Source organism: Nerophis ophidion, linkage group LG06 (genome assembly GCF_033978795.1).
Source record: "Nerophis ophidion isolate RoL-2023_Sa linkage group LG06, RoL_Noph_v1.0, whole genome shotgun sequence".
Taxonomy (NCBI): domain Eukaryota; kingdom Metazoa; phylum Chordata; class Actinopteri; order Syngnathiformes; family Syngnathidae; genus Nerophis; species Nerophis ophidion.
In genome coordinates, this window is record NC_084616.1 from 33,686,541 (window position 1) to 33,824,668 (window position 138,128).

General features: G+C 39.5%; 2 protein-coding genes and 1 long non-coding RNA gene across 10 annotated transcripts in view; 1 reads left to right on the plus strand and 2 right to left on the minus strand.

Annotated features, from left to right (window-relative positions):
* Window positions 1-20,814: 20,814 nt before the first annotated feature.
* Window positions 20,815-119,898, minus strand: scn8aa (sodium channel, voltage gated, type VIII, alpha subunit a). Of its 7 annotated transcripts, XM_061903478.1 has the most exons (28): window positions 119,597-119,898; window positions 119,356-119,443; window positions 111,024-111,357; window positions 92,973-93,091; window positions 91,716-91,805; window positions 89,654-89,782; window positions 84,561-84,652; window positions 70,040-70,261; window positions 69,641-69,704; window positions 69,383-69,524; window positions 65,961-66,167; window positions 63,757-64,038; window positions 58,796-59,110; window positions 57,348-57,483; window positions 56,882-57,120; window positions 50,735-50,908; window positions 50,283-50,639; window positions 49,741-50,214; window positions 46,407-46,524; window positions 45,514-45,668; window positions 41,135-41,308; window positions 34,917-35,039; window positions 29,154-29,438; window positions 28,867-28,920; window positions 28,658-28,795; window positions 28,472-28,576; window positions 26,883-27,153; window positions 20,815-25,454 (listed from the first exon to the last, which is right to left on the minus strand). In XM_061903478.1, exons 3-28 carry the CDS (start codon window positions 111,300-111,302, stop codon window positions 24,295-24,297), a joined length of 5,904 nt encoding a protein of 1,967 aa, XP_061759462.1. In that variant the 5' UTR covers window positions 111,303-111,357; window positions 119,356-119,443; window positions 119,597-119,898; the 3' UTR covers window positions 20,815-24,294. The 7 variants fall into 7 exon arrangements, with proteins under 7 accessions (XP_061759462.1, XP_061759459.1, XP_061759463.1 ...); XM_061903475.1 differs by lacking the exon at window positions 119,356-119,443; XM_061903479.1 differs by lacking the exon at window positions 119,356-119,443 and having other exon boundaries at window positions 58,829-59,110; window positions 119,597-119,897.
* On the plus strand, window positions 36,834-46,955 carry LOC133554561 (uncharacterized). Of its 2 annotated transcripts, XR_009807143.1 has the most exons (4): window positions 36,834-36,959; window positions 40,536-40,578; window positions 41,094-41,230; window positions 46,345-46,955. It is a non-coding gene; the product is annotated as an uncharacterized LOC133554561 (long non-coding RNA). The 2 variants fall into 2 exon arrangements; XR_009807142.1 differs by having other exon boundaries at window positions 40,536-41,230.
* Window positions 119,899-130,631: 10,733 nt separating the features above from the next.
* dip2ba (disco-interacting protein 2 homolog Ba) overlaps window positions 130,632-138,128 on the minus strand; it is a 99,259-nt gene continuing 91,762 nt past the window's right edge. The window contains exons 28-38 of the mRNA XM_061903483.1: window positions 136,992-137,103; window positions 136,641-136,750; window positions 136,305-136,435; window positions 136,064-136,232; window positions 135,273-135,443; window positions 135,085-135,146; window positions 134,962-135,019; window positions 134,786-134,860; window positions 134,499-134,673; window positions 134,297-134,420; window positions 130,632-132,804 (exon numbers count right to left, since the gene is read on the minus strand). Of these exons, the coding sequence (XP_061759467.1) occupies window positions 132,552-132,804; window positions 134,297-134,420; window positions 134,499-134,673; window positions 134,786-134,860; window positions 134,962-135,019; window positions 135,085-135,146; window positions 135,273-135,443; window positions 136,064-136,232; window positions 136,305-136,435; window positions 136,641-136,750; window positions 136,992-137,103 (1,440 nt within the window). The 3' untranslated portion in view covers window positions 130,632-132,551. The remainder of the gene's footprint in view (window positions 132,805-134,296; window positions 134,421-134,498; window positions 134,674-134,785; window positions 134,861-134,961; window positions 135,020-135,084; window positions 135,147-135,272; window positions 135,444-136,063; window positions 136,233-136,304; window positions 136,436-136,640; window positions 136,751-136,991; window positions 137,104-138,128) is intronic.

Sequence of the window (138,128 nt, forward strand, 5' to 3'; positions counted from 1 at the left end):
GGACAATGTATACAATGAAGATGATGTAGATGATGCATATGGGAATTTTTTCAACACCTTTCTGACACTTTATGATAAACATTGTCCTTGGAAAGAAACTTAGTAAGAAGCAAATGGAAAAACAACCAACCATGGAAGACAAAAGGACTGAGAAATCCTTGTCACAAAAAAAAACACATTATATCGAATATTTATAACACAGAGATCTATACAGGCAGAAAATAAATATAAGAAATATAAAAACAACTTAACTGGTATAGTACGAACATCTAAGAGGGAATACTACAGTCAATTATTAAACAAGAACAGAAACAACCTGAGAGCAACATGGGGCATCCTAAATAGCATCATTAAAAATGGTGCTAAGAAACATTACCCCCAGTACTTTCTAGATGGAAATACAAAAAATTACAATATGAACCAAATAGTTGAACGTTTTAATGAATACTTTGTTAATAGCGGAAAACATCTGGAACAAAGAATTCCAAATGCAGATGATGGGTCAGTTGAGGATTTGAGTGAGCCCAATTCCATGTTTCTTAAGAAGGTGACAAAAGAAGAAGTAATCAAAATTGTAAAAAAAAAAAAAAGGTAAATCGTAGAACTCAACCGACTGTCATGGAATAGATATGGTAACAATAAAAAAGGTTATAGAAGACATTTCAGAACCTCTGACATATATCAGTAACGTATCATTTCTAACCGGCAAATTCCCTGACAAAATGTTGTACCAATTCATAAGAATGGAAACATACACCAGTTCACTAACTACAGACCAGTTTCATTACTTCCACAGTTCTCCAAAATCATGGAAAAACTATTCAATAGCCAATTAGATAAATTTATCAACAAAAGTTGGACGCTCGTGGAGAACCAATTTGGATTTAGAGCAAATATCTCAACATCAATAGCATTAATCAAAATAACAGAGGCAATTACCAATGCAATAGACGGTAAAGAATGTGCAGCCGCAGTATTCATGGATTTAACAAAAGCATTTGACACAATTAACTATGATATCTTAATACAAAAACTACAACGATATGGCATCAGAGGTTTGGTTTTGAACTGGATAAGAAGCTATTTAACCAACAAGAAGCAATATGTGAAGATGGGTGAAAACATGTCAACACGGTTGGATATATCTTGTGGTGTACCCCAGGGATCAATACTGGGACCAAGATTGTTTAATCTTTATATAAACGACATTTGTAAAGATACAAAGGACTTGAAGTTAGTTTTATTTGCAGACGACACAACTGCTTTCTGTTCAGGAGAGAACACACAGAAGATAATACAAATAATAACGGAAGAAATGAACCAATTAAAAAAATGGTTTGATAAAAACAGACTATCTTTGAATCTTAATAAAACTAAAATAATGCTATTTGGTAACAGTAGAAAAGAGCATCAGACACGAATACAAATAGACGGAGTAGATATTGAAAGGGTAATAGAAACCAGGTTTTTGGGAGTAATAATTGATGCTAAAATGAACTGGAAATCTCAAATACAAAACATACAACATAAGGTGGCAAAAAACATTTCAATAATGAATAAAGCAAAATACGTCCTGTGCCAAAAATCACTTTATATTCTCTACTGCTCGCTAGTGTTACCATATCTGAGTTATTGTGCAGAAATATGGGGAAATAACGACAAATGTGCGCTACATTTGTTAACTGTGTTACAAAAAAGATCAATTAGAATTATACATTATGTTGGATATAGAGAACATACAAACCCTTTATTTATTGAGTCAAAAATATTAAAGCTCGATGATTTGGTAAAATTGCAAACAGCTAAAATGATGTACAAAGCAAATTGTAACCTGCTACCAAAGAATGTACAACAATTCTTCTCAACTAAAGAGGAGAAATATAACCTTAGAGGAAAATCTAATTTGAACCATTTGTATGCACGTACAACACTTAAAACCTTTAGTATATCAGTGTGTGGAATTAAATGATGGAATGGATTAAGTAAAGATGTTAAACATTGTACTGATATGATCCAGTTTAAGAGGTTGTTCAAATTAATAGTGCTTACAAAGTACAAAGAAAAAGAATTATGAGAAACACTTTCAACCTTATTGAAAATAAGATATTCTTCATCTCAGTATGTTGGTAATGACTGAATTAATTAATTACATGTTACAGAACTGTTGTATTACTCATTCACGGATGTCATTTTACTATTTTACTATAAAAAAAAAAAAAGGTCAGTAAATGAATGTATATATTTGTGGGCACTCTGACGTGGGAAAGGGGTAGGATTAAATAAGCTTTGCTTCTTCCTACTCCTTTTCGGACATGATGTGATTGGAGGTGATATTAAATTGTCCGTATTGTATTGTAAATGTGTTCATGTTCGAAATAAACTAAGAAAGAAAAAAGAAGAAGAAGAAGGTTTCCCTAAGTTAGCTATATGTAGCACAGTTGTGTCATTATATGTTGACATTACGTCATAATAATACTCCAACGTACCTCGAAATGAGCACTTTATTCTCTCTAACAGCTTAATCAACACCCATTGCTAACTTCTCCTTTAATATAAGAAGAGGGGAAACGTGTCCAAGAAATGGTAAGCTCATACATAGGTAGTTAAAAGGATGCGTTCACGTGCTTATCGTGAGCTGGTTTATTACAGTACTTGTTCGAAGCTTCGACAAGGAGTCAGGATGTCTGCAAGAATTGTGCACACTTCTGTTGATGAGCCGCAGTTGCACTTAAAATGATTCAATCCATTTTACTGAGATTTTTGTGGGTAAAAGTGAACTTTTTTTTTTTTTTTAAAGGAAACTAACAATTTGTTACTACCGTATTTCCTTGAATTGCCGCCGGGGCTAATTAATTTAAAACCTCTTCTCACTCCTGCACTTACCAAAGGCATGCAGTAAAAGTAAGCATGCGCTTATTATTTTAAAACCTCTTCTCACTCCGGCACTTACCAAAGGTGTGCAGTAAAAATTTGAGTGTGATGTAAGCTTGGACCTTAAATCCTACTGAATAGCTCTTAATCTTCTGCCCTTTATGCGATTTCAAATCTGTCTGGAGCCCAAAAATAAGAAGCCTTATATAAGTGTTATAATGAAGGCAACACATGATGTAAGTGTCTACATTAGCTATTGATTAATTGATTGAAACTTGTATTAGTAGATTGCACAGTACACTACATATTTCGTACAATTGACCACTAAATGGTAACACCCGAATAAGTTTTTCAACTTGTTTAAGTCGGAGGTCCACGTTAATCAATTCATGGTTTATATTAGCCTTCTATCAAAGGATGATGCTAATCTTTGTTGACAGAAATGTATTTAAATTTTATTCTACACATTTTTGCAACATTGGAAATCATTATTAAAATGGAGGCTTCTCACAGGGTAACTTCTGGGAATTACTGGCTGAGAATGGGCAAAGGTATAGAGGGCGGTATAGCTCAGGTTAGTAGAGTGGCCATGCCAGAAACTTGAGGGTTCCAGGTTCTGCTATCCTAGTCACTGCCGTTGTGTCCTTGAGCAAGACCCTTTGCCCACCTGCTCCCAGTGCCAGCCACACTGGTTTTAATGTAACTTAGATATTGTTTTTCCACTATGTAAAAGCGCTTTGAGTCCCTAGAGAAAAGCGCTATATAAAAATAATTCACTTCACTTCGGATATGTGTGTGTCCAAGAGGAAACGGGAGGTTGTCTTCTTCTAATGGATTAATTACAATTTTTGCATGCTGGGTAATGTTTGCTGTGGTCAGGAACAACATGGCACACAAACAACTAAGAGAAATGCAGCTAATATTACATACAGATAATCAATCAATCAATCAATGTTTACTTATATAGCCCTAAATCACTAGTGTCTCAAAGGGCTGCACAAACCACCACGACATCCTCGGTAGGCCCACATAAGGGCAAGGAAAACTCACACCCAGTGGGACATCGGTGACAATAATGACCCAGTGGGACGTCGGTGACAATGATGACTATGAGAACCTTAGAGAGGAGGAAAGCAATGGATGTCGAGCGGGTCTAACATGATACTGTGAAAGTTCAATCCACAATGGATCCAACACAGTCGCGAGAGTCCAGTCCAAAGCGGATCCAACACAGCAGCGAGAGTCCCGTTCACAGCGGAGCCAGCAGGAAACCATCCCAAGCGGAGGCGGATCAGCAGCGCAGAGATGTCCCCAGCCGATACATAGGCAAGCAGTACATGGCCACCGGATCGGACCGGACCCCCTCCACAGGGGAGAGTGGGACATAGAAGAAAAAGAAAAGAAACAGCAGATCAACTGGTCTAAAAAGGGAGTCTATTTAAAGGCTAGAGTATACAAATGAGTTTTAAGGTGAGACTTAAATGCTTCTACTGAGGTGGCATCTCGAACTGTTACCGGGAGGGCATTCCAGAGTACTGGAGCCCGAACGGAAAACGCTCTATAGCCCGCAGACTTTTTGTCATAAGACATGCGAATATAAATTAAATACACAGAGGACATAAGTAAAATAAATTAAATGAGCTCAAATATACCTACAAACGAGGTATAATAATGAAATATGTACATACAGCTAGCCTATTTAACATGTTAGCATCGAGTAGCTTGCAGTCATGGATTGGCCAAATATGCCTGATAAACACTCAAGCAAATCAATAAAACCAACAAAGCTCACCTTTGTGCATTCCTTTGTGCATTCACGCGCAGCATAAAACGTTTGGTGGACAAAATTAGACAAAGAAGGAGAGGCATAAAAGACGTCTTTCTGTGGCAGCATCGGAGAAAGTTCTACAAGTAGACAAACTATGATGAGTTCAAGGATCGCTGAAATTAGTAGGACAAAACTGCGCTTGCCAAATACTCTCATTAGTGAAGCATGTTTCATATGGACAATGGGATTTCTAACAATTGGGAAGATGTGTGTCATGTTTATCCTCCTACAGAAAATATATTAAAACAATTCTTCATCTTTTTCCATTTTCACACATCTCTGAAAGAGGTCCAGGGAGCCACTAGGGTGGCACTAAATCTAGAGCCGCGGGTTGCTGACCCCCGTATTAAGTAGTTAAGAGTGATGATATCCAATTGTTATTATTCTAAGTATATCAAGATCCTCCATGTAAATTCTACATATTATTGTTGTCATTTTAATACTTGAGGGGGGCCACGACATTTATAATTAATATAAGGCCCCCCATGACAAAGTGTTGTGTTAATATTAGTTATTTACAAACATTTGTATTGTTATATAAGTTATTTGTACATAACATTGAATTTCACCTGTGGCTGATCAGAGGACCTGCCTTCATAAGCCTGCACAACCTGCTGCCCCGCGCCAGAACATAGTCATTTGTTCCTGTACTGTAAGCGATCGTCTAGCTATATGCATTCCCTCTCTGTGTCGTGTAGATTGTCTCGTGTCCTCCTTATCGTCCTCCTTGCAGCCTGCCCTTGTTCCCACATCACAAACTGTGTCTTGTCTTCCCGTGTTCCCTTTGCTTCCCTGGCTGCTTCTTGGATCTTGACCTCCCGCTTGGACACGGACCTTTGAAACCTCTCTATCGTCCTGACTTCTTGCCTGTTTCACGGATCTACGAGCGTGCTCTGTCCCTATTGGAACTTCGTCTTTCTCGCTCAACACTCACGGTAACACCATCCATCCATCCATTTCTACCGCTTATTCCCTTTTGGGGTCGCGGGGGGCGCTGGCGCCTATCTCAGCTACAATCGGGCGGAAGGCGGGGTACACCCTGGACAAGTCGCCACCTCATCGCAGGGCCAACACAGATAGACAGACAACATTCACACTCACATTCACACACTAGGGCCAATTTAGTGTTGCCAATCAACCTATCCCCAGGTGCATGTCTTTGGAAGTGGGAGGAAGCCGGAGTACCCGGAGGGAACCCACGCATTCACGGGGAGAACATGCAAACTCCACACAGGAAGATCCCGAGCCTGGATTTGAACCCAGGACTGCAGGAACTTCGTATTGCCTCACGGTAACACACAGCAGTTAATTCCCACACATAGTGACAAACCACACACTGTTGGATGAATTACACACTTCATGTTATTATTTATATATAAGTAAATCTAGTGCTAAACGACATCCCCCCTGTCTGTGCCGTCTCCTCCTGTACACGTAACACAACATTTCTAATTTCAGGATTTTTTTTTTTTTTTTTTTTACAAAGTAGATAAATGGCATAAAATATGCATACAATTGTTGTATCTATTTCACAATAATTTTGTTAAAGCTCTTGAAAAAACCCACAAAAGGGTATAAAAGCCCAGCATGAGTTAAGGATGCTTCATCTATGACAGTGTCTTCACAGCTGCTGTCAAAATGAGCAGGGCTGACATGTGACCTCTGACTTGTGGGGACATCTCACCTGCATTCCGGTCGGGATCTACCACAATTCATACCTTAATGAGGGAGTAGGTCACCAGTGTGGATGTTGACGTGTGTGCAGCCTTTATAAGGTAGCCTCCCATCGTCAGCATGTCCACTCAAGGTTGCATCCTCATTGTCACTTCATATGAGTGTTGGACTTTGCTGAAGGTGTGTTCATGAATCGTCACTTCAAGATTATTTGTGCGCTAAATGTATGTTTGTGTTGACCATACAGTAGTTGGCCTGAGGATGATCCTTCTCATGTGGTGCATGCTGGTCTTCTTCTTTTCCACCAGTGAGGAGATGGTTGTGGATAAAACTGGCAGCATGACAAGGTACTGTATGTATTCTTCTTGTTAAATGTGTGACGGTAATATTTCAAATGAGTACATCTTCCTCCTAGGTGGCATTCCTATCAGATGGAAAGGGGACAAAATATCATCCAAAACTTTAAGAGGCACTCAGAAGGGACCTTCACCAGCGACCTGACCGGCCATCTTGACAAATTGAAGGCGAAAGATTTTGTGGAGTGGTTGCAGCACCAGGAGAGAAGAGTGAGTGCAAAAAGTATCAAGGCACAATAAAGTTCACATTGATACAAAGCATCGTCTACTGAAAAAAAATGCAATGTTGACAGGAAACAACGGAAAATTTTGTGACGGAGGTACAAAGAAGACAAATTGGAAGAACTTTAATCTCCTGAATTTCCAGATAGATAGTACTTTATTGGTTCCTTCGGGAGAGTTCCCTCAGGAAAATTAAAATTCCAGCAGCATTGTACAGAATTGAGATCAAATTTAAAAAGTAAATAATGGGGGAATAAATGGAAATAAAATAGAAAATATAACAATAAAAATAAAAAGCAACAATGACAATACAAATATATAACAGTAAAAATAAGAATATAACAAGAGACACTAGGCACTAGTGACCATGTTATGAAAATGTATTGCAATTTTTTTTTAAATACAAAAATAACAAGCATACGTGTCTGTACATGGATAACAGAAGAAAAAAAATCCATAGCCTCTGTATAAAATATATATCTTAAATTGCAGTTAAATAATACATAATGTAATGTGGATTACGTTACCAAAAAAAGCAAGAATGCAATCATTATTTAAAATGTAGTTTTAAATTTTACTTTTCCTTAAACACAAAGTAACAGTGAAGAAAAAAATGTGTCAGTTTTCATAACAATAAATTTGTGTTGCGGGTCCCAGGTAGCCAGGACAGGCAGTCAGATAATAATTGTCCTGTTAAACAGGAGGAAAAATCACACAGAACGTTTCAGTTGTTTACAGACTGGTCGCTCTCATCAGAGTTTATTAACAGAAATTACAAATCCACACTTCACTTAATTTCCCATATCTTTTGTCACTTTGTCAAAATTAAAGTACCAATGATTGTCACACACACTATGTGTGGTGAAATTTGTCCTCTGCATTTGACCCATCTCCTTGTTCACCCCCTGGGAAGTGAGGGGAGCAGTGGGCAGCAGCGGTGCCGCGCCCGGGATTCATTTTTGGTGATTTAACCTTCAATTCCAACCCTTGATGGTGAGTGCCAAGCAGGGAGGTAATGGGTCCCATTTTTCTAGTCTTTGGTATGACTCGGCCGAGGTTTAAAATCAGCACCTACCGCTCTCAGGGCGGACACTCTAACCACTAGGCCACTGAGTAGGTGTTTGAGTTATCATGTCAATCAATGTCTCTCTATTTTCATCAAAACACTCAATAAACCATCATTGGAGATATAATTACCATAACAATACTGTATGCCTTTGCCATGTATTTTCACATATCCACATCGTCACTCCAAAACATACAATATAGTGCCCAATTAGAACTTATGTCACTGTCTTGTCTTTCTCAGGAATATTCACCTTTAACTTAATGCACTTTTTAGCAACTTTCATTGAAGCACTTTACTTTTGTTTGTATTCTTCTTATAATAGCAGCTTTAAGTTTCTGTACTTGAAATATTCATTGTCCATTCCTGGGAGCTTTACTTATAACATAATAAAATAGCATGTGAAACCTCTTTCAGAACACACACTTTATACAAAAATATAGGGCTGGGCAATATTGCCTTTTTTTAATATTATGATATTTTTAGGCCATATCGCGATATATGATATATATTACGATATTTTGCCTTGGCCTTGAATGAACACTTGATGCATATAATCACAGCAGTATGATGATTCTATGTGTCTACATTAAAACATTCTTCTTCATACTCCATTCATATATGCTACTTTTAAACTTTCATGCAGAGAGGGAAATCACAACTAAGTCAATTGACCAAAATTGTATTTATTAAAGTTATTAAGCAATGGCACAAACATTCAAGTCATTTCCAAAACATAAGGTGCAAGATTGTCAGAGATATTTTAAATGTCAAATAAAAATGAGATGCATTATAGGAAATCAAATAGTATTCGTCCTTCACTGTTTGGTATGTTACTAAGGTTATTAAATTCTCTTCATTTTCTAGCGAGTGACTTTTCAAATGATGCTACATATTAGCAGTAATGCTACTTTTTATAGCAACGCTTTCGTCCCACACTTGACAAATTACGGTTGTCTGTTCGACATATTCCCACCGCCAGACGATGGACCCCCTGCTGTTTTTATTGGGAATTAAGTCTTCCTTCATTTGTTACCAGATCCGCACCTTCTTTCTCGTACGGCTACGTTAGCAGCTAACATTAGCCACGCCACTACCTCTCTGCTGGGCGAGGGCGTCTATGTGACGTATGACGTGACAGTTTGTGACGTATGTAAGAATGTGAGCCTGCTTGTCTGTGAGAAGGAAAGACAGGAAAAAGCGAGGAGAGCCTGAAGTGTACGCCCGCAGCTAAAAGTCCTGCGTGAGAACGTATACTCGAATAATACGAAATAGTAATTTTGTACATCACACAGAAACAAACCCGCGATATATTGTATATATCGATGTATCGCCCAGCCCTACCAAAATACATTATTAAAATCAATAGGAAAACGGGAGCTTTTGTGATGGAAAGTCCGAAACTTAACTGCAAACATAGTGGTTTTAGTACAAAAGTTGTATTTACCCAATATCAATAAGTACAGGTTGGATTAAATTGCCCATGCAAACAGACATCGTCCTCCAGAGGATCAAGAATCAAACAAAAACATGCAAATCACATCAAATGTTGGTCCACTGGCTTTTTAAATAATTCCCTCATGTGTCAAGGTATTTTTGTTTTGCAACTGCTTGTGTCAAAACAACCGCGAACTCCTTTGTCATCACATTTTGAAGACTGGTTGGCGCGACCCCAAATTCAACATTAACCCACGTGTGCTCAGCAGTGGTTCAGAAGCTTTTAGATAGACTTTCTTTTTGGACTAAAACAGACACAGAATATGGTATAACTGTCAGAAATTCCACTACACTGTAATTTGGGAGTGTGAATTAGGATAAGAAGTTCCTATATAAACATTGTGCACTCACGTCGCCATTTTCTATTAATTACTGCAGCCAGACTACTACCTGTGCTCGGCACTGGATTCATTCACGAAGACTAACTACACCTTGCAAACACCTTAGAGTTAGGCTCCACCATCAAAACGTGTACTTAAAGTGATAATGATCACATGGATATCATTCAGTGAATTAATTTACCAAAAGTAACCTGTTAAACAGGAGGAAAAATCACAGAACGTTTCAGTTGTTTACAGACTGGCGGCTCTCATCAGAATGACAAGAAGCTTCCAGTCTGCAGGTAATAGCATTCAATTAGGAAGAAACGCTCTACTGCCCCCTACTGACCAAGGTAAATACTGATAAATGTGGAATGACAGCTCCAAAAACGAATTCAAACCACAAAATAAAATAAATAAATCAACGCAAAAATGTGACACATTATGGGTGGGTCACATTTGCATACTTTATATGAAACCAGATATCACTATTACTGTTAAATGAAGCTGAATATTTTGATTATGAGTTTAATTAAACTCCTTCAAATAAGCTAAACAATTAGCTTAAGAAATATATCATCCATCCATCCATTTCCCTACCGCTTGTAACTATATCATATCATCATTGTCACCGACGTCCCACTGGGTGTGAGTTTTCCTTGCCCTTATGTGGGCCTACCGAGGATGTCGTAGTGGTTTGTGTTGTGGTTTGTGCAGCCCTTTGAGACACAAGTGATTTAGGGCTATATAAGTAAACATTGATTGATTGATGATTGATAATATGCACTAACGGTAGCAATATACACTAATGGTAATTTTACACACTAATGGTCGTAATACACACTAATGATAGTAGTATGTTATATGGTAGTAATATGTGATATGGGATTAATATGGCATACCATTAGTGTGTATTACTATAGTATTATACACTGATGATAGTAATATACACTAATGATAGTGGGGGGCAAGGGGGGTTGCCCACATATGTGGTCCTCTCCAAGGTTTCTCATAGTCTTCATTGTCACCGATGTCCCACTGGGTGTGAGTTTTCCCTGCCCTTATGTGGGCTCTGCCGAGGATGTCGGTGTGGTTTGTGTTGTGGTTTGTGCAGCCCTTTGAGACACTAGTGATTTAGGGCTATATAAATAATCATTGATTGATTTGATTGATAATTTAAAAACAATTGAATACTCGGTAGAAAATGGATGGATGGATGGATGGTCTAGGTGGGTGGTTTGGGTTTTAAGGGAAAGGGTGTGAAGGATTTACTGACTTTAAAATTGTAATGTTTTGACTTGCACTTTTTTCTGTCTATTTGAAAAAGTCAATAAAAAGAGTTGGATTTAAACAATTGGTCTAACTTAGTAAGAGAAAATGATTTGTTTGACAACAATAAGTCTTTTGGAGCTTGGATTTGAATTTTTGCAGTGTATTGTGAAGTGAGATGCTCTTCCAATAGAAAGTTGTATAAATGGTGGTTCTGGTTCTGGTTTTAGTTTATGTGGAACATACAAACAGTTACAGCATGGTACATCACAGATTTACAGTTTGTCATTTCAACATGTCCGAAAAGGAGTATAAGAAACAAAGCTAATTTAAAACATTAACGCCTTAACCATTTAATTGCAATAAGTAAAATATTTGTTGTACTCAATCTGTAACACAAACAAACAAATCAACAATGGATCTCCAAAGCTCACTTGAATAAATCGCCACATAATTTGTTAAATATCTGATAAATGATTTATGACTAAGGTTCAATAAGTTTAGCGGGATTTTTCTTCCTTGTACTTTGAGTTTGAATTGTTTGTTCTTTGCTAAATCCATTCCATAATTTAGTTCCACATACTGATACGCTAAAAGTCTTAAGAGTTGTACGTGCATACAAGTTAATTTTTCCCAAAGTTGATAGCTCTCCTTTTTTGTTGAGGAATAATTTTGAAGTGCATAATTTTAGGTATTTGCAAATGCACCAAATAATTGAATTGCAATACTTTTCATCCCATAAATAAAGGCTTTGAATGTTCTGTAGAGCAGTAGAGGATATGGAGTGATTTTGGGTCCAAATCATGTTTTGCTTTATTCATTATTGACATATTTCTTGCCATGTTGTATATTTCTAAATGAGATATCCAACCATTATTTGATACTGGAGTTTTGTTGTTGAACTGATACATTTTTGGGGTTTTTTTTTTTGCAGTCATGGAAAACTTCTTCAAATTGAGGCACAAGCTTGACTATTTTATTATAATTAATTCATTCATTTGGCAGCTATCACACATATTTTCAAATGTTATATTTTTAAAATATTTTGACATTTACTGATATTTGTTTTCATCTTTTTTTTTTTTTTTTTTTGATGGAATCGTTTTGAAATAGTGTTTCTCATACTCTCTATACCAAATGAAATAATCTGAGTTGCAATACTTTTTTGATAGCACAAATTGCAGGAAACGGCTCCAAATTGAGGCGGATAATAATTTAGGACCAGTGCCCACTGTTTTATGTTGTTGCATCACCCAGAAATTGTTTGATTTTTAAATTATTATTTACCACATGTATTAACATAATTGTTAGTCGGCCATCCGATTTGTTTTCAAATGTTGCATTATTTAAAAATATATACATTTATTCTTAAATTTTAACTTGTAAAATATATTAGAAATATTTTTGTTTCATTCTTTTTGATGTAAATGAAATAACCTAAGCTGCAATAATAATGATTAAAAAAATAACAATTTAACATAAATGTTATTTTTTGGACGCATTGTGAAAAGCTATGACATGGTTTTGTTTTTTTAGTTTTTTAATTATTTGATATGTTATTTTAAATGCTAATACATCGCAATAAAATATTTTCAAGTGGCTGTGCTTGTATTCAATTTATTATTGGGCATTTATCACCCTTTAGCATTGCTAAACCCTCAACTCCACGCACAAAAATATCATTAACTCTAAGGCATGGGTGTCAAAACTATGGCCCATGAACAGGTTTTATCCGGTTCGCGGGATGAGTTTGCTAAGTATAAAAATTTGCCGAAATGTTTTAATTAAAGATGAACTGCTCTTCTAAATGCGTCCACTAGATGTTGCAATAGCAATTTTTTGTATCTTTGTATATTATGTTACATTTGTAAAAAAAAAAATGAAATAAACCATGTTAGTGCACCAGTCGAGGAAAATGGGCAAACTACATAAATAATATACTGTAATTTGATTTTGATATTATTTTTGTTATCTTAATAGATTGAAAACTCACACCAATGAGTTGACTGATGAACATTATCACATCATTTATTCAGAAAGTATAAAAAATGACAAATAAAGATATAATACCATTAACTGCAACAAGTAAGTGTAAAAAAAAACCCCAACAACATTATGATTTGTACATTTTCAGAATGTGTTTGTTGTATTTTTAAACAAAGAAAACAATCTGAAGTTGTCTTTATTTTTAAGTTATCCTGGCGTGATTTTACCAGTCCGGCCCACTTGTGAGTGGATTTTTCTCTAAACTATTTTTTCTCTAAAATGAGTTTGACACCCCTGCTCGAAGCCAGTGGTTCTCAAATGGGGGTACGCGTACCCCTGGGGGTACTTGAAGGTATGCCAAGGGGTACGTGAGATTTTTTAAAAATATTCTAAAAATAGCAACAATTCAAAAATCCTTTATAAATATATTTATTGAATAATACTTCAACAAAATATGAATGAAGTTCATAAACTGTGAAAAGAAATGCAACAATGCAATATTCAGTGTTGACAGCTAGATTTTTTGTGGACATGTTCCATAAATATTGATGTTAAAGATGTCTTTTTTTCAGAAGAAATGTTTAGAATTAAGTTCATGAATCCAAATGGATCTCTATTACAATCCCCAAAGAGGGCACTTTAAGTTGATGATTACTTCTATGTGTAGAACATTTTATTTATAATTGAATCACTTGTTTATTTTTCAACAAGTTTGTAGTTATTTGTATATGTTTTTTTCCAAATAGTTCAAGAAAGACCACTACAAATGAGCAATATGTTGCACTGTTATACAATGTTATAAATCAAAAACTGGTAACATAGCGCTGTATTTTACTTCTTTATCTCTTTTTTTCAACCAAAAATGCTTTGCTCTGATTAGGGGGTACTTGAATTTAAAAAAAGTTCACAGGGGGTACATCACTGAAAAAAGGTTGAGAACCCCTTCGATTGTTGTTGTGCACACGTTTGACCACACGAGGGCGCTGTCTTTCAAGCAAAAAAAGAAAAGACAGTCGTTGTGAAAGCGTCTGCTTTGTTATCTTGTGCATTTGTGGACACACTTAACACTGTTGCACAATAAGGTTATTCAATAATATTATTATAGGCATTTTGTGGGGTTGTTTGCGTGGGAAGAAAGAGCCTCATAAGAGCAACGATGATAAATATGTTATATTTAGGTTCCATTCATGTGCACCCACAGAGGAACCACATGCTTCGTGGCAGCATGCATGCTCAGGGGGGGAAACAAGCATGACTACGTGGGAGGTTGAGGGCAAAGAGTGGGGTGAAGGTGTGGCTCGCCATGAATTAGGTCGAGCACTTGTTTTTCTGTCTCTCTCTCTCCGTGGAGGACTCGAAGCTTCACACCGCGGAGCTCAGACCCTCGATCCCGGTTAGACGTCCACCTCGTCGGCAGCATCAGCACCAAGGACAGCATCATTGTGTGGAAGGTTCCAGAATGTGATCCGAGTGTCATCTCCCGGAGCAAACTGGGAGTGTTGCTGCTGACTCAGCCTCGACTGCTGCATTCATCTATCTGCATTGCAGTCCTCCAGCACCTGCCTTTTCCTTCCTTCCTTCCATAATCAATCTATCCTTGCTTAATCCATCCATCCTTCCTTCCTTCCTTCCATCCATCCATCCATCCTTCCTTCCTTCCTTCCTGAATCAATCCATCCTTTCTTCCTTCCTTCCTGAATCAATCCATCCTTTCTTCCTTTCCTAATCCATCCACCCTTCCTTTCTTAACCCATCCCTCCTTCCTTCCTTCCATAATCAATCATCCCTTCCTTCCTTCCTTCCATAATGCATTCTTCCATCCATCCTTCCATAATCAATCCTTTAGTCCTTCCTTCCTTCCATAATCCATCCTTCTTTCTTTCCTTCCTTCCATAATCCATAATCCATCCATCCATCATCCTTCCTTACTTCCTTCCTTACTCCCTTCCTTCCTTCCTCCCGTCCTTCCTTATAGCTTCCGGTATAGCTCGGTTGGTAGAGTGGCCGTGCCAGCAATTTAAGGGTTGCAGGTTCGATCCCCGCTTCTGCCATCCGAGTCACTGCCGTTGTGTACTTGGGCAAGACACTTTACCGACCTGCTCCCAGTGCCACCCACACTGGTTTAAATGTAACTTAAATATTGGGTTTCACTATGTAAAGCACTTTGAGTCACTAGAGCAGGGGTCACCAACCTTTTTGTAACCAAGAGCTACTTCTTGGGTACTGATTAATGCGAAGGGCTACCAGTTTGATACACACTTTAATAAATTGCCAGAAAATAGCCAATTTGCTCAATTTAACTTTAATAAATAAATCTATATGTTAAAAAAATGGGTATTTCTGTCTGTCATTCCGTCATACATTTTTTTTTTCCTTTTACGGAAGGTTTTTTTGTAGAGAATAAATGATGAAAAAAAACACTTAATTGAATGGTTTAAAAGAGGAGAAAACACGAAAAAAATGAAAATACAATTTTGAAACATAGTTTATCTTCAATTTCGACTCTTTAAAATTCAACATTCAACCGAAAAAGATGAACAGAAAAAATAGCTAATTCGAATCTTTTTGAAAAAATTAAAAAAATAATTTATGGAACATAATTAGTATTTTTTCCTGATTAAGATTAATTTTAGAATTTTGATGACATGTTTTAAATAGGTTAAAATCCAATCTGCACTTTTTTAGAATATATAACAAATTGGACCAAGCTATATTTCTAACAAAGACAAATCATTATTTCTTCTAGATTTTCCAGAACCAAATTTTTTAAAATAAATTCATAATAAGTTTGAAGAAATATTTCACTAATATTCTTTGTTGAAAAAACAAAAGCTAAAATGAAGAATTAAATTAAAATGTATTTATTATTCTTTACAATAAAAAAAAAGAAATACTTGAACATTGATTTATATTGTCAGGAAAGAAGAGGAAGGAATTTAAAAGTTAAAAAGGTTTTTGTGTTTAAAAATCCCAAAATAATTTTTAAGGTTGTATTTTTTCTCAAAAATTGTCTTTCTGAAAGTTATAAGAAGCAAAGTAAAAAAAATAAATGAATTTATTTAAACAAGTGAAGACCAAGTCTTTGAAATATTTTCTTGGATTTTCAAATTCTATTTGAGTTTTGTTTCTCTTAGAATTCAAAATGTCGAGCAAAGCGAGACCAGCTTGCTAGTAAATAAATACAATTTTAAAAATAGAGGCAGCTCACTGGTAAGTGCTGCTATTTGAGCTATTTGTAGAACAGGCCAGCGGGCTACTCATCTGGTCCTTACGGGCTACCCACAGGCACCGCGTTGGTGACCCCTGCACTAGAGAAAAGCGCTGTATAAATATAATTCACTTCACTTCCTTTCATAATCCATCCTTCCTTCCTTCCCTCTCCGCCTCACCTCACTTTACTGCTCTCTCTCACAGCCAGCCAAAGTGGTAGGGGGTCAATGGTTAGGGGGTTTAGTATACTGAATGAATATTAGCAAGAAGAGTATTTCCAAGTTAGTAGTTCTACATGCACTACCAGGACTGGAGGGTACAGTGTTTACTTTAGGAACACAAAGAAAGAGTGCAGATGGACTGCATAGAAATAATAATGGAGCCATCGTGTGCATGTTAACACACGGACCTTTTAACAAGTTCAATTAAGACATTACAAGGGAGAAAGTGATGCCTTTTTTGCAAGCATGTTAACCACAATAGCACTCAGCTTGCGTCCCCCCGGGATATTTTTGCTGAGCCGCTTCGCAAGTGTTCTGATTGTACAGGGGAAGAAGACGGCACAGACAGGCAGACAGGAGGGACGTCGTTTAACTCTATTAATTAATATATATATAAAAATAAAAAATAAAAAAAAAAATATATATATATATATATATATATATATATATATATATATATAAAACATTTACAAGGGAAATGTGACGTGTAAAGAATCCACACTATGCGTGTGGTGTGCGACTATGTGTGGGAATCAACTGTAGTGTGTTACTCGTAGTGTTGAGTGTCCAAAAGGGGCAGGGCTGGCTCGGATGTCCGTGAGCAGTGAATACAAGTATCTAGGTACAATTTTAGACAATAAACTGACCTTTGACGCCACAACTGTCCGTATTTGCAAGAAGGCCAATCAGTTTTTCTTGAGGAAACTGAGGGGCTTTCAGGTTGATAGGACACTGATAAGGATGTTCTAATTATCTTTTATCGGGTTTATTTTAACTTATTCTTTCACTTCCTGGTTTGGTAACCTCAGTGTGGCCAATAAAAACAGACCAGGTGGTATAATCAAGGTGTGCCACAAGATCATAGACGTTACCTTGAACCCCCTGAACCAGATCTATCAAGCCAGAGTCATCCAGAAGGCAAAGAACCCTCAGCACCCTCTCTTCTCAGAGTTTATACTCTTGCCCTCAGGATGGAGGTACGCCCCAAGTAACAGGAAGGCCAACAATATCCTTTGTTCCCTCAGATGTTGACTTTATAAATAGCTGCTATGCACAGTCCCTTTCGTGACAAGCGATGTGTAATGGTTAGTTTTTATTCTATTACAACTGTTTTTTAGTTTTTAGCTCAATGCCATCATGATGGTTTGTATGTTGTACGTTTTTTTTATGTATTTGTACCTTGTTTTTACTGTTGTACCTTGGTTTTTAATGACTACTGCTGCAAACCAAATTGCCCCTCAGGGACAATAAAGATTTTCTAGGTCTAAGTCTAAGACGTGAGGTCGAGGGGTGGAGTTAGGCGTCAAAGTCCGTGTCCAGGCGGGTGGTCGAAATCCAAGATGCAGCCAGGGAACCAAACGAAATGCGGGGAGACAAGATACACAGCTCGTGACGTGGGAACGAAGGCAGGCTGCAGGGAGGCGACAAGGAGGACATGAGACAATTGAACACGACAGGGAAGAAACAGAGAGCAAAAGAGTGCGCATAGAGCTTGACGTATCAGCTTACTGTACAGAACAGGAAACTACGTCCTGGCACGGGATAGCAGGTTGCGCTGGTTTAAGAAGGCAGGTCTCATTATCAGCTACAGGTGTGTTGATTTTCTGCGATTTATTGCAGCTGCTTGCTGCAGCCGGACTGGCACACAGTGCGCCCAGTGCAGCAAACACATGTGCGCCCGGTCCAAGACAACAAGTAAAATGTTTGACCACTGGGGAAGATTGGATAGAAAACTCATAGGAGCCATGCATCCATGCAGTAAAAAACATACTGTATGTGTAAGGACACCACATATTACATGTGTCAGTCAATCAAAGTTTATTTATATAGGCGTAAATCACAACTGTCTCAAAGGGCTGCACAAGCCACAACGACATCCTCGGCTCAGAGCCCACATCAGGGCGAGAAAAAACTCAACCCAATGGGGTGCAATGAGAAACCTTGGACACCACAGATGTCAATAGGGCAACCGGTGCAATGGACGTTTAGTGGATCTAGTCTGATAGTCCATTCCATGGTGGGGCCAGCAGGTGATCATCTTGAGTGGAGACAGGTCAGCAGCGCAGAGACGTCACTAACTGATGCACAAAGGAGTGGTCCCAACTCTGAACAGCTAGCGCTGTTTTAGCAAAACACTCTTTATGTGTGACTCAAATGAGAGAGTTGGGTCAAAGATAATACCCACATTGTTTACCGAGTCGACTAGTGTAATTGTTTGGTTGTAAAATGTTAAGGTGGTTTTATTAAATAGGTGCCGGTGTCTAGCAAGACCAATAATCAACACTTCCATTGTCTTAGCAAAAAGATAGTTTATTTCCATTGTTTAAATTAAATGACTTATTTCAATGAGATCACAGTAGTACCTCAATTTAGGAGAGTTTTGAGAGAAGAGCTGTCTCTTGGCAATTTGTTGGGCTTTAAACTGCAAGCAAAATTTGAGTTACATTGTTCGGTGTACAGTAAATGTCACAGTGAACCCCTTAAAATCTGCCCCAAACATCTGGTCTTACATACTGCACTGCAAAAAGCTGACAAAAAAGAAGATAAAAAATACTAGATTTTAGGGGGAAAACATACTAAAAACTAGTGAAATTATCTGTGAAATTAGTTGTACTTGATGATAAATTAAGATTTGCATATCTAGAAAATCGTAGGACTTAGAAATGTGTATTTTATTCTGAAAACAAGCGTTATTCAACTTTCGATTCTTAAAGCATCCTCGGGATGTTGCAGGATATTCAAACATGACTTTCTCTGGGGAAAACCAAAATAGCTAGTCTGAATGGTTATCATCAATTTAACCATTTTCAATCTATCCATCAATCCATTTTCTTCCGCTTATCCAAGGTCAGGTTGTGGCGGCAGCAGCCTAAGTAGAGAAGCCCTAACTTCCCTCTGCCCAGCCACATCACCCAGCTTCTCCTGAGGCGAGGCGTTCCCTGGGATTTTCCCGTAGCCCCCTACCGATCGGACCCTAGGGAGATGTTCGGGTGGCATCCTGACCAGATGCCTAAACCACCTAATCTGGCTCCTCTTGATGTGGAGAAGCAGCGGCTTGACCTTGAGCTCCTCCCGCATGACAGAGCTTCTCACCCTCTCTAAGGAAGAGCCTCACCACCCTGCAGAGGAAACTCCTTCTGACCGCTTCTACTTATGATCTTATCCTTATAACCCAAAAGCTCATGACCATAATTGAAGATGGGAACGTATCTCGACTGGTAAATTGAGAGCTTTGCCTTCCGGCTCAGCTCCTTCTTCACCACAGTGGATTAGTACAGCGTCCGCATTACTGAAGACGCCCCACGATCCACTCTTCCCTCACTCATGAACAAGACTCCGAGGTACTTGAACTCCTCCACTTTTAATCTATAATAGATCAAATACAATTATTCAATAAGATTATGATGTAAAGTCAATGACTAAAATAAGTAAATAGATTTGAAAACTATGGACATTCCTAGAAATACAACTTTAAGTCTTAGCAAGTGGCAAAACATTTGCAGTGTAACATTAGTTCATAGCTAAAGATGGACATCACTTTGTTTTAATTGACAGTGCTGAGAAGAGGAAGCAGATTAATTTAAATGAATTAAAGAAAGAAATCATCAAAATATGATGGAATAGGTGTGACATCATTATTCCTGCTAATCGGACGATTAAATGCAGGGGAAAGGAGGAGGGCAAACGGGGGTAACATGGGCTGCAAGAAGCTCGCTGCCACCTTTCTACAGAGAGGAAAAGCAGAGCTAAAATAAATTTTGTGCAACAAAGTGTTTTCGTATACATTGATTATAGCGCAAGGATTTAAAAATAGACTCTCGATTTTGATTGTCTTTAAAGCCAAGGAAAGCCTGAAACTCCTTGATATTTTAATAAACTTCAGTCCCAAACAAAAAATATCAGAAAAAAAAGGGAATGATTAGGTCCCTTTAGGATCAGATAATGTCACAGGTTTAAAAGAGAAAAAAATCCTTCATTGTATGTACATTTATACTGATTTGTAACTGTGACTCATTTGATCTAAAGGCATTCAAAAGGTCAAACTAATAACAAAAAAAAAAATTACATCCATCCAGCCATTTTCTTGTCCCACTCAGGGTCGCGGGGGTGCTGGAGCTTATCCCAGGTGCACTCAGGCAAAAGGCGGGGTACACCCTGGACAAGTCGCCACCTCATCGCAGGGCCTGAGGGTGAAACAAGTCAGTGCCTCACCAGCCACAAAGCTTACTGCGTGTCCCTGCATGGTCCACAGCAAGACGTCCGTAAAGAATCCATAAGAAACAAGCAGACCGCGGTAACTGGAAGGCTGCTTTATTGGTAATAAAAAGGTTCGTGCTCAAATGAAGACAATCTTTCATATATTCTTGCCAGGAGTCCAAGTGGTTGTGCAACACACCAGCATATGGTACTGTATATCTTTTCTTCTTTTTTTTTTTTTTACTTCAAATCACTGTGTCAAATGATAACAGTTTAAAAAGCACTTTTAATTTTTCAACGAAATAAAAAAAAAATTAAACCATGCTTTAAAAAAAACAAACAAATTGAGTCTTATCTTCACATATCGATACAAAAATAATTTTCAGATGGATAACGTAAATATATTGGAACCGAAAAAGAATTTATAGAAGGCAAGCTGCTTTTTCACAAGTCAAGTGGGTGACACATTCACACACACTCACACACACACATTGCATTATAAAAGAAGTACAGGACAGTTTTTAGGTTTCAGTTCACTTTACACACAGTTGAATATGGACACAAAATGAGGTGTTGCCAACATCCACCAACAGTATTTCTGATGACTCCGCATCCCTGATTAACGTTGTGCTCACCCCGAACCCTAACTCCCAAACATAACTATCATTTTTTTGTTTTGTTTTTTTGTGGTGTCCAAATCTGGAGAAAAAAAGGCACAAGCCATTGAGTGGAACACTAGAAGAAGAAGAAGAAGAAGAAGAAGGAGAAGAAGAAGAAGAAGAAAAAGGAAAAAGATGAGTATGAGAAGACGGGGGAATGTGAGCTGTAATGGCACTGATGTGGTGGTGGGCAGGATAGGTGGTAGGGCAGGGAGTCAGCTGATGTCCTTCAGGAAGAGCTGGTAGAGAAGGGCAGTGTGGGTGTGCGTGCATGTGGTTATGTATGTGTGTGTGTGTGTGTGTGTGTGTGTGTGGATGTGTCCTGTAAATTGACGGTAAAGGTGAGACGTGCTGGAAACATTATCCTTGTCGTCATCATCAGGCTACAATCCATGGCAAGCAGCTCCACTGACATCACATTTAAGCTGGTACCCCACCCCATACACACACACGCATGCACACACACATCCACACGCACGCGCACGCACACACCAACATTGACGGGTGCTCTTTAGACATCCACTGAACGTGTTGCACATAAATCAAATGTGGCAGTGTTCTTCTGTTTTATGTAAATACATATAGACGTACATGTATAGATCTTTTGTATTATATAATATCTATCTATATCTATCGATATTTATATACATATATATATATATATATATATATATATATATATATATATATATATATATATTATTCAATATTCGTTAACAAAGTGAATAGTGTGTCAAAAAATCCAAAAGGTAACAAATGTGACAAAGGGCATAGCTGGAAGCCATTCTATTATTGTTATTCTTTTTGTTTTGTTCTTTCTTTGATTAGCAGTACTAACATTTTTAAAAGTCCTTATTTACAAAAAAAAACACAAGAAAGCATGCCGGTAAAATAAAATCATATGGTACACTATTTATAGTTTCTCTCAAAAAGGTCGTTCTCTGTCAGCCTTTGTGCAATTTGCATGGTAGCCTGCACTATACTGTACTGTACTCTACATCAGTGTATTTTTATTTTTTTTTGTCTTTGTTGTTCCTTCTAGCGGGAATGGATGAGTCCTCAGGAAGGCTTACATCCGGAACGAGCAGGCTTGAGTTTCGGACGACGCTGCTCGCTCCTGCGACGGTTCTGGTGGGGAATGCATTTGGTTTCAGTGTGCAGCAGCCAAATCTGCTCTTATTGTAAACAGACCAGGGTTCATGGTACACACAAAAAGGGGAGGGGGTCGGGGTCCAGGCAGTGTTAAACACACCAAATGGCATCAGTGGTGCGACGGCGGGATGACCGGAGAAACGTCCGCCTCATCCGCTTAGAAATATAGGACCATCGACTCCAAGTGTAGAAAAGGAATGGCAGGAACACCTAAAGGAGGCAGCTGGATTGACAAAGCCTCACATTACTTCATCTTGTTTGTTGTTTTTTACACCATAGCTGCATCAATGTGAGGCCTGCTGATGTTTAATCGTGTTTGTGTCAGCCTAACAAATTGGAAGCGTGTGATATACTTGTGTGAAAAGAGGGTCCCACAAAAGCACAATGATACACTGACTTTCCCCGAAGTCTCCTCCTTCCTCTCATGTCAGTCGGACATTGATTCTGTGACCGAGCGGCGCCCGCAGACAAAACTCTCTTTTTGGATCTAGAAACCACAAGCCCTTTGGTGCGCTTTCCCCCCTTCTGCATTGACGCAATAGGCACGACAAGGCGAGTCTTCGGGATAACTGGCCACTAACCCCAGACGCGCCATGTCACTCTCGCTAAAAAAAAAGCATTTTCTGAGGATGATTGCATCACAAGGGACATCAGAGAGACTCCAAACTGTCCCAAAAAGCACTCGTTCGCTGGAAAGCTCTGATGCATATCTTGTCAAAGTATACAAAATAAATTAATCCCTAACCTACTGCATGGAACACGTTTTTTCCCCTCCGCCAGCCCAAAACAAAACCGGCGCCAACAATTATTGGGCTCATATCCTCGAGACAGTAAGACAGATGAAAGAAAACAAAGACATGAACCTACCCCCAGATTTGGATTGAGGAAGACCTGCCCTCCGAATCCGTGCATCCTCAACATGAGTATATTCTCATCTCTTCCACTTTGACATGCAGAGCAGCAAAAATAAATTCTTGAATGATCATGGTTTGACGTCTCATTGCCCTGATGGCGATGTGAGGATTAAGTGTACTCTGATTACTCATGCGTGATTCCTGATCAAAACATGCCTTCATGCAAGTCATTTCTATGCATTGAACAAGCGCAATAGTATTTATCTGTGACTCGGTCCTTCAGCCCAAGTCAAAACTGAGTCGGTCGGTCAGTGCGAGCGCCAAAAATGTCTTCAGTTGTAATAATAGAGATGGAAAGGTTTGTGACATGGGCTGTTTTTTTTTTGCTGCTCAAATGATTTAAAGATGCAAGTCTACTCAGCACGAACAAAACAAAACACATCTTTGTCTACGTTACTGGGTTTCCTTGACCCCCCCTCCCCCCAAAACTTATTCTATTTTCCTCTCCATTAACTCTGTGTTCTGAAACCATCCTTAAGACTGATGTGACAGTTCTGGCGGTACGGTCCGCTCCGGCAGCGTGGAAGCTTTGCAGAAGGGGCTTCTTCACACTCGGCCGTGGCAGGGATTGCTGTTGTGTGTTTGAGTGTGTGTGTGTGTGTGCCTTGGCAAGTTGGTCCCCACAAGGAATGTGCGACTGGCAACACACTGCTTGTCCAACTTGGTCCCTATACAGCAGACTGATTGTGTTTGGTTCAGCTGTCTTTGATGACATAAGAGACCAGGTTGCCTCAGCAGTACGAGTTTGTAAACGTTTCTTTCTTGGGTTTTGTGACTTGCAAATGGTGTCTACATTTGGGCTCCAGAGTCTCATCTCGCTGTGTTTTATTGAACAGGAAGAGTCGCCAAACCCTAACACTTGGATTCCCACTCGTCTTTTTGGTTTTTGTCCTTCTCTTTCCTGGCCCACTCGTCCTTGTTGTCGTCCTGCTTCTCCTTGTCGGGTTTGGTCACGCTGTCGTAGGAGGGGAGCGAGGCCGTGGACGGAGTACTCTCCTTCTTCTCTTGGTTGGTCCCGCCGTTCTCCAGCTTATTGTTTGTGAAAATATGGCGCTTGAAGATGATGCCGCGCCTGATGAGGTGGGCGCGATAGGCGTTCTGAATGATTCTGGCGGAGACGTACTCCTGTTTGCGGCGGAGCGTGGTGGTGATGGGCTCGTATGACACCTTGGAGGGATTGGCTGCCACAAAGCGCTCCTCCATCTGCTGCCTCAGCATGTCCAACTCACCACTGTCGCCCAGCACACGCTTTGTGAAGGCAAACAAGATGTCTAGGCAGTGAATGCGATCACCGCTCACCATGGGCATGTCCATGGCGATCAGCTCTATTGTGTTCGGTTTGGGCACACGAAGCGGGTGTTCCAGGGCATCTGCAAAGTCGGGCAGCTTGGCGAAAGTGATGAACTGGGAGGCAGTCGGGTCAAATTTCTCCCAGATCTCGTAGAACGTCTCAAAGTCGTCTTCACTAAGTGGATCGGCGCTTTCCTCGGTGGCCACACTGAAGTTCTCCAGAATGATGGCGATGTACATGTTCACCACGATCAGAAATGAAATGATGATGTACATGACAAAGAAAAAAATTCCCACCGAAGGGTTGCCGCAGTTGCCCTTCACGTTTGTTCCAGGATTTTCGTAGGCGGGGTTGCAGTCCGGCGGGTAGTTGAGGATGGGCAGGAGCAAGCCGTCCCAGCCGGCCGACGTGGTGATCATGAACAGGATGATCATGCTGTTGCCGAAAGTCTCAAAGTTGTATAAGTCGTCGATGCCGGCTCCGTGTTTCACATAACCAAAGTTCGACATGCCAAAGATGGAGAAAATGAACATGACCAGGAAGAGCAGGAGGCCGATGTTGAACAAGGCCGGCAGTGACATCATCAGAGCAAACAGTAAAGTCCGGATGCCCTTAGCTCCTTTGATGAGACGCAGGATACGGCCGATACGAGCCAACCGGATCACCCTGAACAGAGTCGGCGATACAAAGTACTTCTCAATGATGTCGGCCAAGAACATACCTGTGAGGGTGGGTATAAGAAACAAGTGTTGGCTGTCAGCAACCAGTGCATTTTATTCAGGATCAACCCTTTTTGACCAATCAAAAGTGAGTTCACCTTCACGCTTAAGCAAACATTGTTATTACATCATATGTTCTCAAGGGACAACACTATTGAAATTAAATGTGGAAATACTTTAGAGTAGTCAGTGTCGGGGGCCTCAATACACAAGACTCCTAAAGGGCCGTCGCTGCCCCATACACACAAGCTCCTAATTATTGCATGGATTTGTTTGAAACCAACTTTTTAAAACACATTTAAAAACTTTCATTAGGTTTCTGACATCAAGAGATGGGATTAACAAATGTAGGCTAAAACAAACCGGACAAACAAAAATGTGGTTTTGTTTTTAAAAAAAGGTGCAAACAAATTAGATATAAAGTGGCCAGAATATGAATTTGAATTATTATAAAATCATTATTCACCTAAATATGATTATAAAGTATTGATTATCTGATACACAAAGTATTCTCATCAGTGGAAAATACACATCATAAAAAAACATCCTTAATATGATTATATTATTATTAGTGCCTTGTGATACCCTTGTTTGTAACTTTAATCGAGGGTTATTGAACGCACAACAGTTATTGGCAATGAAATGCAAAAGTGAAAGTTTTTCCTATGCTGCCACTAATAGATTTGTTATATTTTTACCTTTCTTCTGTCCCCTCCTCCTTGTTCCAAAAATCTTGGTGCTGTGCGTGAATGCTTAAAGGTTAACTTTGATGACGTTATGACGTCTGTGTCATGCTGGGTTTGCCTATCCAGGCGGAAGAACCATTTTACATTTTGATAGGGGGTGTTGTTAGTTTAATTTGATTCAAGCAACTTTATCACTGAACTTTCACGGCCGTATTTTTTTTATCTTAACATTTATGACATCGTTTTTTTATAACTTACATATTTAAATGACATTAAAAAAAACTCTTCAAACATTACAAAAGCCCAGGAGGGCCTCCCCCCGTGCTTGGGGCCCCAGTTCGACATCCTTCCTAACCCCCCTCACTTTAGTTTAGATTTACTATCCACTTAAAATGAATCAATACATAGTCATTATTGTCTAAATAATTGGCAATACAAGTGAGTACCAAGATACAGTAATTATGTATTGCCTACAGTCATGCAGAGTAGCACCATGGTCTGAGGCCTGTGCTGCCAGCACTGTGGGGTCGATGGATCATTGAGGTTCCTCATGACCACCTTATAAATATGGATCATTTTGAAGAAGAACATTATCCCCTCCTTAAAGAAACTGGGCTCCGTGGCACTTTTCCACCGTGTACACACTCCAAAATGACAATATTGGCTGTTGTGTGTTGGCTTATCTAGATTTCATTTATCTAGTGTTGCCCCTTGAGAAGATGTATTTCCCTTCCCCCAACTCACCAACAATGGACAGGATGACCACCACCACGTCAAATATATTCCAGCCGTTGGTGAAGTAGTAGTGGCGAAGAGCAAAGAGCTTGAGCAAGAACTCTGTGGTGAAGACCACGATGAAGATGAAGTTGACCCAGTAGAGGACATTCTCTGTTTCGTCTGACTGGTCGTCCGTTTCGACCATCATGGTGACCATGTTAAGGCAAATGAGGATCATAATGGAGATGTCAAAAACCTGCTGCGTGACAAAGTCAAACACCATGCCTTGGATCTGGTTCTGTGTGGAGAGTGAGAGAGGTGACAAAAAAGAGTTTTAGCTTTTTTACATGTTTTTTATTTAGTTTATGCTCAGTGCACACAATACATTGGTCAGAAATAATCGATGGATGCACCAAATTTAGCTAATAACTAATTTCCATCTTTTGTCCTTACAACATACATGGGGGAAAACAAACTTAACACAAACAAAAGAACAAAAAAGTCTGTCTCATAATACTACGTTTACTCGTATACAAAAGAATACTAAATAAAGGTGAAGTGAAGTATGTTCAAATAGGACTGTTTTTCTAAAAACTCAAAGTGCTTTACATCAGTGGTCCCCAACCACCGGGCCGCGGCCCGAATGGTACCGGGCTGCAGAAGAATTTTTTATTAATTTTTATTTTTAAAAATAAATAAATAAATAAATATATATATATTTTTTTTTTATAAAATCAACATAAAAAACACAATATACACTTACAATTAGTGCACCAACCACAAAAACCTCCCTTTTTCATGACAAAAAAGTCCCTTTTTCATGACAAAGAAAAAAAAAAAAAAAAAGGATTCCCCCCCCGCGCCGCGGGACAAATTATTAAGCGTTGACCGGTCCGCGGATACAAAAAGGTTGGGGACCACTGCTGTACATAGTGAAACCCATAATCTAGATTTATGATACATTTAAACCAGTTTGGGAGCAGGTGGGTAATGTGTCTTGCCCAAGGACAACGGCAGTGACCACGATGGTGGAAGCTGGAATCAAACCTGGATCCCTCAAGTTGCTGGCACGGCCGCTATACCAACTGAACCACGTCGCTCCAATAAAACAGCAACATATTGAAAAGGCACAACACACATGAGTCCTAACATATGTAACCACTTCCTCTCACAAAACCCCCGTGTTAAAAAGTACACTTATTCAACTATTCATTTATAAAATGCATATTCTGTAAAATATAATTCATAAAGTGCCTGTTGAAAGGGGCCTACAAATCATACAATACCCCAGACTACGATGCACAGATTACAAAAACCCCACATACTTAAGAATTCGCAACAATATACAATTTATAGGACACATGCTCAAAACTTGTAATTTATGTATTCATGTGAGTAAATGAATTCATACCTTTAAAAAATATACTAAAACCACTATACTACTGTACAGGTAAAATATGACAGTATTCCATTGCCAGGCTACATACTGCATGTCATATTAAAATACTAATCGGTCAATGTTGGCGACATTGGTTGCTCAATAACCAATCTTTTGCAAGGAAACCACAGTTTTTGTAATTTAAAATCCCTCTCAAAGCGTTGAGCAGAAAACAAACCTGTGGTCGAGGGATGGGTTTTTGAGGCTTTTTGGAGCCCAGTTTTTTCATGGCGTTGTAGTACTTCTTCTGTTCCTCTGTCATGAAGATATCCTGACCTCCAAAGTAAAGGGCAGAGACATCATCATTTGGTTATAATCGTATTCCGACGCTCAAATCGAGAAGTTAGACTTGAAGGAGCCTTATCTTTTTCTTCTGCTGGTTGAAGTTGTCAATGATCACACCAATAAAGAGGTTGAGGGTGAAGAAGGAGCCAAATATGATGAAGACGACAAAGTAGATGTACATATAGATGTTGCCTTCGTATTTGGGCTGGTCTTCCACCTTGGAACGGAGCTTGTGTTATAAATGATGTAAATAATATATAACATAACACCGTTTTATTTTAAACGCACCCCTCTGGAGTCCACAGCGGCATACATAATGTCCATCCAACCTTTGAATGTGGCCTTTGAAAAACAGACATCATTAGACACAATCACTCCCAAAAAACTATGGAACGCAAATAATATCCAAACTCAAACCAAGAGTGATGCATGTCCGGCAGTACAGCTAGAGCATGGAAAGAAATATAAGGACTGAGTAGACACAATGAAAGCAAATGATGTGTGGCAGCGGATGAGAAAAGACACCAAATCAGAGCAGAGAAAAAACAAAGACTCTGGGTAAGAGTGACACCCACCACTTGAAGCAAGGCCAGGTAGCCAGCGCCCACGTTGTCAAAGTTAATTTTGACATTCTTCCATCTGACCTCAGTAAAGTTTTGCTCAATGAGGGCTTCACATTGGGTCTTGTTGTCAACCACATCGACAGGAAAGTATTCCTCAGAGGTCTCGTTGAAACAGAAGTAGTACTTGCCCGCAAACAGGTTGACCCCCATGATACTGAAAATCAGCCAAAAGATGAGGCAAACCAGCAACACATTCATAATGGAAGGGATGGCACCCACCAAGGCGTTGACTACCACCTAGACCAGAACCAGGGGAGACAGGACAGGACGGTGTGAGGACCAAGAAACAAACGCATGTAATTTCAAGCTTTCTGCAGTAATTCATAATGTTATGGCCTTACAATCTGTATTTTAAAACAAACAGATTTAACTTGATTATTATTATTATTGAACCTGGCTGGAATAAGCTTATGTGAATGTAGGAATTAGATGGACGAGTTGCCAATATGTACTATATAGTACTGTACTGTTCTTGTTCTCATTCCATTGTGTAGTTTGTTTTAATGGTATCAGACCTCTTGACACATGGTGAGAATACTCACGCAGGCAGCAAGTCAAAAATTACGATATTCAAATATAATAGTTGATGTCTGGGCATTTTTTGTTATTTTTGTGCATTTTATGTATTTTTACACGTATTCATATTATGATCTGATGTACATTTTGTACATGTAGTCTGTGTTTAAAGAATATTATATATATATATACTGTATATGTGTATATATATATATATATATATATATATATATATATATATATATATATATATATATATATATATATATATATACACACACACATATGTATATGTATATATATATATATATATATATATATATATATATATATATATATATATATATATATATATATGTGTGTGTTTTAAAGGCAAATTTTAGGTAAAACAATCTAACAATCTGATTGGTTTGACAAATAACTACATTGACAAATAAATAGTGACCCACATTGCATTAAAAAAAAGTTTACGTATAATATTATACATACAATATTTTACTAGTTTAATAGTTTATTGTTTAATTTGCAGACACAGTGGGGAAACTGTATGATTAAAGTTATGAACTTAGCATTTGAATTAGTTATATGTATACATATTTCTATAGATATACTAATATCAAAAACATTGTAAATTTTTCCTGAAAAAATCAACAATTCAAACAAAATGTCAAATATTAAAAATAATAATTACATATATTGATTGTATAAATTGAATTACAATTGCAATAATTAGGCTAAGCTCTTGCACAAAAAGGATATTTGTACGACATTTAAGATATGCCATACCAATATGAAGTACCCAACCTTAGTCAATGTAATATTTGTAATACTTTACTTATTATGGACAATAAGAATCTTTGTAATGGCTAGTTATATTAATTATAGCAAATAAAATGGCTACCACTATGCTATCAATATTTTTTTAAGCAATCCCATCTCAGGAGTAAGCAAACGGGCTGCACTGTTCACAATCAGTGGTATTGGGCAGGTCGACCAGCAGCTCCCAGGCAGACATCTGAGCATGCATGTCTCAGCGGAGCCATATTCCCTCTCTTAAATATACACCAACTTCAAGTGTGCATCTTTTGTAGCAAACATACTAACAGATTATTGGTTGGGAATGCACACTAAATTCCCATTGCACTTGCTGGGGAAATGGCTTTAAACTACAAAGAAAGTGATTTCCGATATTAAAAAAAAACAGTACACCATGCTGCACTGAAAGCATCGGGCAAGAGGGAAAATGGCTTTCCAAAATGCAAAATGTGCATCGGCAGTTAAATAACATGCGTGTTACATGGCTTTGGGCAATCTCAAGAACCGCTCAAATCAATAAATAAATGGAGAAACATATGGATAGAGAGGTAGGGAGTGAAGAGGTGATACCAAAATCACTGCTTATGTGTTTGGCGAGTTACCACACCCTGCTGATGATAAACTGATCAACAAAAGATGGTGGGGGATGCTTTTATTCCAGTTGGATGCAATGCTCAAAAAGGGAAGGATTTCTGGCTCCAAAGCAGCATCAAGAGAAAGAGATCATAAAAGCCAGAGCAGCCCATAATAACCATTGCACGTTAAGCTGTGCAATGTGTTCTGTTGAAAGTGCGCAACCTGAGTCTCAAGATGCAACGTTCAAACGTCTCATCATTCTAACTCTCCAGAATCTCTTTCATCTCTCTATTCATCTACTTCCCCATTTATATATTCATTTGGTTTTTTTTTACAGTTCAAACAAAATGGTAAATTTATAAATGGCCATAAACATTGTGATACAGCAGGATATTTTTTCTCTATTTCCCTTTGGACTACTGGGCCATCCTCGCCTCTCTTATAGACACTCAATGTCATACACCAAATCTTATGTATTGTTAAGGTAACATCCACAAAGCCTATCCAGGGCCTTAAATGTCTGCTCATATACAACGGCACCACATTTTAGTCACTGGATATGTAGCATGAATAAGATTTGATGATAGCATGCAGCTTCTACTGCTGCTTTGTCATTTTTTCAAGAGGAACAACACAATGGTTGCTGGCCTATTCAGACCCAGCACTAAACTGGGCCTATTGTTGCCTCCCGGGTTCACTTCCTGCAGAAATGGAAGGCAACAGGAAACCTGCTGTATGCTGTGCTAAATGGTGCTATGACATGACAGCAGCAATGCTTTGTGCGAAATGGCAGCCGAGCATATTTGCTTAACTTCTGCCCGGATCCCGAAAGTGAATTGAGAGAGATCGTAAAAGACGATAATAGACGAAACAGATGGGTGCGAGAGGCTGGCAGAAGTTTATCAAATACTCACACAGCTAACACAACGCTGTGAGAGAGTGCTTGTCTGTCCCAGTCCCTGATGCACAAAGATCCTGGACAAGCAGGAGAGCGTGTGCTGACCCGAGCCGGTCCGGGTGAAGTTAGCGGTGGTGGAGGGCAGGGTGGGTGATATGTACAGGACTAGGAAGAGGGTGTAGAACTGGTGGGGTGGGTGCCACACTGTGCTGCACATGTGCGCCTGAAAGGGGGCTGATGTGAAGAGATGCTCAAATTGGAAGACAAGGGAAGGCAACCAGTCCAAGAGCAGTAAAAACCAAGATAGAGAAGTAGATAGGGGAGGGTGAGAACAACCAACCTGTCAACGACTATACCACTAATAGTCTCACACACACAACCAATCAAATGTGGGACGTGTAGTTACAAGTTTATAGGCTCCAGTTGAGCGTGTTCTCACTAGAATTTACCTGTTAATTCTCAAAATATGTACATATAACAGCTAATTTAGAGCCGCCCTCTATGTATTGTGATTCGAAAGACATGCTATAATACGTGTATGCAGTATTCTTGGATATTTTATAATCGTTAGGAAAATAGTCATTGATTTATGGGAACTGCAAAAATGTTTTACTTTAGGACGACCATGTTTTTAACCAACCTTGCTCAAATTTTAATCGTGTGCTTGTCTGTATTTGTCCAAAGAAGAATAGCTTGTGAGAGCAGGTTGTGACTGATGTTTCGCCTTTTAATTACACTGGTTCTTTTACATACAGTGGTATTTTTACGTACAGCGCATTTCTTTTTTACATACTTAACAGTCGTTTCTTTAATTAAAGTGGTACAGTGGTATTTTTACATACAGTGATTTTTTTAAACGTACTGTACAGTTGTTGTTTTACTTGCAGTGTTTTTTTTTTTAACGTATTATAACTAATATTATTTCAAGGTTCTTTTTCTTAAGTACAGCGATTATTTTACCTACGGTGGTTCTTTTATGAACGGTAGTTATTTTACATACACTGATTCTTTTACGTACATCCACCCATCCATTTTCTCCTGCTTGTCCCTCTCGGGGTCACGGGGGGTGCTGGAGCCTATCCCAGCTGCACACGGGCGGAAGGGGATCGTACACCCTGGACAAGTCGCCGCCTTATCGCAGGGCCAACACAGATAGACAGACAACATTCACACAGTAGTTATTTTAGGTACTGTGATTCTTTAACATATAGTGATTAATTTATGTACGGTGATTCTTTTATGTAGAGTTATTATTTTGCATGGAGTGATTCTTGTACATAGAGTGACTATTTTAGGTATGGTGATTCTTTTACGTAGAGTGATTCTTTTAGGTAGAGGGATTATTTTAGGTACGGTGGTTATTTTACGTTCAATGGTTCTTTCATGTACAGTGGTTCTTTTATATATAGTAGTTATTTTACATACAGAGGTTCTATTACACACCATGTTTTTTTTAGGTACTTTGGTTCTTTCACATATAGTGGTTCTGTTAGGTCAGTTCTTCCCAAATAGTGAGGCGAACCCCCCTGGGGTAGCACAATGCAAAACATGTTTTACCAGTATCATGCTGTATCTTGCTTCAACCCTCACTGCGAAAAGCTGAAAAAAAATGTCTTCTTTCTAAGTGGGCTTAACAGAAAACAATTGAGAGGCCCTGTGTTAGGTAGGTGGTTATTTTATGTACAATGCTTATTTTATATAGAGAGGTTCTCTGATGCAGAATGGTTATTTTACATACAGTGGTTATTCTATGTACAGTGGTTCTTTTAAGTACAGTGGTTCTTTTACGTATGATGGTTTTTCTATGTACAGTGGTTATTCTATGTACGGTGGTTTTTTTAAGTACAGTGGTTCTTTTACGTATGTTAGTTTTTCTATGTATCTTTAAGGTACAGTTAAGGTACAGTAGTTCTGTTATGTATGGTGGTTATTTTACGTTCAGAGGTTCTGTTATGCGCAGTGGTTATTCTACATACAGTGGTTCTTTTAAGTACAGTGGTTCCTTCATGTACAGTAATTCTATAAAGTAGAGTAGTTCTGTTTTATTCAGTGGTTCTTTTATGTTGTTGATGTTCTGTTCGGTACAGTGGTTCTTTTAGTTTCTGTGGATCTTTTACATACTGTACAGTGATTATTTATTGTACACTGGAAATGTGGGTTTATACATCTCTAAAGCTGTACTTTCAAATGTCTGTTGTGTATTACTTTTTTACATGAGGTGCTATGAAATTCTGAGGAGAACACACTTCTGTCAGCCATCTTTTGTGCATTATTTTAATGTGACTGATTGGCAAGAGGTTTTTGTGTCCTGTGGCTTCGTGGTTCCTGCTGGTTGTTGTTCTCAATGCATTAAAAGGTGGATGAGGGGAAGTTATACAGTAGGAGTCGAGGGAAATGTGTAAGGGAGGGAGGAAGGACGAAGAGGGGTTGTTGTCTTCAGTGAAAGCAGTGGTTGACAATCAGACCAAATAAGGAGTTAAATATTGATTTGAATGCTCTGTGAGATAGCATGGTGTTTTTTTTTTTCACGTTTCCTTAGGCCAATCAAGTAAGAAAGGTCTTAAGAAAGGTTTTAGTAATTTTCTGTGATGAGGCAGCTTTATTAAAAAGTAATTTTTACTTGTGCGCTGACGGGGTTGTTTTGGGTTTTGTTTTGGATGGTTTGACACATTCAATTGCAATGCATGTTGTGTAATGTTACTGCAGCTGCATCATGACTTGTTGGCTAACTAACAAAGACATGGGTCAGGATTGGAAAGGTTTTGCTTTCATGTGTGGGTTTTAGGGATAAATCCCCCAATATTTTGTGGACTTTTGTTGCCTTTCAGATAGTTTTAGATCAGTTCTAGCATGCTTGAAACTGTTGAAAGGGCATGCGGAAGGATCAGCTGCTTAGCTTTGGATCTTACCCTCATCCCTTCAAAACGTGACAAGGCTCTGAGGGGTCTCAAGGCCCTTAGTGTCCTGAGTGATTTAATGGGCCCTAGATCGGAGTAGCCCAGCGCATTAGCTACAAGGCTGACTATAGACACCTACACAAAAACAGAGAAGCAAAAGAGGTTCCAAATTGTTAGAAGTGAGATTATTCACTACGGAAGAGAGACGGCCCTGGCATAGGCGAGGAGAGTTGCTTGACATACACACATAAATCTATGCATGTATATACATGTATAATATTGCATTAATACATGTATATACACTGAGAGACAAGGTCAGTGTTTAGTATAGGTTTTATGTGTATAGGAATTTTAGTAGCAGAAGGCCATAGGGGTTGTTTGTCGGTTAATTTGGGGCAGTTGCCGAGAAGCGAAAAGTCCTGTGTACCTGCAAAGAAACTTGAAGTTGAGAGAAAGAAAGAGAGAGGAGATCGAGACATAAGACTCAAATCGAGGGCAAATTAGGCAGAGAAGTACGTGACATGATTAAGTAAACGGTACAAGCGGAAGGGGGCTGGGAGAGCGGAGGAAGAGTTGGGGAGGGTTGGGCAAGAGGAAGACAGGTCACCCTGCAGGAGCTGATAAAAACCCAACAGACTTGAGAGCCTTACCCTTGCCCCTCTAACAATGTCTCTCCGTGTCGCTCTCGGGCTGAGGCATAAAATCCCATACAATTTAAGACAGACAAACTAAGGGAACCTAAGAGAAAGAATACAAGTAAACATGTACAGTGTGTCAATATTATCTCTTTGTCATCACATGTAGTTCAGTTGCAACATAGCAGTGGGATAACAAGAACATGAACAAGAGCAACAAGAAAACGGGTGGATATATACAGTAACCTTAATATAATTACTAGCACTGTTGGGACATAGAAACCACACTGAATACAAGTCCAGTTACACACATTTAACATGAATAGCACACAGCAAGAAAGTGATGCAGCTCCTCTCATGTAAAGTGGCAAACACCAAGAACACTTCTGATGAATTAAAAATCCCCCACAAAATGTATAATTGTAATGAGCAGAGGGCCGCACATGAGGAACAACAACTGTGGAGTTTGCATGTTTCCTTTGTGTGAGCCTATTTTTTGTCCACAGTCCAAAAACATGCATGTTAAACTAATTGGAGACCCTAAAATTGTCCATAAGGGAGAGTCTTGGCGTTTGTAAACTTTGAATATTTTTTTTTTGGTCATCTAATGATGTAACTTATAAAAAAATTACATCATAAATGTTAATATTAAAGTTCAATATTACGTTTTTTTTAATCAATTTAAAAATGTTGAAGACTAACTACACAGCAGCAACATTTTTGATACAAGGATGAGGTGATAAAAGAAAGTTAAAAATATAATAAATCTATTTGTGGCAGTATTAGAAGAATGTTATGTACACGTTTTACTTTTATGTGTCATTGCACAGAACGGTGGTGCATTCGAAGACCCTAGATTAAAGTTAGAAACAAAGGCACACTAGTTTTAAAGACGGGGAGACTTCCTTCCTTGAAGATGCAGTTATGATAATATAATTATAATGATAATGATTTACAGTAATATTATGATTATATTATCCACTGATAATATTCCTGTATGTGTATCAACTAAACTCTACACTCTGAAGTTAAGGAAACCTTGACAGATTGATAACCATATTTAACTGAATAATGATTATATATATGTATATAGAATTAATATTGAATTTGTTGGCTTTTTGTAAACAAACCTTTTTTCTGTAGATAAAAAACTAAATAGGTTTGGAGGTTTATTTAGAGATTCTAGATATGTTAATCCCCTCTTTAAAAAGTCCAAAAACCTATCTAAAGGTATCAGATGTAGAAATGTGGCCAGAAATGGTAGTGCAATCACGATCAAAATTCTGTAGTCCCTTCCCACTCTCCCTGACTGAGGATGCAAGATATGCAGCCGAATCCGAATCCTACTCCAAGGAACTTCAAATGGCAATCTACAAGTCCTACGCTGTGGGTTTCTCTTGTTTATGCTTCTTGCAACATGGTAATTATGCCACATTTTACAGATGTCGATTAGCTAAATGTATTTGTAAAGTTACGCAGCAATATTTTAGTCAGGAGTCGGGACAGATTGTTGGCATTACCCTGGTAAAATGTTTAGTTTGACCGCACGGACCACCATCGAAATAAATGTAAATGTATATCTCGTAGGCCTACTTTGATGGCAAGCCAAGGCCAAAAGTAAAATTACCGCCACATTTCGTTCAGCATAACTCCATGTTGCATCCAACCTGACGCACTGCATTCTCTTCCGCGTACGCACATCACCATCATTCAGTGCAGGGTGCAATTCTATGAGCCAACCCACGTTACACAAAAACATGCTACACATAAATCATATAACCTACTATCTTGTCAATACAAAAAGTACAAAGTACATTACATGTAATGCATTTTATTGTGCCAAGCAAATACCACGGCATATGCACCAGAAACCGTAATTAGCCATGCTAATGTTGGAACACATTTCATCAGCATATCAGCATATTGAGAACAAAATAGGCACTGAGACTACCCATATCAACAAGAGTTATATTCGTCAAAAATATATTTTGCCCTATTAGTTAGATGACACATCGACATAAAGGCTAACGGGCATATATTTCCCCGTCAGCAAATATGTCGATGTGTCATTACACACACTAGTGTGATGTTGCTTCGCTCCTAAGAATTCGTTGCACAAACATACTAGCTTCGTTAGACAAGATCATAGACTATAATGGAAACTATAGTTTACAAACAAAATGTCCATTTCCATTCATTACGAGTAATAAGAAAACGCAAATGCCTGACACACATATGAAGGAGGAAATTAGCAAGTTTGGCGTCAGATAAAAAAATCTTCTTCGCTTTCAATCGTCTCCATCTTTCAAAGGCACCCCGATACAAATCCTCGTTTGTTCCTGGATTTGTCATGAATAAGATGAGAATCGTAACGATGCCTTTTAGATTTACTAAGGTCTGATATGTTTGGTAACCTTACCAATGGCAGTAGCTCGACGAAGAGGGCAGTGCGTAACTGGCAACTTAAATGTGACACACTCACAGACTTTGTTATTGGTCTAACGGTGGAGGCGGGGCATCGAAACGAAAACAATAACAATTTTCAGGGCTGTAAAACTAATTTTGAAATGAGCATATCCCGGCTCAACTACCCTTATCAGTTATAAAGGTATTCGAAACTAACATGATTTTGTAATGCCTTTTGACATATCAGGGCCATTCAATGATGATTTGACATGAAATTATTACATATGGCACCTTTAAGGATTTTACAATAAAATAATTTATAAATCATTTAAAGAACCTTAGTCAGCGCTTAATATCCAATGCAATCTGTTCCATAAGTAACGATGATGTCGTTCATTAGGGTGCGACCATTAAGGGATCCCCTGTTCTTCAAACCTAGTGATGCCCCTCCCCTGGTCATGGGGTGGTGAAATTAGGGTTTAGGGTGGGATGGAGGACCTTTGGTATTCTTGTGCATGAGGGCACAGAATTTGGTGCTACGCCCCTGAAGGGATGTAGTGAGCAAAATACAAATATATTAAGAGCTAAAATGTAGTTTTTACGTAGTAAAAACAATTCAAAAGTGGGCATGAGTGATGGTTTGCTAACCACAGAGCCCCTATAGCTGCAGGGCTGTGTAGCAGATCTAAATTCGATACATTTACAGCACTGCATCGTTAACAAAAGGAGGAAATGGATGATGGAAAGTGGTCAATAAGCAGCGCTAATGTTACTTGAGGCCGTTTGGTGAGTGATGCAGGAAAGACTTAAAAAAAATTACATCTAGTGTGTTGACAGCCGTTAAGAAGTTAAAATGTGGCTGGGAAGTTCTTCCAGTCGTGCGTTTGTCTGCTCATCAATTAGGAATATGGAAATTAATTTATCTTTATTGCTATTGAGTGCAGCGTTCTGGCGGATGCCTGTGTGAGAGGGGAGCAGCAGTTCTGTCAGACGAGGAAAACGTCAACACATGTGAACGTACCTCAAACCAGCCACTGACACCAACTGTTCAAACTCCCCGCAAGGAGAACACAACATCCAAAGCTTACCAAAGTCGCATTGGGGGGTTGTAACAAGCAAAATCTTTATTTTGACTGACACCATTAGAAAATCATTAAATATGATTTTTTTAAATGGTTGGGGGGGGGGGGGGGGGGGGTAAACAGCAGTTGCAAGGCAATAGACAAAAAGGCCATACTGTCAATGAATGAATTTGGGAAGTATAGAAGTGTCTCTGGCGGGTAAACAGAGAAAAATAAAGATTTTGCCTTGATTTATTCTACAGTGTTTGGGTGGGGTAATTGTCACCTTCACCTGACCCCTTGGAGCGCACCCATTTGGGGTGGGCAGCCTGCGGCCCACGCTGGGCCAGCTGTGTGGGCGGGGCCTCAGTACCTCAGCATCCTTCTGCAAGGCAAGGCCAATGACATCTGGGGGCTGTGATCCCAGGATGACGACAGCGCAAACAGAAATAAAGCAAACGGGGAACAGAACAAAATAATGACGACAGTCTGAGTGGGAAAAAGAAAGAATGAGTGAAGTATGACACTAGCAAGCAACGTACTCAGATACTTTATAGTTATTGTAATCAACAATCCTCATTAACTTGTTTTTTGAAAGATATATCGAGTATCAATTTATAATTCAACATGTGATAGATTCTATGCTTCTAACGTTGACATCTGCATCTTTCACGCCCTGATGTTAAAATAATAACAGAACTGTGTTCTAATAATAAAAGAAGAATACAAAAATTAAATGGATAACATAAAAGAAGGGTAAATGCGGAAAAGAGTCAAGCACATTCACACAGACAATAACATAGGCTGCTTTAATGATGGTGCCCCGCCCCCTTTTCCGAGTCCACGGCAAAGGTTGCACCCCACAACACGGAACAGCAAGAGGCACAATCAGGTCACAACACAAAGCACAGGTCTTTTTTTTTGCTGTTTAAAAAGGGGGAGCGCTAGTGAAGACTAAACTTACCGTTGGGCGCCTGTCACCCACCATCATTACATCTCAGCACAATATCATCACAGTCCTGAGGTTACACTTTCCAAAGGATTGGACAGGGGATGAGGAAAGAGAGGAACAAGGTTCTTGCTCTTGGTTAGTTTTAGTACTTTTGGTTCTTAAGGTGATGGACTGGAAAGCTGCACCGTCCCAAACTATTTGGGAGCACACCTACAGGGAGGGAGTCTCCAATGGCAACAAGCAGAATCAATATATAAAAGGACTAAAGTGTGCACTTTGGCTTTTTCAACAGAGGGTATGTGTTGTGTTAAATACGCTTGTAACAAATAATCAAATTAGAAACGTCTAGCCATTGATGGGGATCCATTCATAGGTTTAGGCTGCGGAGAAGTATTCGGTTCAAGAAGAAGGACTGAAGTCGGAGAAAAATGTATTCTAATACATTTAAACATTTTGTGTTTTACCATCAATATGAAATATTGTGTTTTGCTATAGATCACCATTACAAAGTGATCATATGATGTTTGTGCTGTTTTTGTGCTCAATAATATAACATTCTCTTTCCCGGTCCTTCAAGCTTGACACCAGATAAGGGGAGTAAAGAAGTTCACAGAGAAAAGGTACAAAGGCTCATATCAAGATGTTATAAATGACAAGTGCAGAGACAGCTTTACAAAGACACTTCTTTGAAACATCCCGACGCTCTGCGCAAGACTTGAATATGGCTGCAATCAATAAGCACAGTTATTGATTGGCTGACTGAGTATTTTCCTTTAGTTTTATTTCAATATGTTGCATAAGGGAGTTAATGTCACCTTGCAACCAACATACTAAGCAATGATATATTGAAAACAAGAGGGTTGTTGCACATATTGAAGCCTCTCAGAGGTGCAGACCATAACAACAGGGATTGGGAAGTAAAAGACACATCTTATAGACATGTCTTTTTAAATATAATCGGTAACTAATATGTCAAAATCTAACTTCATTTACACTACGTGTAGCTATTGGAATAGCATATATACAGTATTAGAATTGTTAAAAAATAGCTCGCTTTTTTGGTTCATACTAAATAAATTGCAGTAGAATTCTAATGTATGCATCATTACGCCAGTGTGTGTTTTTTGTGTTTGAGGGACAACTACAACTTCTAATTCAGACAAGAAAGGGACTTACATCCACAATGAAGAAGTCCAGCCAACACCAAGCGTTGGTGAAGTACTTGACAAAACCATAGGCCACCCATTTCAGCAACATCTCCAGGATAAAGATGTAGGTAAAAACTCGGTCTGCATATTCCAGAATGAACCGGATGGTTTTCCTTTGCTCAATGTACACATCCTCAAAGGCCTTTTGGAGAAACACGACACAAACATCACACGCAGGAAGACACTTTGATAATTTACAATCTTGCTAATGAACTGAATGCAGTGATTCACAAGGGAAAATAAATCAAATAACTAAAACAAATTCACAAATACTAGAGATGTTCGATAATGGCTTTTTTGCATATATCCAATATTGTCCAACTCTTAATTACCGATACCGATATCAACCGATACCGATATATACAGTAGTAGAATTAACACATCATTATGCCTAATTTTGTTGTGATGCCCCGCTTGATGCATTAAACAATGTAACAAAGTTTTCCAAAATAAATCAACTTGAGTTATTTATTATTGAAGTGACAAAGTACATTATTTTTTTTAACATGCCTCATAACAGCAGCTTGGAATTTGGAACATGCTCACCCTGAGAGAGCATGAGGAGGTTGAGGTGGGCGGAGTGTGGGTGGGTGGGGGTGGGGGGGGAGCGGATTTGAGGTGGGGGAAAGCGGGGGGTGTATATTCTAGCGTCCCAGAAGAGTTAGTGCTGCAAGGGGTACTGGTTATTTGTTCTGTTGTGTTTATGTTGTGTTACGGTGCGGATGTTCTCCCAAAATGTGTTTGTCATTCTTGTTCGGTGTGGGCTCACAGTGCGGCGCATATTTGTAACAGTGTTAAAGTTGTTCATACGGCCACCCTCAGTGTGACCTGTATGGATGTTGACCAAGACCCTAGATATTATGTGAATGGGCCGGCATGCAAAGGCAGAGCCTTTAAGGTTTATTGGTGCTCTGTACTGCTCCCTACGTCCGTGTCCATAGCGGCGTTTTAAAAAGTCATAACTTTTACTTTTTGAAACCGATACCTATAATTTTAAAACCCTTAACGATATTTTCCGATATTACATTTTAAAGCATTTATCGGCCGATAATATCTGCAGTCCGGTATTATCGGACATCTCTTACAAATACAGAAATATTTGCTGTTCTTTAAGTAGAATTTGACATGCTTAAGGATAAGCGGTATAAAATGGATGGATGGAGGAACATTCTCCACATCCCAATTGACCTTCAGCCATAAAAGAACAACAGTTAAATAAATGGTAAAGTTCCTTAAGGGTGTCGTTTGCAAAATCCATTTCGCATGTGGTGCCCAAAATGTTAAATACAGTGACATAGTTTCCGCACAGCCGTTGTAACAAAGCGCACATGAGAGTGGTTGCGTTTTGGTGTTGTGATCTGTGTTAAGGCATGGAGAGTTTAATGTTTTAATGCACACGTTAAAAGTGTAATTTCAATGCTGAGGATGTGCATTTATTCGGGGAAAAAAAGAATTAAGGTTATGGCAAGCAGAAATGTTGTTTGTATTAACTGTTTTCCCTAAACTATGCATTGAGGCTGTAGCTGCAGCTCTAATGCTAATACTATAGTGCTAATATTTATCGCTTCAACAAGAACATTACTTCCATTTTTAAATCATTTTGTTCTTGAAGATCTTTCCACCGTTCAAAAGCAACTCTAATATTTTCTTTAGTTTTACTTCTCTCTTTGTCTAGTCATTTTTGGTTGATGTTTTCTCTTGTACGCGTTTTCTTGTCCTCCATTGTATACAGGGACGTAATGATTATAGTCGTAATAATAAACTGCGATAAAATTGTTGGTTACCATTTAAAATTGTAATTGTCATAAAACCGTGATTGATTACCACTCTGAAAAGCTCACAGTGATACTGCTAATTTCCTGGAGAAGTAGCTAGCGTGCATACAAAACACATTAACATAAACATCCCCTGTTTTGCCTTTCATTTTAAGAAACATTCTAACAATTTACAAATTAAAACAGAAGAAGACAAAGATATTTAAAAACCTCAAATAATAAGAATACAGTTAATCCAGAAATTATTCACAGCATTTCACTTTTTCCACACTTTGTGATGCTACTGCATTATTCCGAAATTGAATTAATTCATTTTTATCCTCAAAACTCTACAGATAATAACCCATAATGAAAATGTGAAAAGGTTTTTAAAAACATTTTACAAATGTATTACAAATAAAAAAACATTTTAAAGCTGATGTACATAAGTATTCACAGCCTTCACTCAATACTGTTAATGCGCTTTTGGCAGCAATTACAGACTCAAGTCTTTTTGAATACAATGCCACAAGCATGGCACACATATCTTTGGGCAGTTTTGTCCATTCCTATATGCAGCACCATTCAAGCTCCATCAGGTTGGATAGGAAATGTTGGTTTTCATCCAGGATGTCTATGTACATTGCTGTATTCATCTTTCCCTCTACCTTGACTAGTCTCCAGTTCCTGCAGCTGAAAAACATGCCCACAGCACGATGCTGCTGCCACCACCATGCTTCACTGAAGTGATGGTATTGGGTTGTTGGTTACCTCCCTGACTAGATTAAGATGAACGCAACAATGTACAGAGACATCCTGGATGAAAACTAGCGCTTTCCTATTCAACCTGATGAAGCTTGAAAGGTGCTGCAAAGAGGAATGAGCAAAGAAGAATGCATGAAACTCCCAGAAAATAGGTGTGCCAAGCTTGTGGCATCATATTAACAAAGGGTTGAGGCTGTAATTGCTGCCAAAAAAGTATCAACAAAATATTGAGCAAAGGCTGTGATTACCTATGGTATGTATATATGATTTTATTTTTTATTTTTTTAATACATTTGCAAAAAAATACTTTTGAAATTATTATTCTGTAAAATTTTGGAGAACAAAAAGTATTTCATTCCATTTTGGAATATGACTGTAGTATAACAATGTGGAAAAGGTGAATACTTTTTGGATTCATAGTATGACTCTTAAAGAAACTGCACTTTTTTAAGAATTTTGCCTATGGTTCACAATAATTATGAGAGACAAGAACACGTGTCTTTTAAAAAAATGTATTATTATAAAGATGATAAAAACATTTGGAAGATGCGGCTAATGGGAGTCAAGCCCTCTAAAACAGTGGTTCTCAAATGGGGGTACGCGTACCCCTGGGGCTACTTGAAGGTATGCCAAGGGGTACGTGAGATTTTACAAAAATATTCTAAAAATAGCAACAATTCAAAAATCCTTTATAAATATATTTATTGAATACTATTTCAACAAAATATGAATGTAAGTTCATAAAATGTGAAAAAAAAATGCAACAGTGCAATATTCAGTGTTGACAGCTAGATTTTTTGGTGGACATGTTCCATAAATATTGATGTTAAAGATTTCTTTTTTTGTGAAGAAATGTTTAGAATTAAGTTCATGAATCCAGATGGATCTCTATTACAATCCGCAAAGAAGGCACTTTAAGTTGATGATTACTACTATGTGTGGAAATCTTTATTTATAATTGAATCACTTGTTTATTCTTCAACAAGTTTTTAGTTATCAGAAACTGATGACAAAGTGCTGTATTTTACTTCTTTATCTCCTTTTTTCAACCAAAAATGCTTTGCTCCTACAGTAAAAAAAATGTGCTACAGCCTGGTCATTATGCAGGTTACAGAACGTAAATTAATTATTGGTGAAAGGTGTTAAATGCATTTTTAAAGTGATTTAGTGGTAGAATTGATTGCTTCAATTAGCTGCATTGCTAGCCACCAAGAACTAGCCAATTTTTATATTTTAGAAAGCGAAAAAAATAACCTTTTTTTTTCTTATTGTGAACAATAGGCAAAATAAAAAAATTAAAATTCAGTTCACCTTTAAGAAGTCAGATGAATAATTGTTTCTTCTGTCAAGAAAACTATAATGTGTCTATTTAGTTATTTATGGATATAAAAAAAAATACAACTTGTTAAAAAGACACAAGTTTAAGTACTTTTTGAGCCCATTCAACAATATCTTGATATATCTAGTCACAAAAATCATGATCATTTTCTTATCGTTCCATCCTAAAACAGACAGCCTGAACTGAAAATTGTTGTTTGCGTCTCTGGTATGTTTAGAACGTTTTACAAAGTTTTTTTCAAACTGTGACAAATACAGACCATTACTAGTTAATTCCGGTCTCCTTGACTATTAGTACTTATGCAATCCGTTAGTGGTGTTCTTATATTTTTTAGTTTGAAGAATGTATTTTGGAGCCAACTGCAAACTAAATGAAAAAAATGCAAATGAAATTAAAGGCTCCTCCTCCAACAGGAAGTCGGCAACAGCAGTGCTTTTAGACGCCCCACCACAACACGTTGTACATTTATCTTCACACGCCATGACTCACCAGAGCTCCACTGCTTAGGAGGATCATGAAGATGATGAGGGTCTCAAACCAGTTATGCTCTACAATCAGGTAGCAAGTTTTCCTCAAGAACCACCACGGTTTCCCCCAGCCCATGGTAATGTCAACATCACAGCACTTGTACTTGGCCACACACCCTATATGAACACATGGGGGAGATGGGAATTTCATTCAATTTTTTTTAAATCAGTGACACGTGACAAGCATGGAGTCACGTTAAAGAAGGATTCATCTATGTACTAAGTCGCAGATTACATGAGCTTCAGCGAGACTGTGCCCTTTCTTCCTTGATTGGATGCCTCATACCTCAGCATGCAGTTTCAAATATGGCATGGATAAATAGGTCAAAAATAATTAGACAGCTCCACTCCTGGATGCTTCTGGGAATGGGTAAAGTACATAAGAAAACCTCTACATTAAAGCACAAGGAAGGCAACTGAACACTTATGAAATGAAAGAAAGGCATAGTCATGTCTGACAGCCCTGATGTATCCCATACCTCAATTCAAACATGACCTGTCTTTTGAACCAGCCCATCTTGAGGTCAAGAACCGTGACTATATTACCAAAGAAAACACAAATCCTTAAATTAAGGAATTTGTGAAAGTAAGTAGAATATGACTATGTTTCCCTAAAAAAAACCCTCTCCCATTCAGGCCTAACAGTATTCAAGAAGTAATGAAGAAATATCTTGAGGGCAGGCAGGGATCAGTTGCGAGAGAGTCAGACAGAGATGATAAATAGCCACCATGCTTGAGTGACCCTTTATAATGAAACCGTCATTCACCCAGCTGCCCTATCATTTTCACTCAGCCCAAGGGAGTCTCGGCGCTGTGGACTGGAGGTAATGGGTGCCATGGGAGCAGTGGTCTCACCATCTGTCCAGCATGCTTCTGGTTCCATGTATTCCTCCACCGGCTCCACCACCACCACCTCCTCCACATCTGGCTTGATGTCAATCGTGCTTCCCTCTGATGAGCTGGTGTCGTCCAGCTGCGAAGACAAAGATGTTATTTCAATGTGAATACACAGAAATATTTCCTTAACACATAACTCCTAGTAAGGGGCCAATTAGTAAATGTAAATATTATATAATCTCTTAGAGGAAAACAGCCTTAACAACATTTAACACCAAAACCACTAACTTTAAGTCTAAATTTCATTCACATTGTCAGCTCGGCTCAAATGACAATACTTGAGTTATCGTATTTGTATTCAAGTTAAGATTCTATGTCCAATCTATAGACAGCAGTGTGTACACTTCCTTTCGTACAGACATGTGAAAAATGGGACTCTCCATGAGGTTTGTATTTGTTTGTATAAGCTAGAGCCTCTATAAGGATGAAAATTTGGCAAAACATGCACCTGTACTGTGTTGCCTGTGATATTATTTTTCTGACAAATACACAACATGTCAACACTCATGTTTTCCTGGAGAATATCACATATTTTGCCTTTCTCTCCCTGCGCCCATCTGTTTTAATAGTTTTCTGTATTTTTCCCACATTTTAACTTTCATGAAAAAAATCCCAAAACAAAAAAAGTCTGGTGCTACCGGAGCAGCACAGCTTGTAGTTCACTCTGCAACACTTAGGCCATACACGAGTGACATAGGGATGGGAGAAACGGCCTAAATCGTATATCACGATATTTATGCAGTTTTTTGCAATATACGATGTATTATTATGACATTTATTTGGTCACTAAATGATTATAAAAGCATTTTAAAATGGGTTGCATAGCTAGGCGCTAGAGATACGCGGTTTGCGGTCTCGACCGCGGAGTCCGCGGGTAAACCGCGGGTCGGGCGGGTCGGGCGGTTGACATGACGAATAAATAGATTTTAATTAGATTCGGGCAGGTGGCGGTTGAACCATACAGAATATTTGATATACACGGTTCTGGGATCGGTATCCTTTGCCATTCAAAGGGACATTTAAGACCCGTGTCATAAAGCGAAGAAGTCAATAGGCGACGCTATTATTCTCTTGGATGATTGTCGGCAGTCACCCAGATATTAAGTATTAGTGCGTGATATGACTTCATTGGCTTTGTCACATTCTACATCATGCACGATCTGCTTATCAATCCAGCATCATGTTGTGTGTGGCTTTGGCGGCAACACACACACGACTGCAAGGCATACTGGGTGACACAGAGTACACTAATGGTTGTGATATAAACAATTTTAACACTCTTAGTAATATGCGACACGCTTTGAAGCCACACCAATTAAGAACGACAAACACATTTCGAAGAACATCCTCACAGTAACACAACATAAATGGAACACAACAAATACCCATAATCCTTTGTATTCATGAAACTTCCTGACTATACTATTTTATACACTCCAACCCCCCCTTGCGTCGGTAAGGTGGGCGGGGTTGAGGGCGCAGGGGTGTAAAATATATTCAGGAAGTGTCATGAATACAAAGGATTATGGGTATTAGTTGTGTTGCATTTATGTTGTTTTACTGTGAGGATGTTCTCCCGAAATGTGTTTGTCAATCTTGTATTGTGTGGCTTCACAGCGTGGCGCGTGTTAGTAAGTGTTAAAGTTGTTTATATCACAACCATCAATGTACTCTGTATCACCCAGTATGCCTTTCAATCTCATACGTGTGATTGCGGAAGTTGCACACAACATGTTGCTGAAGCCACTATCGGTTCGTACATGTTGTCGAAGGTGTCAAAGGCAATAACCACAGCATAACCATATTCTTGTCATCAGGATGAAGCTATTGAATAGTCGCGAGAACGTTAGCGGTTCCAATTGAATTGATTACTCTCTGAAACAGGTTTAAATAGCTCTGTGAGTGGTAAAGGTGGTCAACCTCTGATGTAATTCAGCGGGCGGTTGGCGGGCGGCTACGGTCCTGATAAATTGTTGGTTCGGGTGGACGGTGGGTGGATGACGATTATGGTGATGCGGATAATATAATTGCCTATCCGCGCATCTCTACTAGGCGCCTAAATTTAACTGCTGACGTATGTGGTAACATATTGCATTGTTTCCAGTTGTGTTACTGTACATTCTGAAAACTATTATTAATCTAATTGCTCATTTACTTTAAATGCTATTGTCATGATCCGTGGTCCGGATCATGTTTTTGTGTTTACTGTTAGTTTTGGACTCTTTCAGTTATTGTTTGTGGACCTGTGAGTTTGTTTTGGTTGCCATGGTTACTCATTGGGTTCACCCTTCTCTGATTAGTGCTCACTTGCTTCCCGAGCACTATTTAAGTTTGCCTTTGCCAGTCAGTTGGTCTGGCGTTATTGTTAGCTTCATGCCTGGTCCACATAAGTCTTGTTTGTTCATGCCACAGATAGTAAGTTTCCTAGTTTATGGCTCCAATGCTAAGTTGTGTTTCTTTAGCTTCTTGTGCGAACGGAACGCTTTCGTTTTGCTTGTTTTCTGTTTTTGGTTTAAGCTATGATTTATGACAATAAATCATACTCCTACCTTCACGCTTTGTCCAAAGTTGTCCGTTCTGCATCCCGAGAGAACGACCCCGCAGTCAGCTGCGACCCCCCACGTGATGACAGCTACTAAGTATTTAATCTTCTGTTGTTTGGATATGTCACATTATGTTTGGGCTATACTACAAATTTGAGAATCCATTCAATACTGAGTAGTTACAGGGGTAAAATTAGCCATACCGAGGTTCATACTAAAATTTTATAATCTAGCCAATTATTTGCTAACTCTACTGATACTATACTTGCTATCGTGACTGTTGATATTTGTTTCGATCCGCCCACCTCTGTTTACACTCAAAAGCTTGAGTGTAGCAGTTATGCTTTTTGTATCCTCCTACGGTGTGTAGTATGGCATGTTTACTTATTCATTGTCCTCCAGTGATAAATATATTGTAAGAAACCTGGTTTATTTGCATGACACAGCTAGAGTGTGTCATTAACACGCATTATCACGACATGACTACAGTATTAAAAGCTTTATCGTCGGCCAAATTTATATAATGCACATCGTATATTGTCTATATCGCGCAAGCCTAGCCTAACACATCATGTATGATTATTATAGCTATACTACATGTCTTCTAAAGCACAACTCAGCACCACAAATGATGTATTTTTTCCACATGATTGTACACCAACATAGGGTGTCAAAAAGTAATTGGGTACAATCTGTCAATTTGCTGTCTTGACAATAATGTATAACCCACTCCCAACTGAAGCACTAACCTCTTTGCTGTTTTCGTTGTCCGACTCGCTACTGAAGTCTTCCGTATTAAGGTTTTCAAAATCAGACTCTCCGACAGCAATGGGCACACAGACGGTCAGGTTCGGGTTGTGGATGAATGACATGTGGTCCTCGTCGATCATGTACTTGCCCACACTGCTCCCAATGCCGCTGGTGGTCCCATTACCATTCTTTGCATAGTCCAGATCTCTGTTGATGTCGACCCCAGTGTGGTTGGCAATGCAGTTGAGCTTCTTGTCGTACATGTCGTCCAAAGGCTTCTGCTCATCCTCCATTGGCGGTTTTCTCAACAAACTGGCCATCAGCAGACGCATTTTGATTTTTGACCACGCAATACCTTTCTTGATGCGTATGACGGAAATCTGCAGGTTGTTGAGCTCCCCGTCGTCGTCCGTTGCAGCCAAGTTGTCAGCGCTGAATGAGCTCAGCAGCAAGGCAAGGAACAGGTTCAACACCTTTGCAGCAAGACGGAAACTTAAGCTCTGTCAACATTAGACAGCATTTCTCTTGTGAGGATACTCACCACCAAATTACCGATGACCATGACCATCATGAACACGATGAGGCACATGCCCTGGCCTGCCACCTCCATGCAGTCCCACATAGTCTCAATCCACTCACCACACAGCACCCGGAAGACAATCAGGAAAGAATGGAAAAAGTCGTTCATGTGCCATCGTGGCAGCTCACAGTCGGCGTCGATCTTGCATACGCAGTCTTTGTAACTCTTGCCAAACAGCTGCATGCCCACCACGGCAAAGATAAAGACGATGATGGCCAACACTAGAGTCAAGTTTCCTAAAGCGCCCACTGAGTTACCAATGATTTTGATCAGCATGTTGAGAGTCGGCCATGACTTGGCCAGCTTAAAGACTCTCAGCTGGAGGAAGGCGGAAGGAAAGAAAATTAGTCTTTGTAAATAAACAAAGCATTTTTTGTTTTTTGATGTTTTAATGTTAGGGTTGTAGTGTTTACCAATCGGAACGACCGCAGCACAGAAAGACCCTCGACATCAGCTAGAGCCAGCTCGACTAAACTCAGTGTCACAATGAAGCCATCAAAACAATTCCAGGCCTCTTGAAAGTAGTAATAAGGATCCATGGCCACCAGTTTAAACATCATCTCCCCTGCAAAGATCCCAGTGAACACCTGGCAAGAGAGAAGGTGGAAAACACACAAATGCATTTAGTTCAACATTACTCTTTTCTGGAAGTGCAACAATGTAAAGAATAATGGAGCCGTTCTTTGTGATAGCTAGTTCATTTACTGAGGTTCATAATGTGGCAGCATATCTTAGTCAGTGAAGACTTGACTTTGGGATTGCAGGGTTTAAGATCCACTGAAGATGACAATATGGAACGTAGGCCTGGCTATTGGCGGAATGCCAGTTTGCTGTGGAACACTGCCAAAGTCACATTCCCCTTATTCTGACATCTCTCCTCAGTGTGCCAACTCGAGTTTTCCCCCAGGGATCAATAAAATATAACATGAAATATCTAGTCTGAATAGAATGCAGACACAGGGTCAGGAACCTAACAGTAATACCACTTTGTAACTGTACTGGTCAGTACTAGCTTGGCTCAACTCAAATAATCAGGTTGGCTCTACTTGCCTTAATTTTCCATTTCAACATTATACCATAGAAAACTGCAAATACCATCGACACTCTTGGAAGCCAACCTGACCAAGTACCAGTTGTTACAATGTCAGTTACTCATGTTAAACAATACCAAGGCCTCAAATCATAAGGTCCATGCATTTAGGCGGGACTTTGCGCGCAGTCTTGAATGCTTTTACCCATGGTGTTTTGAAAATTGGCTACAGCTGACTTTTTGGACAATAAAGAGGATCTATTAGGGTTGTCCAGATACCAATAATTTGGTACTGGTACCAAAATGTATGGCGATACTTTTCCAAATAAAGGGAACTATAAAAAATGTCAATATTGGCTTTATTTTATCATAAAATCTTACAATACATTAAACATAGATTTTCTATTGCACTCAAAGAACAATTTTAGAAGGTTAAAATGCATTAAACACATTGGGATTTTCTTGTTGGACTCAAAGCACAATTTACAATTTTCCATATCACATCTAGTCCGCCATAATCAAGGATTGGGTTAGAATAGAACAGACAGCTTCACTGACATTGTATTAAATCAGTGGTCCCCAAACTACGGCTCACAGGCCGGATCCGGCCCGCCAGCGTTCGAGATCTGGTCCCAAGTTTTAAAAAATGTTTTATTTTTATTAATTAATTTATTTTTTTAACCTGTCCCTTCTAATCCATTTTCTACCGCTTGCTGCTTGTTACTCTCAGAGTCTCCTAGCCGCTCAGGCAAATCACATTGTCTAAAAATGCATTTTCCAATCGATGACGTGATACCATATATATGTATATGTATATATATTAGGGGTGTAACGGTACGTGTATTTGTATTGAACCGTTTCGGTAAGGGGGTTTCAGTTCGGTACGAGGGTGTATTGAACGAGTTTGTAAAGTAAAGTCTTAACAAGCTGCTCTGCAGCTGCCTCTGAGCAGTGAGCACCCAGCATTGTCCCGCCCACACAACCATCTGATTGGTTACATACAAAGCCAATCAGCAGTGCGTATTCAGAGCGATGTAACAGCCAATCAGCAAACGTATTCAGAGCGCATGTTGTCAATGCTCCGGCGTCGAGATGAGCAGATATGTGTTTAGCAGGTGAGCAGCTGACATCGTACACTCCCCAAATTATAAAAAACACTTCCCAGTCACAACTATTACAAACATCACTATGTTGACCTTCTAGAAACTTAAACTGCAGCTCAGCTCTCTCATAGTTCTGGGTTGAGGTGAACGCTAATTAGCTTTTAGCGTTACGTTAGCTCATTTTGCTGTGTGTGTGCGTGCGTGTGCGTGCGTGCGTGTGTGTGTGTGCGTGTGTGTGTGTGTATAATAAAAGTCAACTACAGGCTTCCCAAATGCTGTAATAAATTAAGCATGATGAGTTGACTTGAAACTGTTTAATGTTGCACTTTTTATATGTAGAAGAAAGTTTTTGTCATTTTATTTAATCAAAGCAACAACTTGAGGCAGTTTAATGTTGATTAACGTGGGTAGAATTATTATACTGTTCCCAATGTTAAAAGGATAAAGACATTGTTTACAAATTTGGTAAATAAATAGCCCAAAATTTTATATTTTGTTGTTTTCTTACTGTACCGAAAATGAACCGAACCGTGATCTCTAAACCAAGGTACGTACCGAACCGAAATTTTTGTGTACCGTTACACCCTTAATATATGTATATATATATATAAGCAGCCCGGCCCGCGGCCAAATTATTTTAACCCAATGCGGCCCCCGGGTCAAAAAATTTGGGGACCCCTGTATTAAATGCTTCATGATTTATGGTTGCCACTCCTGGTATGTGCTTTAACAAAAATACAATTATTAGTAAGTACTAAAGACAAAACTATAGATAAATGTATACAGATAAGCCATGTGGCAGGTAAAACACACATGTTATAGATAAAACACAAATTGTAGTAATTTGTTGCAAAATTGAGTAATTTTACTTGCATTAGTTGACGCTAATTGGGCATTTTATCTCTATGTCCACGCTAATATTTGGCATCCAGCCAAGCAGCTGTGTGCGTGTCTATGTATCTACATGTGCACAACAGAGGAGCTGATAAACTTATGAGAGTAGCGTATGTGTGTTTGCGAGAATGGCAACGTGTTGGCTGAATGATGTCAGTGAGTGCGTGGGCGAGTAAAGAGAGAGAGAGGGGGGGGGGGGGGGGGGGGAGCACGTGCATTGCGCAGTAGAAGGATGAACTGGTTCGGTTGTGTCCTGAAAAACTAATAAAAAAGCAACCAGATTGTCACGAATCAGCGGCCATGAATTCTGACCGGAAAGCGGAGTTTAACAGACCCATTGCCAGGTAAAGTAATCGGTGTTATCCCAGATGAAAACAACCGCCTTGGAACGAAAGTCTGCCCTGTGCTCCTCCATTACGGTCTGCACTGGAGCCAAACAGTCGGACAGGTGTAACAACTACATTATAACCTATCACTCTTAATAAATCCTTGTGCAGATCTGAATGCTTATTATTTAAATGTTAACCTATGTTTGAAACAAGGGTGGTAACACTAATCGTCACATTTGCTTGTAGCCCGGTGAATCCCTGTTTAAAGCGTCACTTTTATCAATAGTTTTGAAGCCCAAATACCTCCATATTGTGCTTCACGCACCCTCTTTTGCAGGTTTTTGCCATTCTTTTTCTCCTCGATGTTATTGCTTGTATGCAATTTGTGTGTGCGTTTTGACTCACTCAACATCATGCGCCTCGGCTTTGCAGTCACCGTTGCACAGCGGCATTCAGATGGAAGAACTGTACCGGTACTTTTCAAAGGTAGTATAATACCGATTCAATTAATTAATATCACAATACTTCATCAGTACCGGTATATCATACAATAATAGGAGCTATTATTTTTTTAGTTATTGGTAATTGTTTTTGGGATCTGCATAACTGGAAAATTTGAAATTAAACCATAGTGGAGTAGGTGCTCCACAGAGGACTGTCCTGTCTCCTTTCCTGTTCACCCAGTACACCTCAGACTTCCAGTACAGTTCCAGGTTCTGCCACCTGCAGAAATATTCTGACGACTCTGCTGTGGTCGGGTGTGTCAGAGAGGGACAGGAATTGGAATATAGGACACTGATTGCTGACTTTGTGGAGTGGTCTCAGGCGAACCATCTGGTCCTTAAAGTGGACAAGACCAAGGAGCTGGTCATCGACTTCAGGAAGAGTATGACCCCGGTGGAGCCCATCAAGATCCAGGGCCGGGAGGTGGCAGTGTTGGGGCAATATAAGTACCTAGGAGTTCATTTGAACAGCAGACTGGACTGGAAGGACAACTGCAATGCTGTTTACAAGAAGGGAATGAGCAGACTCTTTTTACTGAGGAAGCTTAGGTCCTTTAATGTGTGCAGCAAGCTGTTGGAGATCTTTCACCAGTCTGCTGTGGCCATTGCCCTGCACTTTGCTGTGGTTTGTTGGGGGAGCAGCACCAGCAAAAGGGACTCAAACCGGATTGATAAACTGATCCGGAAAGCCGGCCAAACTATTGGCTCACAGTTGGAGGCGTTTGTATCAGTGCGGGACAGGAGGACACTGGACAAACTGCTGGCCATCATGAACAATCCTGCCCACCCACTCCACCAGACAATTGAGGGACAGCGGAGTTCATACTCCAACAGGCTCCTTCAGCTTCCTTCCCGCACTGTGCGATTCAAGAACTCCTTCATTCCACACTCCATCCAGCTGTATAATCACTCCCCATACAGCAAAAGATAAGATCCATCTGTTACCTGACACCTTCTATGTCAGCTACTTCTCTTTGTTTTTAATGTCTATATTCTATTTTCTGCTGGACTTACTCTCTTTTTTATGCTGGGGCTGCCAAGTATACTGTGATAGTGTACATAGCAATTGGTATATATTGTATATATGTTATAGACATATTATATCTGTATATATAATATACTGTACACATATTAAGTATATATTGTATATATTCGCAGATATGTTATATTTTACATTGAAATACCTAGTCTATTTATACCTGCATTGTCCTTTCCATCCTTACACTTTCCATCATTGTAACTAAGCTACTGTGTTGAACAATTTCCCTTGTGGATCATTAACGTTTGTATAAGTCTAAGTCTATAGAGGCATGGCAGAGATTTTTATAAAACAAATCTTTCTTTCCTTCATACATCTTTTAAACAAGCTGTTCTGAATTTGCCCAATTTGTGACGTTTTTCCCAAGTGTGACGTCAGCAGATATCTCCACATATCGTAGAGGTTTACCAAAAGGTTTTGCGCAAGTCCGCTATTTTAGTTCAAAGTTGAAGTCACTAAGTTCCTTCTTTTTCTCTATCCTCTTATTGTGGGGCGGACTGGCGAGTAAATGCACATGCATACTCCGCTGTGGCCATTTCTAATACAAAGTAGCATATAGTTTGAACTTTTATCAGTAGCCTCGCTGTGGGAGTGCTAAAAACTGGCTGACGGGGAGAAGATGCACTCAAGTAGAAGCACATAAATAAGACCACCCACAAAACAGCACATCCTGAAGAGACGGTCAGAAAGCGGCTTGAAGGTGGTCTGTAAAACATAATCTATGCAAATTTTTGACCAAAGCACCACCATTACATGTTATGTAGACTACAAGGAAGTGTTAAAAATCAGTCGGCATGCAGTGACATAAATGCTGGTGAAAACTTCATTTTTATGCACCACTGTACTCTGTAGTCTATATTGATCAGAGAGTGTACCTAATGTGACGGGATGAATTTATATAATGTTTATGAAGTTTAAAAAACTAGGGGTTATCTTTGTTTTCCAAATGTACATTTAACAGTGTACACTTTCAGAAAATAAATTATGAAACTTTTGCAGAAAGTGGGACGTGGTTTCATTTGCAATCTGAGAATGCCTCCACAAACGAACATCTTAAAGAAAGACTCAACAAACGGGTTATAAACAGGACTGTGGGGCAAAATGTTTGCATAATTTACACAAAAGCATATCCAATAGTTACTATCACGGCCAGTGATTCTCAAACTGGGGTGCATGTACTGTATTTAAATGTTGGTCATTATGGTGGTACTCGGAGAAAGTCTTTTCTGAGGTGGTACTTGGTAAAAAAACAAACTGTGAGAACCACTCAGCTAGACACCAAATAAGTGCTTTAAATGTAGATTTAAATCATCGGAGTGAATACTTCAAACTATTGTGTGTAATATAGCTCAAACTGCACTTAAAAATGCTTCTGCGTTTTCTTCTGGACACAGTACACAAGTTCGACTATTGTCAACAGTGGGAAGGTTAAAGTTGATTTAGCCGAGCTACAATTCAGGCAACATCTCGAAGCAGCTCATTGATCAGGTTTCATGAAATATTAATACAGGCCTCTCACTAGTCAGCCAACCAGCGGCGAGACAAGCTTGCTCCACTATGGCAACACACAAGCACCTAACCAGGGGGTGGGGGGTGAATGTAGAAAACGTGTGAGCTTATAAAGAAATAGAATGTATTTTCTTCCATTAAAGTAACACTTACCAAATTTCCCACAGACAGCATATGCTCAAAGTCAGGGGTCATGGGGTAATGCTCCATGGCCATGAAGAGCGTGTTGAGGACGATACAGATGGTGATGGCCAGGTCCACAAAGGGATCCATGACGATCAGGTTTACTATCTCCTTGATCCTCAACCAAGTGGGGGAGCATTCCCATATAAGGAATGTGTTAGAAAACTTATACCAGCATGGCGGACACTTGCGCTGGGACTCCTCCAGTTCTGAAAAAATAGCGCGGATAAAAGGTCACAACCAAACATACTTGTGTGCTTGAAGCAAACTGCATGCAGAGGTCTTAAATGATATATGATTTGTATGTATCTGATATTGCTGGGTTGTGCAAAGCAGATAAGCAGGAAATTCATCTCAAACTAACCAACCAATGAGAGCAGCCCTAGTTAAAGAATAATGAGAAAGCAGGTAAAAAGCTGGGTTAAAGTGGCAGTACCCTCCACTAGCGTGTTGGTAATGACGCTCATGACACTGTTGGCCCGCTCTTTCCGCCCAAAGGAGGTATTGAGCTGGTCCACAGACACCATCAGGGAGCCCGACAGCTTCTTCTTCACCTCAACCTCAGTAGTTGGCTGTCAGGAGGAGAGGAAGAATCAAGCACCCATGGAGAGGACATGAACACCATCCCACATTGCCGCCGGTGGTCGGCGGAGGGAAGTGCACAACAGCAAAGGCAATTAAAATTAGTCGAGTTTGAAGATTACACAGGCATGTGTCATTCTTTTTTCTCAACGATGGTTAGAGGACGTGTTTTGGATGTTGTAAATGGATGCACTTGAGTTCTGGACTACTTAAGCCAATTATAAAAGAGTGTCCGAATTAGATTACCGGTAAATGTGTTCTGTGTCTACAAGAATATATTCAAGGCCTTGTAGGCAATGGTAGAGGCACTATTGCACTGTAGTATAATTTTTGCATTGTAAGCACTTTTGCTTGCAAACTAATTTCTGCTTACTATAGTTTACAATACTATAATTTCAATTGCACAAACTGAAAAGAGAGAAAATGAAAGCGAGTCGTTCAAGTCAGTCCAGTTGTCATGCATTAAGCATGCTCCAAGTCAAAGAGAAGGAGATGATTCTACAGACAACATATCCATTGTCCTATTTACAATATTTAACATGCTTGTTTTGCTCTACATCTACCATGCTAACTATCATCATCATCACACTACTACAGTAATTCAGTTTGCTAACGTTCATCAAGGAGAGTTTGGAAAACAGAGAAGGGTTGAGACAAACAAGGACAGCAGCCCTCCTTTGCTTTCTTAAATCCTATTAATATCCATCAGATAGGATGTGTGTGCGTTACTTTCCAACTGCTATGGGATGTGGTCTATGCATTAGGGAAGCAGTTAAAAATGTCTCCTTCACCACCTACTGTAGAGCTACCCACACAGGCTCGCAGAGGCCCTGAATGCCTGAAGGAGGAACACATCGACACACTGGAGCAAGATAACTCATCTTTGTGTGCTGTTTGTCAAAATGAATAGTGTTTGTCACTTCTGTGGACATGTCACCTGAGAAGTAGTAAGTATTATCTCTGTTTTGCTTTGTAAAAGTACATTGACATTTATAAATTAATTAGTCCAAGACAAAAAGTGCCTGAAAGTCAGCGATAAACCTAGTTTTACTAACCCATGAAATGTAGGGCTGCCTTCAGTATGTTTATAATGAGATGTATCTATAGTATTTCTTCATTCTTAGCTTTACTGTGGAGGGCAGCATACACTGCAGGAGTATGGGGTTGGGAGGGGACGGGCAGGGCGAGCGCTGAGCCAAGAGATACATACGGGCTTGCAAAGATGACATATCAGAAAGAAAGGAACGGACGAGAGGGACGGAGGGGCCATGCCTAGATAGGTCTACTCATTGTCTTCCTTACACTGTCGTCGGTAGCTGCCTTATCTATTTTCACCTCAGGCAGAAGGCGTCCACCGGGCCCAGGGCCAATGAGGGACACCACGCCGTTGCAATCCACTGTGCTGTTCCTTTTGCCATGGTAGCCGCTGTAGCTGCTTCGCCGGTAGGGGCTGAACAGGGATCCCCGGCGCTCCTCACACTCCTCCACCGTGCTGTGTTCATCATCAGCAAACTCATTTTCTGAACCCACGTCCTTACCGCGGCCCTTGAAACTGAAGATGCTGCTCTTGCTGTTGTGGCGTGACAGGAAGGGCGAGCCGGGTATGCTGAGAAGGGACTAGAAGGGAACAGAGAGGAGATATATGAGTGAAAAGAAAATGTGGGAACTTTTGAAATACAATTACTTGCAATTCGAGCAACAGGATTAAGACCAACACAGAGTTGTTAGCACAACAATGATCAGGCCGGAATGGGCCTTCTTCAAATATGTATTGCATAGATTCTGCCCAAGGTCCAAAAACCAACATTTTTGGTTAATATAAGTCTATGTCTTGTGTGAATGTGAGTCTTTGTGTTTGGCAGGTGATTAATTAAATGTCAAGTTACAGTGTGTCATGCTGCTGCTGATGTTATTATATTTAAAAAAAAAAAAAAAAAAAACACTGCTTGATGTCGGCTGGGAAATGCTCCTGCAGGCCCCAATGACCATGAATAGGTTAAGCCAAGGATATTCAAATAAATTGTTTTGGGGGGCACATTTGCCTGAAAGTAAGGACCGCGGGCCCGGACTCGTTGCCACTAATTGAATAAGCAAAATAATGGAAAAGTTAGGACCTAAAATTTAATCTTGAGGTACACTACTAGTATGACTAAAGAAGTTGAACAAATGACTACTGACTGCGTTTGAAGTAAACAAGCGACAGCGACACCTTAATACATGAATTACATTATGGGAAAAATGTGGAGCTCCTGAAGAGGGTAGGACTTACAAGGGTCCCTTAAGGAACGCCTCAGTTAAGTAAGTGAAACGTTTTGATTTGAGTGTTTTATGTTTGGCAGTATGGTTAAAATGTCAAGTCATCTCGGAGTTCCTCTATAGCAGTGGTTCTCAACCTTTTTTCAGTGATGTACCCCCTGTGAACATTTTTTTTAATTCAAGTACCCCCTAATTAGAGCAAAGCATTTTTGGTTGGAAAAAGAAATAAAGAAGTAAAATAAAGCACTGTGTCATCAGTTTCTGATTTATTACATTGTATAACAGTGGAAAATATTGCTCATTTGTATCTTTCTTGAACTATTTGGAAAAAAAGATATAAAAATAAGTAAAAACTTGTTGAAAAATAAACAACTGATTCAATTATAAATAAAGATTTCTACACATAGAAGTTATCATCAACTTAAAGTGCCCTCTTTGGGGATTGTAAAAGAGATTCATCTGGATTCATAAACTTAATTCCAAACATTTCTTCACAAAAAAATAAATTTATGGAACATGTCCACAAAAAATCTAGCTGTCAACACTGAATATTGCATTGTTGTATTTTTTTCACATTTTATGAACTTACATTCATATTTTGTTGAAGTATTATTCAATAAATATATTTAGAAAGGATTTTTGAATTATTGCTATTTTTAGAATATTTAAAAAAAAAATCTCGTACCCCTTGGAATACCTTCAAGTACCCCCAGGGATACGCGTACCCCCATACGAGAACTACTGCTCTATACAACAGGAGTACTCTAGTGGTTTTAGGAGAAATGTTTGTCAACCAAGTTTTGAACTGAACTGGTGTCATTCCCCAGCCAGAATTGGCCCCTGGGCCGTCAGTTGAATAGCCTTGGGTCAAGTAATACACAAAAAGGATGAATGGACGGGTCTTTGCGGTGTAGGAAATTAAATGCAACCCATCATGCAGTTCTCCCTAGGACGCACGGTCTGCTGAAGCATCACCTGACTTAATAAACAAGAGCGGGGAAATTGGGTCAGTGATATCTGACATTTGCCACGGTCACATACAACAGCCAAAATAGCATTAGGGAGGAACGTGAGTCATGATGACAACAATCTGTGCTGCTGCCAACTATCGATCCAGCTTTTAATAAAACCTCACAGCAGATAAACAACAGCTCAGCTGAAATCACGTGTTTGGCAAGAGTCGTTGCTGAATGTAAAGTTAACAGAGATTTGCAAGCAAACAAACCACTTTACATACAGCCTGCATTTCTTGTTTTGCAGATTGGTGAAACCCACACTACACACAACATGAGCGATGGCGTTGCCAATGTCAGTCCTTTGCAAAGCTGCAGCATTGCACCTTCTAAAACATTCATGTAATCACTGTGAATTACTCAGAGCCTGAATGTGTGCTACAACACATGTGGTCCATATGTGTTCTTTTGTTAGCCACACCATACTGTAACAACACTGTCAATATGAACCACTGATCAATTAAAGGGGCTGTTTGCAACCTTAACACAGATGCCTACAGGGCGCTAACTTTCCGAATGTTTTAAGCAGTGTTTTACGGTTTCGAGCAGTAATGACGTAAAGTACGTAGAGTAAGCTTTGTGTGTTGTTAGTTAGTGAAAGCGATTTCGATAGCTAATTTTAGCCACAATACGACTACAAATTGTGGAAAATATAGACATTTTTAAACTATATATGTTATTTTGTACCACAAATGGTAACATGAGTTAGCTGGTGATGTTCTTGTTATATTTTCATGAGATTATATTGTATTATTGTTGCCATAACATCTGTAATCATGAGCTACTTCACATGCAATATTACTATCCGAAACAACACATTTAAGACTATTTTGACAAAACTTAAATTGTTAATGGGGTTTTAGTGAGGGTTTTTCATACTGTACATTTAAGAAAAAACATTTTACAACACCCAAAACATAACATTTATCCATTACTCCTTAGGGTACTTCATAATTTCTATTTCATGCAATTATTGAATAATGTGGGAAATTATATAATATTACACAGAATCATCCTGCAAAATTGGGGCATACAAAGCAGTAAACACAGGGTCGCCATTCCCTATACGCAGATCCCGCACTGTGCATCGGGCCCCTAGATCCTTGGGGGGGCCCGTTTTGCGTGAAGAAGCAAATGTAAAATGTCAATTAATGAATGACATAAATGTCAATTAATAAATGACACAAATGTCAATTAATGAGTAAGAGAGCATTTCATTTGAAATGTTGCCGCAAAAAAAATTGCAGCCCCTTTCTTCTCAGTCACTGATAGGAGTAGAATAGGTAGATAGAATAGTATTTCCTGATCATTGTCACTGTCTCCTGTGGCGTGCAATGGTCTAACAAGAGACAGACATACTGGGTTCGATCCCCAGTTGACGTTGTGCCAAGGATTGCACATTTATGTTTTAAATATGTGAAATTTGTTATTTTGCCTGCGATAAGGTGGTCACTTGTCCAGGGTGTACACCGCCTTCCGCCCGATTGTAGCTGAGATAGGCTCCACTGCCACCCGCGACCCCGAAAGGAATAACTGTTAGAGAATGGATGGATGGATGGATGGATGTTATTTTGCACCTTAAGTTCGATTTTTATAAAATACAGTGGCACCAAAATTTATTGAGCACAAATAGTTCCCCGACTGACCTCGTAACTCTAAACACTTTTGTCTGAAATCAGCCCCACCCATGAAAATGAATTTAAAACAATTTAATTCATGCTTGGCTATCCCCAAACACCACCGTTTTACATGGAACATGCATTTTGAAAAGAAAAACTAACTCTTAGATGAGAAATATTGTTTGAAAAATAATGCATTACCATGTACTATAAACAACTACTGTAGATTTAGTAAATGTATAGTTAAACATAAAAATATTTACCTACTAATATTTACCTGCTTAATCTTCAATTTGTAAAGTCAAGAGACAGAATTAAATGAAACCCATCAAACACAGCATCGGCAGCTTCTCCATATTTTCATGGATACATTTCCGTCTTTTGGACCTTTGTGGCTAAAGGATGCACAAGCTCGCTCGATTCTTGTGATACAAACTGATGGTGCTGCTGTTGGGCTGACTCGCTAGGTCAGCTACATGGTAGGACATGAATTTAATGGTTTGTTTTTCTGATTCGGTTGTCTTTGCACTAACTTTCACAGTTCCGGTGGTTGGTACTTGTAAGAGGAGGTTAAAGATATCCAGATCTACATTTTTGGCCTCAGATGCTGTTAGATTTTGAGTCTAGATCTAATACTTGGACAACAGATAATAGAACTGAAAATGTTTTATTGGACGAAACTAAAGTAAACACAACACATTATTATAAAAAAGATCTTGTTAAATTCAGAATTTGCTAGTATTGTCGTGAATCCAATGATACCGAATGCTACATAAACAAAATTAAATAGCTAGTGCACAATAAAACCCAAGACAAAAACTAATTCCAGCTTTAATTTAAATAATTTGGGTTTTTCCCTTAAAGCCCTCCTGCCTCCAGAGACTTATTAATCCCTACGTAACAAAAAAAAGCAAAAAAAATATTTAAATAATAAGTAGAAGAAAAAGAAAGTGTTACTACACCAGGTATTGATAGTAACATTATCTTGTACTTTACATTGACGCTTTAGCGGTTAGCATCTTGTGTCGTCCTACCCGGTGAGTGTGTATCTTTTCCTCTGGTCCTGGTGGTGAGGACTAGTATCTTGGAAGCGGCTTCGCACTTTGGCTAGATGAAGCGTTCATTGCAACAGGCTCTCAAATGTCAGCTGATGCTCCAAATAAAATAAAAACAAAATTCTACTTCAGCATCTAATCCACAGATCCAGCAGTTATTGACCTATATGTATTTGTCTCACAAGCCTCTGGAGTGAGGTATAAACTACTGTACCTTTGTTACAGCTTTGATACTATTCAATGGTGGTAAACTTTCCTCAAACCGGACATGGAAAAAAAACAAGCAGTGTAAAAGAGGTTTTAGAAATAGTTTTTTTTACCTGGTTCATAATGGAAGACTTTCGTCCCAGACGGTTATCAGGAAAACGGAAACGGCTCCTCTTGCTGCCGTCGTCCGACTCTGACTTGACAAACTTCTCACTGTCACCTTTCTCCTTTTCTTGCTCCTTCTGGCGCCATTTCTTCTTGCGGTTGCGCCGTTCTTTGGCACTCTTAGAGCTGAGCTTTGACATCTCTGAAGAGCTGCACGAGAGGCGCCCACCTCCATCGTCCTCTACCACATCCTCGGAGGCTGTTCCTGCCGAGGTTGCCATGGCAGCAGTCTAACAGTAAACATCAACAATGACTTAATTAACACATGGGCATCCAAAATGTTTACATCTTTTTGGATACAAAAACATGTAAAAAGGAAATCTACACAAACATTTAAGTTCAAAACTAAAAACTTATGGGTATTATTTTAATAAAGTTAGTTTTTTACTCAAGAATATTTTTCTGTTCAGAAATTCAAATAAGTAACTGTAAGTGGACTTAATAAAATAATAATGTGTGTGTGTATTAAGGTCTGTGTGTATTAAAACACATGCAAACTTGATAACACACACAGAGCTGATCTACTGAACGTGCTTGTGTCTCTTTAGTGAAGCAAAAACAAAACAAATATCTTCCCTGTCAATAACAGCTGGAGAGATTAACTCTAAAAACATTAAAAAGCGGATGCGGACCCTGCATCGGTTCGTCATGGCAAAAAAGGAGCTGAGCCTGAAGGCAAAGCTCTCAATTTACCAGTCGATCTACGTTCCTATCCTCACTTTTGATCATGAGCTTTGGGTTATGACAGAAAGGACAAGATCAAGGGTTCAAAATGAGTTTCCTCCGTCGGGTGGCGAGTCTCTCCCATAGAGATCGGGTAAGAAGCTCTGTCATTCAGGAGGAGTTCATAATAAAGACACTGCTCCTCCGCATCGAGCAGATAAGGTGGTTCAGGCATCTGGTCAGAATGCCCCACTCTGGAGGTGTTTAGGGCACGTCCAATCGGTAGGAGGCCCCGGGGAAGACCCAGGACATGTTGGAGAGGCTATTTCTCCCAGCAGACCTGGGAACACCTCGGGATCACCAGGGAAATGCTGGACAAATAGCTGGGGAGAGGGAAGCCTTGGCTTCTCTACTTAGGCTGCTGCCCCCGCGTCCTGACTTCAGATAAAGGAAGAAGATGATGGATGGATGGATGAATATATGATAGTGCAGTATTTGTCTTATTTTCGATTAGTATTATGTTGTTGCTATCAATAAATATTCACCAAGCTGGACTTCATTTTCTGGGTTAACGATGAACCCTCCTAAACAAAAAAATGGAGGCTAATCTTGGCCCTATCTTTACCGCGACAATCTCAAGTTGACCAACTTTTGACAGAACAACTTTTTAAGTCTTTATCTTCAACTTCTGCCTCATCAATAACACATCTCCACATTGCTGAAACTTTGGCGTGAGTGATGTCAAACGACAACTGTGGGACGTTGCATGAGTTGGCATAGGACTTCAGGCTAACACGACTACCATAAACGATTAACTCTCAGTCCAGCCAAAGTGGAGATTAACTTCTTTGATGCACCTCATTTTCGACATCAGTAACACAGTTTTTGATTAAGCAATGTGGAATGACGACGCGGACACGCAATGCTAACATCAAAGCTAATGGTCGTAGCTGCGATTGTCAAGTTGACAGGGAAATTTTTGCAGAACACACGCCCGTGTGCCCAACACTGGTATAGCCCAGTTCTAACTCAGATGAATTAACCAGGATCTGACACAGTATTTCCACATAGTGGCCATGTTTAAGTGGTCTGGTGACGGCCATAGCAATGGCAAGTGCTGGCTACCGGTAAGTGCTGTAATCTCCAAAACACAATCAAGAATTCTATATTGGGTGAAACGAATGTAAAAGTGATTATATGGGTATTATATCATGTTTAGAGGGCTCTAAAATGCTGTTACAAACATATTTAGAATGTTTTAAAGAGTTTTTTATACTCTAACTATGAAAATATTTGATTTATTAAAAATAGTCCAACTTCACGGACCTTTGTTTATTGCACTTATATTTTTTATTGCCACTACAATATAGGACAAAGTACGACCCTTCTAAGCTCTATACAGGATTTATACTTTTGTTTCCAAATACAGGATGATTCCATTTTTTAGGGACTGTTAGCAACCCTGGCAATAGTTTTGCAGAAAACTGACTTGAGCGTCTTCCTGTTGTTTCTTGAGCTGCTCCAGCATGGCCTTGAATTCCTCTTCCTTCTGCAGGGCCTCCTCCATGGTGGCTTGGTTCTGTTCTTCATAGGCCATGGCTACCACAGCCAGGATTAGATTCACCAAGTAAAAGGAGCCCACAAAGATCACCAGGACAAAGAAGATCATGTAGGTCTTCCCAGCCGCCCTCAGGGTCTGTTTGGAGGCAAGGTGAGGGAGGAGTGAATGGGTAGAAAGAGAGACTGCTTGGCTAGAACCTAATATATCATTTATTTCCTCAAATGTGCTCATCACAAATGAAAAGATGAGCTGGTAATGGGGAAGAAAGGTTGTTTTTTTATTTAAAAATGCAAAATATCTAGCGTTAAATGCCTAAAATGGACTTACAGAGATCTGTTCGACTGTATTCCTATTACCTGCATGAACCTATAGTATGTTTTTTCATTCACTCATTTTATAAAACAATTGGTAAAAAAAAAAAAGACAGTATGTTGTGGGTTACACATAGGATTATTCCCTCACTAATCAATAATGAAAGCAGTTGACAGAAGCACTGGGATGATGTATACAAGAAGCATTTATCAATCAGTTCGTCTTAAAACATGCGCCCACACTGAAGATGCGGCTTGAACCAGCTAAGTGCTAAACGTCTAAGAAACGACATAGTCGCTTATAAATATTATTTTAAAGACACAGTACAAAATATTGACAAAAGGGCTGCAGTATGGAGCTGAATGTCAGCAAAGTCAGCAGCAAAAATAGAAAGTCGGCTACGGGTTGCTCAAGTCATGTCTCATCTTTCTCATGGGTCAATCCTGCATACTTAATATTTTATAATTTGTTCCTTCCACTTGCATGTAGAGACAGCTCCCCCATTACAGAGAGCTATTGTGCAGACACACAGTTGGACAGACAGGATGGCAGCAACCTGGCTAGAGGCGAGCAAACTGATCCACCATTTTTCTAACTTACAAACATTGTTGCATTTTTTATAACTTTACATTAACTTACTGCATTACGAGATAAAGGGGAATGCTATAATTGTCGTGCCTATTAAAAGGGATGTTTGTAATGGTTAGGCAGAGTTGCGCCAAATAGACTATATACAGTACGATATAAATGTGGCCAACGATAGAGCTTTTGATACTATTGTTATAATATGATTGATAATGCATTTTGATGACGCACTTTAGATGTGTCCCACAAATTTGCCAGCAATACGTGAACGAATGCATCCTCAACGCAATGTACAGTCCTTGCTCGCTGGCAGTGTTGGGCAGTAGCCCGCTACAAGTAGCGGGACTACATAGCTTAAGTACATTTCACAGAAGCTTAGCAGTAGCTTTGCTACTTTTTAAACGTGGAGTGATTTCCGGAGCGTAGCTATTTTTAGACCCATGGAGCGGCTTCTTTTGTACAGGCCATAAAAGAAGAAAATAGGTTGATTGGCAACACTTAATTGGCCCTAGTTTTTCTGAATGTAAGTGTGAATGTTGTCTGTCTATCTGTGTTGGCCCTTTGATGAGGTGGCAACTTGTCCAGGGTGTACCCCGTCTTTTGCCCGTTTGCAGCTAAGATAGGCTCCAGCACCCCCCCCCGTGACACCATAAGGGACAAGCGGTAGAAAATGGATGTATGGATGGACAAAAGAAAAGAAACGGAGAAAGAAAGAGAAACACAAGAGAGAAATGGACTGTGCAAATTCAGAGGAAAAGGACAAAAATACGGGAAAAAAATCCATGATTATTGGTTGGTGTACTCATGACAAAATCCATGATGATTGGTCGGTTTACTATGATGAGTCATGATTGGTTAAGATTAGCGCAAAACATTGTGGACAGGCCAATCAGGAGCAAGATAGGGCGGGTTATCAAAACAGGAAGGGAAATTACAACAGACACACACATCGATATATTACATATGTAACTTATATACCGTACTCAGTGGCCTATTGGTTAGAGTGAGATCGGTAGGTTCTGAGTTCAAACCCCGGCTGAGTCATACCAAAGACTATAAAAAAATGGGACCTATTGCCTCCCTGCTTGGCACTCAGCATCAAGGGCTGGAATTGGGGGTTAAATCACCATAAATTATTCCCGGGCACGTCACCGCTGCTGCCCACTGCTCCCCTCACCTCCCACGGGGTGATCAAGGGGATGGGTCAAATGCAGAGGACAAATTTCATCACACCTAGTGTGTGTGTGAGAATCATTGGTACTTTAATTTTAACTTAACTTTAACTTATAAACTGAAAAAGGTCCAAGCATAACAACATAGGATCAACAACAGTTATTTACAATTTCATTGAGACCATAAAAATGGCCAATTCTTTTATTTTTCGGACACGATAAATGCTTAAATAATTTCAAACACATTGTTACAAGAACCACAAATATAAGTGTTTGTCAGATCCTACATGTAGTAATCAGTTCTTGGCAGACAAAGCCCCAGCAGTGAAGGTTTAGCGATCGATGCGCACTCACGCAGAGGAAATAATATATTTGACATACAGTTGTGATGTCACGATCGATGACTGCTGCTGAAAGCATCATAGGAGTAAAAATCAACCTTTTCGGCTCTTTTTTATACTTTTCAGTTAATTGTGTTATCGTCTTAGTCAACATGCATTTGTTTTGATGAAATATTGTCCACAGCTGACTCTGTGCATGGGCTCGGCCTGCCAGGACTGGTATAGCTGCACATCTATTGTGGGCGGGCTGTTCGATTTCAAGTGCTCATTCGGTCAGTAGAGCACTGCTGTCGTTAGCTACTGAGCTAAGTGCTACTTTGTGTCATTTTTAGGTGTCTCTAACAGCATTTTATAGATTTGCTAGCTCAATATGAGTCCAAATAAAGCAATGGACAAGCAATGTGTAGTTTGCAACATTAAGGAAGCATCCACAGCATTGTCGACATTGTTTTGTTTCTGTTTCGTTAGAAGTTTAAGGTAACATTGATTTTTTAATTTATTTATTCCTGGCTGTTATATTCAAGGAGTTTTGTGGTCTCAAGCTGTGGGTGCACCACGGGTCACAGGGTGTGTGTGTGTGTGTGTGTCGGCAGGGCGGCTGCTTAGGAGGACAATTGTTGTTTTGGCATTTTGTATTAAATGAACGTTTATCCATCACCCCCTTGCAATGTTTGTTGGATATACGGTACTGTATAGCGCTTTTTATTGTGTTCAAAGTATACACATGTTTACTAAAATATGGACTTTTGTCGAGCCTGCAACCCTTTATACATGTTTAAATTGTTTGTTATAGAGAAAACTTCTCCATTGGGGAGCCCTGTTTAAGAAGCAATTAAGTTCTTGAATCGAGGTTCTACTGTCCTAAGGCCAATGACAATCAATGTTTTAATTAGTGGGCTGCTGTAGCATATTTGAAAGAGGGTGAACATCTCAGATTTACCAGCATGTAGAGGTTCTCCCAGAAGTCTTGTGTCATGAGTCGGAAGAGAGCCAGGAAGGCCCAGCCGAAGCTATCAAAGCTGGTGTAGCCGTAGTTCGGATTCCTCCCAGCTTTCATGCACGTATAGCCCTCCGGGCAGCGGCTGAGAGAAGAAGCACAGAATGAGGCACTATTTACCTGCCATCTAATCTCATTGCAGTCACACAGAGGAACAAGGTCAGGTATTGACAGAATTAGGAGGGGCAAGAAGACACTCACCCAGAGTCTGAGCTGTTCCCACAGAGAAGAGCATCTAACTGGCCAGGCAGGAAGTAGAAATTTGCTAAAAGGGGATACAAAAAAGGCGTGATGAGTCATTACAGGCACATTCTACTGCATCAAGATTTGTTTATGCTGCATAATAGATAGGCACGAGCGCCCTGCGTGACCCCAAAGGGAATAAGCGGTAGTAAATGGATGGATGGATGGAATATCCGTCAGTTCAGTCTGGCCACTTTCAGCCTTAAATCTACGTATGTATTTTCAATTCAGCATCAATTGTTTTTTACTCCTCGCTGCCAAAATGAAATATTTTTTTCTTGTTCTGTCATATTGGCTGACTCATTCTTGGAGCTCGCCACACCAGCTCACCGCCAGCAAAGCCTGGCCTCCACTCACTATTGTTGGTGATGTACTCGTCCCAGTCAAAACCCCTGCTGCCATTGGACAGGTAGCTCTCGGTGTTGTTGATCGGCCAAAAGACACACTTTTGGCGAAGGTTGCCCATGAAGAGTTGCAGGCCGATGAGTGCAAAGACGCTCAGGCAGAAGACGGTCAGGATCATGACGTCCGAAAGCTTCTTGACAGACTGGATGAGGGCGCCCACGATGGTCTTCAGGCCTGAAGGGAAGCCACGCACACAAAGAACAACAAGATGATGCAAGGGGACCATGCATCAGGCATGAACCATCTTCTCAATATTAACTTGTTATTATTGTACTACACAGTTAACACACATTTTTTTATGAAAGCAGTTATGTGTGGACTTATTATATTTATGTGTAACAAACATTCATATTTACAACATATATACTCTGATTATGTCGTCATGAGAGAAAATATTACAGTCTCTCACCACGTCACGCTGTTTTAAAAAGATTTTTGTATTTTTTTTCAAGCATACTCTACATATTTTGGTCCTAGATTGAGCATTTTTAAACATAAATTTGGCTCAATAAACTAAAACTATCAAAGCTATAGTAGTATTGGCTACTTGAGGGGACCAAAAAAAACAGAGCGTGCGTTTCACTATCATGGCCACTGATTGGCTCAGCCTGGTAGTAATACTATATTTGACTTTTAGTCACCTTTACATGCTTTTTATATATATATATATACATACATATATATATATACATAAATATATATATACTGTATCTATATATATATATATATATATATATATACACACACACACACACACACACACACACGCACACGCACACACACACACACACATATGTTAAAAGCATGTAAAGGTGACTAAAAGGTGTCATTACATGTCTAGATAATTCTCATGAAGTCAAAAAACATATTTAAAAGGTCGCAAACAGGTTTTTTATGCTACAGCTATGAAGATAATTGATTGATAATTAATGATTTATACTTAGCGAAAATTAATTTATCGTATTCATGTACGGAACCAATTACCAGCGATAAATGAGTGACGATTGCATTACTAAAAACATACTGTGATGCTTCATACATGAAATTTACAGACTTCCTTTGTAAGGTAACATCCCAGTTAATAATGATCTTATAAGCAATTGTCATCAATCATCAAAACATTTTGAACAATAATAATTGGTAACATACAACTTAAAAAACAAAACAAACTAAACATATTTAGGAGCCTTCCCATTCTTTTCAAAATCCCAAAAAACTGAGTTTTTTCTTTTCATTGTCAATGATGGACTATGCGAAATAGAGGGGGAAGGCTACAGAAAAGGCTACAGAAAAGTGAGAGGGAAGCACAGCAGCACAACACGGGGCCATGAGAAGGAGGCACAGGCAGGGTGGGGTAGGGCTGGGGGGTGTCTAGAAACCAACATGCAGGACATTTAAACTCCAAGGCTGAACAGGAGCAATTCAATGCCAGTGCCATGTGCGGTCACTTTCTTGAACTACCTCGTGTAAGGTGTCGTTACGAACTGTATGCACCGACTCCCCATACCACCAACCTGCAGTTTGTCTCATCCACACTTGAACCAAACAAAGTCTCATTGCCTTCACATCCTCTGGCAGAGTTCACACCGGCCCACCATGAAGTCAAATATGGAAGCAAGATGACACCCCTTAATCACATCTGCCTCTACATGTATAGTACAGTTAGCTTCACCGGTTATAAACAGTGTTCATCTCATCCTGTGAGGAGCACCTAATTACATCAAAGACTTCCTTTCATTTAATTTTTTAGGAATACCGTATTTCCTCGAATTGCCGCAGGGCATATAGTATGCGCCTGCCTTGAATTACTGCCGGGTCAAACTCGCTTCCCAAAATAATTAGCGCATGCTTAGTATTACCGCCTGGTCATACCTGTGACGTCAAGAGTGACCCTTCCTCTGTCATCATTTTCAAAATGGAGGAGGCTGATTTCAATACCAGTAATTTGAAATCCCATAAAGGGAAGAAGATTAATAGCTATTCAGTAGGATTTAAGGGCCATGCTTACATCACACTCAAATTTTTACTGCATATCTTTGGTAAGTGCCGAAGTGAGAAGAAGTTTTAAAATAATTAGCGCATGCTTACTTTTACCGCATGCCTTTGGTAAGCGCAGGAGTGAGAAGAGGTTTTAAATTAATTAGCGCCCCGGCGGCAATTCAAGGAAAAATGGTAACTCAATTATGATCTTTTTGAAGTTTTTCAGCATTCTGTGGCTGCTTAAAATACATCCACCACCATTGTGGTTGCACTTAGACTCCGGCTCAATGGGGATCGAAAGGGTGACTTAATAAACGAAATGCATTGTGGGTTTTATGGGTATCTGAATAGCTTATTTACATAGCTAAATGAAAGACTCTATCCTGAGGGTTAGTTCTTTTCTATAACAAGTTCAAAACATGACACAAATATGCTGCATCATTAACTGTCACAATTGATTTGGGATAAAAAAAAAATGATCTGCTGAGATTTTTTGCATGTCCAGTGTGAAAACAAAGCCAAAGAACTCGGATTAGTGAGCTAACAAAGAGACCGCCAAACATCACTTTTAAAGGGCAACTGCATTTTTTATTAAGTTTTGCATATAATTCAAAATCCTTATAAAAGACAAGAACACATGTTGTTTATGCATTTCTTACTCATAAATAAACGTTAATAAAAGTCTGCTTACAATGGAACAAAGGGGAGACGTCACCTACAAATAACCAACCAAAAAGCGCCAACAATACTCCATTTATATTTTGTGTTCGTAATAATAACAAAGTATTAGTCATATTGTTATTAAAAGCGCTAACGTAAAGGATCTAAATTTGTGAAAGAGATTTTCACAAAAGAAAAGAGTGGATTTCTGAAAACATCAAAAGACCAGGTTGAAGAATATCTGAGAACCATCTATACTGATGAGAAAAAACATGAACCGATCATTGTCCCCACTGACATCCCTCCTATATCACCCGCACAATATCAGGTTGATGTCAGCCCTCCCAAGCTGAGCGAGGTGAAACAGGCAGTAAAAAAGGCAAGATCGGCATCTGCACCAGGCCCTAATGGTGTTTCGTATAGTGTCTACAAGAATGCTCCAGAGGTTCTGAAATTCCTGTGGAAAAACATGAGAGTGGTGTGGGACAAGCAGATCATCCCGAAAGCCTGGCGAAGAGCGGGAGGAGTGCTTATCCCAAAAGAAAAGAACTCGACCACCATTGAACAGTTTTGCCAAATAAACCTTCTGAACATCGAAGGCAAGATTTTCTTCAGCATATTGGCACAGCGACTAACAAAGTATCTAAAGCAAAACCACTTCATTGATACATCGATCCAAAAGGCTGGTATAGCAGGCTTCTCTGGATGCCTCGAACATAACAGCATCATATGGCATCAAATCCAGACTGCGAAAAAAGAAGGAAAAGATCTTCATGTCTTGTTCCTTGATCTGGCCAACGCCTATGGATCAGTCCCTCATTCATTGCTGTGGACTGCCTTTGAATTCTTCCAAGTACCAACTACAATCACAAATCTTGTAAAACGCTATTTCCAGGATTTGCAATTTTGCCTTACAACATCAGGATTCACCACTGTGTGGCAATCTCTGGAAGTAGGCATCATGGCTGGGTGCACCATCTCCCCATTGGCCTTTACGATGGCAATGGAGATCATTATTAGAGCCTCGAAATGGGTGGTTGGTGGAGAACGACTACAATGTGGTCAGAGATTACCACCAATTCGAGCCTATATGGACGATATAACAACACTCACAACAACTGTCCCCTGCACCAAGAGACTGCTGGAGAAACTTCATTCAAATATAAAATGGGCACGGATGAAGTTAAAGCCCAGCAAGTGCAGAAGTATCTCCATTGAGAAAGGCCAAGTCACACACCAGAGATTTCATGTCAGCGGAACACCAGTACCAACTGTTTCCGAAATGCCAGTAAAGAGCTTGGGAAGGTGGTACGGCGCAAGGCTCAAAGACACAGAGCAGTTTGAGCAACTAAAAAAGGATACAATCACTTACAGGGATCGCATCAACAAAACCTTGTTGCCAGGAAAACTCAAGTTGTGGTGTTTTCAATTTGGCATACTCCCAAGACTTTTGTGGCCTTTAACTGTGTACGAAATCCCCATCACCAAGGTTGAAAAATTGGAACGTGTGATAAGCACGCAGCTAAAACAGTGGCTTGGAATTCCAAGATGCTTCAGTTCCATCGGACTATATGGGCATGGCAAATTGGAATTACCAATCTCGGGACTGGTGGAAGAATTCAAATGCACCAAAGCAAGGCTGGTCATGACGCTAACCGAAACTGAGGATACAGTCATTCGAACAGCGGCCCCCAGAGTACCAGCGGGAAGGAAGTGGATTCCATCAGAAGCTGTTCAGAGTGCAAAGTCTGCTCTTCAATTCAGAGATGTGGTTGGGCACGTACAGCATGGGAGAGCAGGACTCGGACTCGTCCCAAAAACTCCCCGATGGCACAAAGCAACATCAGAGCAGAAGAGACGGCTAGTAGTAGAGGAAGTCAGGAGACAGGAGGAGGGAGAGCGACATAGTAAAGCTGTCTCAATGGCCAAGCAGGGGAGATGGACCAACTGGGAAAGCCTGGAGAAGAAAAAGCTCAACTGGTATGACATCTGGCAGATGGAGGGAGCACGGCAGAGTTTTATCATCAGAGCCACGTACGACCTACTACCGTCCCCCCTAAATCTGAAAACCTGGTACGGAGAAGATCCCGCCTGTTCCCTGTGTCAAGTACCTGCATCTCTAAGACATATCCTATCAGGGTGTACTATAAGTCTCACCCAAGGACGCTATACTTGGCGGCATAACCAAGTACTTAGAGAGCTTGCAAAAACACTGGAACACAGGCGAACCACCACAAACAATCTCCCACAAACACCAGCAGGAAAGGTCCATTTCACACATTTTGTACCAGCTGGCCAACATCAAAAGTGTCAAACGACACCAAATAATGCAAGCATCCTGCAGTCGGCTCGGGATTGGAAATTGGAAGTAGACCTTGATAAAAAGCTTGTGTTTCCCCCAGAAATAATGGCTACAACACTCCGGCCAGACATGGTCCTGTGGTCTCCATCAGCAAAGCTGGCTTATGTCGTGGAGCTGACAGTACCATGGGAAGAAGGGGTTGAAGAGGCTTATGAGAGGAAGAGAAACAAATATTCTGACCTGGCAGCTGAAGCATCCCAGAACGGCTGGAAGACCAACATTTTCCCAGTAGAGGTGGGATGCAGGGGATTTATTGCCACATCTACCATCAGTCTGTTGAGGAAAATGGGGTTGAAAGGACGCTCCCTCCAACAGACTATCAAGTCCATGTCAAATGCTGCTGAAAAAGCCAGCAACTGGCTCTGGATTAAGCGCAAGGACCCCAACTGGGCAGTAAGATAAGAGACAATGGTATGCGGTCAGGCTTAGGCCTGACTCAGGGAAAAGGACGACCCTGCCATGCATAGTCCAACAGGATGTGGAGGGTATGGCATGGAGGGGGGTGTACCTGGGACGCTAGGCACACCGTTGAGCCCTCTGGAGACGTCGTGGGCTTCAAATCAACGAAACGTCGATGAAGCAGGGTGCCCACCTGAAGACCCCAATGACATACATACCCTCCTTTTCACCACTCCACACCGACTGCTACCGTCAAGACTGTTCCTACTTACCGAAGGGATTGAAACATCTAGTTCTATCTGCTTTACTTTAGCAGCGCATTGATCAGAGTGAGGCAACTTCCTTTTGCTGCTGTATCACATCACATTGCATCGGAGCTCATAAAAGTTTATTATAGATTATAAATCATGTCTCTCACCTAGAAAATGATGTGGACATAAACTGAGGATTTGTAAAACTTTGACGGCAAATCTAGACCCGGAAATGGCGAGGAAGACACACAAAAGATGCTGGTTTGCACCCAACCTTTTTTTTTTTGCGAAGACTATGAGTCATTCTTCATCTAAACAGGAATATATAAACATCCCATTGGTCAAAGTCCCAGTAAGAGCAGACATTATACAGTCAGTGCTGTTTTATTAAGTATTTGACTCTCACAATGTCTGCATTATTAGTACCGTATTTCCTTGAATTGCCACAGGGCATATAGTATGCGCCTGCCTTAAATTACTGCCGGGTCAAACTTGATTCCCAAAATAATTAGCGCATGCTTAGTATTACTGCCAGGTCAAACTCATGACGTCACAAGTGACACTTCCCCTGTCATCATTTTCAAAATGGAGGAGGCTGATTTCAATACCGGTAATTTGAAATCGCATAAAGGGAAGAAGATTAAGAGCTATTCAGTAGGATTTAAGGTCCAAGCTTACATCACACTCAAATTTTTACTGCATGCCTTTGGTATGTGCCGGAGTGAGAAGATATTTTAAATTAATTAGCGCCCTGGCGGCAATTCAAGGAAATACAGTAGTCAGAGTTGAAGTTAAAGAAAAGAATGAACATTGCAATGCGCATATGGATGCGCATTGTTGTAAATATTACGTTATTATGAATGTGCCTGTTTCTACATTACATATATGCTTACAGCATGTATATAAAAGGTTGATGGAAATGTTTGGATGTTTATAAGCGCTTATAGGCGGAATAAAGTGATTTTCATAAGCTCCATTGTAAAAGGGCTATTGCACACATTTATTTACTAGTTAAAATGCGTTCAAAAAATTAAAAAAAATCTGTGTTTCTGTCTTACATAAGGATTGTGAATGATAGGCAAAATTCCCCAAAAAGTGCAGTTCCCCTTTAATGTCATCACCCGGCACATGTTGGTGTGTTCATAGCATTTTCAAAGTGATAAGTTTGGATTCACACATAGAATTTAGTAGTTTGCGTTAGCCAAGCTAACTGCAGGCTACAAACAATGTACACTATCTTGGAAAAAAGACCATTTACTTTTAGCCATGGCTAAGCACAAAAATAAATGAATATTGTTTTTGGAGAAGACCATTTAGAAAGGCTGTGTTCTTAATGTACATGATGTTGTATAATACATTGTCATTTAAATAAAGATTGTTATAAAGAATACAACCATGGTAACAATGAATGAACATAACTGCCGTATGATAGCCATAAAATAAGTGTCTTCCGGTCATATAGTGACAGGACGTGATCATATCATCAGCTCAATAACAACATTTGTACTTTTTTCTCAAGGTAGCGAGCCTTTGTAATAGGATCCAGTTGGTTTCAGTACAATATTTTTTTTGTTTTTTTTGTACGATTCATTTTCATCCAGTTTGTTGCTCCCTTTCTCACTGTACCGCAGATACAGTACAGCCATGTGAACAAAAGCTTTAGCCAGCAAAAATGGTGACCGCGGCCCCTCAATGCATTGTGAAATCACGTGCCCTTTCGAGCCCTATACAGGACAGCACATTGTAGGAAAGAAGGCATAAACTTCTATGTAATAGACAGTTTGCTTAACACACATATGTGGAAGGTGGCCAAAGAATGAAGAAAGTGATTTTGGTTTAGACTAGGTTGTTAGCCTATGTTAAGCTTCTACGCAGTCATTGTGCCGTCTGGTCAGACGCCATCTTAAACCTTGCATAGCTCTTTGCCGAGCGTGTGACGTGCAATTCTCTGCCGAAGTGCTACGCGCAGTGTTGCCAGAGTCAATTCAGTCAACAACCACAACTCTCGATGACTATTTAGCTTATCTGCATCCCTTGTCCCATGTTAACAATCGTCATTTTCTGCAATGACCACCAGAACTTTGCGTCACTACTTACACCGCAATTTCCACCTGACGAAACCCATATTTTAAAAATGTAGCGTTGGGTAAAGTAGTTTAGCCTCCTCTATTAGGCTAGGATCCTTAAACGTCTGTACAAAGATGATGAAGATGTTCGACGAGTCGGTGGTGGCGGGCGCCTTCCTCTAGGCCGTGGCCTGCTGGGGTAGCGGACTGACAGCGAGGGACGCAAACAGGCTGGACAAGCTCATAAAGAAGGCCAGAAACGTGGTGGGAGTGGAGCTGGACTCTCTGGCGGTGGTGTCAGAGGAGAACTCTAGCAAAGCTCCTAGCCATTATGGACAAAACCTCCCACCCACTACACTCGGACCTGGCGGAGAGAATGAGCACGTTCAGTGGAAGGCTCAGAGTCCCAAAATGCAACACGGAACGACACAGGAGGTCCTTCATACCGACAGCCATCAGACTGTATAATGCATATGTTCCTTCTTGACTGCACTTAAATGTAGAATATATGTAGAATATATTTATATTATTCACATGTAAATAAGTATTTATTGTCTATTGTGAGCGAACTGTGGTGCTGAATTTCCCCCAGGGATCAATAAAGTACTTTCTATTTTATTCTATTCTATTATGCAAAACCAACAATTGGTACCTGTTTTTGTGTATTTGGGATCTGCACAACAACTCAAACCATGAAGGCATGGCAGAGATATTTATAAAACAATATTGCTTCCCTTCATACTTCCTCTAAACCAGGAGTCTCAAACACAATTTACCTGGGGGCCACTGGATGCAGAAACTGGGTGAGGCTGGGCCGCAAGAAAAGATTTCTTAAAAAATCTAACATGCACTTTTTAATGAATTCACCTTCTATGAATGGCTTTCCTGCCCTAGCAGCATACTTGCCAACCCTCACGATTTTTCCAGGAGACTCCTGAAATTCAGTGCACGTCCCGACAATCTACCGGTGCAACCATTTTCCCGAATTCGTCCCAATTTTCACCCGGTCGATATTATTAAGGGCTGCCGTGACTGCACTGCCTTTAACGTCCTCTACAACAGTGGTTCTCAACCTTTTTTCAGTGATGTACCGGGGTACATCACTGTATTCAAGTACCCCCTAATCAGAGCAAAGCATTTTTGGTTGGAAAAAACAAGATGAAGAATTTAAATACAGCACTATGTCATCAGTTTCTGATTTATTGAATTGTATAACAGTGCAAAATATTGCAAATTTGTAGTGGTCTTTCTTGAACTATTTGGAAAAAAAGGTATAAAAATAAATAAAAAACTTGTTGAAAAATAAACAAGTAATTCAGTTATAAATAAAGATTTTTCCACAGAGAAGTAATCCTCAACTTAAAGTGCCATATTTGGGGATTGTAATAGAGATCCATCTGGATTCATGAACTTAATTCTAAACATTTCTTCACAAAAAAAGAAATCTTTAACATCAATATTGATGGAACATGTCTATAAAAAGTCTAGCTGTCAACACTGAATGTTGGATTGTTGTATTATTTTTTCACAGTTTATGAACTTACATTCATATTTTGTTGAAGTATTATCTAACAAATTTATTATAAAGTATTTATGTATTGCTGCTATTTTTTTAGAATATTGATAGTAAATCTCACTTTTCCCTTGGCAAACCTTCACATACCCCCAGGGGTTTGCGCATCCCCAATAAAAGGACTACTGCTCTACAACATGTCATCGCGCACGCTTTTACATCACACAACAAAAGTGACAGCTCTGTAACATTTTGTGTGAGACTTGTGCAGAACTATGTAAGTGGCTGCAAGACGTACTTGGTCAACAGCCATACAGGTCACACTGAGGGTGGCCATATAAACAAATTTAACACTGTTACAAATATGTGCCACACATTGAACCCACACCAAACAAGAAGACAAACACATTTTGGGAGAACATCGGCACCTTAACACAACTTAAACACAAGAGAACAAATACCCAGAACACCTTGCAGCCCTAACTCTACAATAAATCACCTCAACCGACGCAAGTAGGGAGGGTGGGGGGTGTGGGGTGTTGGTGGTAGCGGGGGTGTGTATATTGTAGCCCGGAAGAGTTAGGGCTGCATGGGATTCTGGGTATTGGTTCTGTTGTGTTTATGTTGTATTACGGTGCGGATGTTCTCCTGAAATGTGTTTGTTATTCTTGTTTGGTGTGGGTTCACAGTCTGGCACATATTTGTAACAGTGTTAAAGTTGTTTTTTTTATGGCCACTCTCAGTGTGACCTGTGTAGCTGTTGATCAAATAAGTCTTGCTATAGCGCACGTGCGTGGGACACAGCTAGATGCAACATATACCGGTAACTGGGCTTGCACGCTGTCTATACAGGACATAGAGGACGCTAAAGGCAGTACCATTATGGCACCCCCTGAATGTTGTTGATTGGGTAAAGTTCGACAGGGATTTCGAGAGAATGGATGCCCTGAAATTCAGGGGACTCACGGGATAATTGGTAACGTTGGGAAAGTATGACGCTGTCAAGCTCCATTCATATTAAACTCGCGGGCCGCACCAACATTAAATTGTCATATCAAAGTGCGGGCCGCAAAGTAACGTCTCGCGAGCCGCAATTGGCCCGCGGGCCGCATGTTCGAGACCCCTGCTCTAACCGAACCATTTAAAATTTATCCCAATGGTGACGTTTTTCCCATTAGTGAAGTCAGCGGATATCTCTAAATATGGTACAAATTTACCCTAAGGGCTTTGTGCTGGAGTGAATAAAATCCTTCTTGTTCTGTATCCTCTTGTGGGGCGGACTGGCTCGTACATGCACATGTACGCTGTTGTCATTTCTAATACAGAGAAGCCAACTTTTAACTTATGTCTGTTAGTAGACTTCATATGGAAGTGTTAAAAACTACAACATGGATGACAAGGACAAGACGCAACATCTATGCAACATTTTGACCAAAGAACCACCATTACATGGTATGTAAACCACAAGGAATTGTTTTAAATGTAGAAAAAAATCATAATATGACCCCTGCAGGTGATTGCTGCAACAGATTTTCAGCACTGGGAAAGAAAGATATGCAAATTTTGTCTGAAATTCAAGCAAGTGATTGCTGATCTTCCGCCATCTTTGATAAAAGCGCGAGTGACATAACAGTAACCAAGGCGGTGTGGGCTAAGTCGGAAGCGTCTATTGAAGCTGCAACTAAATTGATACGTGTCCAACAGGGAAGAAATTTTGCTCACGTGAGAGCAGGACAAACATAGTTTAAAAACTGTTTTTACCCGTGGGCCATTAGGATATGAAATCTGTCCCAATAGCTTACACACTTTTTCACAGTTGCACTGCTGTTTGTGCTTGTACTTATTTATTATTTTTAACACGTTTTTTTATTTTACTGTAATCCCATCATGCTCTCATGTTTGATGACATTAAAGCATTCAATGCTATTCTATATAATCTAGTCTACAACTGTCACTTTCATTATAATTGTTGATCTCAAATCAGGGTAGAAAGCCCTCTGAATGAGTCACACACATACAGGAAATAATGTCTTAAAAGTCGACCAACTAAGGTTACGGTTTTTTGGAAGTGCACATAAAGCTATGCATTTTTGGAGGGGACGAACGAGCCGGCGTAGTATATCCTCGTACCTTAATACAGTAGCATAACCGAGACTTTTAAAAGGAAACTGCAATTTTGGGGGGAATTGGGGGTAAAAAAATGGATGGATGGCTGGAAAGTCAGTGTGGAGGGGGTGTGGCCTGCGAGCCTGCAGCGAAGTAGGGTGTGCCAGGACAGGCCTTAAGTCAGCGACAGGTGCGTAGATTGCCCAGGTAGGACTTATTATCTAATCACCTGTCGCTCTGTTTAAGGAGCAGTCGGGGAGAAGAGGTTGTGGGAGCTTCCGGCTGATGTATTGGATGGGGCGGTCGACGCCCATCACCTGCTGTGAACAAAACAGCTCCCAGTCCACTGCCTGACGCGTCAAGACGAAAAAAGAGATGAGGCAGTTTTTAGGTCTGGCAGGTTACTACTGAAGAATTATCCCCCGGTTTGTGGACCAGACCGGCCCACTAACTGACCTCACCAGAAAGTGTACTCCAGATCTGGTTCAGTGGACAGAGCAGTGCCAGCCGGTGTTTGAGAGGGTTAAAAAGGCCCTCTGCAAAGAGCCGGTCCTGCACATGGCAGATTTTTTTCTCCCGTTTAGTCTGCAGGCTGACACGTCGGGCAGAGGACTGGGAGCTGTTTTGTCCCAGCAGGTGGAGGGCGTTGACCGCCCCATCCAATACATCAGCCGGAAGCTCCCACAACCTCTTCTCCCCGGCTGCTGCTTAAGCAGAGCGACTGGTGATTAGATTATAAGGCCCACCTGGGCAATCTATGCACCTGTCGCGGACTTTGAGGCCAGTCCCGGCACACCCCGATTCTCTGCAGGCCCGCAGGCCACGCCCCCTCCACAACCAGCTAACAATGAAGCCTAAGGAAGTTGCTCTCTTCCGTCTAAAAAGCGTTCTAAAAAACATCCAAACATCATGGTTTTATATACCTGCTGTAAGTATATATGTAATGTATAGTAACAGGCACATTCATAGTAACATGTAATATTTATGTATTTTTGCTCATTTTAAGCATATGGCGACCCATTAATTTCATTACGTTTGCTATTTCTTCAACAACTATTAATAATCATTATGGACCTTATGAGAGATAACAAACATAATAAAATAATCACTTACTGTACAATATCTGCTTTTGCTAGGATGCAGACTGTGAGGATATTCATATATTTCTGTTTATATGAAGAATTAATCAGAATCCTTGTAAAGAGTGAGAAAAAAAAGCCAGTGCAGTTTTTTTGCCATCTCTGGGTATAATTTGAATGTCACAGAAGACCAACTTCTCGGTTTATGTCTACAACCTTTTTCTATCCAAGTGAGAGGCATGATTTATATTCCATATTTAACTTTCACCAACTAATAGGCTAACATGAGTAGCAGCTCAGTATACCAACACTGTAGCTGCTTAAGCTAGTTAGCTTTCTGTGATCACATCATCACCGTGTGGCTAAAAATAGTTTGTCTGAAACGCTAACAATAACAATATTGATAATACTTTGCTAATATTCAGGTCACGAGATGTAAATGGGGTATTGTTGGCTGTTTTTGGATGCATTTAGGGTTTTGTATTACTCCCATCAACACCATTGCCAGCAACCTAGAACGAGCCAAATATTACAAATTAAAATGCAAAAAAAATAAAATACACATGTGTTCTTATTACTTATAAGGATTGTAATTGATTCCCAAAAAAATTAAAAAGGGCAGTTCACCTTTAAACTCCCACACCTTATAGTCTTAATATATTGTGTGGCTCAAAAAGGCTGTGATTGGTGTATGTGTTTTGAGCACATAGAGTCAACACCTTCTCCTCCAATTTCTGCTCAATATTTGCAATAAAAGTGCCATTAATTAATTAATTATCCAATAAAAGGCCCCACCTCTCTTTAATTGCCAATGTATGGTCGCGACAAAGGAAGCTAACAAGCAAAATGGTTAATTAGTGTCACGGTTGTTCACTGAGTTGACTCTCCGGAAAACACTGCCCCCAGAAATCCGGCAGAAGAGGAGCTATAAAAGGATGAAGACGGGACGGCGTAGTGACAACGCCGAAACATAAGCCTGGCTTAAATGTACTGATTGATTTACTCATCCTTAATAACCCTCATTGGATTAATACATCTGTAAAAGACCTGCCAAGAACGTAATTGAAACCAAAACTATGTTGTCAGAAAAGTGATATCATTGATCGTGCCACTGGTTTGCAAACAAGTACATTTCCTTGTGAATAGGTATTTAGGGTAAATGTCACCCAGAAAGGTCAATAAGCCATTCACCCATCCCATCTGCATTCAGATCGGCATTCTTTTTTTTCTCTCTCTACAGGTTGTAAAGAGGAAGAACAAAATCAATAAACTAAAAACAAAACCAAAAGGAGGGCAAAACAAATTTCCAATGCCATTTGGAAGCCAAGCTCTCGATAGGTTGTTATTGTAAAAGCAAGTGACTGAAAAGCATCATGCAGCATAAGAGATACAGTATGTTGGCAATCTAGGCTTGGCAGTCTTCATACATTAGGATCTGGGTGAGTACATATACTGTGTGTATATATATATATACATATATATATATATATGTATACATATAATTACATATATATACATATATACATATAATTACATATATATACATATATACATATATATATACTGTATATATATATATATATCAGGAGTTAACTTTTTCCTTTGTGCAACAAAATGACTAAGCCTTTTGTTCCACTCGCACGTTAATTGAGGAGAAAGACTACAATTTTGAGACACTATTATCTATCAGTCAAAAGATGAGCATGCTCCATCGACAATTTTCTTAACTGAAGAAAAGGGCATCTGCTTATTGGGAAAAGCCAGTGAAAGAAGCTATTTTAGAAGAGAGCCGCAGCTGCCTTGGAAACCAGCCTCATAATGAGAGCGCTACTGGGGCAGGAAAAGAGTGCAGACACATTGGAGGGCCCTTGAGGAGACTGCAAAGCCTATCAAAAATGTATTGGTACCATTTTTGATAATTTCGGAGGACAAAAAGAACCAAAAAAATGTCTATCTCCAAATTTTGTTGCTGCTTAAATCATAATTGTAATCATAAGAATAGTGAGTAGAAAAGAAAGGGTGAGAGGATCAGCCTTAGTGTTTAAACAGAGTCTCACCTGGAATCACAGAGATAGTTTTCAATGCTCGGAGAACTCTGAACGTTCTCAGCGCAGATACATTGCCCAGGTCCACAAACTCTGTTACATATCTGAAATAGGGGAAGGATCACACACAGAACAAACACGATGACAAAAACCACACACGGCAAGAGCACAACACCACCGAACCAGGAGGAAAAACGACGCCACTCACAGAGCCTGTCCACGGAGGAGAAGGGTGGAAGGTGAAAAAAAGGAAAGAAAGACACACACACCTAACACCGACCCAGCCCCTGTCAGCCCCACACCCAATCCTGTCTTACCTGGGATTACAGAAATAGTTTTCAATGCCCTCAACACCCTGAAGGTGCGCAGAGCTGAGACATTGCCTAGGTTTACAAACTCTGTTATATACCTGCAGGATCAAACCACAGTTACAACAGCTTGTTATTGATGTGCACATGTGACGATGGACATCAGTTCAGACATTACTAGAGGGGCGGCAGGAGGACACAAGACATGTCATGACATTTTGGTCTTGCACATACAGGATGTCCCAGAAAATGTACATACACATATACAAACCCCGTTTCCAAATGAGATGGGAAATTGTGTTAGCTGTAAATATAAACGGAATACAATGATTTGCAAATCCTTTTCAACCCATATTCAATTGAATGCACTACAAAGACAAGATATTTGATGTTCAAACTCATAAACTTTATTTATTTTTTGCAAATAATTAACTTCGAATTTCATGGCTGCAACACTTGCCAAAGTAGTTGGGAAAGGGCATGTTCACCATTGTGTTACATCACCTTTTCTTTTAACAACACTCAATAAACGTTTGGGAACTGAAGAAACTAATTGTTAAAGCTTTGAAAGTGGAATTCTTTCCCATTCTTGTTTTATGTAGAGCTTCAGTCGTTCAACAGTCCGGGGTCTCCGCTGTCATATTTTACGCTTCATAATGCGCCACACATTTTCGATGGGAGACAAGTCTGGACTGCAGGCGGGCCAGGAAAGCACCCGCACTCTTTTTTTACGAAGCCAGGCTATTGTAACACTTGTGTTGCTGAAATAAGCAGGGGCGTCCATGATAACTTTGCTTGGATGACAACATATGTTGCTCCAAAACCTTTATGGACCTTTCAGCATTAATGGTGCCTTCACAGATGTGTAAGTGACCCATGCCTTGCGCACCAATACACCCCCATACCATCACAGATGCTTGCTTTTGAACTTTGCGCCTATAACAATCCGAATGGTTATTTTACTCTTTCTTCTGGAGGACACTACGTCCTCTGTTTCCAAACATAATTTGAAATGTGGACTCGTCAGACCAAAGAACACCTTTCCACTTTGCATCAGTCCATCTTAGGTGAGCTCGGGCCCAGCCAAGCCGGCGGCGTTTCAGGATATTGTTGATAAATGGGTTTGGCTTTGCAGAGTAGAGTTTTAACTTGCACTTACAGATGTAGCGACCAACTGTAGTTACTGACAGTGGTTTTATGAAGTGTTCCTGAGCTCATGTGGTGATATCCTTTACACACTGATGTCGGTTTTTGATGCAGTACTGCCTGAGGGATCAAAAGTGCGTAATATCATCGCTTATGTGCAGTGATTTCTCCAGATTCTCTAAACTTTTTGACGATTTTACGGACCGTAGATGGTAAAATCCCTAAATTCCTTGCAATAGCTCGTTGAGAAATGTTGTTCTTAAACTTTTCGACAATTTGCTTACAAAGTGGTGACCCTCACCCCATCCTTGTTTGTGAATTACTTAGCATTTCATTGAAGGTGCTTTTATACCCAATCATGGCACCCAACTGTTGCCAATTAGCCTACACACCTGTGGGATGTTCCATATAAGTGTTTGATGAGCATTCCTCAACTTTATCAGTATTTATTGCCACCTTTCCCAACTTCTTTGTCACATGTTGCTTGCATCAAATTCTAAAGTTAATGATTATTTGCACACAAAAAAAATGTTTATCAGTTTGAACATCAAATATGTTGTCTTTGTAGCATATTCAACTGAATATGGGTTGAAAATTATTTGCAAATCATTGTATTCCGTTTATATTTACATCTAACACAATTTCCCAACTCATATGGAAACGGGGTTTGTATATGGCAACAAGTTATTTTTCCAATTTAAATTATCGGTATATATTTTTTGTATTTATGTAGCAATCAATATCTGTTTTGATTTGCCCTAAGAATGTATCTATCCGTTAAAACTAACACATCATTTTGGAGCACAGCTAAAGTGGATGCCTGGCCTTACTACCTGCTTGTAGCCACATTAGCCAGATGATTGAAATTTGATTTAAAATCTGTGTTTAAGTCATTCAGCAGCTCAAAAATGGAATTGCTGGATAGACTCTGCAAACATTGCATGTTGCCATGCACACTCTCTCGGTCGTCCGTCGTTCTGATAGTGTGCATACATTCTGTATATGCATTAATGCATACATGGGTTGCGCTCGCTGTTTTGCTTATTTTGTAGAACCAATCCTATGTACCCGAGTTTAGGGTATCTGCTCTACAAGCAAACTTATACCAGATCTGGCTCAAACTATATTATTTACAAGATTTAAACTCTTTCTCGTTATTTTCTGCATTGTTGCGCTTTTTTCCCACAAGTTTGCTGTATTCGTTAATTCTTGTTTCATTTTGTTTTTTGATTATGCCGCGTGCCAAAACAACTTTTTAATGTTTAGCTGAACCATGGTGATACTTTGGTACACACCTTCAGGAGACGAACAAGCAGGTCTGTAAAATGTAAGTAACGTCTTTTTATAATGGGCCATAAATCTTTGATCATTTCTCAAATGATGATAAAACTTGGATGATATATGTATTACATGTATGCTAACATGTCGCTTGTATAGCATTTTGACAACAACCCGCAAATGTAATTTACAGTCGCGAGCAATGGCCCAAAATCAGGTATGCCAAATATAAAAGTAGTGCTTACGCAAGTAAGTGCAATAAAACATTTATGAATGTGAATACTTTGTCCATGTTTTCAATGATGGTACGTTGTGTTCATAATACTATCCTTCCATTTGGATGTATTGATAATTTGCGATGTCGCAATCGCATCAATTCACGCAAAATCAACTAATCCCCGCAAACTATGCGCGGCCTCTCAATTTTGTCTGACCACAACTTTTTCACATATTTTGGCCAATTTGAGTCATTCTCACAAATAAAATTTGTCTCAAACGCTCATGCCAACTATCTAACCAAAACCTAAGTTTGTTTCTTGTTTAGACAAAGCAGAACAATATGTCAACTCTTTGTTGCTCGGATTGTTCAATTGTCGTTCTCTCCAGACCAGTGGTTCTCAAATGGGGGTACGCGTATCCCTGGGGGTACTTGAAGGTATGCCAAGGGGTACGTGAGATTTTTTTAAAGTATTCCAAAAATAGCAACAATTCAAAAATCCTTTATAAATATATTTATTGAATAATACTTCAACAAAATATGAATGTAAGTTCATAAACTGTGAAAATAAATGCAACAATGCAATATTCATTGTTGACAGCTAGATTTTTTGTGGACATGTTCCATAAATATTGATGTTTAGGATTTCTTTTTTGTGAATAAATGTTTAGAATTAAGTTCAGGAATCCAGATGGATCTCTATTATAATCTCCAAAGAGGGCACTTTATGTTGATGATTACCTCTATGTGTAAAAATCTTTATTTATAACTGAATTACTTGTTTATTTTTCAACAACTTTTTAGTTATTTTTATGTTTTTTTTTCCAAATAGTTCAAGAAAGACCACTACAAATGAGCAATATTTTGCACTGTTATACAATTTAATAAATCAGAAACTGATGACATAGTGCTGTATTTTACTTCTTTATCTCTTTTTTTTTCCAACCAAAAATGCTTTGCTCTGAATAGGGGGTACGTGAATTAAAAAAATGTTCACAGGGTGTACATCACTGAAAAAATGTTGAGAACCACTGCCCTAGACCTACTTTCTGTTACTGTCTACAGCGCTAAACCTTCTGAGGAACGTAATATATAACATTTTATTATGTATAACATATATAATGAAATATTATTAATATTTTTTATTCGCAATGCTGACCTAGCAAAGAGGCAGCATCTACATGACAGAGATGTTGACGTGTGTTAATTATCTCTCATCGTCTCTCCTTTAGCAACAGCAATTAGCGCTATAGATTTCTCTCAAAAATTCTGAATGTTTGAAGGTGAGTGTGTTGGAACTAAATAAATGTTTAGGATGGACAAGTACTGTTTAAGTGTTAAACATACACAGAGAATGTCTGCCACTTGTGGACAACAGAGACAATAACAGACAATTAGGAAGACTTTGGTGCTGTTTCTTTCATATATCTAATAAATCATTACATTACTAGAAATGTTGAATTAAAACTGTACAGTTATTCGTCAATAGGCTCCGAGTATGTGCTTTTTATCCCATCTAGTGTCTGCTTTTAAGTCAGTGTGTCATAAAACAAGTAAAACATCAGCAGAGTATTTTTGTTCCAATTACAAATTCTGTGCTTTTATAGATTAAAGTTACAAAAAACACTTAAAACATTGATAGAAAGTTGCTAGAATCACAAGTTGATTCAATGTTAATCAAAAATAGTAGGCTTCAAAACAGCGCAACTTTTGCCACAACTTTCTGAAAAAGATGCCGCAATATCAGTAATTTTAGGTTGCAACCATCACAAAAAATGCCAGCAAAATTCTGGAGGCACTGTTATATTCCTTCAAAGCACTTATTAAAGAAAAAACACAATCAATATAGTATGTACACTGTTAGGGACAGCCTACATAATGTAGTTGAAAGACCTTAAACTGAATGTTTTAGACAGGAAGATTTTATATGACAAAAGTTGTGACAAAAACAATGAGGCGTGGATGCGGTCCACGAAGCCACGGTGTGTCGCATGGAAACCTTCAATTCCCAAAGAGAGGTCTCACAGAACAATGGAGGGAAACAGAAGATGAGTTATCAGCAGGAAAGATGAACATTGGCATCAGTGAAAGTAACCATTCGACCAAAGTATTGTTTTTTTCACAGTGTGAGTAGCAGGTGTAAGAGTTACACTTACGCCATGGAGATGACCATGAAATCCAACCAGTTCCATGGATCTCGGAGGAATGTAAACCGGTCTATACAGAATCCTCGTGCCGTGATTTTTACAAGAGACTCAAAAGTATAAATTCCTGTGAATGTGTACCTGAAAGACAAAACATTGTTGACTGAATCACTTCACAGTCCTTGATAAACATTCAGTCAGAAACATAACTCGTGCGAAATGTGCTCAAAATTATCAATTTGCAGCAGTTTATGCCCCACTCACTTTGTAGGGAAAGGAACCATATTTGGTAAGTAGGGTCACTATTAGGGTTGCGCGATGGTAACGATGTACGATATTAATGATGTAAATTCGGCTGATGATAGAGATTTGAATTTACCGTCATATCGTGATAATGCAGTTTGAAGCTGGCGAGCTAGCGACTAATGTCCCAACACAGTACGAATCTTTTTCAATGTCAATCATCTTTGCCTCCATGGCGGCAAATAAACTGAGTTTTTAACAAAAAAATTTATATCACTGGAAGACTTGAGGACAAGGAATAGCTAAACATGCTGCACTACACACTGTAGGAGGATACAAAAAAGCCTAGCTAACCGCTAAACAAGAATTGTAGAACCTACACAGAGATGGGCGGATTGATACAAATATCAACAGTAACAATACCAAGTATAGTTTTAGGTTATGTTCAATACTACAGTGATTTAATCAGTATTATTAATTATCACAAAATAGTTTTTTGTCATTTTAGTTCATGCTTACAAACCCAGGAAAGCAAAAACCAATTGTAGTTTTTACTTTAGTTTAGTTATTTCGCACTATTGACTTTATGATACATTTTGTAAGTAATAAAAGGGAATAAGCAAATAGTTTAATAATATTATTGTTATTGATACATACTGATTTTTGTTCGATTGTAATTGTGATTAAGAATGGATCATTTAATAACATTGATGACAAAATTAGAAGTATCAGTATCAGCATTGATATGACCAATACTGCCCCTGTAAATACTTGGTATTGGATTGATACCCACATTTGAAGTATTGCCCAAAACTAATATAAAGTATCCAAACAACAGGAAAATAAGTTATTATTAAATTTTACTAAAGTCTAGATAGAACAATGCTACAATAAAAAAATTATACAATTTTAACAGTAAATTAGCTAAAAGAATAATGATAGTTTTGATAAACTAATACAACCAGAAACTATGTTATATATTACCGCATACATCAGCACCTAAATTACGAACCTTTGTGACTTGTTTAAAAATGGTTCTATTATCATTTATATACCAAATAATATATTGTGATATTATTATCACAGTAGGCTGCAATATATATCACAATATATACTTTAGGTCAGTGGTCCCCAACCTTTTTGTAGCTGCAGGCCAGTCAACGCTTGATAATTTGTCCCGCGGCCCCTGCAGGACAATTATTATTTTTTTTTTGGCATGAAAAAGGGAGGTTTTTTGGGTTGGTGCACTAATTGTAAGTGTATCTTGTGTTTTTTATGTTTATTTAACAAAAAAAATTGAAAATAAAAATTAATTTGAAAATTCTTCTGCGGCCCGTTAATCAGGTTGGGGACCACTGATTTAGGCCATATCACTCACCCTTACGCACTATTGTACATGACAATAAAGCCAGCTGATTGAAAATAGCAAAAAAATTATTATATTATTCAGTATATCATTAAAGCATTTTCAGTTTTAATAGCAATTTCAAAAAGTGGATTGCATTGAACTGCAATCTTTTTCCAAGGTATGTCCGACCTATTAAGTATAAAAAATATATTTCAATGAACGCAATAGGAGTGTGCAGGGACCCAAAGCGGCTGATATCAACACACAGTATTTCAGGATCATTACAAAGGCCATGGATTGAAATTCTGATTAATTTAAAAATGTCTAAATAGGATCCTGAAGATGGATTAATAAAACAATACAATATTTCATTGTGCTAGAATCAATTGTATGACGAGGAGAGGCACAAACTGCAGATGGGTGCAAACGATTATTATGATGATGATGATAGAGAGGAAGACAAAATTAAAAACGTGTACTTACTCTACTTGTTTTGACCACTCGGGAGGATCACTAAAGGTCATGAATATACAGTTGGTCAAAATAGTACACATAATGATCATGCTGAAAAGAGTGAGTGAGTTAAGGAAGAAAAAGGTTACAAACAACACAGTTTTTGAAAACTCATGCTAAATACGTAATCAAAGAGTTTGGTTTCATCAAATTATTAGACAAAGTGATAGATATTGACATTATAACATGGTTCGTTCAGCAGAGGTTTGAGTGTATCCACTACAGCAGGCCTGGGCAAATTAAGGCCCGGGGGCCACATGCAGCCCGTTAAGATTTTCAATCTGGCCAACCCGACATTCCCAAATATTTTTATTTAGATCTTTAAGATGTAAAGTGTAGCTGCCATTATGATGTGCAATGATGTTTTCTAATGACCCTAAGTCTTCAACTTTACAAAGTATTTTAATGGTTAAAATCTGCAATTTTGGATGATATACCAGAAACTATGGTCATTTAATTAGTTACTATGGTAATCTAATTAGTTACTATGGTCATCTAATTAGTTACTATGGTAATCTACGTCACAGCAGCTCAGACAAGCCACCAAGCAGTGTGGGTGGGAAGCGTTTCCACAGAGGAGGAAGGAGATTTTTACAACAAAGTTCTAAAGCTTAGTGATATCAGATATATCATATTGTAGGTGGGTTTATTTTGTACCCTTCGCGTTCATATTTCACTGTTTGTTGCATTTTTGTTGCGTTTCACTTGATTTTAAAATATGTCGATCGAAAGGGTATGTGGCATTCATATTTTTTTTTAATATTCAGGGTTTTATCGTTCATAGAAAAATGTGAAATTCCATTATATTTTTTAAGGCGGTCTGTCATGACGTTTTTTGCATTCAATCAGACATTATTGTGAGGTTTTGTATTAGTGTTCCTAAAAATAGATATACCGGCCACCAGACACATTTTTTTCTGTAAATGTGGCCCTCAAGTCAAAATAATTGCCCAGGCCTGTACTACAGTGTACAGAAGTATTATTGCTATGAAAGGGAAACTTTGGCGAGTGTTGTTTCTTGAGGACAGCTACTACTCGAGCCTTGTATTAATTTTGCATCAGTTTCAAAGTCAAAATTACTTATCGTTTTTACCTTCTTAAATATCATGCATGCTCAAAATATGAAATGTCATATCGCTACACATAGACAGACAGGATATCATGAATAATACACACGAGCATGCGATCCTTAAGCCTTTGCTTTTAAAGAAGCGTTTAAAAGGATATGAATGTATCAAAATTTTAATAGCTATTTGCCTAACTGGATTAAAAGGACTTATGAAGTACAAGGCAGGTGTGGCACTAAAACGGAAGATTGTCTTCCCTCTATTCAGCACTATAAATGTCTGTGGAGACAAGAAGAAGAAGAGAGAAAGAAGGAATGCATCAGTTAAAGACAAAAGCAAGTGTATACAACAGAATGTGATAATCATTACAGTACAGTGGTACCTCGGTTTTCGTACGCCCCACTTTTTAATGACAATTTTTCTGCAAAAGTTTGCTCCAGTTTTAATATACTTGTACCACGGTTATTGTCTGGCCAAACACTGCACATACCAAAACTTAAGTTGTCCCTTGTTTATCGCTTTAAATTGTTTCCGGACATGACCGCAATTAATTAATTTCTGTGAAGTAGGAATCAACATATAAATCCAATATTTGAATCAGAAAAGCATAAAAACATGAATACAACCCTCTAAATGGGTTTTTCAGCATTATGACAACCCTCAAGACATGAAATAACACCTTTTAGTCACCTTTACACTATTTTAATCTAACATACTAATGCTGCCTTTGGTTGAGCCAGTCAGTGGGCAGAACAATGCACTCTGATTGGTTTGGTGTTCTCTAGTGGCCAATAATCCTATAATTTCAGTCATTTTATGTTTGAAATGCTACATTTTGGACCATTTCTTATAAAGCATATTGTGGGATATGCTTTAGAAAAAAAAAAAAAAATTCTGTGATGTGGTAAAGCGACTATTTGTAGTGCGTTGTGGCGAGGGACAACTGTACTATGTTTGCACTAAATCTAGTGGCCAAACAAATAATCCCACAGGTTGGTGACTCAGTCTCTATGCTGTTTTGCTGTGCTGCAAGATAAGCCATCATGGGGCGGAGGAAATCTAAAAGGGGCCAGCACTGTATAAAAGAGTGAGAAACACTACTGAATTCAAGAAAAAACTTGTCTTCTTCTCCAGCGAAAGTCTTTGTTAAAGACAAACATGGTTTGAATTGTGGATTTATCCATTCATTAGTCATATTTATATTTCACATAGCTTTTTAAACTATAATCATTCTCAGTAGAAATTTTAAGAAGTGTTTTTAGGGAGTTTTCATCGGGTTTACATTATTTCATGAGACCATTTGATTGTTGGAACTTTTTGTAACGAACCAAGGTAGCACTGTTCTTTAGAAGTGCATGATCAGTTTATCCCACCAGATGGTTTCCGTACTTCCTCATACAAGAGACACAATTAGACTTCTACTCAGTTAAATTAATTATTTGGCAAAAAAAAGAGTTGATAAAATGGTCCGTGATATATTGTCAGACCCAAACTGGGATCATCCGTATCGTGTGAACGTGCTCTAAATAAAACTGTGACCTGCGTTCTGCACACAAAAGACAATCAATCTAATATATTCCGCTGGGACACACTTCATAGATAAGCAAAGATAAAAGATCATGTTAGCAAGCACATCATCCAGGATTTCTGACATTTTGCATGCAACAAAACATATTTGAAGTAAGAAAAAAGGCTGCCAGGTTGTTTCTATTATTAGCACGTTGTCCCATTAACTCAGCAGTCCTGATTGATCACAGTATTTTTTTGTTTCCTTTTGTCCCCTGGATGCACGGTTTGCGTTTGCGTGCGTGCACTTGTAAAGGCACCCTGCGTTTAGCTGCCGTCGCTCATGCCGTCCGCCATCTATGCTCAGCTGAGGAGTTGTTGTTTTTTAAGAAACCAAAATAAGCTGGCAAGCCTTTTACTGTGGATAACCTCCATCCATCCATTTTCTACTGCTTATTCCCTTTAGGGTAACGGGGGGCGCTGGTGCCTATCTCAGCTTCAATCGGGCGGAAGGCAGGGTACACCCTGGACAAGTCGCCAACTCATCGCAGGGCCAACACAGATAGAGTGGATAACCTCATAATTGATTAAATAAAACATGGCGAATGGCATGAAAGTTTAATGAGACAATGTGCATTTGCACAACTGATCTGGGCCAGTGTGCTTTAACAAGACCTCCCCTTGTTACATTAGGCCCTACGGAGCTTGTTGAGGGCTGGAAACGACCGAGTCAGCTTTTTGTGAGGGTGGAAGAGTCACATGACTCATGCAACCAAAATGTACATGTAATGCACGCTGCTGCGAGTACGAGTGCCCGAATGCCCACCGGTTGAGAGTCGAGCCGTGTAGCCAAAGAGCAAAAAGACACAGGCTTAGCACACCACAGCTTGTAAGGGAGTTTACTATTGCACAGAAAAAATAGCCAGCATCCGTCACATATGCAAGAACATGAACATGCAGGAGGAATTAAGTGACTGACTGCAGTCACATCACCTTCTTGACATTAATCTGAGTGAAATGTAGAGGCCAATTAAAAAATCCTGTCCATCGTTAGGATTGTGTGTCCAAGCCTCCTGAGTGGTAACACTGGAATCATCCCCACGTTCGGAATGTCCCACTTGCCATTAGCATGACATTTAAATACACATATGTTTCATCCACACGCACGACACATGCGCAGCAGTTTTAACACACTTTCACACGCTACTGCCATGTATGCGTGGAGTCTTTTTTTTAATCTACTCTAACGCATGACTAAACTGCTGCAAAGCTACTGAAAATTTCATAATGGGGCGCCGGGCAAGAGAGAGAGGAGACACACAACGGCGAGATGGCGAGCTAGCAAAGCAAGCAGACAGGCGGCAACTGTGGCAGCAGCAGGCTGAGAAGATGCACAGCAAAGGCAGCTACAGCGAGCAAGCAAGCAAGCCGTCCGGAAGAAGAGGAGAGGCAAGGGAGGAAGGGAAGGGGGATGGGTGGTAGAGGAGCTGAAAAAGAGCGAAGGAAAGGCGCCCGCCATTAAGCATGGCAGGGAAGGGTCGCGGTGAATATTCAATGGGTCTTCCCCGCACACATCCTATTTTTAATGGCGCTTGTGGCCTCCCAGCTTAACGTTTACAAACATGCACTTATGGTATTTGGATTCTACTACCACGCTATCACCATCTACTGAAATTGCGGACCAGACGTAATCAAGGAAAAAAGAAGGGAACCCCATCGTTTTTTTAAGTTGTCACTTTTGAGGCACATCATATGGGTTGTGATCGAAATGCTTAGGAAGACATGCTTGCTTAAATACACTTATTCCTAAAGGTTCATAGTTATCAGACAAATGGGGAAAGCCGCTAAATCCCACCCATGCAAAAAGGTTTTTCCTGATGTTTTTTCAGCCAATACTCATATTGGACAGACATGTGCCTTTAAGTGCGATAAAGTATTTTGTAAAGTAAATCTGTACAGCAGGTATGGGCATCTACATCAACAATATGATTTGCCTGAGTAGCTGGACAGGACCAAAAAAAAAAAAAAAAAAAAAGTACAATAGATGTGTGTACCAAATCGTGCAGTGATTCAGCTAAACACCCTAAAGTTATATGGGGTGTAATGTAGAGCCAATAAGGTGCTTGATGCAACTTTGGGGTTAAAATTTTGGATTTGACAACAACACCAGCTTGTGATGCATTTGTCAGAAATTAATAGCACAGGCAACCCAGTAGGTGTGCATGTTTTGACAAATGTTCACATCTGGTTTGCAAAGGTTCAGGAGTAAAATAGTTATAAAATAGCCAACTTTTTCCATTATACATCATCATTTTTTTTTTTTACATTTCTCCACACATCTAACACGCTTCATTGTATAGTATCAATCCATCAACCCATTCATCCACCGTCTTCTGTTTATCCGAGGTTGGGTCGCGGAGGGAGCATTCATAGCCTAATTCAAGGGTCTGCAACCTGCGGCTCTTTAACGCCGCCCTAGTGGATCCTAGTAGGAGGACAACACGACACAAACCTCCCTAATTGTTAGAGATCCCTGTTCAGTGTATTTGGCGAGCACCTAATTTTGGTGGTTCTTGAACTCACCTTAGTTTGTTTGTATGTATAAATGTATTCAACGATGCGGGAGGAGGACATACTTTAGGCCACTCCTTATTTGTCTCATTTTGTCCACCAAACCTTTTTTACTGTGCGTGAATGCACAAATGTGAGCGTTGTTGATGTTATTGACTTGTTGGAGTGCTTATCAAGCATATTTGGTCAGTGCATGACTGCAAGCTAAACCATGCTAACATGCTATTTAGGCTAGTATCACTATTGAGTTTGAGTTTGAGTTTATTTCGAACATGCAAGCATACAACATGATACATCACAATTTCCAGTTTCTCTTTTCAACATGTTCGAAAAGGAGTAGGAAGAAGCAGAGCTTATTTAATCCTACCCCTTTTCTTTTACATATCAGTTGCTAAAACTTTTGTTCACTTCCTGTTCTCAATGTATTCACAACATACTTCATAAGTAATCACAATAAAAATAAATAAATAAATAAATAATTGGTGAAGTAAGTTTTATTCCATACGATGAGATAAGTAAGATTATTTTGAGAATGAAAGAATGAATGGGTGAATAAATTCAGAATGTTTATCATGGTTCTTCTTTTTTGTACTTTGTAAACACTTTCAGTTTGAAGAGTTTCTTGAAGTGGATCATACTAGTACATTGTTTGATTGCTTTGCTTAATCCATTCCATAATTTAATTCCACATACTGATATACTGAAGGTCTTAAGTGTTGCACGTGCGTACAAATGTTTAAATTACATTTTTCTCTAAGATTATATTTCTCCTCTTTTGTTGAGAAGAATTGTTGTATATTCTTGCGAAGCATGTTATAGTCTGCTTTGTGTATAATTTTAGCTGTTTGCAATTTCACCATGTCGTGGAATTTCAGTATCTTTGATTCAATAAATAAAGGGTTTGTATGTTCTCTATATCCAACAGTATGTATTGTTCTAACTGATCTTTTTTGTAACACTCTTAGTGAATGAAGTATACTTTTGTAATTATTTCCCCATATTTCTACACAGTAACTCAGATATGGTAACACTAGTGAGCAGTAGAGAATACGAAGTGATTTTTCGTCTAGAACATATTTAGCTTTATTCATTGACGTGTTTCTTGCTACTTTATGTTGTATATTTTTTACATGAGATTGCCAGTTCAATTTGTCATCAATCATAAATACCTACAAATTTGGTTTAATTTACTCTTTCAATTTCTATTCCTTCTATTTGTATTTGTGTTTGACTTTCTCTTTTACTGTTACCAAATAGCATTATTTTTGTTTTACTGAGATACAATGATGGTCTGTTTTTGTCAAACCATTTTTTTGATTTGTTCATTTCTTCTGTTATTATTTGTATTATCTTCTGTGTGTTCTCTCCTGAACAAAACGCTGTTGTGTCATCCGCAAATAATACTAACTTTAAATCTCTTGTAACTTTACAAATGTCATTTATGAAGAGATTGAATAATTTAGGTCCTAGTATTGATCCCTGAGGTACACCACAGGATATATTTAGCGTTGTAGAAGTGAATTCGCCTAGCTTCACGTATTGTTTCCTGTTCGTTAGATAACTTCTTATCCAGTTTAAGACTAACCCTTTTTTTATTCAAATATTGTGATTAATTGTGTCAAATGCTTTTGTTAGATCAATAAACACTGCTGCCGCACATTTTTTACCATCTATTGCATTGGTAATTTCTTCTGTAATTTCAATTAAAGCCATTAAAGTTGAAACATTAGCTCTGTATCCATATTGGTTCTCTACAAGTATTCTACTTTTATTTATGAAACTCTCTAATCTGTTATTGAACAGTTTTTCAATGATTTTAGAAAATTGTGGAAGTAAAGAAACAGGTCTATAGTTTGTAAATAGATGTTTATCTCCGGTCTTATAAATTCGTGCAACTTTATCTATTTTCATTTTGTTTGGAAATGTACCTGTTTGAAATGATAGGTTACTAATATACATTAATGGTCCTGAGATCTTTTCAATAACCTTTTTTTATCGTTTCCATATCAATTCCTTTACAATTAGTTGAAGTCTTAGATTTAATTTTTTTCAAAATTGTAATTATTTCCTCCTGTGTCACATTACTGAGGAACATGGAGTTGGGATTTCACTCTATGGTATCATTATAGTCCTCAATTGAAACTTGGTCTGGAATCCTTTCTTCCAATTTTGGTCCAATATTTACAAAGTAATTATTAAAGCTTTCAACTACTTCTTTTATGTTGTCATTATGTTTATTTCCGTCTAAGAAGTATTGGTGGTAATCGCTCTTAGTGCCATTTTTAATAATGCTATTGTGAATGCCCCATGCTGCTCTCATATTATTTTTGTTCCTGTCCAATTATTTACTGTAATATTATTTTCTACATGATCGTAGTATGTTTGTTAACTTGTTTTTATACTTTTTGTACTTAAGTTTTGCCTCTGTAATTCTTTGTGCTATACATTTTCTATATAGTGTATTCTTCTTCTTACAAACATTTTTTAATCCTTTTGGCATCCATACCTTGTTTGTAGTTATATTTGAGCATATTTACTTTCCTTTACTTAAGTCCTCTGTGCATTTAATTTATATATGCATGTCTCATGACACATTATCTGTATGTAATATTGGCTGCATTTCTCATAGTTGTTTGTGTGCCATGTTGTTCCGGACCACAGCAAACGTTACCCAGCTTGCAAAGATTGTAATAAATCCATTCGAAGAAGACAGCCCGCTATTTCCTTTAACTTGGATGCACACATTTATACCTTTGGCCATTCTAAGAAAGTCTTTTCCAGTAGTTCTCCCACTCCCTGAGAAGTTTTCCAATGTTTTAAAAATGTGTAGAATAAATATTTCATTTCAACATTTCTGTCAACCAAGAATTGTGTCAGCCTGGGATACATAGTCATTTTGATAGTAGGCTATTATAGCTAACAGACACTTACATCATGTGTTGACTTCATCATAACGCTTATAGCAGGCTTTTTAATTTTTGCGGCTCCGGACAGACTTTTTTGGGTATTTTTGCTCCAAAAGGGCTCTTTCAACATTTTGGGTTGTCGACCCCTGGCCTAATTCCTTATCAACTGTGCTAACACAAGATATGAAACGCCTGAAATGTTGGTTGCAATTTACTTGAAAAAAAACACACGCCTAGGCACCTGCGTCGAGCGCTACAAGGTGACAATGTACAATAATGTTTTGTAAGTAACGATGTGTTCCTTAATTAATACACAGCTCTTGCATGGAGGATTATCTAGCAAACATGTTTGTAATTGTCTAACATTGTCGGAATTGTGGCTCATTATTTAAATGTCCTAACAAAATTCTGCATAAGTATATGCTCTCCTTAGACCCAAACTCTTGCATGGTAATACCCATGTTTAATTTTACTTAACTATCTGGGCTCTTTGGAATCACAATGAGTATAAAAACAAAAAAAGAGGGGAAAATTGTCCCCTGAACTTTTGGATGTGTTTTCAGCCACGTTGAATCTAAAATTTGATGCGGTATATTTTCCCTGTTCTCATAGGTAGAAACCAGGGCCTTGTGGAGGAAAATGCTGTATTGTGGTCCACACATCCAAAAATCTGCTGACCACATACAGTATGTGGACGTCAGGTTCGAGGAGGTTAAAGGTGCCCAAGAAGATGCTTCACTATTCTGACTTATAAATGTTGTTACAATTTTAGATAAAACATGCCAAAGTGTCAAATCATAAAGCTCATGCATTTGGCTGTGAATACATACAGTTTAGGAATACTTTGACTGCTGTATTTTGCAGTCTTTTTAAACAGTGGCTACAGGGTGACGTCACAATTTGCTGGATGTACTAATTTGGGTATTTCTTGTATCTGCTGTCGGCCAGCCTCCTGCTCCTCTGCTTTATTGAGGCTGTGAGATTGTAATGGCTGCTACCTGCGAGCTCAGGTGTTATCCCCTCCTGCCTGCTCTGATGTCTCTAAAATAAATACTTTCGTTTTTATTTGTCCACAACATTTTACACGGCGCTGTTTTGTCAAGATAGACCACTACAAAATTGGAGTATCTGCTAGACCACGACAGGAAATGGCGACATTTCATTTTGGTTTGAGGAAAAACAAAAAAGGTAAGACAGAGAAAAAAAAGAGGACATTTTGAAAAAAAGAGAGAACATTTTCAGTCAGCACAAAGTGCTGGGATGCAAGTATTGAAAAAAAACAAAAAACAAAATCAAGATTGACTGCATTTCCTGTAATTGGGTGCATTTATCCAAAATATTTAACCTTTTGATTTATTCTCATCTACCAACCTCCTTTCTTTTTCACACTTACATGTCCCATGTAAGGTACCACAAAAATGTTAGTTTTATAAGTAAATAAATTAATTATTATTCTTGAAAATGTAATGTAAAATTCTATAACATGCATGTTAGAGATAATGGCTTGTTTACAGATATCCGACATTCCGATATTGTCCAACTCTTAATTTCAGATTCCGATGTCAACCGATGCAGATATATATAGTCGTGGAACTAACACATTATTATGCCTAATTTTGTTGTGATGCCCCGCTGCATGCATTAAACAATGTAACAAGGTTTTCCAAAATAAATCCACTCAAGTTATGGAAAAAAATGCCAACATGTCACTGCCACATTTATTATTGAAGTCACAAAGTGCATTATTTTTTTTTTAACATGCCACAAAACAGCAGCTTGGAATTTGGGACATGCTGTCCCTGATAGAGCAAGAAGAGGTTGAGGTGGGCAGGGTTGGGGGGGCGGGGTTGGGGTGTGTGTGGGGGTGGGGAGTGGGTTTAGGGGGTCTGGGGTTGCGGGGGGTGTACAGGACTGTCTCAGAAAATTTGAAAATTGTGATAAAGTCCTTTATTTTCTGTAATGCAACTAAAAACATGAAAGTGTCATACATTCTGGATTAATTACACATCAAGTGAAATATTGCAAGCCTTTTATTATTTTAATATTGCTGACTATGGCATACATCTTAAGAAAACTCAAAAATCCTATCTCAAAAAATGTGAATATTTCCTCAGACCAAGTAAAAAAAGAAGATTTATAACAGTAAAACAAAATCAAACATTTAAAAATGTCAATTAATGCACTCAGTACCTAGTTGAGAATCCTTTTGCACGGATTACTGTATCAATGGGGCGTGGCATGGAGGAAATCAGTCTGTGGCATTGCTGAGGTGTTAGGGATGCCCAGGATGCTTCAATAGCTGCCTTTAGCTCATTTGATTTATTGAGTCTGGTGTCTTTCAGCTTCTTCTTCACAATTCCCCACAAATTCTCTATGGGGTTCAGGTCAGGGGAGTTGGCAGGACAATCGAGGACAATATTGCCATGGCAGTAATGTATTGCCAGTACGGTGTACTGACCATGGCATTACTGTCCTCGATTGTCCTGCGCCAGTGTACCGTACACAGTACACTGGTGCATCTCCATAGAGCTTTTTAACAAATACAGCTACAACTGCCGTATTCCCAAGGTCAAGCCACTCCTGAACTCAAGACAAAGCAAGAAGCGTCTGACTGACGGACAGTTGCAGAGTTGTCCAGAGTCCTGTTTTCAGACGAAAGCAAATTTTGTATTTCATTTGGAAGTCAAGGCGCTATAGTCTGGAGGAAGGCTGGAGAGGAGCAAAATCCAAGTTGCTTGAAATCCAGTGTGTTCCCACAGTCAGCAATGGTTTGGGGAGCCATGTAAGTTGCTGGTTTTGGTCCACTGTGTTTAATCAAGACCAAAGTCAATGCAGCTGTGTACCAAGAGCACTTCATGCTTCCATCTGTTGTAAGGCTCTATGGAGATGATGATTTAATTTTCGACCATGATCTGGCACCTGCCCACAGTGCCAAAACCACCAGTAACTGGTGTACTGACCATGGCATTACTGTCCGCGATTGGCCTGCCAACTCCCCTGACCCCATAGAGAATTTGTGGGGTATTGTGAAGAAGAAGCTGAAAGACACCAGACCCAATAATGCAAATGAGCTAAAGGCCGCTAGTGAAGCATCCTGGGCATCCATAACACCTCAGCAATGCCACAGGCCGATTGCCTCCGTGCCACGCTGCATTGATGCAGTGATCCATGCAAAAGGATTCCTAACCAAGTACATAGAGCATTAATTGACATTTTCAAATGTTTGATTTTGTTTTGCTGTTATAAATCCTTTTTTTTTGTACTTGGTGTGAGGAAATATTCAAATTTTTTGAGATAGGATTTTTGAGTTTTCTTAAGCAGTATGCCATAATCAGCAATATTAAAATAATAAAAGGCTTGCAATATTTCAGTTAATGTGTAGTGCATCCAGAATGTATGACATTTCCATGTTTTTAGTTTCATTACAGAAAATAAAGGACTTTATCACAATATTCTAATTTTCTGAGACAGTCCTGTATACTGCAGCGTCCCGGAAGAGTTAGTGCTGCAAGCAGTTCTGGCTATTTGTTCTGTTGTGTTTATGTTGCGTTACAGTTGGTATGTTTTACCAAAATGTGTTTTTCATTCTTGTTTGGGGTGGGTTCACAGTGTGGCGCATATTTGTAACAGTGTTAAAGTTGTTTATACGGCCACCCTCAGTGTGACCTGTATGGCTGTTGACCAAATATGCCTTGCATTCACTTGTGTGTGTGTGAAAAGCCGTAAGTATTATGTGATTGGGTCGGCACGCAAAGGCAGTGCCTTTAAGGTTTATTGGCGCGCTGCACTTCTCCTTACGTCCGTGTACTATTCCGTACAGCTGCGTCTTAAAAAGTCATACATTTTACTTTTTGAAACCATACCGATAATTTCCGATATTACATTTTAAAGCATTTATCCGCAGCCTGATATTATCGGACATCTCTAATGCATATAGAATTCCAATTGGCAACTCTATAGATAAGGTAATATACTTCTGCTTTTGTGACCTCTGTTTACAGTCCGTCATGTCAAAACTATACCTTTTTGCAGGCTACTATTAAATACTCTTGAACAGGGGTATATTTTCCATCTAATCTTGGCGCACGCACAGTAACACTGATATGCGACATGCAGCATGATAAATGCTGGAAAACGCAGCTTTTTTAACGCAGTCCTGAGCGTGGGATGCCGTACTTAATGTTGTGACCGGTGAATCTATATATTGTTTATGAAGGTTAATTTTGCCAGTGTCACAGAAAAAATTGTGGTGATGTACTCGTTGAAATATCCATTTAAACACTGTACATCTTCAAAAACTATATTGATACTTTTGGATTGAGCAGCGTGTGGAGAAGTGAGAACCCATCATTCATTCACACCTGGAGGTGGTAAGCTATTTGTGTAGCAACATCTGCCCTGGGGTAGACTGACGGAAGCGAGGCTGCCAGTTTGCGCCAATGGCCCCTCCGACCGCCACCCATCATTCATCATTCATTCACCAGTGTGAGCGAGACTCGGGGGCAAGGGTGAAGTGTCCTGCCCAAGAACACAGCGGCAGCGATTTTTAAGAGGCGGGCAGCAAACCTTCAACCCTCAGGTTTCCGGCATGGCCGCTCTACCCACTACGCCATGCCGCCCCTGATGCAGGTTCCTTCCAGTGAGACGCACGTTATCTCCTTCCATTTAGATGACTTGCAGGCATTCAGACATGTTTACAAGTTTAATCCTCAGTCACGTGTTGGTGTCAAAGCAATGCGTACGAACAAAACCTGCTTTGGTGGAGATTGCAGCATTGATCAAGAAGGAAAGTGGTATTACATTTGGGGGCACATTCAGTCCATAATGCTCACAAAAACAAATTAAGAAGAAGAGTTTTTTTCTTTGAAGGGAATCATATTTTTCTATCCTTTCAAAAGAGGATTTCAATCAAACCAAGCGATTTAATGAAGCCTGCTTACAGACAATAGCCTGATGTTTGCATTGGATATAAAAAGCCAAAATTACCATTTATCTGGATTAGTGCAGCCCTCATTCATTCTCTGCAAAAGACTGATTTTACTTAAAAAAAATATATACAAAAAAACTATTCTTGGACCTTCAGCTTTAATTATTTTTAGTGCAGCAGAAAGTTGCATATGTTGACCGTTTAATCCTTCTATGAATTGACCTGGGCCTCGACTCATTGGGCCACAGTCCTGCTGCTGGGTGGGGAAGGTTCATGGCTGCTGCGTCATCGCTCAACCACCCCGCCAGTGGTCTGTCTCAGCGATGACAAACTGTATAAAAAAAAAAAAAAGCTTCGGCTGATTTGTGATGACCGAGACGAACGGCTTTCTTTAACAGTTATTTTTTTTTTATCGGCGTCCCCTCCTCCTCCAAGGAGGACGAGTCAAGAAACGGACTCACGGTGACAAAGACATGCAGGGCATATGTTCTTCCACCAAGGTCATCTCCGGATCTGACGTCAGAGCAGCATCAGCACCACCCTCCACCATCTTTTTTTGGTGCTACGAAGCAGACCTGATACAGGCCTGTGATTACATTTTCTCTGAGACAATAAAGCAGCCGTATAGTGGCAGGAAAAGTGGAAACAAAGACAATGTGTGAAAGCTATCATCTCCATGGTGTGTCCTGGTTGTGCTTTACATAACCGTCAGTGTGCACGGTAAAAGACAACGAGGTACTGAGATGGTGACATATGTGCTGCTCCTAAATGCAGGACAAATCAGCACATAAAGGTTTTTTTGTGTGCAGGTGTGGCTATTTTTGAAGATTTACACTGACCTGGAGTTATGCAACGCTGCTGGCAAAAGTGGAGCAGCATTCTGAGGAAACTGCTCTTTTCTTCCTTTCCTTAAAAATATGGTTGCCATGATAGAATAATTTTAGCCACTTTGCATTATCATATGCTCTGGGGAAGCACACATAATAAGAAGGTCTACACTGGAAGACTCTTCTACAACAAAGTGGCACACCTCAGCAATAACAGCTCATTTTTTCCACACTGACTGGCTGTGGGGTGTACTATTCACACCTTCCATGTCGCCATGCCTTGCATTGCTTTTATTCCATTAATTTAGCATTACAGCAGCTGGAGGTTGCCATGATGGAGTTGCGTTCAAGGTCACCCGGGCGTCGTCACAAGGGAACAGTTAGTTCACTCAGCCCTCTACTGCTGTTCTTCGCTGCGTCCAAATGTATTCTTTTAATCTGTCATGTGGAACAATACTCCCTGCCCCCCTTGCCTTGAAGTCTTTACTCTTTTAATAGCTGCTCAAAAACTTCATGATATGCTGCAGGATTAAAAGGAATGTAAACACAGCACACCTTGACAACAAGCATCACTTTGCCTCACCCAGCCGTGTAGGCTATTCCTCATCTATTTTTAGCCATCATGGACGACTCCTCCTGACATCATGATGAAGATATGTTTGCACCGAGCACTACTGATCTACCTTCTGTTTTCACCGATAGCTGCATCAGCAACGTAAATAGAGTGGCATCATAGCAACATGCAACATGTCAATACACACGGAACACAACACTAACAACAAAGCACAACAATGGAGGACATTCGTCTTTTTGTGTTCGTTCTCCTGGCTGTTTAAGACAAGAGGACACCAAGCTCTGTTTGAGAAAAGACACGTTTTGTCTTTTTTCTTATCGCTCGTGAGTAACCATACTCCATCAACCAATCAAAAGGATTTAGTGTGTCTAGCACCGCCCTTTTGTTACTGTGTAACTGCATTTGGCAACCCAAGTTCAGAGTGCTTTTGCCATGTTAATATTTTCTTTAATGTTGCTTTTTCAATCCCATTGTGCATGTGTAACCCGCATGGATCCGCCCCCCTTACTGCAGATTTAGAGACGAGAGCGCCAGGCAACAAGCCAAAAGTCCAAGCCGTCAGCTTGTTGCCCAGCGCGACTCCTAAACCATCAGGGAGTAAGGTTTACACACGTACTACCAGAGCCGTTATATTTGGATGTGGCTCGCTTTAGCATAGCTGACATATTGTCATTTTTTTATTGACCCTGCAAACTAGTTGTGACTGAGTCAACAGTGCTTCTGCTGGTTGCAGCCAAGTCGTGCACTCCGTGTTGCCTTCATTTCTTAAAAATGGCTAGGTCCCATGTAAGACACATAAACGCAGAATTATTAGTAACGATGTAACGTCATGTTACAAAAGAAAAGGTGTATATTTACTCACTAGGATACAGGAATTTTCAGTCCCGGCAGGATTTTGCTGGCTTTTTATGTGATCCTTGCAACCAAAAACTGATTTCACGCCAGCTTTTTCAGAAAGTTGCGGCGAAAGATGTGATGTTTTGAGGTTTATTATTTTTTAATAACAATGAATCCATTTGTGATTGTATTAATGTTTTTAGTGTTCCTTGTAACCGCAACCTCAAAAAGCACACTATTTGAACAAAATTGATAAAACAAACACTGTGTTAATGTCTTACTTTATACGACACATATATTAAATGACAGTAAAAGTACAAACTCAGAACTCATTGTCAATTTACTGTACTGTTTGAATTCATTTGAACTAATATTAATAATAATGAACCGAGTGCAGCTGGGATAGGCTCCAGCACCCCCGTGACCTCAAGAGGGACAAGCGGTAGAAAATGAATGGATGGATTAAATTATAATTATAGAAAGAACCACCACAAAAGATGTCCTTATTGTCCGCTGTCTGCTCTGTCGTACACAACATGACGACATTCTCCATGTTTGTTTTACACTTGAAAAGTGTTTTTACATCTTAAACATTCATTTACATTCTAACACAATTATTCCCAAACGTTAAAAACATTAATGAGCTGCAGAGCAACCCATAGCACTAATTGTTGTTGGTAAATAAGAGACGATTAGAGATTATCATCATACTTCAACATCTCTAACATGTAAATGCCGTCTATTTGCTCGGTCAGCATTGTAAATGAGAAAATGTTCTCAATTGTTTTACCCTGAATAAAAACATGTTGAATAAATATAAAAATGCATGTCAACTTGAAGCAAGGACACCAGTCTGTTGCTAAATGTTTATAAATTAATATTACACAGAAGGCTTAGCGCTGTAGACAATAACAGAAAGTAGGTCTAAGGTACGCTAGAGGACAACAATTGTGGTGTTTCAGCGATAAAGAATTGATATATTGTTACATGTTGCTGTTTCTGCTTCATCTACACAAGAAACAAACATACATTTTGATTAGGCAGTTACAGTGGGCATTTGCACGCCGCTCAGAGACAAATTGGAATGGTGAAAATGATGCTGATTGGCCAAAATAAACGAGGATTGGATAAAGTTGCGAGGCAGCGCATCATTTTGGGGGTTGGTTGAATTTGCGTGAATTCAGCAACCCTCCGTGACCCTGAGAGGGACAAGTGGAAAAAAATGGATGAATGGATGGATAGATGGCGCAATCGCAAATTCGTGGAAGGACTGAATTTAGCAACAATAGCATTTGTATTTACATACTGCATGCCTGTGCACACGCGGCACGCATGTGCTGAGTGACGGCCTTTAACCGCCAGTTATCTTATTGGGGCAAAATTCTTATTCAATTCAATTTTTAGTTGTGAAAAATATAGTTTTATCATAATATAGTATATTATACTCAACGGTACCAATTTTTGGTACTTAAGTGTGCGTTCTAATGTAATGATTAATGTTAATCTTTTAAAAAAATGTATATGCTTTTTTTATTCAATTTCACACTGAGCTGTGGTGTCCTGTTATTCTCTTATTTTCTTAAATTTGCAAGTACTGTAATGTACTGCATTATATAGTAGACTTTACATGCAGTTGCAATTCCAAGATAGCAGTAGTGTATAAACTACGTTGTGATGCTTTAGTCAAGATGTAATCTTTGCTATTAAGTTGAATTTGCCAGTCTTTTCTTTTGTTGAGTCCGAGAAGCTGTTTATACTGTATGTACTGTATTTATTACACACTTGCTGTTTTATTTTGCAATTTAGGTGTAGTTTTCATTACCAAAATTGGAGGTGTTGTTGAAATTGCCATGTAATATCGCTAATGCTCCTCTTTGGCATTTCTAATGCAAATCCAATGTAAATTAGCATCAAAAGATAGTGCATAAAAAGTGGAGCGGTACTGTACTTTTGAGGCGCTATCACGTGTTTCGTTGGCGTGGAAAATTGTAACATTACCTTATAGCAGGGGTGTCAAACTCCTTTTTATTGAAGGCCACATCACAACTATGGCTTCCCCAATAGGGCCACGTTGAATGAGGTGGTGCACCACATAAATAATGCGGCAGACCACATCAAATTATGAGGAAAACCACATTGTGGATGTGATGGGCCACACTGAATGACGTGATGGGCCACACTGAATGACGTGATGGGCCAAATTAAAAAATGTGGCGGACTACGTCAAACAAATTATGTGGAAGACCACGCATAAGGATGTGGCAGACCAAATTAAATAATTTAGCAGACCACATTAAATGTTTTAGCAGACCATGTTAAATTATGTGGCATACCATACATAATCACGTCGCGTACTATGTTAAATGATGTGGCAGACCACTATAAGATATGTGGAAGACCACGCTTAATGATATGACGGACCAAATTAAATGATTTGGCAGACCACATTAGATTATGATGCAGACCATATGTAATGATATGGCAGGTAATTTTAAAAAAATGTAGCAGACCACATAAAATAATGTAGCAGACCACATTGAATGATGTGGCAGACCACGTTAAATGATGTGGCAGACCACATTAAATGTTGTGGCAGACCACATTGAATGATGAAGCAGACCACATTGAATGATATGGCAGACCACATTAAATGACATGGCAGACCACGTTTAATTATGTGGCAGACCACGTTAAATTATGTGGCAGACCACATTGAATGATATGGCAGACCACATTGAATGATGAAGCAGACCACATTGAATGATACGGCAGACCACGTTAAATGACGTGGCAGACCACATTAAATTATGTGGCAGACCACGTTAGATTATGTGGCAGACCACTTTGAATGATGTAGCAGACCACTTTGAATGATGTGGCAGACCACATTGAATGATATGGCAGACCACATTGAATGATTTGGCAGACCACATTAAATGATTTGGCAGACCACATTAAATGATATGGCAGACCACATTAAATGACATGGCATATCACATTAAATGATAAGGCAGACCACAGTGAATAATGTATAAGAGCACATTAAATTATATAGCAGACCATTTTAAATGACGTGGCAAACCACATCGAATAATGTGCCAGGCCACATAAAATGAGATGGCGGGTCAGATCTGTCCCACGGGCAATGAGTGTCACCTGTGCCCTATAGGCAATCCGGCTTAGTCTGCTGACTGCTTGTTTTCCGGCCAAGTGCTTGAACCAAAGCTACCACCTGACGTGACGTGACGTGACGTGCAACAAAGAGATCAAATCATGACACCCTTCAATTTTACGTTAATCAGTAGCCGGAAGTACCGACGGACCTATGTGGGTACCTATGAAAGTACAGAATTCCGCATCCATTCCTACCAGTATCTCTTTGCGGCAGTTTCAGAAAAATATCCAAACACATTTTTCAAACCAGCTATGTTAACTTCAGTTACGTCAAGATGAACCGATTTTAACTTCTCACAGTGAAAGTGTTAACATTGACTGTAGTGAGCAGACAACTCTACTAAATATACTCATTGTCATGGAAGCCAGCCAATGTGGCTGAGCCATGTAGACATTGGTAAACTTCACTCCCTGACAACCTTGAGAGCATTGCTTGCTATCGGATTGATGGCCAGGGCTTTTAGCTCGGTAGCTAGCACGCTTGTCTCTCATGTGGATGACCCGGGTTCCTGGGCGGAACAGAAAAAGCAGGGACTGAACCTGGTGGGTTAAATCCCGTTGATCATTTTTTTCAAGAAGTAATGGAGGCTTCAATATAATATGTTCCTGGAGGGAAGGTCTTGTCCGAGAGGAGTTGTTTATGTGAAGGGGACAAGAAATGTTACCATAAAATGTGACTGTAATCATTTGAGGTTTTACTTGAGTACGTGGGACATATGCCAGATGTCGTTTGCAAATACAAGCAGGCAGTTTTCAGTGTGGTAAGTGACCCTGGCAGCTTTAAATTTGTCACATATATAAGTTAGAATTTTATACTTGACACATTTTATGGAGAAACAACCTGGCTTCAAACCAACATCATAACGCAAGTGTGTGTTCCTGCACTCACTTTCTGAGAGTTCAGGTAGTACGGGTCCAGATCATCCAGTGGTACCGCCACCATTCCTTTCGGGGGGTCCCCATAGATGTAGGGTAGGCTCTTCCCAGCCTCCAGGTCACTGTTGGGCTTGGGCTTGTTCTCGTCATCGTCGTCACGGTAACTGCTGTCCTGCTTGGGTGGCTTCTTGTTCTTCTCCTCGGTGATGCGCTGCTCGAGGATCTCCAAAGATTCCACATTAAACCTCTTGAAGCTATTAGGTCCTGGCGGTGCGAGAAGGGGTGCAGCCATGTTTTCATCCTGCAACTATGTGGTCTTTAGGTTTGGACCATCCACTCTAGTAGCTCTGTAGTAGAAGACAGAGGAAAAAGAAAGGTCAGCTTTGTTTTCCTTTCTTGCTTATCAGTGCAGTAAACACATTTTGTTTCAAGTCCGCACAATCAGAGCCAGCCTTTGACTGCAGCTGGTTAAGACACATAAGTAGGAGAGAAACAAGCGTTACAGACATAACACCATAATTCAAACGTACAGTATGTATGCAATTCCCATCTGACAATGATGAGTTTCCCTGAACCACATCGTTTAAGAAAACAAATGAACAATGGGGACCACTCCGTACGCAACATGATGCATGGCAGCGGTGAAATACAACCGCAAAGTAGATAACATGCTTGTGGTAACATATACTGTAAGTCATGATGATAGTGTAGGAACCTATATAGATTGTATACAGTGCTTGTCCGGTGAGATATACATGGTAATTTAGGTTTCAAATGGCTTAAGAGTATAATTCATCTTCAGGTTCTACTTGAATAAATAAGTGCATCATGTGATGTACAGCAAATAATACCGTACAATCAAAAGGGTCTGATATAATGTCCCTTTAAGAACGGAACAAAAACACGTTCATTGTGTCAATATGACTGATAAGTTATAGCTAATAAACATTTACAGTCATGTGGAAAAGTTAGGACTCCAAAAAGTATGCATTTGTTTATGGAATTATTTTACTCCTAAACTGCTGCACGCAAAATAGTATAAATGTGTCAAAACATGCAACCAAATGTTGTGGCCTGGGCTTAATATTTTTACGACAAATACGCCACATGGTGGCGCTGTTATTAAACCCTCATGGTTGACCCCAGAAGTTAGATTGACTTGAAATTTCTCACGCAGCTTGTCACACTCTAACTTTAGAGTGTTAATCTAAATAGTCATCAAATTTTGTTGTGTACCTTTTTTTTACATGTCTGCTAAATTTTAGTAAAACCTCCTAAAATCATGGGGCACAGGTAGGACTTAAAACCTAATTAGCCATAGTCTTTGACAATTTGTCTAATAATTATAAAACTTTTGAGTATATCTGTAATTTACAGTATGTATGCAAACATTTCTTCCAAACTACAGGGGTGTCAAACTAATTTTTGAGGGCCACATCACAATTTCGGCTGACCTCAGAGAGTTGCTTGTAACAGTGAATATAAGAATATAAATTTATAACAGCCTTGTGACAAATTTTGCATAGGCAGCTTATTTTAATTATCATGTATTTTTCTAGCACTGCGATGAGGTGGCGACTTGTCAAGGGTGTACCCCGCCTTCCGCCCGATTGTAGCTGAGATAGGCAGAATGCTATGATTGTACATTTAGGAAGAAGAGCTAAAATGTAAAATAAAATCAGAATCAATATTGGATTCAGAGGTATGTGTAACTTTTTAAAAATGACCTATGATGAATTTGGTCTTTTTTGATTGAAAAAATATTGGATATTTGTGTTAAACAATGCCAAAGCGTCAATGCCGTGAGCTTACACATAGTTTTTGGATGCCTCTTTTTGAATGGTTATGCTGTCTGGCTACATTGAGACGTCACAGAGAAGTGGAAGCACTTATTTAGACATGAAGTTAAGCTCTCAGCGAGAGAGACTAGCGCCACCCTTTCTGCTTCAGGTTAAAGTTAAAAGTTAAAGTACTAATGATTGTCACACACACACTAGGTATGGTGAAATTTATCCTCTGCATGGTTGTGAGGAAACACAAAAAGGTAGGATAAAGTATTATTTCCATCTAAGCATCCCACCAACGTGCAGCATGCAGTGATATAAGCTGTTTTATACACTCTGAATGGATCGGTGAGCGTTGACGACTTTTAGATATATGTATGATATATATATATATGTTGCACATTTTCAAAAGATAAATGATGATACTTTTGGAGAAGGTGAGGCCCGGTTTCATTTGCAATCTGAGAATGCCGCCACAAACTAACATCTTGCAGAGAGATTACAATACACGCAAAAAATGGGAGTGAGTATGCAAGATTTAAATCATATCATATCCCACATATTATTTACATCAGTGGTATTATCTACACTAGTGGTGCGCCGGCTGAATCTAATATTACTTTAACTTCAATGTGCAATTAATTTTGTTTTATTACTTAAAGGGTGGGCTTCACGGTGGCAGAGGGGTTAGTGCGTCTTCCTCACAATACGAAGGTCCTGCAGTCCTGGGTTCAATCCCAGGCTCGGGATCTTTCTGTGTGGAGTTTGCATGTTCTCCCCGTGAATGCGTGGGTTCCCTCTGGGTACTCCGGCTTCCTCCCACTTCCAAAGACATGCACCTGGGGATAGGTTGATTGGCAACACTAAATTGGCCCTAGTGTGTGAAAGTGAGTGTGAATGTTGTCTATTTGTGTTGGCCCTGCGATGAGATAGCGACTTGTCAGGGTGTACCTTGCCTTCCGCCCGATTGTAGCTGAGATAGGCGCCAGCGCCCCCCGCAACCCCAAAAAAAGGGAATAAGCGGTAAAAAATGGATGGATGGATGGATGGATGGATGGATACTTAAAGGGTAACTGCATCTTTTTTGGAATTTTACCTATCGGTCACAATCATTATGAAAGACATGACGACGGGTGGATTATTATTTTTTTCATGCATTCATAATACTAAATAATTAATTAAAAGTCCACCTACAGCCGAGCCAAAGTCTGAGTAGGTATTCCTACTACTTGGTACACTTTGACAGTCATTTAGGACCTGAAACTGGCGAATACGACACCCATCCCTTCCTTCGTGGGGATTAAGAGACATTCTTCACCTAAATGTAACATATCAGCAGTCAGCATGCGAGTGACAGCAGACATTGCACAGTAAGTGATGTTGTATTATTGTTGGCTCTCAAAGTCTGCAATGAGAAATAATCAGTGATGAAGAAATTTTAAAAAGGCAAACGTGATGCGCTTTTAAAGTCAATGTGCAGCGTATGCTTAAAATGAGCAAAAAACTTAAAAAATTAATGTTACTATTAATGTGCCTGTTACTACATTACATATATACTTACATTATGGATGTAAAACTTAAATGGAGGTGTTTGGATGTTTTTAAGGGGTTCGTAGGCGGAGTTGACTTTTCGCATTTAATATTTAGAATACGAAAAAAAAATTATAATAACATCCATCGTCATGTCTCTCATAATGATTGTGAACGATACGCAAAATTAAAAAAAAAAAACTGCAGTTCCCCTTTAAGTACAGTGTTTTATTTTCCTATATTCAAACAGTGTTACTGCTCAAACTGAGTGTAACGTTAGTCGCAAAAATATTAAACATACTTGTTAAATTAAAAGTTTGCCTTATTCTTAATGAATACTTAAGCCTACTACACAGCTGCATTTTAATTTTGGTCATATATGGTGGTACTTGGTGAGTGAATTGTTTTTGAGGTGCTACTTTGTGAAAAAAAGTTTGAGAACCACTGATCTAAACCACAATAAACAGTTTTAAATGTAAAATCATCATATGTTCCCTGTAGTGGCTGAATCCGTGCCAAAATCCTGTGTCGCGGTTACAGCAGAAGTACATTTTTAAAGTAAAAATAATGTACTTGTTTATGACAGGGTTTATGACTGACCTTATCACTCGTAGCTAATTATATACATATCCGCAATAATAACAATAGTGTATATCTGTAATTGTTTACATTGTCTCGCTATAAGGCAGGGGTCGGCAACCTTTACCACTCAAAGAACCATTTTGACCCGTTTCACAAAATAAAGAAAACTATGGGAGCCACAAGACTCTTTTTAAAGTTAAAATGAAATAACACAGCGTACAAAGTTTTTTTTTGCTTTGTGATATGTATTAACCTGGGGTCTCAGACACGCGGCCCGCACCTTAATATGAAAATGTAATATTAGTGCGGCCCGCAAGTTTTATTTGAATGGCGCTTGACAACATCACATTTGCCAACCATCTCAATTTTTCCGAGCACTTTCGAGAGCAAGCATTCTCTCGACTGTCTGCTGGTTTTCACCCAAACAACAATAATATGAGCGTGCTATGATGACAATGCGTTTAGCGCCCACTACAACCGTAATAAACAGCTTACCAGCCCATTCACAGGTTGTATGAGGCTTCTGCAGACACACACAAGCGACTGCAAGGCATACTTGCTCAACAGCCATACAGGTTACACTGAGGGTTGTGATATAAACAACTTTAGCACTCTTTCTAATATGCGCCACACTGTGAAACCACACCAAACAAGAATGACAAACACATTACAGGAGAACAGCCGCACTGTAACACAACATAAACACAACAGAACAAATACCCAGAATTCCATGTATCCCGAACTCTTCCGGGCTACATTATACACCCCCGCTACCACCAAACCCCGCCCCCCTCCCCCGACACACAGGGGGAGGGGGGTGTATAGTGTAGCCCGGGAGAGTTAGGGATGCAAGGGATTCTGGGTATTTGTTCTGTTGTGTTTATTTTGTGTTACAGTGCGGATGTTGTCCCGAAATGTGTTTGTCATTCTTGTTTGGTGTGGGTTCACAGTGTGGCGCATTTTAGTAAGAGTGTTAAAGTTGTTTATATCACAACCCTCAGTGTAAACTGTATGGCTGTTGAACAATTATGCATTGCAGTCGCTTGTGCTTTGAGTCAGCAGCCGCACACTAGATGTGGCCGGCCGGCACTCAAATAGCATAGTATTAAAGCGGACCCGACGACATGGTCGAGAGGATGTTTAAGGCATTGCCATCATGGCACGCCCTCTATATTGTTGTCCGGGTGAAAATCTGAGCATGTTATCCTGGGGAGATTTCTGGGAGAGGCATTGAAATCCGGAAAACCTCCTGGAAAAATGGGGGGGTCGGCAAGTATGCAGCTGAGCCACATCAGAGTGATCCAAGAGCCGCATGCGGCTCCGGAGCCGCGGGTTGCTGGCCCCTGCCCTATAGGATGGCTTGTGAGTGTGTTTGTTTAGAGCTGCAAAAAGGCTGCACTTTAACGGCTGTCCGACTCAGGAGGAGCTTTTAGTCGGCAGCCCATGATGGTTACATGGCAACTCTTCCAGCTGCAGGACATTTCAGGGTCAACTTAACTCATGTGGCTGCATGAGAGCAGAGAGAGAGAGCGGCCCAAAAACCGCACGCACGCACGCACGCACGCACGCACGCACGCACGCACGCACGCACGCACGCACGCACGCACGCACGCACACACACACACACACACACACACACACACACACACACACACACACACACACACACACACACACACACACACACACACACACACACACACACACACACACACACACACACACACACACACACACACACACACACACACACACACACACACACACACACACACAGCCACGCTTCGCTGGAGACCTTCACCTCTTTAGATCAGTATTTTTCAACCACTGTGCAGTGGCACACTATCGTGCCATTAGATACAGTCTGGTGTGCTGTGAGAGATTATGCAGTTCCACCTATTTGGGTTAAAAATATTTTTTGCGAACCAGTAATTTTAACCTGCAAATAATGTGACGTTGTTGAGTGTCTGTGTTGTCTAGAGCTCGGCAGAGTAACCATGTTATACCATACCATCTCAGTAGTTGGATACTGGTAACTAATTGCTTTGTAGATGTCGGGAACACATCGTGTGAAACGACGATGGTTTGTTGTGATCACAATATGCAGGCGACAACGGTAGGCAGTGTGCAGGTAAAAAGGTATTTAATGCTTAAACCGAAAATAAACAAAAGGTGAGAGCCCCTAAGAAAAGGCATTAAAGCCGAGGGATGGCTATGCAGAACGAAACTAAAACTGAACTGCCTACAAAGTAAACAAAAATCGAATGCTGGTCGACAGCAAAAACTTACAGCGTGTGGAGCAGAGACGGCGTCCACAAAGTACATCCGTACATGACATGACAATATCCACACAAAAAAAAAAGATAGCAACAACTTCAATATTTTTGATTGCTAAAACAAAGCAGGTGCAAAGAATAGCGCTCAAAGGGAGACATGAAAGTGCAACAGGATAAGCCACCAAAATAGGAACGCAAGACAAGAACTAAAACACAACACATGGGAAAACAGCAAAATAACTCAATAAGTCACGGCGTGATGTGACAGGTTGTGACAGTACACCTACTTTGAGACAATTGCAATAATTACTTTTTATGGTCTACTGTAGTGATTTTCAACAACTGTGCCATGGCACACTAGTGTGCCCTGAGATACAGTCTGATGTGCCGTGGGAGATGATGCCATTTCACCTATTTGGGTTATAAATATTTTTTCCAAACCAGTAATTAGAATCGGCAAATAATGAGCCGTTGTTGAGTGAGTGTGCTTTCCAGAGCTTGGCAGAGTAACCATTTTGTACTCTTCCCTATAAGTAGGTGGCAGCAGGTAGCTAAATGCTTTGTTGTGCTCACGATATGCAGTCAACAGCGGGAGGCAGTGTGAAGGTAAAAAGGTATCTAATGCTTAAACTGAAAAATAAACCAAAGGTGAGTGCCCCTAAAAAAAGGCATTGAAGCTCAAGGAAGGCTATCCGGAACGAAACTACAACTGAACTGGCGACAAAGTGAAGAAAAACAGAATTCTGGAAGACAGCAAAGACTTACTGTGCAGCGAAGTCGGCGTCCACAAAGTACATCCGTACATGACATGACGATCAACAATGTCCCCACAAAGAACGATAAAAACAACTGAAATATTCTTGTTTGCTAAAATAGCGCTTAAAGAAAGACATGAAACTGCTACAAGAAAATAGCAACCAAACAGGAAAAGCCACCAAAATAAGAGCGCAAGACAAGAACTAAAACGCTACACACAGGAAAATAGCAAAGAACTCAAAATAAGTCACGGCGTGATGTGAAAGGTCGTGACAGTACACCTACTTTGAGACAAGAGCTATAGTGATGCATGCTTGGTTATAGTTTAAATTCATATTCAACAATTGTGACAATGACTTTTTATTGCCTACTGAGTTTCACTTTTTAATGATTTCTGCTGGTGGTGTGCCTCCGGATTTTTTCAATGAAAACAATATGCCTTGGCTCCAAAAAGGTTGAAAAACACTGCTTTAGATTACCCTTTTTACGTGTATACAAATCAAGCCATTTCCCCTCCCTTCGAATTTAGAAGTGTGGAGGATGCACTTGCACATTTGACGCTTTCCTAACACATTCTATCCGAACATGTTGGCCGTGAGAAGCTGATGACACACACACACAAATGATCTGACAACAATCAAACATGCGTGCCATGATCCAACGCGTCTGTTTTAAAATGGACCCCCAAACCTCAGAGCCACGGAGCCTTCTGCTGATGCTGGCGCTGTCTGCTTCAGCACCACACACACACACACACACACACACACACACACACACACACACACACACACACACACACACACACACACACACAAATTGCACGCACAAGCACACACACACTTGCACACACAACATGCATGCACACACACAGCCATCGTCATATGGTTTTTGATGATTTCCACTTCAAATCTGTACGCACACTCAAGCTGATTGTTAATGGCTGAGTTGCAGGTTGGTGGTGCTGAGGAGCGGGCATGGCGTTTGTGTGCATTTTGCTGGAGGAGGAGGTTGCATGCGGTGCCGCAAAAGAAGTGTCCCCGTGTTTAACCACATTAGGCGGCAAACACCGACAGATGCAGTGGGTGGTTGCCGTGCTGAGGGGAGGGGGGAAAAAACGTCGTGTGTTTGTCTCGCCGTGCATCACCAACGTCACATCATTTCATTCACAACACACATGACGCGTTTTCTAAACGCACAAGATGTCTACATCAGGCTTGCCTGTGCCTTTTTTCCCCTTCTTCCCTTTGCGCGCTGCCTCGCAGGATGGAGCACCACACCCGTGGAGCCATGTCGACTGTTAGCGCGGTGCATGTGGGCTATATAGTGGCGAGGTGCAAAATGATACAAAACACATGTATGACAACGCGAACGAAAGCTCACCTGCAGGCGTTTGAATACGGAATCAATATATACTCACGTATGCATTCTGCAAAGCACCAAAGGTTGAAGAAAGGCCAAAACTATCCAGCAATGTGAACATCGTCACCGACCATTCCAATCCAACACTGTCATGCAAAAAAAGGCATCTAAAAAAATTTAAAAAAAAATTGCAAGGCGGTGTGCACATCTCTGCGACATTCACACTGCCGCGTCCACAAACACCAGCTGCCGCCTTTACATAAGCGCTCCCAGAGGAATACAAAAAAAAAAATGCTCACCTTGGAAACGTTACAGGGAATCCGGGGAGAAGTCTTGGCGGGACTGCAGATGCGGGAATGGTCGTGGAGAAACTGCGGTTGTCGCCATATTGTTGCTGCCGTCTTCCCTTTCTCTCTCTCTCTCTCTCACACACACACACCCCACTAGTACGTCCACCTCCAGCAGCCCTCCTCACAGCCTAGTGGCTTCCCTGCATAATTGATGACTCTCAGCACAATGTGAGGGAGTGTCGCCCGGTGCCTCCTGCGCGGAATCCTAAAGGTCATTGAGGCCTGTGGCCAGCAGCCAGTGCGTACCACAGTCCTGCGTGGGGAAAGGAGAGAGGGAGAAATCTTCAGTGCAGGAATGTGGCTGGCAGCAGCCACCAATGCATCGCCTCACCTGTACTGTGTTCAAAGTGAGGTGAATTATTTTTATATAGCGCGTTTCTCGAGTGACTCCAAGTGCTTTACATATAGTGAAACCAAATATCTAAAGCAGGGTCTCAGACATGCGGCCCGCGGGCCAATTGCGGCTCGTGAGACGTTATTTTGCGGCCCCCACCTTAATATGAAAGTCTAATGTTAGTGCGGCCCACAAGTTTTATATGAATGGCGCTTGCCAGCGTTGTGTTATTTGGGTCCAAAATGGCTCTTTCAACATTCGGGGTTGCCTACCCCTGCGTTAGTGGAAAAGCGGCATATGAGTGAAAGCGACAGTGACGTTGCCATGGAGACGAGGGTTTTCTTACGTGCCTGGCTGCAGTCACACGTAACAACTGTCCGTCAGTAATAACAGTCCCCAATAACCTGGACCAATTAAAACCATTATTTTTTTATTATCATTGTTTAATTTGCATTGCCTCACACGATGAACATTACATATATTTCTATATGACGGCGGATAACACCCCGGGAGCCGTCACTTTTTTACGCTCACTATCCCGGTACTTTCCCGGCTATTATCCGCCGACCGCCATGTTGCTGGAGGAAAAGCGGAACAACACACTGCGGATATAAGATTACTCTCTGTGCGTCGGCTAAATACAAATAAATTCCACAACCCCAAAAATGTCTTTTTCAAAGCCTGCAGTGAAGAGAAAGTTTTGTGATGAGCAAGAATTCGAGGAAAATTGGGAGATGCAATATTTCTTTGTTCAGCACAGGGGCACCCCGATGTGTCTTATTTGCACAGAGAAAGTTGCGGCGCACAAGGAATACAATTTGGAACGTCCTCTTACAACTAGACATGCTAAGGAGTATGCAAATGTTTTTTTAAGAAATCTTTTTTGGGGCCCAGCCTTACCCAGACTCTGCATCCAGTGGCCCCCAGGTGAATTGAGTTTGAGACCCCTAATCTAAAGTTAAATTTTTAAACCAGTGTGGGTGGTACTGTGAGCAGGTGGGTAAAGTGTCTTGCCCAAGAGAACAACGGCAGCGACTAGGATGGCAGAAGCGGGGATCGAAACTGAAACCCTCAAGTTGCTGGCACGGCCTCCCTACCAACCGAGCTATACATCCATCCATCCATTTTCTACCGCTTATTGAGCTATACACATATATACATATTAAAGTCTCATGCTGGGTTAAAAGCCAACTAATGAAAATGGGTTTTAAGAAATGTCTTAAAAATAGCTAAAGAAGGGGTCTGTCTCACATGGAGAGGGAGATCGTTCCAGTGTTTGGGACCCGCAACAGAGAAGGCTCTGTCCCCTGTGAGCTCACGCTTTGTTTTGGGTACCTCCAGGATTAGTTGATCAGCTGACCTGAGGGACCGGCGGGGGGCATAGAGGTGGAGCAGCTCAGAGAGGTAAAGTGGGGCAAATAGAATTTTTAGCTTCCAATATAATAGAATGTATTACAACTGACTGCAATAGTTGTATGAAGTAATGAAAATATTGTACAGCACTGAATTGAAAATTGACCAAGTATTAGTGATATTGTTATTATAAGCGCTAACACAGACATACTATTTATAGCAGCGCCGTGATCACAGAGCTAACTCGTTTACTTGCTGCTATATTGACATCGTCAACTGGTGAGCTGAACCTTGCCTCGGAGAGTGGATTTCTACAGCAGTATTTTTCAACCTTTTTTGAGCCGAAGCACATTTTTTTGCTTTGAAAAAATCTGGAGGCACAACGCCAACAGAAATCATTAAAAAACAGAACTCAGTTGACAGTAAAAAGTCGTTGTTTCAATTGTTGGATATGACTTTAATCCATAACCAAGCATGCATCACTATAGCTCTTGTCTCAAAGTAGGTGGACTGTCACCACCTGTCACATCACGCCGTGACTTAGTTTGAGTTTTTTGATGTTTTAATGTGTGTTTTAGTTATTGTCTTGCGCTCCTATTTTGGTGGCTTTTTTTTCTTTTGTTTTTAGTATTTTCCTGTAGCACTTTCATGTCTTCCTTTGAGCGATATTTCCCGCATCTACTTTGTTTTAGCAATCAAGGATATTTCAGTTGTTTTTATTCATCTTTGTGGGGACACTGTTGATTGTCTTGTCATGTTCGGATGCACATTGTGGATGCCGTCTTTGCTGTCATCCAGCATTCTAGTTTTTGTTTACTTTGTAGCCAGTTCAGTTTTAGTTTTGTTTTGCATAGCCTTCCCTAAGTTTCAATGTATTTTCTTAGGGGGACTCGCCTTCTGTTTATTTTTACCTTTTTACCTGCATGCTGCCTCTCGCTGTTTCCGACATTTACAAACCAATTAGCTACCCGCTGCCAGCTATTGATATGGAAACCTATTACACGGTTACTCTGTCGAGCTCTAGACAGCATTGATACTCAATAACAACACATAATTTGCAGAATATAATTACCGGTTTGCAAAAAATACTTTTAACCCAGATAGGTGAAATTAGATCATCTCCAATGGCACACCAGACTGTATTTCACGGCACACTAGTTGAAAAACACTGTTCTACAGTATGTCCTCCCCAGTCAAACACATAATCAGCAGCTTTTCCGTAGGGTAGCGATGATACACTCAAATTGCTTTGCGAAGTTTGCAACTGGCTCGGTCATATTTTTGATGATTTCAAAAAGTTAACTTCAATTTATCCGCTTCTTTCACACTTACTTTCCTCCTTCCCATTCTTAAAAAACAGAGGTAGGTCGGTCTTGAGCTACAAGCTAATGCAAAAGAGTAAGACCAGATGTTTTGGTATGCTCTTACGGCAGTGGTACCCAAAGTACAGCCCCAGCGACCAAAATCCGGCCCACAGGAAGTCTCAAGTTTAGTTTTTTTAATTTGTCCTTTCTAATCTATTTTCTACCACTTGTTGCTCTCGGGGTCTTCTAACCACTCAGGCAAATCATGTTGTCTAAAAATGCATTTTCCCATCGATAACGCGACATCATCACAGAGCAAGTGCGCACTCTTTTAGTCAATTAGTGCATGAGGAATATATATATATATATATATATATATATATATATATATATATATATATATATGGGCTTCACGGTGGCAGAGGGGTTAGTGCGTCTGCCTCACAATACGAAGGTCCTGAGTAGTCAGGGTTCAATCCTGGGCTCGGGATCTTTGTGTATGGAGTTTGCTTGTTCTCCCCGTGAATGCGTGGGTTCCCTCCGGGTACTCCGGCTTCCTCCCACTTCCAAAGACATGCACCTGGGGATAGGTTGATTGGCAACACTAATTTGGCCCTAGTGTGTGAATGTGAGTGTGAATGTTGTCTGTCTATCTGTGTTGGCCCTGCGATGAGGTGGCGACTTGTCCAGGGTGTACACTGCCTTCAGCCTGATTGTAGCAGAGATGGGCACCAGCGCCCCCCGCGACCCCAAAGGGAATAAGCGGTAGGAAATGGATGGATGGATGGATTACATTACATTAGGCTTCACGGTGGCAGAGGCGTTAGTGCGTCTGCCTCACAAAATGGATGGAGATATATATATAAATAAATAAATACATATACTGTATACATATATATATATATATATATATACATAGTCGCAATCAAAAGTTTACATACACTTACAGTATAGAGAATATAATGTCATGGCTGTCTTGAGTTTCCAATCATTTCTACAACTCATATTTTTTTGTGGTAGGGTGATTGGAGCACATACGTACTTGTTGGTCACAAATAACATTCATGAAGTTTGGTTCTTTTATGAATTTATTATGGGTCTACTGACAATGTGAGCAAATCTGTAGGGTCAAAAGTATACATACAGCAATGTTAATATTTGGTTAAATGTCCCTTGGCAAGTTTCACTGCGCTTTTGGTAGCCATCCAAAAGCTTCTGCTTGAGTTTTTGACAACTCATCTTAACAAAATTGGTGCAGTTCAGCTAAATGTGTTGGTTTTCTGACATGGACTTGTTTCTTCAGCATTGTCCACACGTTTAAGTCAGGACTATGGGAAGGCAATTCTAAAACCTCAATTGCAGCCTGATTTAGCCATTCCTTTACCACTTTTGACGTGTGTTTGGGGTCAATTTCCTGTTGGAACACCCAACTACGCCCAAGACCCAACCTCCAGGCTGTTGATTTTAGGTTTTCCTGAAGAATTTGGAGAGATAATCCTCCTTTTTCATTGTCCCATTTACTCTTTGTAAAGCACCAGTTCCATTGGCAGCAAAACAGGCTCAGAGCATAATACTACCACCACCATGCTTGACGGTAGGTTTGGTGTTCCTGGGATTAAAGGCCTCACCTTTTCTAATCCAAAAACATTGCTGGGTATTGTGGCCAAACAGCTCAATTTTCAATTCATCTGACCACAGAATTTATCTTTGTCCATGTGATGTCGAAAAGTTTGGGGAACTCTGTCTTACAAAGTTCACTGTGACATTTGCTTCATCATCTAATGGAGGGGAGGCTTGTAACTCAAGTTTTTGCTTGCACCTTAAAGCGGAATTGCTTTAAAGTGCAATAATTTTTTTATTTAAAAATTAGAAAGGTATAATAGGCTCCTGCCACCCCCGCAACACGGAGAGGTACAAGCAGTAAAAAATGGATGGATGAATGTACAGATGGCTTTAGAGGATTGGTTGCAAACTGAATAAGAAGCTACTTAACAAACAGGAAGCAATATGTGAAGCTCGGCGAACACACAACTACAACACTAAACATATCTTGCGGTGTACCCCAGGGATCAATACTGGGACCAAAATTGTTTAAGTATAATATAAATGACATTTGTAAAGTTACAAAAGTCTTGAAGTTAGTATTATTCACGGATAAAACAACTGTGTTTTGTGTAGGAGAGAAGACACAGAAGATAATACAAATATTAGCACAAAAATTGAACATATTAGAGAGATGTTTTGACAAAAACAGACTATTTTTGAATATCAGTAAAACTGAAAACAATGATATTCAGTAACAGTAGTAGAGAAAGTCAAAAAAAAAAGAAGAGAAATTCAAACATACAAAAAGACGGAGTAGACATTTTAAGAGTTAATTAAATACATTTTTAGGGTGTAATAATTGATGGTAAAATGAACTGGAAATCAACAAAGATCAAACAAGATAAGGTATCAAAAAATAGTTTTATAATGAACAAAGAAAAATATGTAATGGACAAAAAACTAATCACGTCATATTGTCTACTGCTCGCGAGTGTCACCATATCTGAGTTATTGTGTAGAAATATGGGGAGATAAATACAAAAATACACTTTATTCACTAACCACGTTCCAAAAGAAGTCAGTTAGAATAATACATAATGTTCAATAGAGAGAAGATTAAAACCCTTTATTTATTGAATCAAAAGTACTAACATTCAAAGATATACTTAATTGGCATATAGACAAAATGATGTACAAAGCAAACTATAACCTGCTACTTACCACAATTCTTCTCAACAAAATACCTTAGAGAAAAATGTAACTTAAAGCATTTGTATGCACGTACAACATTTAAAATCTTTAGTATGTGGAATTAAATTATAGAATGGATTAAGTAAAGACATCAAACAATGGACTAATATGATCCAGTCCAAGAAACTGTTCAAACTACAAGTGCTACAAGTACAAAGAACAACCATGACAAACATTCTGAACTCATTGATAATCTTATTCATCTAAATATATGAGATAGAACTTATTTAAATATTTATTATATATTCAATCAAATATTTACTTATATTACAATATTTATGGATTAAATTGTGAACAAACTGAGAACTGGAAAAGTGTGGAATGGAAGAGGATTAAATAAGCTCTGTTTCTTCCTACTCCTTTTCGAACATGTTTTAATTTTCCCGAAGGAACTCTCCTGAAGGAATCAATAAAGTACTATCTATCTATCTATCTGTCTATCTATGTTGAAAGGAGAAACTAGAAATTGCTATGTATCATGTTGTAACTGCATGTATGTTCAAAATAAACCTAAACAATAACCATAATTGAAATTCCAGAACTCTAATCACTTTTACACAATATTCATAAGTCATCCTTATAAATGGAGATGCATGAGTAAGAACGGCTTGCAAATTATAGACTCGCAACTGCGAATCAGTTTTTACTTGTTACAGGCCAGGTCTTGTAGGACACGCGACCCACTAAAAAACAAGTCTTTAGGGTCACAACCCACCATTTGAGAATCCCTGCCTCAGAGTATTCTGCAAACAGCTTGTACTGTATATCAGTATGAGTGACACATTTTTTCCCAACATTAAATTATTGTGCTCTAATAGGTGTTAAAACAGTTTGTATGTTTAGAGTTCTACGGCGTGGCGCAGTGGTAGAGTGGCTGTGCGCAACCCGAGGGTCCCTGGTTCAATCCCCACCTAGTACCAACCTCGTCATGTCCGTTGTGTCCTTGAGCAAGACACTTCACCCTTGCTCCTGATGGGTGCTGGTTAGCGCCTTGCATGGCAGCTCCCTCCATCAGTGTGTGAATGTGTGTGTGAATGGGTAAATGTGGAAGTAGTGTCAAAGCGCTTTGAGTACCTTGAAGGTAGAAAAGCGCTATACAAGTACAACCCATTTATTTATCATTTACTCTCCCAAAGAATACATCTAAGAAGATTAAGGCAGTGCTAGATAACAATGGTGCTTACAATAAATATCGAAATTTTGGGCAAAATTTAGATGTATTCACTAAAGAGTATTTGTGTTGCCTATAACGCTAAACCTGGGCTTTAAATGGACATTACCTCTACAAGTAATGTACTTTCACAACTAACAATGTTTAATTGTACAAAGCCCGTTTCCACAAGTTGAGAAATTGTTTTAGATGTAAGTATAAACGGAATGCAATGATTTGCAAATCATTTTCAACCCATATTCAGTTGAAAATGCTACAGAGACAACATATTTGATATTCAAACTGATATACATTTTTGTTTCTGAAAATAATCAATAACTTTAGAATTTGATGCCAGCAACATGTGACAAAGAAGTTGGGAAAGGTGTCAATAAATACTGATAAAGTTGAGGAATGCTCATCAAACACATATTTGGAAAATCCCACAGGTGTGCAGGCTAATTGGGAACAGGTGGGTGCCATGATTGGGTATAAAAACAGCTTCCCAAAATATGCTCAGTCTTTCACAAGAAAGGGCGGGCGAGGTACACCCCTTTGTCCACAACTGCGTGAGGAAATAGTCAAACAGTTTAAGAACAACGTTTTTCAAAGTACAATTGCAAAACATTTAGGGATTTCAACATCTACGGTCCATAATATCATCAAAAGGTTCAGAGAATCTGGAGAAATCACTCCTCGTAAGCGGCATGGCCAGAAACCAACATTGAATGACCGTGACCTTCGATCCCTCAGACGGCACTGTAACAAAAACTGACATCAATCTCTAAAGGATATCACCACATGGGCTCAGGAACACTTCAGAAAACCACTGTCACTAAATACAGTTTGTCGCTACATCTGTAAGTGCAAGTTAAAGCTCTACTATGCAAAGCGAAAGCCATTAGGGACGGCGTGGCGCAGTGGGGAGAGTGGCCGTGCGCAACCCGTCCGTTGTGTCCTGAGCAAGACACTTCACCCTTGCTCCTGATGGGTGCTTGTTGGCGCCTTGCATGGCAGCTCCCTCCATCAGTGTGTGAATGTGTGTGTGAATGGGTAAATGTGGAAGTAGTGTCAAAGCGCTTTGAGTACCTTGAAGGTAGAAAAGCGCTATACAAGTACAACCCATTATTTATCAACAACATCCAGAAACGCCGCCGGCTTCTCTGGGCCCGAGATCATCTAAAATAGACTGATGCAAAGTGGAAAAGTGTTCTGTAGTCTGACAAGTCCACATTTCAAATTTTTGGGGGAAATATTCAACATTGTGTCATCCGGACCAAAGGGGAAGCAAACCATCCAGACTGTTATCAATGCAAAGTTCAAAAGCCAGCATCTGTGATGGTATGGGGGTGCATTAGTGCCCAAGGCATGGGTTACGTACATATCTGTGAAGGCACCATTAATGCTGAAAGGTACATACAGGTTTTGGAACAACATATACAGTACTGCCATCTAAGCGCCGTCTTTTTCATGGACGCCCCTGCTTATTTCAGCAAGACAATGCCAAGCCACATTCAGCACGTGTTACAACAGCTTGGCTTCATAAATGTAGTCCAGACCTGTCTCCCATCGAAAATGTGTGCCGCATTATGAAGCGTAAAATACGAAAGCGGAGACCCCGGACTGTTGAACGACTGAAGCTCTACATAAAACAAGAATGGGAAAGAATTCCACTTTCAAAGCTTCAACAATTAGTTTCCTCAGTTCCCAAACGTTTATTGAGTGTTGTTAAAAGAAAAGGTGATGTAACACAGTGGTGAACATGCCCTTTCCCAACTATTTTGGCATGTGTTGCAGCCATGAAATTCTAAGTTAATTAATGTTTGCAAAAAAAAAAAAAGTTTATGAGTTTAAACATCAAATATCTTGTCTTTGTAGTGCATTCAATTGAATATGGGTTGAAGAGGATTTGCAAATCATTGTATTCCATTTATATTTACATCTAACACTATTTCCCAACTCATATGGAAACACGGTTTGTACCAAACATATGCAAATGTGTCCAACTGAGACTAAACCAAAGCAAATTCCAATGACATTTACATTAATGCAGCACAAAAGGTCATGGGCAGTGCAATAACATTGAATCATGTTAAATATGACATGAGCCGTCCTCTCTGCATTTCAATCTTTGCAAACACTACCAGCTTTTTTATTTGGAATAGTATGATAATTTTACAGTTAGCATAGTTTGTTAGCTTGATTATAAACTTCAGCATTGTTTACTATAATTGGAGTGGAACAGATCTCTTTTGTATATGGAAGCCTGTATACACCACTTAAAAAATATCCTCATGGCAAGTCATAATGTCCCCCCCCCAAAAGAAATGTTTTGTCCATGTCCCTTTAGGGGCTCTGTATAATTATGAGGAAAAAAAGATGAAATTATGAGATAAGAAAGTTGAAAATTGAGAGAAAGGTCATAATTACGACATAAAAATTCTAAATTTGATTTTTTTAAAAGTAATAAGAACAAAAGTCTAATATTTGAGATAAAAATACATAATTGCGAGATAAATAGTCATAACTGTGAGACAAATGCCATATTTATGAGATAGAGTCAAAATTATGAGATAAAAAGTCACAACTGAGATAAAAGTGCCCAGAACTACCATTGTGAATTAACATATATAAACACATATACAGTTTTGTGGAATTGTCATACCTGCACCAGCCTCAGATTGTCGTAGGAGCAGGCAGATTTTGGAGAAAAGAAGGCGCTGACAGGTCAGCATACAGTCAGTGTTATTCAGACCAACTAATATCTATAAGCACACATATGGTAAACAAGTGCATGTTATCATTGGGATATATTTTCCACCTACACACCTCACAGTTACTTGTGGCCCATAAACTAAACATTGAATGGATGTCATTGTTTTGGGTTTTTTCAACTCACCTTTGACTTGAAAATTTCAGTTGACTGTGAAAAAGTTGAATGCTAAAATTAGACATGAACTATACAATATTTATAATAAAAAAAGAAATAAAATAAATACAACTCAGGATGAAATTGGATTATATGTACTGCAGGGCGGGGCTAACAATACTACCGGAAGTAAAATACATAATTAGCAAATTATTTTTCATTATTTTGAAAAATTATTTGCAAATTATTTTAGGATTACAAAAAAAAAAACAGAATATTAACACAATTTACACATTAAAATATTTGTTTGCAGTTCAACCTGAATTCCGCAGTGTAAATGAAAAAAGAACAAAAGAGGTCTAGCCTTCCTGTGTTTTAGCGAGCTTGCTAGCCACATTCGACATTTGTATTATTACAAACATTAACGTATACATACTGTATTGGTGGCTTAAGAAAAGCTATGTCGACCCAAAATAGACAAAGCACTGTCAAAATGTGATTAAACTGGCCGTATTTTCACTAAACTGACAAAAACATTTTAGCTAGTTTTACTAAACTGAAGTGAGGAAAGAGGAAATTAGCCTCAATGACGTCATTAGGCAGGCAATTCTTTCAGTTAGACTGACACCTGGCGGAAGGAAGATGCAACTGTCGTTTAAGGCAGTAGCACATTTAAAAGGGTGGTTAAAAATGTTCAGTTCAGTTTATAGAAAATGACATACATTTCTGACAAAGCATCTGATTTTATTTGACATGAACCACATCCAATGACAGCATTTTTTTTCACGTTTGTCCAGACATGTTTGGAGAAATCGCACCATTTGAACAGAACTGCTGCAGCTCAGTGATGCATAGTGAAGAAACAAGTCATTGAGGTATACAATATTGTGGGCCCTTGGGTTTGTGTGTGTGTGAACAAGATCCAAACTTGCATACACCTTAACATATGTGCTTGGAATAACTTTGGGAATCTGGATCACTCACTGCAACTTCAACATGTTTATTATTTGTACTTACATTGCATGCTGATATTTTTTTGTCAGAACTGCCACAACTGGTGAGGACCTCTTCTGAAACAAAACAATGAACAACTTATGAGCATCCAGACATTGGACGATATGTTTTCTCCCCCAATTGAATAGCACCAATATCAATTGAAAAAGGCTTAAAGGCCAACATTAAATTATAAAAGTTTATTAAAAACATCTCAGAGTGAGACAGTTGCAACAGAGGAATCACAAAGTGGCTCAAATGCTTCACTTCTTCAATGATTTGTTTTTACTTGCCCGCAAACATGTCAGCGTGTGACACTGAATGCAAAGTGACAAGTGGCCGAGCTGCTTTCCATCAAGTAAAGTAGCTCATTTGCAGGAATTGTGGCATTTCAAACAAGAAAATAGCAATGAAAACCCTATAAAATATATTAATTTCCATATCTGGATGGAACGGATTAAAGTACAGTGAAGGCGACGTTAAAAAAGGAATATAAAGAAAACATTTTCTTAAAAAAAAAGATGGTTTCATATTCTTTAGAAAAAAACAATGTTTCACTAAGAAAAGCCAATTCATCACAACACACGCACACACCTCAGACACACGCACACACACACTCGCACTGAACGATATCGGGGAAAGTGCATGGTGTTCCTGCCAGAATCCTCTAAATGTTGCAACATGAAACCATACTAAAATAATAAAAATGCTGTCAAGTATGAAACATCAGTCAAGTCTCATGTATACACAACACCAGTGATAACAGTATTTGACCTAAAATACAGAATACATATTGACATCCTTACCCTCATTTATCTTCTATACATCTTTTGCAAAGTAGGATCTTTTTTTTTTTTTTCATATTCATCTCTGACTTGCTTGTAACTGTCACTCTGATTGTTGTTCTCAGTGTTAGACATTCAGAAAGCATTAGAATAAGTGATGATGTAATGAGGAAAAAAGAAATACAATTTGAAAAAAAAAAGACATGAGTTTGGTTAGAAGCTGGTGGAATAGCTTCTAAATGAGAGGAGCTTCGAATTACAGTTCCACAGGTTTCAATAAGGCAAAGTTCTGTCCTCACGTGTGATTTCTTTGTGAAATTCAACAGTCCATATTGTCACAATGGGGCTTTATTGTGAAAAGGCCTAGGCCTGCCTTCTAATAATCGACCTATGCTATTCAACGGTGTTCTGAGATGTGCTGTGTGCCTAAGATGTAACAACGATGCACTATTGAGAGCAAAAGCAGTGTGCTTACAATTACAAAGACTGTGCTATGTGGTCTAAAGCGCGCTAGGTGGGCTGCTTTTTCACTAAGAAGCCCACTTTCCAGTGAGTCATCCAGATCACTTAGACAATGTTCAGCTGTCATGAATATTTTTTTTTCTTGAATGCTAAGGGCTCTTTCTGTGCAGGATATGACAAATGTGCCTTTTTGGAGCATGAAAAAAACAATAAATGTGTGCTATTTGAACCATAGATTACACATTCAAACTAGCTCAAGTTTCAATTCCGTATTGGATTCTATTTTGTCTTTGATAGGGGATTTGAAAAAAACAGCTAGTGTTGCATGATATAACCTTCATCTTTTGTTCTCTCCAGGAGTCACTAAGCCAATTTTGTGTCTTTTTTTTTTTTACTTCTCTCCTGAACCTTAGTGCATTTTCAGACACTTTTAACATCTGCTGCCATTTTGCACATTTCTTCTAGGAAGGCAACGTGTCACGGCGCCCCCTGCTGGCAGCACTTAATACTGACGGTGAGGTTTCTTCTGTTAAACTGTAACTGGGCATATCAGAGGTGTGAGGACTTAAAGTGCAAGGGGGGAAAGTTCCAGCTCTTCTCTGTAGTTCCTTCCTGTCACTTAAAAGTGAGAGGTTTTTTTGGGGGATGACAAAAAAATCTGGATGGATGAAAAGCAAATCATTTTTGTAATAAAATGTCTTGTAAAATGAGCAATGAGGGAGGAGTAGGAAGCACACTTTGTTGCAGTACTACTACTGTATATTCATTGCAAGACTGGCGATTTCAATGTGTGGCTGACTTGTAAAGTTCCTTTCCCTCATGTGCGCTCGCAGCTGCGTGCACGTGCATGAAGCCAGATCACATGTTGTAGGCCACGTAAATGGGGTCCAGTTGATCTGCCAGGAAGGAGTCACGCAGGTGCATCCGCTGCTTCTCCCCTCTGGAGTTGATGGGGATCACTCCCGGGTCCACGATGACCACCACACCTACGATGAGGTGGTGCTCCTCCAGGACCACGTTGGTGACTAGGGGCACCAGGTCCAGCGCTTCCTGCTCGGAGCCACACAGCTCTGCAACCACCACCAGCAGGTTGGTCCACGTAAACACGGCACTGGGGAGCACACGGGGTACATTCAATCTGAATACAGTGGAACCTCTACATCTACAAGTCCCTCTGAGGTCATATTATTTGGAATCTGACTCATATTTTTAGTAAGTATGCCAGCCACCCTCGAGCATCAGGGGATTAACTCAGCATGTGTTTGGTTTTCTCTCCGGCTTTTTGTTTTTTGGAACAACAACACAATAAATACAATAGGAGAGTTTAGAAGAATTCCCAGGAGTTGTCACTTGTTCTCAAAATGAAGTTACAACATTTCATTGTATTACTAATAGGGGTGGTGTTTTTTTGTTTTTTTTAAATCTACAGTGCTTAAAACATGATTAGATCACCACCCAGTGGTAATTACCAAATGTATTGTTTTTGTTTTAGGGGCTAAGGTTAATTCAATCAAATGTGGAAGCTCATTAGCTGGAATAATATTTTTAATGCTAAAATATTTTATTACATGAATCTCATGAACTTGTAAACCTAGTATTTTGGGGGGGAAATAAAAAAAGTAATTTACTTGTTGTGAGTCAATATGTCTTGAATAATATGTACAATGATAGTAATTTACTTCAGTTTTTTTTTTTTAGTATTCATTTTCTAAAATATTAGTTTTATCGTTTAGTAATTTAACTAAGAGCCTGTGCATGGCACAATTGTGACACAATACACCATTGTTTGCGTCCACATCATATGACATAACAGTTATGGAATTATTTATTGTTATCACGTCTTAATATTAAATAGGGTTAAGTTATTGTTTCACTTGTATGTCACATAAGAATGAGAAGATGTCACTAAAAGGATTACCTGTATATTTATTAAACGTAAGAGCCTGAGACGGATCAATTACATTTTCATTGATTCTTATGAAAAATACAGTAATCCCTTGTTCATCGCTGTTAATTGGTCCCAGACATGACCACAATAAAAGAATTTTGGCAAAGTAGGAACTATTAAAATTATAAATCAAATCAAAGACCCTTTAACCTGCTCTCTTCCTGGTCTGATATAATGTACTGTAAACTATACTATTGCAAAAGGTATGTTTGGAAAAAGTGTATGATTTCACTCATCAGTTTAACAGCAACACAGCAACCGTTTTTTAATCATATCCATCATAAATATATACGTCTCCTGTGAATGCTCGCGTCTTGCTCTTACTCGTACATGACCCCAGATTGGGCAGCTGGAAAGTAGGCAGCCCTCGAAAGCCAATCAATGAGCTTTTGTCCGGTCTAATGGGACAGGCTTCAGTCTGAGCAGTGGTTTTCCGCCAAGCACGAGCTTTTGATTTGCCTCCATTCAAAAACGTTATAATATTATTGCACATTAAAAAGTACAACGGACAAAAACTGCTCTTTGAAAAAGTGCAGTGGACATGTCCCCATCTGCCCCGCCCAACCCCCAAATTAACGTCCATGTGAACAATGCAATGTGCCCAATTAAATAAGATAGTAGAGTGAAGTCCCAGTGTGTGTCTATGCTAGCTCACCTCTCTGCGATGCTGCGATGAGCTCGAGACACAGACGTCTCCATGTCAATAGGGTGGTAACGCAAACCCCTCAGCTCCAATGTCTCATCCAGGGAGCCCACAACAAACAAGGCATCATGGCGATCTGCAGCAGAAAAGCAAATCACCATTATTAGTTATGAGGGAAAAAACAGTGGCTCATTTTTTAAAAACACCACCTGACCTCCACTAGCATCCAGTAGCTCAGTTCTCTTGATGAAGCCCAGGTAGCCTGTTCTGGCCCACAGAGTGTTAGGCTCCCCAAAGCTGAGTCGTGTGTTGAAGTGGTCTGCCTGCAGGCTTTCCTCCCCGTAGATGGTATAGTAGCCGCTTGCACTGTGAGGACTGTTCACCCAAATCTGCACACACACAAAAACTTATTTTAGAGTCACAAAGCAAATCTAATATGTATTATTTTGGAGCAAAGAGAAGAGCTGGTGTAATTGTATCCTATTGTCTCTGTGGACTTACCTCGCCAAGATGAGAGTCTCCCAGTGGACCTCTGGTCTCTGGGTTGACGATAATGACCCTCAACCCAGGTAGGATCTTAAAATAAAACATAATAGACATAAAGAGTTTAACTTCTGGGTTCGTCACGGCACATACAGTATTAACATTGCACTAATCTATTAATAATCAATACTCACAGTGCCCGATTCCATGAGCGGAAGACTTTGCGGAGCTCCCCGTTCCACAAGTCTCACCCTGGGGGATAGGCATTGTTTACACAATTAAAAAAAAAAAGTTACCAAAAAAATCTCCAATTTTACCTGTCATGACGCAGAGACTTCATGTCTACATAGACGGTGGAGGGGTCTGGTCCAGCTGTGCCCTGTGACACAGACAGCAAAACAAACATTTAATGTTGGAAAATAGTCAACAACTTAGAGCAGAAATAAATACAAAATACTCCATCATAGTAAGTGCAATTAAAGAGTACATGGGTGAGTGTGCCAACCTGCATACAGATGGCGAGGTTAACCCTGGAGCCAAAGGCGGTGCTGACGGCTCGCGACGACAGACCGAGATCTTTGAAGAGCTTGGAGAAGGACTGTGTGAGGGAAAGTCGAGGGCGCTCCTCTGCTATCACTACGCAGCTCCGCACGCAAGACAGATTGAGACCTCGCGCCTTTATGAACATACACACAAACCCGCACTATTGTAAAATTCTATTGTCAGACACATTCTTAGTCTTTTCAAAAATGACTATTAGTAATTTTTAAGCTAAACTAACGATGGAGCTAGAAAAACTAGAATTGTGGGTGTAAATGTCCATCCATCCATTTTCGACCGCTTGTCCATTTTGGGGTCGCGGGGGGGTGCTGGAGCCTATCCCAGCTGCATTCGGGCAGAAGGCGGCGTACATCCTGGACAAGTTGCCATCTCCTTGCAGGGCCAACACAGATAGACAGACAACATTTACACTCACATTCACACACTAGGGCCAGTGTAGGGTTGCCAATCAACCTATCCTCAGGTGCATGTTTTTGGCGGTGGGAGGAAGCCACAGTACCCGGAGAGAACCCACGCAAACACGGGGAGAACATGCAAACTACACACAGAAAGATCCTGATCCCGGGATTGAACTCAGGACTACTCAGGACCTTTGTATTGTGAGGCACATGCACTAACCCCTGTTCCACCGTGTAAATATATTTTGTTGAATTAAATCAAACAAGCATTAGCACTAAATTACACTAAATAAGTGTTAATTTACACAGAATTTTTTTCAACCGTTTGCACAGTTACCTTCAGCATCTCCGTCTGGGTTCCGAGGCCCTTGGTACAAAGCTCCATTACGGAGTATGAGCAGAAGGTGTCTCTGATCTTGTACTGACTGAGCGTGCTCAGCCACAGAGGAAGCGAGCTCTCCAGCTCCAAGGGAGGGATGAGGATGGACTGGTGACCTGAGTAAACACTGACGCGCAAACACGCTCAATATAGCGACAATGACATAGCCTATTCTAATTGGCATGTGAATTTTAGATACCTGGAGAGGCACCACAGGACAAAGCCGAGGCCACAGTAGGGGTCCAGGCAGATGGCTATTTGACGTGAAGAGTAGAGTTCACACTGCAGCTTGATGGAGCGGCACAGAGTGCTAACTGCAGCGTGAGACATCTGACAAAGAAATGCCCCCACAACCTCTTACAATACTGCTCATTATTAGGATCAACAATTCATATTGTTATATGAATAACGTTGTCAATCAAGAACGCCCATTATTATATTTTTAAAAACGTTATTACAGGATCTCATTAGATTGTGCAATGGTACGTTTAGCTGTGGCTAGTGCGTGTATAATGTATATTTTATCCCTGCCCACCTTAACTCCAGTTAACATTCCTGTGGTAGACACACTGAAGTCCAGGTAAGCTAACATTTCAGCTGTAGGGGGTTTATAGATTTGTGGAGGACGCTTTCTTGGGAGATCATCTGTGAGGAGAATAAAAGGGAAATAAAAATACTGTATTTATCAAATTTTAGTGGTAACTTTGCTGATTGTAAGCTTGCAAAATTCAATATAGAGCCTTTGCAGCTATACAATACGCTTGCTGTAACCACGGCAATTGCAATGTGCCATTAAAACTAGAGAGAGCACCTGTTGGACAGAAAAGGGTACTGTACATAAAGTTGTTGCAATGAGCCATAAAGGTAGGATAAATTAAATAGGCACCTGTATCAATGATGGTGGGCCATGTCTTGATGTTGACGCTGGCAGCAGCTTCCCTGGACCTGAGGATCCTCATGAGAGGCTGAGTGGTGAGGATGCAGGCTGCTTTGCTCACCTGCACAATAGCAAACATTCCCAGAAGTCTATTCATTCACACTGCTCAACCAACATAATTCCACAAATAATTTAATTCAAAAGATAAAGATGTCATGAAGTAATATGGTCATCATAGAATATCACCTGTAAATTTACAATACAATTTTTTATTAAAAAACTATGGTAGTGTCATTAATATTTCTTAGCACTCGGGCAAATTTAGGATTGACCATACACACATACACTTAAGATCCAAAAAGAATCCGCTCATAAAAGTGTCATGAGTCAGCATTACTTATTTCTTTTTTTGTTTACTTTCAACCCCTGGAATCTTTTAACAACTTCAGATCTATGGGTTAAGAATCAGAGTGTATATATATATATATGTATGTGTGTTTATACATATACATATATATATATATATATATATATATATATATATATATATATATATATATATATATATATATATCCATCCATCCATCCATCCATTTTCTACCGCTTATTCCCTTTCGGGGTCGCGGGGGGCATATATATATATATATACATATATACGTATATACGTACGTACATACATACATTTGTACGTACATACATACATACATATGTACATTTGGGGTGTAACGGTACACAAAAATGTCGGTTCGGTACATACCTCGGCTTTGAGGTCACGGTTCGGTTCATTGTCGGTACAGTAAGAAAACAACAAAATATAAATGTTTTGGTTATTTATTTACCAAATTTGTAAACAATGGCATAACATACATATACACAGAGGGTCCATTGCCAGGGTTAATGTGGTCAACATATATAAAATAAAAACTAAATAAGATAAGGCTCAGAATGGTTTCTTAACAAAACCTTTTTACAAATAAAGTGCTTTTTTTGATTGATTGATTGAGACTTTTCTTAGTAGATTGCACAGTAAAGTACATATTCCGTACAATTGACCAGTGAATGCTAACACCCCAATACGTTTTTTTAACTTGTTTAAGTCAGGGCCCACGTTCATCAACACCGCCCGCCGTTTTTTGTGGACATGTT

What these genes read in the sequence shown, in the direction of transcription:
- scn8aa (XM_061903475.1), bottom strand. Translation starts at nt 111,302, where the DNA reads ATGGCTGCACCCCTTCTCGCACCGCCAGGACCTAATAGCTTCAAGAGG. An exon ending in ATTAAAATTTTGATACATTC is followed by an intron (nt 91,806 to 92,972) that starts ATATCCTTTTAA and finishes TAACTCACTCAC; the next exon opens with TCTTTTCAGCATGATCATTA. An exon ending in CGAGTACATCACCAACAATA is followed by an intron (nt 69,705 to 70,039) that starts GTGAGTGGAGGC and finishes ATCCCCTTTTAG; the next exon opens with CAAATTTCTACTTCCTGCCT.